General features: G+C 50.7%; 2 long non-coding RNA genes across 2 annotated transcripts; both read right to left on the minus strand.

The window, feature by feature from the left end:
• Positions 1-17,295: 17,295 nt before the first annotated feature.
• Positions 17,296-24,152, minus strand: LOC139361378 (uncharacterized). Its single transcript, XR_011618944.1, has 2 exons — positions 21,739-24,152; positions 17,296-17,943 (listed from the first exon to the last, which is right to left on the minus strand). It is a non-coding gene; the product is annotated as an uncharacterized lncRNA (long non-coding RNA).
• Positions 24,153-60,161: 36,009 nt separating this feature from the next.
• Positions 60,162-87,902, minus strand: LOC139361392 (uncharacterized). Its single transcript, XR_011618959.1, has 3 exons — positions 87,712-87,902; positions 79,062-79,779; positions 60,162-60,922 (listed from the first exon to the last, which is right to left on the minus strand). It is a non-coding gene; the product is annotated as an uncharacterized lncRNA (long non-coding RNA).
• Positions 87,903-142,423: the final 54,521 nt, after the last annotated feature.

Genomic DNA, 142,423 nt, shown 5'->3' on the forward strand with positions numbered 1-142,423 from the left:
ACAACTTAGAGTTCCATCCTCTCAGTGCTGGAAAAGTTGGAATGTTTCATATTTTATGGTAGGATAAAGTCTACGGATTGGAATATAAGACATTGAAGTGCATTAACCACCAAAAACTGTGAAGGAGGCCAGGCACCATGGCTCACACCTGTAATCCCAGCCTGGGAGGCTGAGGCAGGTAGATCACGAGGTCAGGAGATCGAGACCATCCTGGCTAACACGGTGAAACTCTGTCTCTACTAAAAATACAAAAAATTAACCGGGCGTGGTCGCACACACCTGTAGTCCCAGCTACTTGGGAGGCTGAGGAGGCAGGAGAATTGCTTGAACCCAGGAGGCAGAGGCTGCAGTGAGCTGAGATCAAGCCACTGCACTCCAGCCTGGGCGACAGAGCGATACTCCATCTCAAAAAACAAAACAAACAAACAAACAAAAAACTGCGAAGGGTCTGAGAGTTCACCCTTCTCGCAAACTAACCAGTTAGCCAGACAAAAGTTTCATGAATGCTGGTAGAAGACACAAGACTCCTGGGTCACAGAAAAATAACAGTTTAGTGCTCATGACAGTAGCAGTAGCCAAAGTATTAGCATTTTTTTGTACCAGTTAACCAGGCCTCCATTTTTGCAAGGTGATGCAAAGAGAACCAGATGGTACCTTCAGTGATTGTGCTACAGAAGAGGAATCTTGACTTCAGGGAACCCGAATCCTTTATAATGGGCAGTGAGCATGCCTGGCCTTTGCTCCAGACAGAGACACTGTCTCTATGTTCCAAGACTGTTCACAATACCAATATCCCTGAAAAGATAGTTCAGAATGAAGGGCAGTTAGTTGCTCACTCACAAGAGATGCAGAAATACAAAAAGTCTGTGGAAAATTGACCTCTAACAATAACAATTCAATCATTAGGAAAGTACTTCAGGGTACCTTGAATTCTTCAAAGAAAATGTTGGCTAATTTATTAAAAACCTCTGCTTTTCCAGGTCCAAGTTTTACACTAATACATGTATATAAAAGTGTATACATTTTCTCAATTTGAGTCAAAATACCAAAATCTACACAACAACATTTGTATTAATTAACAGAAAACAGATATGGCAAGGAATAGCACACTACATGCATGTGCTGGACCTCCTTGTAAATCACCTCATGTAATCAATGACAATCCAACTGTTACCATCTATTTCAAATGATGAGTTCTTGTCCATGAAATTTATTTCTTATTTATCAAGGTAACAGGAGTAGAAATTAATCAATTTTCAAATCAGCTGCTCATAATCACAAAGTACATTTTATTAATGTGCTAGAAGAACAAATATTGGAAAGTTTTATTTGGCTTCAAACTTGACCCTACTTAGAAATAAGGTGACAGTATACTGCATTTCAAAAAGTATACATTCCTCATTAGCTCAACAGCCCGAGCCAAAATATACATCATCCTAGATTCCACTCGCCTTGTCACTCTTCTCACATGTGGTCAGTTGCCCACTTCTGCCATCTTTGTTTAATCAATAGTTATCATATCTGCTTCCGAGTAAGGCTGTGCCTTTTATTTGTATCAACTGCATCTCCCATTATGCTGATGCATAGTCAGCACGCAATAAAGGTTTGTGAAACGAATAAATCTACTGCTTTATCAATGTCAGAAAACAATGCACATGGGAATGTAAATTGGTACATCCATTATGGAAATCCATATGGAGATTCTTCAAAAAAATTTGAAAAGAACTACCATATGATCCACCAATCGCACCTCTGAGCATACCACATATATCCAATGGAAACGAAATCCATGTGTCAAAGAGGTATCTGCACTCCCATGTTAATTGCAGCATTATTCATAATAGCCAAGAGATGGAATCAGCCTAAATGTCCAAAAATGGAGGGATGGATAAAGGAAATGTGATATATATGCACAATGGAATACTATTCAGCCTTAAAGAAGAAACCCTGTCATTTGTGAAACATGGCTGAACCTGGAGGACATTATGTTAAGTGAAATAAGCCAAGCATAGAAAGACAAATATCACATGTGGAATCTAAAGAAGTTGAACTCACAGAAGCAGAAAGTAGAATGGTGGTTACAAGGGACTGGTGGGGAGAAAGGTGGAGATTGGAGAGATGTTTGTCAAAGTATGCAAAATTTCAACTGGACAGGAGTAGTAAGTCCAAGAGATCTATTGTGCAATATGGCGACTACAGTTAATAACATTGGACAGTATTGTATTCTGGAAAATTTCTAAAAGAGTAGATTTTAAGTGTCCTCACCACAAAAATCATAAGTATGCATATGATAATTAGCTACATTTAGCCATTCCAAATGTATGCATATTTTAAAATATTACATTGTACACAATAAATGTATATAATTTTTGCTTAATATTTTCAAATAAGCTTTCTAAACAGAAAACACCATTCAAAATGAAAAGGAAATTTTAAAACCACAGTGCACAAAGAGAGATATGGAAAAAATTGATTTTCTTGGCAAACATGGATTTTATCTTTCTAACAATTATAGATATTTTCACATAATCGATAATACAAGCATACATTTTGTGTACTGGTAAACACAAACCCCATTCAAAATAGTGACATTTTTTCCTCCATCTCCTGTTAGCAATCCGGTTGTACTTACCTGTTAAACATTAGTTTCCTAGAGAAGAAGATACTATCATTTCAAACTGCAGCAAACAAAATATTCTACGGGACATATAAATCTTGTATAAAACCTGAACTTTGAGCTATGAAATTCTGGTGGCTTTCTCAACCCAGTCAGTATGACACTGTGAAATCTAAGACTATACCAGAAATGCTCATTCATTTTAAGGTAAGTATGTTTATTTAAGGCTATTTTGCTTTAAACCAAGTGGTTATCCTCAAAATATACGGCTTCTGTTGGGGAGGATAAAAGGAGAAAAATCAAAGTTTAATCTCCAGTTCTCATGGGAAAAATCTGAAGAGCAGTTGTCCTCCTTTAAAAAAAAGTTAATAAAAAATGTTTTCATGAAAAGATAACATCCTGGCATGTTAAGACAATTTAACCATTTTAATCTGATGCAATCATTTTCTCTAAAATAGATACTGTGTTTGCTATCCAATGGGCAGTGGTTTGGGAGAGCATTTCTGAAAGATCCTTTGGTTAGTAGCTAGGACAGAATTTACCTCAGGAACAACAATATCCACACACAGTGACCATTCCCACTATTCTTTTGACTACACAGCTTACACTAAGGTAATAAAAACACCAGCTATGTTTTCAGGATGCAGTCAAGACCCCATCCAAAAAGAAAATAAAACTTACATTTTAAATTAACTTAAATGGTATGCATTAGAAGAGAGTGATTTTGCAATTGCTGGATCAATCAATCACAGTCACTTGACTGTGACTTGAGAGGAGGTTTCTAGAAGAAATTCAAAGTTTGGATGAATGCCTGAGGGTAGTCTCTTCTTACCTTAATCCACATGTTTCTAACCCATAATTATCTCAAAGTTATCGCGCACACACACACCCCCCACACACTTTCTTGACTTCACTGAAACCCACTGTCACCTAAGGATACTGCTTCTCCTCTCAAGCAGGGGCTGGGAGATGTTTTCCATCAAACTCGAAATATCCCAGTATCAGAACCAAGGCAGTGTCCTCCTGACTACCCAATGCCACTTGCAGACAAATAACTGCACTCTCTTTTGTAAGCTGCTCCTTTGACTAGTTGACAATAAGAGCCTCTTCTCCCTCCAGTCCTCACTTAATCATTTGATCACTCCTTAAAGAATTTAGCGGCCGGGCGCGGTGGCTCAAGCCTGTAATCCCAGCACTTTGGGAGGCCGAGACGGGTGGATCACGAGGTCAGGAGATCGAGACCATCCTGGCTAACACGGTGAAACCCCGTCTCTACTAAAAAATACAAAAAACTAGCCAGGCGAGGTGGCAGGCGCCTGTAGTCCCAGCTACTCGGGAGGCTGAGGCAGGAGAATGGCGGGAACCCGGGAGGCGGAGCTTGCAGTGAGCTGAGATCCGTCCACAGCACTCCAGCCTGGGCGACAGAGCGAGATTCCGTCTCAAAAAAAAAAAAAAAAAAAAAAAGAATTTAGCACCCAACTGATCATCTTCTTTTCACCCAACCTTACCATCATGCTAAGTAGATTTAACATCACTTGGATGCACCATCAACACCTTGACCAGCAGTTCCTTACCCTGATACCCACTGACAGTTGTCATCATTCACCCCAAGCACCAACTTCCAGAGTCATACCATGAATTTGGTCAACATTGGAAACTGCACTTCAGATAATTCTGCAATAATATGAATACCTTCACAAACACCACCACCACTACCTTCAACTTCCCTTTCCAATGGCCTTGTTTTCGTCCCCTCATACAACATTTCTACCTATCAAGAACTGCAATCCAGTAACACTTCTACTTTCTCTACATTCATCAGCCTCCTCAGCTCTCTACACCTCTCTATCAGTACTATGTCACCTCCCTCCACCGTGTCCACCTCCAACTCCTGGCTTAGTATTTTATCTGGCCTATTCCTATTCATCCTTGCTCATACTGCTTTCTTAGAAAGGGGCTATCCATACTTGTAAGCTAGATGAAGTTCTTCTGTTAAGCCATCTTGTAAGTTATTTGTGCTTTTCTTAGCTATTCTTCAAACACAACAATGATCGTATTGCAATTAATGTCATTGTGGATTTGAACATGGAAGGTCTCTTTTATCCTAGATTGTAAATTGGTTAAGAGCAGAGATCATGACTGTTTTACTCTCAATTACATATGTTGACTAACACCATGCCTGGAACATAGAAAGCACTCCAGAAATATATGTGGAGTCTCTCTCTCTCTCTCTCTCTCTCACACACACACACACACACACACACACACACACACTTATGCATACACACTCATACACTTACCCACAAAGATTTCTTCCAGTAAATGGGTATCTGTATTATGCAAGCAATGTGAAATCAAAAAGAACATTTTGGGGTTTTTGCTGCCTGACACCAAAACTAATTGCAGCCACTCTTCAAAAAAAATGCAATAACTTTATAAACAGCCACATCCTGATTCTTATGGTAGAAAGCTCTCCATTCTCTGCTGAATATTCATCTGTTGGGAGGGACACTCGCCAAGAAGCTCAGCACTTTCTGTAAAGAGAAGCAGCAAGAATAGAAGATGTGCAGAGAGGAAAGAAAGTCAAAGGCAGGCTCCTGCAATGCAAAGGTGCCAGGAACAAGGGTGCAATCCCAAGCTGTGCAACACAGGATAGAGGAGGGAGATCTCACTTTTATTGTAAATAGCGGAATTCTTTAAAGGTAGCTCCATTAGCAATCAGATCTCAAAGATGGTGGAAACACAAACACCTCCTTTCTTATTAAGGCTAGGGGGCTCCAGCATAATTTCTCTGGACCAGGAAGATGGAGGAGTCTTACTTCTCTTTCCTTCCAACTGCATCCCTCACTCAATCCTAGATTGCACAAGGAAGTCAACACTACCTCCCCCAACACGCTCCAAATACCTCTCTTCACAGCATTGTCAATAGATTCTCTTCATCCAATCTCGGAAGCAGTCTGGAAAAAGAAGCAGAAGAGAGAAGACAGGGGAAAAGTTCAAAAGTACTTTAAACTCTGCCAAAAAAAATCAATTAATACCAATATACACAGAGAAATGAATGACCGAAGTCACTGCAGCAATGTATTTCCTCATAACTCCTTCAACTGGCCAGGGCCAAACCAAGGTGTGCAAATAATCTGGGCAACTGTACACTTTGGCACACCTTTGCTATGTATGCATATCTTCAACATTTAGTTAGAGAAGAAGCTGGAAATTGCACAGGGCAGGACCAGGAAAGAACTGGCAGAAATGTTCAACTGCATGGCCAATGCCCTGAGCTTTAGCCCCAGAGTTGTATGTCCTACTCCGAGGCCCTACAAGTCATAGGACCCATTCACCCCAGAGCCAGTGTATCCTATTTCTTTGAGATCTCAGTCCCATCCCTGTAGTGGTACCAAAGTACCCTCCATTTACATATAGTGCTCTCTTTGAAAGGAGCCATGATAGACTTTAATCCAAATTTACAAATAGAAAAACTGGAGTCCAAAGAACTATACAATTAGCATAGATACTGGGACTACACACTGCCACATAATAAAACAGACAGCATTAAAATATATAATTAAGTATAACACCTATACACTAGTATAGGTCAAACAGCTGAATGATTTAAAGGAGTTCTGTTTTGTTTTGTTTTGTTTTAATCAACTAGGTACTTCTTAATGCAGTCACTTTGGCATGATACAAACAAAATCAAACTACAACACATCTTAGAAACAACAAATACTACTGCTGCTCACGTAGCAAGGAAAGTTACAAGTAAATCTCCCAATAGCTCAGGTGTAAAGAATTGTTCTAACAATGTCTATTTGTATTAAATCAAATCACCAGACTAAGGCATCTATTTTGTACCGTTTACTCAGAGCAACAGACAAAAAGACAGGACTTTGGGTTTATTTATATAAACATTCTTCCACAGGTAGTCAGGAGAGGAAGGAGTACAATGTAATTTGATGGTGGATGAATCTGCACAAAAAGGAGACTAAAAAAGAAAGGTTTTTGTGACCCAACACTCATGGTTTACTTTTTAAAGTTGTGAGGAAAAAAAATGGCTAAGCTTTCTATTTCTGTAAGTTTTTGTTCTAAAGAATTGAATCAAAAATAACAATACCTAATCATCTCCAAATTACTTCAACTAAAAACACCACTAAAGACCTTATAATTTTTGTTTTTTAAAGAATTAATTTTTCTTCCTTGGCCCTGAAAACGATGGTTTAAAAATAGCTTGATTTGCGTCTTATTCTTTTACTGCCTTTCTACAAATACATTTTGAAATGCTTACTTACGGGAAAGCTGTTGCCTGCCTAGCTTTCATCATGTATGAGATCGCACTACTTCGCTCACCTGGAACTGTGGTGTTCTCCGTTCCCAGCAATGTGAAAGACCGTCCAACAAGGAGCATGCTTGCTAAATGGTATGTTTAAAGTATGTATAGCTACACATATTTTCAAATACATAACTGATTTCTCAAGAGAGAAGGGAACTCATGCCAGAAGCAAGGAAAAGATTGAAAGGCAGGCCTGGAAACAGAGCTGGCCCAGTAGCAGCTCCAAATATGGCAAAATGCTAGTGTTATTTAAGACACCAATACAACATCTCTGATGATGAAACAGGAGAAGTTCCCTTGCCCCCTCGCAGGGTGTGCAACAGCAGGAGGGGCTCGTTTCTTCCGTGCCCCACTGCTCAAACCTCTAGAGGAGCAGGCAGACGGCTGGGTTGTGGGGCTCTAACCCAGTGTCTAGGGGTGAACGATTGCAGCGGAAGCCCCAGTGGGCACGTGTTACAGGGTGCTCTTTTAGTTTTGCCATCTGTAGGAGACTTGTGTGAGTCAGCTCAATTAGACCCCTGGCTTATCTCAAGGACAGAGGACTTTCTGTATCCTAAGGTCCTTGCCTTGTTGTACCGGAAGAATCAGATCACACGTGAGCTTGGAGAATGAGAGCAAGGTTTTATTGAGTGGAAGTAGCTCTCAGCAGACAGGGGAGGCAGAAGGGAGATGGAGTGGGAAGGTGTGTTTCCTGGAGTCAGGCCACTTAGCGGCCTGGATCTCCTCCAACCGCCCAGCCGAACTCCACGTCCTTCCGCCGGTCAGTGGCCTGCCAGGGTCTGCTAGTGCCTGTCGACGTGCTCTTCTTGATGTCCTCTGGATGTCCAGCCCCTTGTGTGACTGCCCACTAGGGTTTTGGGGGTTTTCATAGGCACGGGAGGGGGGCGTGGCGGGCCAGGGTGGTCTTGGGAAAAGCAACATTTGGATGCAAAGGCAGGAGTGCCTGCCCTCACCCAGGTCTGTGAGCACAGGCCCCAGGGTGGAGCCCTGGCCAGAGACCTGCCTTTCTCCTCCCAGCACTTCCCTGCCCCCCTCCCTTATCAATAATATCTGCATTTGTGGCTGGGTAACCAGGGTATTCTTCATATAGCTGCAAACGTCTGGCCAATATATTGATAGGGTTTGGATCTGTGTCCAGGCCCGAATCTTACGTTGAACTGTAATCCCAGTGTTGGGGATAGGGTCTGGTGAGAGGTGATCGGATCATGGGGGAGGATTTCTCATGAATGGTTTCGGACCATTCCTTTGGTGCTGTTGGCAAGACATTAAGTGAATTCTCAAGAGAGAGTTCCGGTTGTTTAAAAGTGTGTGGCACCTCGGTCGCTCTCTCTTTCTTGCTCCTGCTTCAGTCACACGAGGTGCCTGCTCCCATTTCACCTTCCACCATAAGTCAAAGTTCCCTGAGGTCTCCACAGAAGTAGACGAAGTGGACCCAATATGCTTCCTGTACAGCCTACAGAACCGTGAGCCAATCAACCCGCTTTTCTTATAAATTCCACAGTCTCAGGTATTTCTTTATAGCAGTGCAAGAACACCCTAATTGATACATTATGTCTTCAAGTGGGGGTGAAGACATGCTGAACATTTACTTCTTGAAATATCCATTACATGATAGTCAGGGCGTTGTATGTTGAAAGCATTTATGTGTATAGCTTACATTATTAAAAATTATTGCTTTAGAATAGAAAAAGGAAGAGTGATAAAATATTAGGCTGAACCATATGAAACTGCTGATATTTTATAGTATTTAGGCAACAAAATTCTCAAATGAGAGCTTTGGGTCCAATAAGTTTGCTTTGCCCAAGGCAACTTGCCTCACTAGTGTAATTCAGGGTTAAGCCATGTCCGAGACCATCAGATGTTTTACACCTCCAAGCATGACCACTCCATGCTATATTATGCTAAGACAGTCTCTATAACTTTCTCTACTTTAAGTTATATAAGTCCCCTTTCTGTTACTCAACCTTTGTGGGTGCTAGGTCCCTGAAAGGAAGCTATAGGAGCAGGTAAAACTTCTTTCCATATTTATTTGTGTGGAATTTTTACTTTTCAACTGTATACCAGATGTAAGGAAGTGTTCTTGCTCAAGGGCCACCTGTCATTGCAGAGGTAGGATAGATGCACATAATGACAGAGTAGAAAAAAATAAGTACAGTGACCCAGGTTTAAATCCTGTCACCTGCTGTTATTGGTTGTGTTTCACTTCTTGACCTGCAGAATCCTTGTCTATAAAACTGAACTAGGGACCATGCCTAGTCATGTAAGTTCATTGTAAAATTCAAACAAAACAAAGTCTGTTAAGTATTTTGAAATGCCAAGATACAACCATGTGATCAGGGAAATTTACATAGAGAACAGAGTTGGGATAACATATGCTAGAAAAACCAGAAAGCGGTCAGACACAATGGTTCACACCTATAATCCCAGCATTTTGGGAGCCCAAGGCAGATGGATTGCTTGAGTCCAGGAATTCGAGACCAGCCTGGGCAACAAAGCAAGACCTTATCTTTACAAAAAAAAAAAATTGTTAAAAAAAAAAGAGAGAGAGAGAGAGAAAACTAGAGTGGGCCAAAGTTAAGAGCTCTAGAAGTTCAATTACAAAAGGAATATTTATTCAGAATACATCAAAGGGTCTACTGGAATTGGAAACATAGTCATCATACTTAAGGATAAGGACAGCCAATTTCTTAGATGCAGGTCTTCTGAGTCAGTGGACTCCACACTCCTGGACTTGCATCCAGATTATCATCGACTTCTGTACTGATGCTTGCAGGGGAGGCTCTGTGGACTCCCTGTATCTCTGGACATGCAGAAAAAAGGACAGTCAAGTTTTTCATGCTGGACAGTATGAATTTAATTTGTAATCTCTATTTGTCACATATATCCATAATTTTCTTTGTGATAGTCTCATCTGAAGCTTCTGGAAAAATAGGGGAAGATCTTATGGACTGTTAGGTTGGAAAGACATAAATGCCCAAGACTTCTTAAAAGTTGACCCTAAGGGGACTTGTGGTTATGAATAGAATGCCATTGGTTGCAGGAGAACGCAATCCTGTTAGACTAACTAAATAAGACAAATTAATTGCAAAAAATCCATTTAAAGAGATGAGTGAATTAGGGAAACAAAAAGAATTAAAAGAACAAAAATTCCAGAGAGCAGAGTGTTTTGGCAAGGTTAGCTACCTTGCACAGGCTATTTTCTTTCTTGGGATATTTGCTGATTTGAAACACAGATCAGATCTGGTTCATGCAGAAGCACTGTAGGAAGGAAAGAGGAGCAAGCAAAGCTTGTGGTGTTCATAGAAGCAACCACAACAATTTGGAAACAAAAGCATCCCCAAATGCCTTGCCAATTTTCCTATAGCACCCTTGCTAAATTGAGACTGAGTAAAAGGTTAGGAGTTTCTGCAAAGTAAGTTAAAATCTTCAGAAGTCCCATAATAATTGGGAGAAAAAGTTCCACTTGAGGAAAGGAGTCTGCTCAGAACATGGCTGGTCTCCCCAAGATGCATCCATCAAATTTGGATGGAGCATATGGCAGGATGCTAAACAGCCTGAATCTTCTACTGTCTTTCAGAGCTCTCAATCAACAGTGTAGAAGAGACAGGCCTGAGAAACAAAAACAGAACTAGAGGTGGAGGGGATCTTACTAAAATGTCAACCCAGTTTTGATCTAACTCAGCCTCTTGGATTGGGGTGATGACCTCCTCACCTTATCTGCTCCACAGAGAAAACACAGATTCCTATCTGGTCAAAGTAGCATCATACAGAGTTTTGACATGTGCTTTGTCCACAATGTCTGGCATACAGTCACAAATTACTAACATAAAAAGAGGCAGGAGGTTGTGATCAATTACCAGGTGAAACAAACAAACAATATAAGTAGATGCAAAGAAAGAAAATGATATTTTATTTAACATCTTAAGATTACATTTTGATACAATGATCAATATTTCAAAGAGATTGAAAGACAATATGAATGAAAGTTATGAAAAGATGTGGGGTTTAATCATTGAATCAAAATCTGTAAAAAGTAATCATTCTAAGACTAAAAATACAATACTTGAAATGAAGACCTCATTGGATGAGTTGAACAGTATAGCTGAAGATTGGCTCAATGATCCCAAAGACAGATCAACATGAAATATTTGACTAGAGCACAGAGAATGCAAAAGAATACACATATCAGTCACATGCAAGTCATAGTGCACACCCCTTTATTCCTATTATTGGAGTTACTAAAGAAAAAAGAAAGAATAGGGTGGGACAAATATGTAAAGAAAACATAGTCAAGAATTTCCCAAAACTCTTAAAGCTAGCAATCTTCACATTCAAGAATCTCAGCCAACTCAGAATAGCTATAAAGACTCCTCAAGGATCTAGAACTAGAAATACCATTTGACCCAGCCATCCCATACTGGGTATATATCCAAAGGATTATAAATCATGCTGCTATAAAGACACATGCACACGTATGTTTATTGCAGCACTATTCACAATAGCAAAGACTTGGAATCAACCCAAATGTCCATCAGTTACAGACTGCATTAAGAAAATGTGGCACATATACACCATGGAATACTATGCAGCCATAAAAAAGGATGAGTTCGTGTCCTTTGTAGGGACATGGATGCAGCTGGAAACCATCATTCTCAGCAAACTGCCATAAGAACAGAAAACCAAACACCGCATGTTCTCACTCATAGGTGGGAATTGAACAATGAGATCACTTGGACACAGGAAGGGGAACATCACACACCAGGGGCCTATTGTGGAGTTGGGGGAAGGGGGAGGGATAGCATTAGGAGATATACCTAATGTAAATGATGAGTTAATGGGTGCAGCACACCAACATGGCACATGTATACATATGTAACAAACCTGCACATTGTGCACATGTACCCTAGAACATAAAGTATAATAAAAAAAAAAAAAGAAAGAAAACCACAACTAGGCATTTCACAACTAAACTGCTGAAGATGAAAGACTTGCTGATTCTAATGGGCTAGATGATCAATGTGCCACAGTCCTTATTTTAAACCCATATAAAATATTTCACAAATTATCTGAATATCGCTAGTTTAAAAAGGAAATTCATTTCAACAAAGTCAAAACGAGGGACAAATGAAAGATGGATAAATTGTGTTTATCATTTGAAGGTTGTAGCTGCTTTTTAAACCAGATAGAAACCATTTGTTTCCAATTGTCTCATAACTGAGATAAATAAAACCAATTTTAAGGAGAAACTTTATGCCTGACAAGTATGAGTCAATTGGAACATTGAGAAAACAATTCAAAAGAAGTCGAGTTTAGAGCTTTACATCTTAACTCTTACTTTGTTTTGTTTTGTTTTGTGCTTTGTTTTTTGTCTTTTGTTTTCTGTTTTTGAGACGAAGCTTCGCTCTTATTGTCCAGGCTAGAGTACAATGGTGCCATCTCGGCTCATGGCAACTTCTGCCTCCTGGGTTCAAGCAATTCTCATGCTTCAGTCTCCTGAATAGCTGGGATTACAGGCATGTGCCACCATGCCCAGCTAATTTTTGTATTTTCAGTAGAGATGGGGTTTCACCATGTTGGTCAGGCTGGTCTCGAACTCCTAACCTCAGGTGATCTACCCGCCTTGGCCTCCCAAAATGCTGAGATTACAGGCGTGAGCCACCGCACCTGGCCTTAACTCTTACTTTGTATGTTGACTTTAGAAAGCACAGATATACACTGCAGACAGCTTGACTGAGATTGCTCACATACCAGAATAATAGAGAATCAGGTGCCATTGTGGGTAGAATCAGAAGTAAGCAACCAACATTTTCTGGGCCCTTAACAGTGCCAGGCATTAGACTACCTTTCTTACAGAGAGCATTGCAGATATGAAATGAACTTCACATAGATCACATATGGATGTGGAAATGAACTCATTCATTAGCCTGAATGCCCATAAGGTAAATCATTTCAGACAGTGCAATATCTTCAACTCCATCTCTGTTCTTTCTTCATTCTATTGAGAAATAAACATTCATTCTAGCTGCCAGCTTCTGGATTTGTCTGGAGTGTTGCAGACCTGAGTGGAATCAGCCTGGGTTCCCATCGATTTCTTTCTTCAGAAACTAAGCTTGTGTTCCTCTTCTCCTTCCTCCTCTCAGAAACTACTGAGCCCTCTCTCTCTTCACTTGTACCATCCCCTCTCCCCACCCACAAGCCCAACTATGAAATGGGATGTCACCCTACTTTTGCCTCCCATTCCAGCACATATATTCATTTCCTCTTAAACTGTTTCTTCTAATCACTTTGGGAAACAGAGATAATTAAAATCATAAGCATGAAGGGGAAAAAATGAAATCATAAACATGAAGGGATTCAAAATCTCATCATTGGCCTGGAGCCGTGCTTCCTGGAGCACTCTTTATTCTACATCTGAAATTATAACTAAGCAGAGTTGGGATTCTGCTCCTCTTCCCCCACTGTCTCAGCTAATTTAATTCTGGGTCCTATTCGTTGATTGAATTAAATCCTACCGATGTCATGAAAACAACCAATGTTTCCCTGCTCCAAGTGCTCAACTCACAACTCTGAGGCCCACCAAAAGAGGTCTCTGCTGAGGTACCAGCTATTTCCTCTGTAAGGTGGTAATCTCCAAGGTAAACAATCCACCAGCACCTGGTACCTCTCCTTATCCTGCCTCCTTGGAAGAAAGGAAAAAGAGAATTTAGCAGAAAAAAAATTCCTAAAACCTAACAAAGTGTCCCAGCCCCTTTGGACAGACCTATGTACCCATCTGTCATAAGTAAACCCATACAACAAGAATGTTGCCATGTCTTTAAAAATTCGTGAGTTCCAGCCAAGTGCAGTGGCTCACGCCTGTAATCCCAGCACTTTGGGAGGCCAAGGTAGGTGGATCATGATGTTCAGGAGATTGAGACCATCCTGGCCAACAAGGTGAAATCCTATCTCTACTAAAACTACAAAAATTAGCCAGGCGTGGGGTGCATGCCTGTAATCCCAGCTACTCGGGAGGCTGAGGCAGGAGAATTGCTTGTATCTGGAAGATAAAGGTTGCAGTGAGCCGAGATCAGTCCGCTGAACTCCAGCCTGGTGACAGAACTACACTCCATCTCAAAAATAAATAAAAATAAAAATTCCTGAACCCTCAATTTGTCTCCCCTGTTCACTCAATTGAGTCATTATCTTTCCAAGCTAGACACATAGGAGCTATATTTTCCTCCTTTCTCATCCTTTCCATTTGATCTGTGGTCATCCCTCATTCCCCTATTTATTTTATCGCCCCCTTTTATCCTCACTTTTTTTCTCTTGTGTGTTGAATGTATTTGCTAGTTACATGTTAATCACCCTTGAATTATCTTGAAAGAAACTGATACCAGCTGATGTTTCAAAGATTGACTTTCTATACCTGTTCTGTACTTTCATTTTAGTGATCATTTATTCTATTGTTTTAGGTTAATACTGTTGTTTTCATACCTTAAATAACGTTGCTTCGCACAAAGTAGAGGGGTTTTTTTTTTTCTGTTTTTTTTTTTTTTTTTAGCATTTCTTATTTAACGCTTTATAAACGCAATAACCTAGGAAAAGGGGTTACTTTACATCTACCTTCCACTCCTGCAGCTTTGATTCCTGGCACATAGCATGAAAAGCAAGCAGAGGAACACAGCAGTTAGCAACTTTCACCACTTTTCACCTGTTCTTCCCCATTATTGAATCTATCTAAGGAAGACATCACTGTGACTGCCGGGAGATGTCAGGCCTCAAAAAGGAAGTTGAAAATTATGTAAGAAATGAGCCCAGTGACCTCCATTTCCTTGCCTCCTTGGTAAATAATTTGTGGTTTTCCAAAACTGGAGGCATATTTTAGAGTTCAAGCAAGCTTGTCAGTAAATTGTCCCAAGGCTCATAAAAATGTGCACACAGGGTTTTGCAGACACCAAATCAAATAACTAAAGTGAAGTGAAACCAAAACAGAGCAGATGCGTGTATGCACAGGCACATCCCAGTCCCAGAACTGCAGACAGAGTTGTCTGTCTTTTACTGTGTAACATGAATTCTAGAATATTAAACAATTCAGTGGTAGGGAGGTGCAAGTCGCTCTTCCTTTAACCTCCAAAATATTTCTAACATCCAGTTTTGACTGCATTCATTAAAGAGATAGCTCATGGGTTACAACTTCGAACTTTGGAACAATTCAGGGTTTAGCAAAGCCACTGTCCTCTGTTTCTTGTCTTCTGCATGTGCTGAGAGGATTGGGAAGGGAAGTCAGCGCTGTTAATAAAGAAACTGAGGACAGAGGTGGGGCAAGCAAAGACACACGCTCTGGTGTTGGAAAAAAAGAAAAACAAACTTGAGGATCCTAGCAGGCTCCAGATCATAGGGATTAAGAAGAAATTGGCTCAAACTTAAACACTTAGTGTTCACTTCTATTTCCCTTCTGAATAAAACAGTAAGGGGATTGTGCCAATACCCTCCAGCAGTTAGCAGAAGAGTCCCAACTAGAATACAGAACTTGAGACAGTAAGTTCACTGCTCAGTGGACATATACCCAGATCGCAAAGCCTTACAAATAGGGCTTTCTACATCCTCCCAGACCCTCCTATGTTTTGTTTTTTTGGTTTTTTTCCTCAAAGCGCCTACCTGAATGATCCTCTTCAAGAGAAACCAGGTCATAAGGCTTGTTCTCTTCTCTGCTGCAACCATGCAATGGACCTTGAAATCACTCAGAGGGAGAACCAGAGCCTCACAGTGGCCTCCAGGGTGTCCACCATCTGCTGAGCTTACACCTCCACCCGCCCTGCCACCCTCACCTCTCAGGTCCCTCCAGCTGAACACCTTTTTCACTCTGTCCCAACCAGATGGGGCTCATCGCTGCCTGTGTCTTTGCACTTTCTACTCCTCCCCCAGAGATCTTCTCACCCTGTTCTCTCTCTGCCCGTAAGTCTCTGCTCAGACATTACCTTTTCAGGGAGGCCTCTCTGACCATATCATCTAAATGGGTAAATGACAACTCTTTAAGACTCTTGTCCCCCACCTGGCTCTGCTTTTGCATACGGTACTTACCCCCTTCTCTCTCTCTTTTTTTTTTTTTTTTGCTTTGAGATGGAGTCTCATTCTGTCACCCAGGCTGGAGTGCAGTGGCGTGATCTCGGCTCCCTGCAGCTTTCACCTCCTGAGTTCAAGTGATTCTCATGCCTCAGTCTCCCAAGTAGCTGAGATTACAGGCATGTACCACCACACCTGGCTAATGTTTGTATTTTTAGTAGAGATGAGGTTTCACCATGTTGGTCAGGCTGGTCTTGAACTCCTGACCTCAAGTAATCCACCCACTTTGGCTTCCCAAAGTGTTGGGATTACAGGCATGAGCCTCCATGCCCGGCCCTCACCTTCTTATATTCTATGTAATTTTTGTCTCCCTCACCAGAGTATGAGCTCTGTGAAGCCGAGAGCTTTCCTGCTTTCCTTCCTTTTCTTCACTGATGAATCCCACCATAAAAAATTATGTCTTGTACACAGTAGGATTCAACAAGGAGATCTACGTATTATTTATATGTTTTTATATATCTCATTGACATATATGTCGTTTACATATATATCTTATTTACATATATCTCATATAGGTGTATACACAAATGGTCCCTAACTTACGATGTTTTCAACTTTACAATGGTATGAAAGTGAAACACATTCAGTAGAACCTGTACTTCAAGTTCCCGTACAACCATTCTGTTTTTCATTTTCAGTACAGAATTCAATAAACTACATGACATATTCAACACTTTATTATGAAATAGACTTTGTGATAGATGATTTTGTCCAACTGTAGACCACTGTAAATATTGCGCATTTACAAGTTAACTGTCTAAGCACATTTGCAGTGGACTAGGCTAAGCTACGGTGTTCGAAAGGTTAGGTGCATTCAATGCATTTTTGGCTTGGAATGTTTTCAGCTTACAGTGGGTTTATCAGAACATAACCCCATCATAAGTTGAGGAGCATCTTTCTCTCTCTATTTTCTCTCTCTCTCTCTCTTCCTCTCTCTGTCTCCATATAAATATATATATACACACACACACATATATGTATATATACACACACATATATATACATGCTATGTGTGTGCATATATAGAGAGACAACTCTGTTCTCTGAGTGTGTGTGTGTATATATATATATGTGTGTGTGTGTGTGTGTGTGTGTATATATGTATATATGCACAGAGGGAGAAAAGAGAGAAAGAGAAATCAAATCATCCATGGCTACATTTGAGAATAGATTTGTGTAATGATCTTTATTTTACCAATCAAAAAGGTAATGAAGAAATGGAACGGACAAAAACAAGTACCAAGCAATATTATACTTAATTAAGGTTTTTCTCTTTTGATTTAATGACTAGACTTATTATAACTTCTTCTTACAAAATAAATTATTGAGCAGAACACGGGTTTGTTGAGGACCAGGAATTTTCAGACATTCAGAAGTCTATCCTAGTCTATCCTCTGGGTCTAATGGAAAGTTACTTGCTCAATGTTTATATGAGCCAGGAACCAGCAGAAGTGGGTGCATAACTTCAGTGAAAACACAGGGAAATTTTAGAGGGTGATGGCTGTCGGAAGTTGAGTTGCATATCTGGAAGCCATCTCTTCCTTGATTCGTGACTTTGAGGACAGGTGGACATTTTTGAAAAGGTACATGGTGGTTTCTTTATAGTTTGGCACAGAGTCACTGTGGACTCAGGGTGCCCCAGACACAGGGAGTAAAGTGGGTGGCAGAGGAATCTAGGGGTGGTTCATGATGACTGTTTGATCCAGCAGACATTTTTTACGCTTCTAAAAGATTGGCATTTTATGGCCTATTTGGTCATTTAAATCCTCCTGGGCCTTTGACCAGCAGAAGTGAGTGAATAGCTACAGAGCAGTTCAACCTGAATTTCCAATTGCAAAAAAGAAAAAGTGAGGGGGCAGGGGTTTGCTGGTGAATGACAGTCTCTTCATGAGCTTCCCTGAAAAATAAAACAAAATTAAAGTTAAAATAAAACAAAATTAAAGACTACTGAAAACTAATCTAATAATATTGACATTTCTTCCCCCAAAATATCAGCTTTAAAGAACTGAATAGAGGGTGGTGGAGAGACTGAGCTTTCCTTTGTTATTGTTCTCTTTTGATCATTTCATTGCTCCTACTTTATTTTAATAATGCATCCAAAGACTGATTCACCCTCTGTCTCCCACTTTAATAAAGGTTCATTAGTGGATTAGGAGAGATTTGAAACTGAGCCCAGTAGAGTCAGCAGAGACAAGTTCCTAACAGCCATTCAGCACATTTTGAAAAGTGCCAAGCTAGCAACTTGGAAAAGAGCCACCAATAAAATGTGGGTGTACTTGTGTCCATGGAGCCCCAGTGGACAGACAAAGCACCCCCACTTCCAGGAGGGGCAACATGGCTCACTGAAAATGTTCAAGGCAAAGATTGTTGTGTCTACTTTGAGCCAACCCCAAGAAAATAAATATAGCCCATCCACATGGAAAATAAGGGAGAAACTGATGACCACATATATTATTATAATCAAAATAAGTGAATAAGTGCAGCCACGTGTGCTACTCTGGAATCCCAGCATCCTCTTTGAAATCTACAAGCCCTTCTCAATCGTAGCAGGTCCCATACTCCTACCTGGCCTACAGAGGGGTCAATCACTGGTGTTTGTAAGCACGCGGGTGGTTTACACCTCAATGCTTCACTTCCTTCTAAGCCTTCTCCAAGAGTGAAACTAAGGAAGGAGCTGTTGACTTCATCCTTTTTCTGTTTCCACAGGTTTTATCAGAATTATTTCTGATGATATTTGCAATATGTACACAAAAATTCTACTTCTATTAGTATTACGAGTACGATAACAAGCTAACAATTGAGCACTAGTGAATTTTTCTCAGAACGTTACAGCCGTTAGCTCATTTAATATTCAGAATCCTGTAACACACTATAACCCATGCTCTTGATTGTCTGATTTAAGCCATATCTATAATCTCCTTTCTCTCCCAAATTCAAGCAAAGGTGGTCAGAAGACACAAATCAGGCCCATAAGTGAGTTTCTGCTTATTGGAAATTTGAGAAAAGCATTGATTTTCTGACAAAAAGGCCAACTCAGCTAAAATTCTCCCATGTCTCTTTTCCCTTCTTTTTGTATGAAAAGTAGAATCGCACACACGGTATGGCAGAAACAAAAAACCTCATTTCTCTCACACTATTGATCAACAGCACCTGCTCTTTGGGTTTCTCTTTAAGCTACTGTAAGTCATACTTTCTGGTACTTTCAGGCGAAGATATTCCTATCAGATGCCATTTACTGGTGAGGAAGCTGATACATGATGAAATGAAGCCATCTATCCAAGATCACCCAGATGGGAAGTGCAAAAGTTTAGCTTAAACTCAAACTCTTTTTTCCCAGAGCCCACATTACTAACCACCATGGCATGCTGTGATGCCCTTGGCAACCATTAGGTTAGAAATAAGGACATTCTAGGCTGGCCCGGTGGCTCACACCTATAATCCCAGCACTTTGAGAGGCCCAGGTGGGCAGATCACCTGAGCTCTCGAGTTCGAGACCAGCCTGGACAACATGGCGAGACCCCATTTCTACTAAAAATGCACACGAAAAGAACCCAAGCATGACAGTGCATGCCTGTAATCCCAGCTACTCAGGAGGCTGAGGCTGGAGAATTGCTTGAGCCTGGGAGGCAGAGGTTGCAGAGAGCTGAGACTGTACCACTGTACTCCAGCCCGGGCAATAGAGCCAGAAAGGAAAGAAAGAAAAGGAAGGGAAAGGAAGGGAAGAGGAAGTGAAGGGAAGGGAAGGGAAGGGAAGGGAAGGGAAGGGAAGGGAAGGGAAGGGAAGGGAAGGGAAGGGAAGGGAAGGAAAGGGAAGGGAAAAGGAAGGGAAGGGAAGCTGCACACCACCACACCCAACTAATTTTGTATTTTTAGTAGAGATGGGGTTTCACCATGTTGGCCAGGATGGTCTCGAACTCCTGACCTCAGATGATCCGCCCGGCTCGGGCTCCCAAAGTGTTGGGATTTGCCACTGCGACCAGGCTGTTGTGATTCTTTTACTCAAGTTCTCTATACAACTTTTGTATTAGCTATAGAAACACAAAGTCAAGTTCTGGATCCTCTTGCCTCTGCTTGCAACTCTGTTGCCATCTCACCCATCCTGGATCTAGCCAATACTTCCCTTTAATTCTTTAATTTTAAATTCTTTTAATCTGTGGAACATGCCAGTATGCCAGAAGCTTCCCAACTGTATTCATTTATATGATGCCAAGGGAAAATGGAAAGAGGAAGAAAAGAAAGGGGGTGGGGGATGAGAAAGTGAGGATGGGGGAAGGGAAGGAAAGAAAACATTGTTATAACTAATTTTACCAAAATTAATCCATTGTGTTGAGATAACCTTTTTAAATTTCTATTTGGAAATAATTTTTAACATTACAAAAAGTCACAAAAATAAAAATAGTACAAAGACCATCTATCCATTTAGCCTTTACCCAGATTTTGCTGCTGTTAACAGTTTATTCCCATTTGCTTTGTCATTTGCAATAGATGATAGATGATCAATAGATTAGTAGATTAATAGACTGACAGATGATTGATAGACAGACAGATAAATAGATAATTTTTTTCTGAACATTGTTTTTAACCCCTAAATACTTCCGTGTATCCTAAGGGATATTCTTTTCTACAACCACCATGGGCTTATCAACTTCATACATTTGCACTGATACAATAATTTTTTCTACTCTAACAATCATATTCTAGTTTTGTCCATTGACCGAATAATGTCCTTTCTTGCGTTTTCTCCCACCAGTGCAGAATTGGTAGAGCTTCATTATAGAAGCGTTTGTTGCTGCTGTTGCTGCTGCTGTAACTGTTTATATATTAGTTCAATTATTTGATGAAAAACTGTTAGCCCTTGAATAGGGGCCAACTTGTGGATAGCCCTTATCAGGACTCAGGCTTCCAAGAGCAGTTCATACTTGACCTCATCTCTTCCATGCCTACCCTCTGTTTCATCCTTTCCACTCTTTTTTGTTGCAGAAAGAAACAAACAGCAGGGCTCGCTTTAGACACAGGTGAGCTGGGCTCCTTCCTCAGTCCTCATGATTCAGGGGCCCATGAAAATGTCTTTCATGATAGTTTCTGAGAACCCCTCCCACCCCCAACCCTCTGGTTCCTGGGCCTGGCTGGAGCTGGTAGTGTGGTCTGGGCAGGTTTCCTGAGCTCAAATGGGGATTTGCTTGTACCCAGTCCCCTTTTCTCCCCTTTAGAGTTCTTTCCAACCCTCTTTCTTATGCACGAGGTGGGCTTGACATTCCAAAGAGCTCCAGAAATCATGCCTGCAGTCATCCTGGGGCCCTGGGACTGACTTCCAGTTCTAGAAAAGCAGCCTAGGGAGTGGATTGATTCTGCTGACTGGCACAGGATTGCTGTCATGGGATGGTGTGTGATTGGGCCACCAGAATGGTGCTGACATCCTGATTTTGAATGATTCTCACTCACTTGGTCACAGGATGAGTTCAGGACTCTGGGCTTCCAAAAGGCATCAGCCAGCCCTTGGATTCGAGCTGCATGCGAGGTTTCCTGCCTCCTCAGTTATCCCCCTTGCTGCTACTGTGGTGTTGCCTCTGCTCTGCAGCACCCGCGGTGGCAGGCAAGGTTTATGCTGTGCACCTGCTGCTGCTGAAACCCAGGGCCATCGCCCCATCCCTCTGCAGGATGCACCACAGTGCTCAAGGGTGGCTTCACCCACCTCCTCCAAGGGCTTTCCAGATGGTTGTTCTGCAACACCAGCAGGCTCTTCCAATCCATGTTCATTCTTTCCTCTAGCTGATGTGGTGCCTGGCCCTCCCAGGTTAAGCTGAGCGAGATAAGGGTCAGGGATTCCTTGCATAAATGGGATCACTCTTCTTGCTCCACCACTGGAAACAGTGTGAGGAAACCAGGGGTGCAGTCAACATGAAAAGAGATCACATTTTAGGAATGCTGTCATTACAGCCTCAAGGGTTCAAGAGAAGACATGGTTGGAAAATGTGTTGTTCTATATTTATACCATAAAGTTCCAAAGGGTAAATTTAACATGACCATAAAATAAATGACTGTGCACATTTTCCTGCATACTCGGTGCATTTGTGGTCATCTTCAAAGAAATACGGGCACAACCTCTTAAAACGCCATCGGAAGCCAGTATTCACAGGCAGCAGGATAGATGGTACAGCATCGTGAGTAATGATGCAGCCAGCATGAAACAAATAGCATTGGGGACTTTAGAGGCAAGAAGAGTCAGAATGCCTCAACACGAACAGGTTCTGACAAGCTATAGGTCTTGAATAATAACAAAATTGCTACCCTTTTCTCACAGTGGGAAATATGAATTACCCAGGAACAGCACATTTGACAATAACTAATATGAAGAGATGATTTCTGGATCCAGAAGGAAAGAGGTAGTGTCGGGATGGTACAAAGAATTATCAAGTAGTCTGGACAATAAACAAATACATCAGCACCTCTTTACCCGTCATTCTAAATCTTCAGTGATCAATCACTAAACCTCATATATGTTTAAAATTTTGCAAAACATTTTTCAAAGGAATTGCTTGTATAAATGGGAGACCCACACAAAATAATACTTTCCCAGAGTCCCACACATCCTAGTGTGGGCCCTAAAGAGGTAGACACATTCTCCATGTCCTAATTCTAAGAAGGCCATCACAAAGCGTGAAAGCATTCCAAAGACAACTCAGTTTTTCTTACATCTTGATCAATTCCCATTGATTTTTAAGCATTGTAGAAAGTAGAAAAATTACAACTGGAAAATGTGCCTGGAATACAGGGAGATACCCACTGAAACTTGAGACCAGAATAAGAGAGACTGACTTCAGCTCAAAACAGTGAAGTCTCCAAGGCCACATGCACACTCTTTGAACAAAGAAGAAAATATGGCTGTGCAGTTGCACAACTTGAGGAATAGCACATGGGGACGGGCTGCCAGTCTAGCTAGAGAAGGAAGTATACAATCCCATTACTGCAAGCTAAGGAGAAGGACAATTCATCATGACAAGGTTCTGTGGCAGTGTCTAAGGAGTCACTATACTTTATTCAATAGTAAAACAGAACTCAGAAAAGAAGCTGATCTGTTTTCACAACTAGGTGAGTCCTAGTCACCTGTTCCTTGGAAACTGCTTCATTTTCTTTCTGCTTCTTTTGTGCTACACCCACATTTTCTTCCCCTTCTTCCCGGGTCTCCTGTTCTGCAGGATTAGAGCTCAGCCCAAAGCAGTATGTTCTGTTCCTCCCCAGCAGCAACACTTCCACGTTCAGAAGTGCCAACCTATGCGCAGTTCTTCTCATGTCAGTTTCATTGTTCCTTCCCTCCTTCGCTTTGTGATAATTATGCCTATTGGTATCTCCATTTATTTTTCCAAAGAGCACTAAGAAATGTATAACCCCAGAGCAACAGAAGCACAACCCACCACTACCTCCTTTTTTTTTTTTGGAGTCTTTGGCTAGGATCAAGTTACCATTTGCTGTCTTCATATGCTGGCAGGAAGAATTACAGAAATAAATAAGTTAACCCTCACTTCAACAATTACCGGAAACCATGATTAATTCAAACAAAAGATATGTGCAGTGACTTTAACATTTAGAAGGGCCAAATTATGCTCTCCTTTCTTTATTGAGTAAAGCATACTCTGCTAAGGAGAGCCTAATTTCTGTGTTTCTGTCACTTAATTGGTAGTAGAGGATGGCTACAACTTTTTTTGGAAAACTTCAGACATGACAGGGAAAAAGAACAAAAAATCAAAGAAAACAAAGAGTATGGTAAAACTGTGAGAGGGAAAGGAGGAAACAGAAAAAATGAAAGAAAGAGGTATGTCTGATAGGATGGAGAAGGAGTCAGTTCCACGTAGATAGAGAGACTCTTGGGATATGGTTTTTGCCAGATGCCATATATGTTGTATATGCAACTGGGATAGCAATAGCAGAGGTTGTTTTGAAAATGAATTGTCTAATGGGAATTTGCTGCACGCCTGTCTTACGTCATGTGTAAGGAACATTTCAAGCCCAGTGGTTACACATCAGCATTATCTTTTATTGTCACATGTCAGTGTCCCTCTTTAAATCACAGTGAGGGCTGGGATGCAGGAAAAATGAAACCTGGGTTCACCTAGCACATTACCCTTTTTTCTCAGCAAGTCTATTAACATAACAATTGTGCCAAATGTCATAATACAAATGCCAACAGACAGCTGGACACGGAGGCTCCTGTAATCCCAGCACTTTGGGAGGCCAAGATGGGAGGATTCTTTGAGCTCAGGAGTTCAAGACCAGCCTGGACGACATAGTAAGACCTCATCTCTACTAAAAATAAAAAAATAAAAATTAGCCAAGCATGGTGGTATGTGCCTGTAATCCCAGCTACTCAGGAAGCTAAAGTGGGAAGATCATTTGAGCCCAGTAGTTCAAAGCTGCAGTGAGCTCATATGATTGCACTCCAGCCTGGGTGACAGAGCAAGGTGCTGTCCAAAAAAAAAAAAAAAAAAAAAAAAAAAAAAAAAAAAAAAGCCAACCAAAGAATTTGAACACATTGTTTTTATTCTGGCTTTACAAGGAATTTCAGTATATGAAGAGATTTTCTTGCTTAAATTATTTTGCTAAAATATTTAAATAATAGCTGGCATTAATGAGTGAGTGTGATGTTCTAGGTATACTTTCAGGTACCTTAACTGTAATAATTTATGGAAACCTTACAATAGGTCTACCTTCATTTTGCAAATGAGGAGACTGAGGCTCAGAGGGACTAAGCAACCTTCCCAAAGGTTCCCATCTGGTAAGTGTTGAAGCTGGCTTACAATCACAAAGCAGCTTATTTGAAGCTACTTTTGAACTCTCAGATATTCCAACACATTAAATCAATTAGCATCAACTAGCATTTCTAATGACTTTTTGATTTGGTTCTACTTGCTGCATCTGCAGTTACTGTCATTCATCCACAAACTAAATATGCTTTGTCACTCTCCTGATTTTTAAAGTGCTCTCTTCTCCTGAACTTGACAAAAGCTAAATATTCATTCAGGAAGCAAATAACTGGTGAAATCTATTAAACCATCCGTGCCACAGATCTGAAACTGTCATGGGTAGTTTAGTAATTTTTGAGAATCCACAATGCCCTTAGAACTGTACAGAAGATGAAAGAATATTATCTCTACCTCACCCTCTTAAAAAAGCCAGAGAAAAAACCAGCAGAACTTCTTGTTCCTGTATCTGCTGGCACATCATATGCTTTTAGATATGATCATCGAGACAAGCAGTGTTTCATTTTTCATTTTAAGCCCCACCCTACAACCAGCAGAAGAGAAAGGTTTCTAAATCATGCAGACCCATGTTACTTTTCCAGTGGAGCTGGCGAGGGAGTAAGGTGCTGTTTTTAATTCTGGAAACCAACACACACAATAGAAGTCTGATCCTACAAAACCATACCTCTGGGGTAGCATCACCTTTCAGTCTCATAACATTTAATTGCCTATTTAATTCACACTTCTAGAGTATAATTATGGGTTAATATCACATTTGCACACAAACTTCACACAGACACAATAAATCAATTACAGCAGCCTGAAAAGTCAAAGACACATCTCTGAGGTATCTACTTATCCATAAGCCTGTTTAGAAAAACTTCCCTTCCCTTTTTAGTTTGTCTCCAGGGCTAATGCTTAAATCCAGAAGCCTGAACTTTCCCATCATTTCCACATCTCTTTTACTCAAGGAGAGCTCCAAACTCCGTTTTAGGACTTTTTCTCAGGTTCTCTTAATGGTAATATTCAAATAAAGGTAGAAATATTTCAATATTAATAATTAGTCTTTAGTGGGTTTTATCATTTGCAATTTACTACCTCATATATTTTTCTTGTAACACACCAAGCAACCCTGTGACATGTCATGTGAGTGACTTGTGATTATCAGCATTTTACACACAAAAAATGTGACCTGAGAGAGGCGATGTAATATTATTGCTGGTTACGTGGCTGGGAGATATTACAGTCAAGATTCATACCTAGGTTTTCCGAGGCTGAAATGTTCAGCAAAAATCCACTTTAATATGAATCAGGCCATATGCACACACATTTTATTACACAAAAATCTAGAAAATATCCCAAGAGTAGATTGTAAGCATTCCCTGAGGGATTTTCTATGAATTCAAGCATACTACAGCTACCACCACATAAAAGACAGATGTGAAACCAGACTCAAAATGAAAACCAACAGAACTATTTTTATTGCCCACGCTTTGTATAAAAAGCAAGAGGAGAGAAAAGCCTGAAGATCAAATGACAAAGAACTTTCTAAATCTGTCACTTAGTAACATATTGCTAAATTCTTGTTCTTTGTCCCAACATGTTAAAAGTCTGCCTTCTACAGAAGATTTTATGTTCTTTCTCTGTCTCTCAATACTCTACCTTCTCGAGTGCAGTGGGAGAATGACAGGGTGACTTATTAATACACGCAAAATATCAAAAATGTGTAAGACATGTGTAAAGAGAATTTTCTTTTGTCTTTGACATTGTTTGTGTTCCTCCCATTTATACTAATTTTTCAGGTATGGGTATTGTATTTTGAAGATCCAGCATACTGCAAAGCCAATTAAACACAGAGGACATAACTTTCACCTTGGGAGATGCACATGTGCCCACAAAACCCGCCCCTGAGTTGCCCCTTTCTCTATGTCTGCATTTCAGACCATCTCTAAAACATTTGTGGGCAGCTCATAATTCTTGCCAAATCCATATTTAACCTTCTGCAGTCACATTAGTGGACATGGAACAGATCAATAGACTCTACATTTTGAAGGGCATCAAATCCTCCCGGTCTGGAGCAGAGAGGCGGTGGGCCTGAAAAGAGCCAGCAGCAGTCAGATTGAGCCTCACGGCGCTGCCTGCACTGGACGGAACAGAACCTTTCTGGGACTTGCCGAGCATCCCTCGCCTAGCGGGGGCTAAGTTGCTGTGCTTCTCCTGGGCACTCAGAAATGCATCACCCTGGGCCAGCAAATCTAGGCCAAAGCGCAAACAAATTACAGTCTGTGTGTGGCCAGAGCAATCCCAACGACTCCCTTGATTAAACTTTAGAGGGGTTTCAAAACGTCTTCAGGTAGACGCGTTCCAGCCCAGCTGTCTTTTCTCCCTTCAGCATCTTCAACAAACTGTTGGGCAAGATTACAGGACAGTCTCCCTTTCCCTATTATATATTTCTGTAACAATTTGAGTCTCTTTAAATGGTAAGCAGATATCCTTCTTATCAGAAAAAAAAAATAATGCTTAAAAATTACCTCCAGCTCAATATTCTTTTTTTTATCATTGCTGTATCTGAATAACACGTTCAAATGAAAACTGTGTTGCCTGTTTGAGTCCCAATCATTAAGGGCTGAGCTGCTTCCAAAGACCATGAAGAATGTGCTTCTGTTCAATTTAAATGATTATCTCAATGTGGAATACGAGTAGGTTTTGTTGGGGTCTTTGAAACCATTTCTGGGTCGCATATCATAAAGTCTGAGCCATTCACAACCATGAATAAAATGACAAGTTGTAAATGAGTAAAATGTAAAACTGCATGCACTGCAATTTGACCCTTTCATTCAAAAGCTGAAAAATCTGTCTTAGTTCTGGAAATTCTTTCAATAGACAGAGCTGGAAATATTCCAGCAAACTATATGTTTGTTTTATAAATAAAACACACCACATCACATATCCAATGTCAAAAATGCTCTTGGCTCTACTTTCAAAGGCTACCTCAGACCTAACCGCTGCTCACTCCTTCTACTGCTTCCATACTGACTCAAACCATTCTCCCTCGCCTAGATCATAGACAATTTGTGATTCAATGTAGCCCCTTAAATGTCTATTCCAAACACATGACCCTCTGAAAACATAAGTCAGATCATGTCACTGCTCTGCCCAATACTCTACAATGGCTCCCTAGTTTCCTCTGAGGAAGAGCCAACACCCATAAAGGCCACCAGGCCCTCCTTGAATTGCCCCCATTAGAGCTCTCCTCATCCCTGATCCGGCATAATGGCGTCTTGCTGTCCTCAATTATGCCTTGGCTGCAGCTCCTCTCTGCCTAGGAACCTCTCCTCTACATATCTGCATAGCTAACTCCCTTTACTTCCTTCATATCTTTGCTCAAATTATCCCATTTCAGTGAGGCTTTCCCAGATATCCCTATTTAAATGGTAACCACTGCCTTTCTTCTTCCCCCACTACCCTACTCCACTGTTCCCTGTTGCCATAGCATTTCGTCTTTTCTGGGATATTATATAAATTACCATTGTATTATGGTGATTGGTTATCATCTGCCTTTGTTCATTTGGTTCACTTGTATATCTCAAATCACCTGGAACCATACCTGACCCATAGTAGGGGCTCAGTAAATATTTGGTAATGAATGTTGAAAGAAAGATGAGTTGGAAATGGCTAAAATTACGCTATCCTTTACCAATATATTCCATTGCAAATTTTGGAATTTCCTTTTTCTTACATACAGTTCTTAATATTGATTTACCTCTCCAACATAATCCACAAGGGAATAAAAGAAGGTTCAACTCCTCTCTATTCCAACCAAAGTTACACTTTTTGAGGAGAGAAAGTGGAAACTAGGCCTGTGAGATCAAATTTTCCCCACTGTGCATAAATGTTTGCATATGTGTATCTGTTGTTAGAATGGCCTCATAAATTGTAACAGCAAGTCAGAGAAAGCCAAGTGAGCTATCCAAAATTCAACTGAATGTCATCTTAAATACTATCCAAAATTCAACTGAATATCATCTTAAATATTCATCAGAGTTGTAAGGTCTTAAGACCATGAAAGAATGCAGAATCACATCAAGAAAAAAAATCTTTACCACTTAATAGAAACTATACTTTTAAATATCTTGAGATTCCATCAATTGTCTTTAGATGGTACGATAGTCTTAAGAAGTCAAGGAAAAAATATATTTACAACTCTTACAAAAAAAAAAAATTAAGTTCCATCAGGTGATCAACCTGGATAGAATCTGCAGATTTCTGTGAATAAAGAGAAGAACTGGGGAGCTATGTGAATAAAACTTCAAGCCAGAGGAATGAGCTACAGGACCAAAGAGGCCCACCCTTATTACATTTCAAAGTCCATGAAATGACAACTGTAACAAGGGGCTCCATGTATTCCATTGTGATCATTCACAAGACTCCAGTCTTAAGTAACCTGAATTAACTATCTTCCATAAATTGGGAAGCACCTTTTAACCTTGGGAAAATATAGCATTACCAAAGAAAATTTTAAGAGCCTGAAAATCGTTATTATCTGTGTTAAAACAGAATCTAGAGGCCAGATGTGGTGGTGTGCACCTGTAGTCTCAGCTACTCATAGGGCTGAGGTAGAAGGATCACTTGAGCCCAGGATTTTGAGTGCAGCCTGAGCAACATAGCAAGATCCCACCATTAAAATTTTCTTTAAAAATTTCTCATTAGAAAAATAATAATGTATTTATGCCTAAAATCCCAGCACTTTGGGAGGCCAAGGCAAGCAGATTGCTTGAGTCAAGAAGTTTGAGACCAACCTGGACAGCATAGTGAAACATCTCTACAAGAAAACACCAAAAAAATCACTGGGTGTGGTGGCATATGACTGTAGTGCCAGCTACTCAGGAGGTTGAGGCAGGAGGATCACTAGAATCCAGGAGGCAGAGGTTGCAGTGAGCCAAGATCACACCACTGCACTCCAGCCTGGGTGACACAGTGAGACCCTGTCTCAAAGAATAATAATAATAATAACAATGTAGAAGAATGCCTGACACACACAAAAAAGGTGTTCAATAAACATTGCCCATCAAATCTATATGCATTTAATGTGCTTCTCATGAAAAACTTCTCAAATCAAACATTTTGAGGTACTTGGAATGATTTGGCCTGTTGAACTGACAATCTTATAATGTTCATTTAAAATGTATGTTTGAGTCATTGACTTAAACTTCAGGTCTTAAGATAAAATCATGCTAAGTCTGGGCATTATATTAGAATATCAAAGATAAATTAAGGCTCTCCTTATTAAGTGTATTTTTATATTTATAATAGTTATTTAGGATGAGGGAAAGTTTTATTTGTTAAGACAGATAACAAAATTAAAGTAAAAACTACAAGATGTAGAAATGCTAACTTAGTAGAGTAATATACCAGGATGGATGGGGTTTATCTAGGTCTGTAAATGGAACCAACATTATTCCCAGGCCCTTTAGAAATTATTGTGAAAATCTGCTAAGTAGAATAGAATAGAATAGAATAAGAAAGTTTGTAAACTGAACTTTAAAGATTCAAAAACAACTGGAGTTTTGAATTCTCAACTTTCATAAACTAAATACTAGTTGGTTCAAATAAAAGTAGACAATTTATCTTTTCTAAATTTTGTGCACATTTCTGCACTCAAAAAACACTTAGGAAGGGTAAAAAATAATGATGATGAAAACCCAAATGTGTGACTTCTAACCAAGGAAAGCTGGTGTCAGGGAAGTGGGGTGTCCTCAATGTGCAGGGACTGGAGAGGCAATGGGTGGGTAGGGAATGGGTGGGAATAGTCGCAGACTAGACAAGTGGCCCCAAAATAATAGTATTATGGGTAGAAAGGGAAATTTTCCCTGAACAAGAAAAACAATAATAATAATAATAATCACAAAATACTCAAAGTGCTCCAGACACCATGAATGAGAAAGAAATGAACCCAGGTAGGACTTGCCAGACTGGGAAGGGAAGAAAGTTGCCCAATGCAGCTGTGAAGAACCACAGCTGTGACAGAGAACAGAGTCAGGGACTCTGGATCTGAGCACCCTTGCTGTCTGCAGAGGCTCCCTTTATCCCGAAACCATGCTGTTGCAGCCACGACTAAACCAACGGGATTTCTTGGTAGACACTCCATAACACATATTTAAGAGTGAATGTGTGTGGATGTAACTTTCTGTTAACAAGTTCATTCTCCAGGACATTTTAAAAGTTCTAAAAGAACTCTAAACACCAAATGCTGAAAGCTTTCTTGAATTCTGAAGGGTATGTACCATAAATCTAGTAAAATTTAGTCAAAAAAACTTACAACACCGTGAATGTCTACAGGCAAATGATAATAATACTGCTGCTTGCCTTTATTTAGTTTACAAAGAGCTATTTTCTGCATTCTCCCCTCTGCTCCTCAAAATGGCTCAATTATCAGGTGGACAAATCAGGCCATTTTTAACTTGATTTTGATTAACATTTTAGTAATGTAACTAAACGCGCACACAAGCAAGCGCGCGCGCACACACATGCACACACTCATTTTCTCCTTACCTTTTGCAGGAAAAAAACAGAATTCCCATTATGAATTGGCTTTCTGGGCATCGAGCAGGGAAGAGCTGCTGAGAGACGTTGACACTGGTGGCCCTGGGCCTGGTTAATATCCCTCTGTCTGGGAAAGGGTTAGATTCTCCTTTTGGATTTCAGACAATATAGATCTCTAAGACTGTGTGGCTGCTGTGAACAGTAAATTTCCCAAGGTGGGGGCCACCTCTCTGGCCAGCCAGGTGACCTTCCCTGGGTGGGCTTAACCCTATTCTCTCCTTTAATGCCTAGGTAGAGGAAACATTAATTCTGCATTTCAATGTAATGGAATGAAAAACATTCCGGACTGGAAGATTTTGGCTTCTCACCCACTGGCTGGGTGATTTTAGGCCACTCGCTTTATCTTAGGTGTGTTTTCTCATGTATAGGATGAAACATTTTACAAATATGAATATGAAAATATGAGTGTTGATAATATGAATTTGAAGGTACCAATATTGTTATAAAAACATCAGCAAAAATCTTAAAATAGTAAAAACTTCAAATAGAGTCACCTGGAAGGATTGCTAAAATACAGATTTCTGGGTATCACCCCAAAGTCTTCCATCCAGGAGGTCTTGGTGCAGCAGAGAATTTACATTTCTAGCAAGCTTCCAGATATTGCTGATGTTACTGGTCCAGGGACCGCATTTTGGTTTACCTTTTTGTTTTGTCTTAGAGTCAGGGAGTACATGTGCATGTTTGTTACATGTGTGTAACTGAGGTTTGGTCTTCTAACGATCCTTTTTGTCTTCTAATGATCCTGTCACATAAGTAGTGAACATAGTACCCAATAGATTGTTTTCTGACCCTTGCCCCACTGGCACCCTCCCCACTTTTGGAATCTCCAGTGTTTGTTTGTTTGTTTGTTTGTTTGTTTTTGAGATGGAGTCTCACTCTGTCGCCCAGGCTGGAGTGCAGTGTCACGATCTTGGCTCACTACAACTTCCGCCTTCTGGGTTCAAGCAATTCTCCTGTCCCAGCCTCCCAAGTAGCTGGAACTACAGATGCGTAGAGATGGGGTTTCACTATGTTGGTCAGCCTGGTCTCAAACGCCTGACTCCAAGTGATCCGCCTGCCTTGGCCTCCCAAAGTGCTGGGATTACAGGTGTGAGCCACTGCACCTGGCCCCCCCAGTGTTGATTGTTCCCATGTTTGTGTCCATGTGTACCCTTTTATTAGTGAGAACGTTTGGTATTTGGTTTTCTGTTTCTGAGTTAATTCACTTAGGATAATGGCCTCCAGCTGCATCCTTGTTGCTACAAAGGACAAGATCTCATTTTTTATGGCTGCATAGTAGTCCATGGTGTATATGTACCACATTTTCTTTATCCAATCGACCATTGATGGGCACCTGGGTTGATTCCATGTCTTTGCTAATGTGAATAGTGCTGTAATAAACATATGAGTCCAGGTGTCTTTTGGTGGAACGATTTATTTTATTTTGGTATATACCCAGCAATGAAATTGCTGGGTCAAATGGTAGCTCTATTTTTAGTTCTCTGAGGAATCTTCAAACTGCTTTCCACAGGGGCTGGACTCATTTGCATTCCCACCAACAGTGTATAAATACGCACAGACTACACTGAAAACCACTGGAATAAGCAGGCAAGATAGTCCTGTATTCAACGAATTTGTAAAATGGGATTGATAAATTGTCTTGAGTTGTGAAGAAAAGAGTACACATTGTTGCTACGTACTCCTGTAACCAGCCAGCAGGTTCTCCTTGCCCACTGCCCAGATAGAGTCTATTTATCCAGACAGGAATTGCAATAGAGAAAGAGTCAAATTCATGCAGAGCTGGCTGCAGAGGAGACCAGAGTTTTATGATTACTCAAATTACTCTGAATTTGTTTGGCTGCATGTTTAGTGGCATGACTCCTAAACCACAATTTCTAATCTTGTGACTAATTTGTTAATCTTACATAGCGAGTCTGGCCCCCAGTCAAGAAGGGGGCTTGTTTTGGGAAAGGGCTGTTATCATCTTTGCTTCACAGTTAAACTAAAAACCAAGTTTCTCCCATAAAATACCTAGGAATCCAACTTAAAAGGGATGTGAAGACCTCTTCAAGGAGAACTATAAACCACTCTTCAAAGAAATAAAGGAGGACACAAACAAATGGGAAAACATTTCATGCTCATGGATAGGAAGAATCAGTATCATGAAAATGGCCATACTACCCAAGATAATTTATAGATTCAAGGCCATCCCCATCAAGCTACCAATGACTTTCTTCACAGAATTGGAAACAACTACTTTAAAGTTCATACGGAACCAAAAAAGAGCCCGCATTGCCAAGACAATCGAAGCAAAAAGAACAAAGCTGGAGGCATCATGCTATCTGACTTCAAACTATACCACAAGGCTACAGTAACCAAAACAGCATAGTACTAGTACCAAAACAGAGATATAGACCAATGGAACAGAACAGACGCCTCAGAAATAACACCACACATCTACAATCATCTGATCTTTGACAAACCTTACAAAAACGAGAAATGGGGAAAGGATTCCCTATTTAATAAACGGTGCTGGGAAAACTGGCTAGCCATATGTAGAAAGCTGAAACCGGATCCCTTCTTTACACCTTATACAAAAATTAATTCAAGATGGATTAGAGACTTAAATGTTAGACCTAATATCATAAAAACCCTAGAAGAAAACCTAGTAATACCATTCAGGACATAGGCATGGGCAAGGACTTCATGTCTAAATCACCAAAAGCAAAGGCAACAAAAGCCAAAATTGACAAATGGGATCTAATTAAACTAAAGAGTTTCTGCACAGCAAAAGAAACTACCATCAGAGTGAACAGGCAACCTACAGAATGGGAGAAAATTTTTGCAATCTACTCATCTGACAAAGGGCTAATATCCAGAACCTACAAAGAACTCAAACAAATTTACAAGAAAAAAACAACCCCATCAAAAAGTGAGCAAAGGATATGAACAGACATTTCTCAAAAGAAGACATTCATACAGCCAACGTACACATGAAAAAAAAATGCTCATCATCACTGGCCATCAGAGAAATGCAAATCAAAACCACAATGAGATACCATCTCACACCAGTTAGAATGGCAATCGTTAAAAAGTCAGGAAACAACAGGTACTGGAGGGCTGTGGAGAAATAGGAACACTTTTACACTGTTGGTGGGATTGTAAACTAGTTCAACCATTGTGGAAAACAATATGGCGATTCCTCAAGGATCTAGAACTAGAAATACCATTTGACCCAGTCATCCCATTACTGGGTATATACCCAAAGGATTATAAATCATGCTGCTATAAAGACACATGCACATGTATGTTTATTGCGGCACTATTCACAATAGCAAAGACTTGGAATCAACCCTAATGTCCATCAGTGACAGACTGGATTAAGAAAATGTGGCACATATACACCATGGAATACTGTGCAGCCATAAAAAAGGATGAGTTCGTGTCTTTTGTTTTTTTTTTTTTTGAGACGGAGTCTGGCTCTGTCGCCCAGGCTGGAGTGCAGTGGCCAGATCTCAGCTCACTGCAAGCTCCGCCTCCTGGGTTTACGCCATTCTCCTGCCTCAGTCTCCTGAGTAGCTGGGACTACAGGTGCCCGCCACCTCGCCCGGCTAGTTTTTTGTATTTTTTTTTAGTAGAGACGGGGTTTCACCGTGTTAGCCAGGATGGTCTCGATCTCCTAACCTAGTGATCCGCCCGTCTCGGCCTCCCAAAGTGCTGGGATTACAGGCTTGAGCCACCGCGCCCGGCCGAGTTCGTGTCTTTTGTAGGGACATGGATGCAGCTGGAAACCATCATTCTCAGCAAACTATCGCAAGAACAGAAAACCAAATACCGCATGTTCTCACTCATAGGTGGGAACTGAACAATGAGATCACTTGGACACAGGAAGGGGAACATCACACACTGGGGCCTATGGTGGGGAAAGGGGAGGATTAATGGTTGTGTTAAAATGTTCGATAAGTTTACATGATCATTATATGTGGCAAGTTTTTATTTGCTAAATTACTGTGCTAGCTTTATTGTTTCTGTTGAAATTTGGCTGGGTTCATGTTGATATCATTTATAGGTTTCATCGTTCACGGAACTTTTCAATGAAATGCTTCAAAGAGATTTTGGTGTCCGTATATACAAATCATTACTGTCTCTTCCTGAGAAAGAGGAAAAAAAAGAAAAGGATAAGAAAAGCAAAAAGATGAGAGAAAATATTAAAAAAAGAAGAAAGATGATGAAACTGATGAGCCGAAACCCAAACGGAGAAAATCAGGTGATGATAAAGATAAAAAAGAAGATAGAGATGAAAGGAAGGTCTGTAATAACAACCCGGTTTAGAAGCTTTCAGTTAACTGTTCTAGGTTATGAAGGTTGATGTTGATTTCCATCAGAGTATTAGATGTAAAAGTCAAAGTGAAAGATTTTACTATATTAGAAAATCAAGTCTTTGAGACCATCACGGCTAACATGGTGAAACCTCGTCTCTACAAAAGATGCAAAAAATTAGTCAGATGTGATGGCACATGCCTATAGTCCTAGCTGTTGGGGAGGTAGAGGCAGGAGAATCGCTTCAACCCGGGAGGTGGAGGTTGCAGTGAGCCAAGATCGCACCACTGTACTCTAGCCTGGGGTACATAGCGAGACTCTGTCTCAAAAAAAAAAAAAAAAAAAAAGAAAAAGAACAAGAAAAAGAAAAGAAAAGAAATTCAGGTCTTCAAATTAAGCCAATATGAGCATCTACAGCTAGTTTTCTAATACTTTATTTAAAAAAATTTTTTTTCCTTTTTTTGAGACAGAGTTTTTCTCCATTGACCAGGCTTGCTGAAGTGCAGTGGCGTAATCTTGGTTCACTGAAACCTCTCCCTCCCGGTTTCAAATGATTCTCCTGCCTCAGCCTCCCAAGTAGCTGGGACTACAGGCGCGCACCACCTTGCCCAGCTAATTTTTTTTTTTTTTAAGTAGAAGCAGGTTTTCATCATGTTGGCCACGCTCAAACTCCTGACCTCAAGCCATCTGCCTGCCTCAGCCTTGCAAAGTTCTGGGATTACAGACATGAGCCACTGCACCCAGCCTGATTATCATACATTTATAGTGTGGGTTCAGTGGCTGGCTCCTATAAGCCCAGCACATTGGGAGTCTGAGGAGGATAGATTGCTTGACTCTAGTACTTCGAGACCATCCTGAACAACATGGTGAAACCCCCTCTCTACAAAAATTACAGAAATTAGCTGGACATGGTGTCATGTCCCTGAGGTCCCAGCTATTTGGGAGGGTGAGGGAGGAGGATTGCCTGAAACCAGGAGTTGGAGGCTGCAGTAAGCCCAGATTGTGTCACTGCACTCCAGCCTGAGCAACAGAGTGAGGCTGTGTCTCAAAACAAACAAACAAACAAATGAACAAACAAACAAACAGACAAGCAAACAAACAAAATAGTAATTTCCATTGTAAAACTTTTAAATAACTTTAATGGATTTACTATTTTTCAGTTTTAGTAATTTAATGTTTGATGAGGTTTCTTGCTTAATTTACAACCATTTTAAGCCAGGGCAGTGGCTCACACCTGTAATCCCAGCACTTTAGGAAGCTGAGGTGGGTGGATCACTTGAACCCGAGAGGCGGAGGTTGCAGTATAGGGCGATCACACCACTGCACTGCAGTCTGGGCGACACAGCCAGACTCCATCGCAAAAAAAATTATATATATATATAATATATATAATAATTATTATGATAATATTATAATAATATTATAACCACTGGCTGCAGTGGCTCATGCCTATAATCCTAGCCCTTCAGAAGGCACAGGCCAGTGGATCGCTTGAACCCAGGAGCTGGAGACCAGCCTGGGCAATATGGCAAAACCCCATCTTCTAAAAATAAGTAAATAAATAAAGGCATTTTAATTTACAGAAAGAAGATAAAAGAAAAGATGATTCTAAGGATGACGATGAAACTGAAGAAGACAACAATCAAGATGAATATGACCCTATGGAAGCAGAAGAAGCTGAAGATGAAGAAGATAGTATGATTGAAATTTATTTATTATTTCTTAGAGTTAAGAATACATTTTTTGTTCGGTGACATTGTATCGCTGAAATCTATACATTTAACATTGTTTTTTCTTTAGAATAGAAAGAGTAACATACTCTTCAGTGGGAAAATTTTTCTAATTTTTAGGTGAGAAGATTGTTTTAAGACATATTTATTACTAATTATCCTATGTCTCATATATAATTAATACTCTACTTGACAGAACGAATTTCCTTGAATATGGTGCTTAAGCTGTGCCATAAAAGGTATAATAGGACAGGCATGGTGGCTCACACCTGTAATCCTAGCACTTTGGGAGTATGAGGCAAGTGGATAATTTGAGGTCAGGAGTTCAAGTACAGCCTTGCCAACATGGTGAAACCCCATTTCTACTAAAAATACAAAAACTAGTCAGGGGGTAGTGGCACATGCCCATAATCCCAGGTACTCTGGAGGCTGAGGCAGGAGAATCACTTGAGCATGGGAGGCCAACGTGGTTGTGGTGAGCCAAGATCATGCCATTGCGCTCCAGTCTGGGCAACAGAGTGAGACTCTGTCTCAAAGAAAAAAAATGTATGATGGTCCCTGATGTTTCATATGACAATTTCTTATTTTTTTGTTGAGACCGAGTTCTTGCTCTATTACCCAGGCTAGAGTACTGTGGCATGCTCATAGCTCACTGCAGCCTCTATCTGCCAGGCTCAGTATGATCCTCTCACCTCAGCCCTTGGAGGAACTGGGACTCCTGGTGCTTGCCACCATTCCCAGCTAATTTTTAATTTTTTTTTTTTCAGATGGAGTCTCACTCTGTTGCCCAGGCTGGAGTGCAATGGCATTATCTCGGCTCACCACAACCTCTGCCTCCTGGGTTCAAATGATTATCCTAACTCAGCCTCCTGAGTAGCTGGGATTACAGGCATGCATCACCACACCCGGCTAATTTTGTACTTTTAGTAGAGATGGGGTTTCTCCGTGTTGGTCAGGCTGGTCTTGAACTCCCCACCTCAGGTGATCCACCCACCTCGGACTCCCAAAGTGCTGGGGTTACAGGCATGAGCCACTGTGCCAGGCCTAATTTTAAAATTTTTTATAGGCATAGGGTCTCACTTTGTTGCCCAGGCTGGTCTTGAAATACTGAGTTCAAGGAATCTGCCCACATCAGCTTCCCAAAATGTAGGGATTATAGGCATGAGCTACATGCCTGTCCTGAATATATTCTTTAGAAAACTAATTTGGGGCCGGGCATGCTGGCTCATGCCTTTAATCTCAGCACTTTGGGAGGTGAAGGCAGGCAGATTACCTGAGATCAGGGGTCCGAGACCAGCCTGGCCAACATGGCAAAACCCCATCTCTACTAAAAATACAAAAAATTAGCCAGGCACGCGCCTGTAATCCCAGCTACTGGGGAGGCTGAGGCAGGAGAATGGCTTGAACTCGGGAGACAGAGGTTGCAGCCAGCTGAGATCGTGCCATTGCACAGCCAGGGCGACTGAGGGAGACTCCATCTCAAAAAAAAAAAAAAGAAAAAAGAAACTAATTTGGGCATTTTGTTTAACAAAGATGATTATAATGCAAAGGAGTACATACAGAGTTTAAAGAGTAATGGTAATAAACACCCGTATACCTTTTGCCTAAGTTTTATAAGACAGACTTTGGTACTATGTGGTGACATTTAAAATACTATACAGCAGATGCTCTGACCATAGACATCAGCAATTAAATACCTATAAAGGGACTCTGAATACCTTACCTGTTCTTTTCCAGGTAGATTTGTGGCTTTTAAAAAAATCATATTTTTCTGATACAGAAAATTATAAGAGTTCTTTTAGTTTTTTTTTTTCAGTTTGCGTCTCTGGCAATTATTTTTACCTACAATATTTTTTGTTTGCCTCTACATTTTCTTCTCTCTACCATATCATTTTTTAATATTGTTTGATGAAAAAGTTGAAAAGATCAAAAAGTTGAAAGGATGGTGCAGTGAACACCTATGTATTCATCAACTTTGATTCAATAATTGTTAATATTTGTCTTGTTTTGTTTGTGTAACCCAATTTAACATATGAATTCTTCAATTTGCCTAAGAAAAAATGTGCCATAATCACATCTAAGAAAATAAGGTCATAACAGCATCTATTAATACTATCTAATTTTTCCTCTTATTTGTCTTTAACATAATAACTCAGTAGCAATGACATAATATTCTTGTAGCAGTATTTATCTTCTTTACTTGCTTTGCTTAATGAAGACTTAAGCCCTTTTTACAGCCCCATTTTCTCTCCCCTGTACACCCAGTATTATTTTATTGTTACTTTAGTTAAATCATTAAACAGTATTCCCATTATTTTGTTAGTGTTTCAGCTGTCAGCCTTATTTTGTTTTTCTTTTCTTTCTTTCTTTCTTTTTTTTTTTTTTTTTTTTTTTGAGACAGTCTGGTTCTGTCCCCAGACTAGAGTGCAGTGGCATGATCTTGACTCACTGCAACCTCTGCCTCCTGGGTTCAAGCGATTTTCCTGCCTCAGCCTTGTGAGTAGCTAGGACTACAGAAGTGTGCCACCACACTCAACTAATTTTTCTATTTTGTTGTTTTGGCTTTTGGTTTGTTTGTTTGTTTGTTTGTTTTGAGATGGAGTTTCACTCTGTTGCCCAGGCTGGAGTGCAGTGGCACAATCTCGGCTCACTGCAACCTCCGTCTCCCAGGTTCAAGCAATTCTCATGCCTCAGCCTCCCAAGTAGCTGGGATTACAGGCATATGGCACCACACCTTTCTAATTTTTGTATTTATAGTAGAGACAGGATTTTACCATGTTGGCCAGGCTGGTCTTGAACTCCTGACTAGGTGATCCACCCGCCTTTGTCTCCCAAAGTGCTAGGATTACAGTCACGAGCCACCATGCCCAGCCTAATTTTTGTATTTTTAATGGAGACTGGGTTTCACCATGTTGGCCAGGATAGTCTCGATCTCCTGACCTCATGATTGACCCACCCCAGCCTCCTAAAGTGCTGGGTTTATAGGCGTGAGCCACTGACCCCAGCCCAACCTTAGTTTACTTTTTCCTTTCACTCCCTTAATGTTGGTCTCATCCATTCTTCTAGCTTTTAAATACTGTCTATATACTGTTAATTCTCAGACTTCTGGTTTTCTTTCCTTATTTTTTTTTAAGAGATAGGGTTGGGAATGACACAGTGGCTCACACCTGTAATCCCAGCACTTTGGGAGGCCAAGGTGAGTGGATCACCTGAGGTCAGGAGTTCGAGACCAGCCTGGCCAACATAGTGAAACCCCATCTTTACTAAAAATACAAAAAATTATCTTGGTGTGGTGGCAGACGCCTGTAATCCCAGCTACTCAGGAGGCTGAGGCAGGAGAATCACTTGAACCCAGGAGGCGGAGGTTGCAGTGAGCCGAGATCATGTCATTGCACTCCAGCCTGGGCAACAAGAGCAAAACCCCGTCTGTAAAAAAAAAAAAAAAAAAAAAGATAGGGTCTGTCACACAGGCTGAAGTATAGCACTATGGTCATAGCTCACTTCAGCCTCAAACTTCCAGGCTCAATCCATCTTCCTCCTCAGCCTCCTGAGTGGCTGGGGCTACAGGTGCATGCCATTGCACCCAGCTGTTTAACTTTTTGTAGAGATGGGGTCTCAGTATGTTGCCCAGGCTGGTCTTGAACTCCTTGGCTTCAAGCAATCCTCTGCCTTGGCCTCCCAAAGTGCTGGGATTACAAGGATGTTCCAAGCCTCAAATTTCTATCTCATATCAGACTTCCCTCCCAGTCTCCCATACTGAACTATTTGGCACCTCCACTTAGTTATCTGGCATTTCAAAATCATTATGTCTGAAATTAAACTGCTGCTAACCCCTTCACCAGAAAGAAAACATACACAAATCCTACAACCTTAGTCTTTGCCAGCCATCTCATTTAACGACAACTCCATCTTTCTAATTGCTCAGGCTAAAACCCAAGAGTCATCCTTGACTCCTTTCTTTCTGCGATACCCTACTTCCAATCAGAAAGTCATATTTGCTCTGTTTTCATAACTTACCCAGAATCAGTCCACTTCTTACCAATTCCACTAATTTGACTATAATCCAAGCCACATTATCTCTTTCCTAAATTATATTAATAGACCCCTAACCTGTTTCCATGTTTCCTCCGCTTTACACTGAAGTTTCTCAATACAATTGCCAGATGATTTTTGCAAAATTTAGAATTTATTTCATTCTTTTGTTCAAATTCTCCCAGTGTATCCCCATTATTTTACCTCATAGAAAAAGCCACTATTCCGGCTGGGCATGGTGGTTCACGCCTGTAATCTCAGCACTTTGGGAGGCTGAGGCAGATAATTTGAGGCTAGGAGTCCCAGACTAGGCTGGCCAACATGGTGAAACCCTGTCTCTACTAAAAATACAAAAAATTAGCTGGGCATGATGGTGCACACCTGTAATCCCAGCTGCTCAAGATGCTGAGGCATGGGAATCACTTGAACACAGAAGGTGGAGGCTGCCGTGAGCCTAGGTTGTGCCACTGCACTCCAGCCTGGGTGACAGAGCAAGACTCTGTCTCAAAAATAAAAAATTTTTAAAAAGCCACTGTTCAGATCACTTGAGCTCAGGAGCTGAAGACCAGCCTGAGCAACATAATGACACCCTGTCTCTACAGAAAATAAAAAGTTTATCCAGGCTTGGTGGAACATGCCTGTAATCCCAGCTACTCAGGAGTCTGAGCTGGTAGGATCACTTGAGTCCCGGAGGTGGAGGTTTCAGTGAGTGATGATCGCACCACTGCACTCCAGCCTGGACGATAAAGTGAGACCCTGTCTGAAAAAGAAAAGAAGGCCGGGCGTGGTGGCTCATGCCTGTAATCCCAGTACTTTGGGAGGCCAAGGTGGGCGGATCACGAGGTCAGGAGTTTGAGACCAGCCTGACCAACATGGTGAAACCCCCGTCTCTACTACAAATACAAAGTTAGCTGGATGTGGTGGCACATGCCTGTAATCCCAGCTACTCAGGAGGCTGAGGCAGGAGAATCGCTTGAACCCAGGAGGCGCAGGTTGCAGTGAGCTGAGATTGTGCCACTACATTCCAGCCTGGATGACAGAGCGAGACTTCATCTCAAAAAAAGAAAAGAAAAGAAAAGAAAAAGCCAGTGGTCACAATGACTTACAGAACTCTACCACATCATGTCTCCAATTACATCTCTTATCCCCTGTTCTTGAGAAGACTGGACCCATCACATAAGCTCCTATGTTAGGAGGTTTACATGGGCAGTTCTTTCTGCCAGCAGGGTCTTTCCTGGAGATCCGCCTTCCTTAATTTCTCATATATGAAGACTGCTCAAGTATCACTTTGTCAGTGAAGCCTGTTCTGCACCCTACTTTATGTAAAATTGCAGTCTTCTGCCCTCCCTTACTGCACATTTCTGGTCTCTTCTTATCCTTCCCCGTTGTTTTTCCCACAGAATTTATGATCTATTTTATTACGTACTCTTTATTTTGCTTGTTGCCTGACTCCCCCTACCCCTACCCTTGAATAAAAGCTCTTATGTAAGTAAAAGAGATTTTTCTCTGTGTTCTTTGTTAATATATATTCCAACTTCCTGGAAGAGTCTAAATAATTAAATAGGCTCTAAATATATGTTGATAGGATTATAGTTCTTTTTTGTTTGTTTCCCTGGAATTTCCAATTGCTGCTTGCTTCTCTTTTACCACTTTTTTCATATTTTATATCTCATTATCCTCTTAAGTTTCCTGGAGACTACTCTTTTTTAATTTTTTTATTATTATTTTTTTTGAGATGGAGTCTCACTCTGTCGCCAGGCTGGAATGTGCTGGTGCTATCTCAGCTCACTCCAACCTCTGCCTCCTGGGTTCAAGCAATTCTCCTGCCTCAGCCTCCCGAGTAGCTGGGATCACAGGTGTGCCACCACGCCCTACTAAGTTTTTGTATTTTTAGTAGAGACAGGGTTTCACCATGTTAGCTAGGATGGTCTCGATCTCCTGACCTCATGATCTCCCCATCTCAGCCTCCTGAAGTGCTGGGATTACAGGCATGAGCCACTGTACATGGCCTCCACTTAGTTTTTACCAGTCTGTGTTCTCTAATCTATACAATCATCTAAAAATAGAACATAGATTTTGAAATAATACAAGTTAAAAATTTAAATGAAACAGGCCAGGCATGGTGGCTCCCGTCTGTAATCCCAGCACTTTGGGAGGCCAAGGTGGGCGGACTGGCTGAAGTCAGGAGTTTGAGACCAACCTGATCAACATGGTGAAACCCCATCTCTAAAAATACAAAAATTAGCTGGGTGTGGTGGCATGCCCCTTTGTTCCAGCTACTCAGGAGGCTGAGTCAGAAGAATCGTTTGAACACAGGAGGCGGAGGTTGCAGTGAGCCAAGATTGTGCCACTTTGCTCAAGCCTCAAAGTAAATAAATAAATAAATGAAATGAATATTGCAGTGTGCTTTTTTACTAATGAAATTGACAGATATTGCCATTTTACGGAATTCTATCAGCCTTTTATTTTCATAGCTTAAATATTTTAACATCAAAATTAAATTGGAAATTTTAGAGAGTAAAATGTTAATTTTTGGATTTTTTTAAACAGATGAAGATGAAAAAGCCATATTAAATTTGGAGAATTCCAACAAAAGCCTCTCCGCTGAACTCAGAGAAGTTAAAAAGGACCTTCGTCGGTTACAAGAAAACTTAAAGATTTCGGAAGACATGAATTTACAATTTGAAAACTAACTGAATAAGACAATCAGTAATGGATGAAATCCACACTGTTCTCAAGAAGGTGAGAAATTTTGTACTTTTAACATTTTCATAGTTTTAAAAATCTAACTCTGGTGTTTTAAATGTATTTTCATGTTATTAAGCTCTTAGCAATTATTCTAAAAGCAAATAATGATAACATTCTGTCCTTACTGAGATTAGTCAAAAGTGATTCCCAGGCCAGACACAGTGGCTCATGCCTGTAATCCCAACGCTTTGGGAGGCCAAGGCAGGTGGATCAGCTAAGGTCAGGAGTTCAAGTCCAGCCTCGCCAACATGGTGAAACCCCATGTCTACCAAAAATACAAAAAAATTTAGCTGGACATGGTGGTGGGCCCTTGTAATCCTAGCTACCCGGAAGGCTGAAGCAGGGGAATCACTTGAATCTGGGAAGCAGAGGTTGCAGTGAGTCTAAATTGTACCATCGCACTCTAGTCTGGGCAACAGAGTGAGACCCCATCTTAAAAAAAATAAAGTGATTCCCAAAGGGTGTTGTTTTACTCAAACTTAGTTGGAATGTCAACATGATTTAAGTGTACAGACTTCTTGAAGCAAATTTCATTTATATTTCTTTTTTTTTTTTTTGAGACGGAGTCTGGCTCTGTCACCCAGGCTGGAGTGCAGTGGCGCGATCTCGGCTCACTGCAAGCTCCGCCTCCCAGGTTTACGCCATTCTCCTGTCTCAGCCTCCCAAGTAGCTGGGACTACAGGCGCCCGCCACCTCGCCCGGCTAGTTTTTTGTATTTTTTAGTAGAGACGGGGTTTCACCGTGTTAGCCAGGATGGTCTCGATCTCCTGACCTCGTGATCCGCCCGTCTCGGCCTCCCAAAGTGCTGGGATTACAGGCTTGAGCCACCGCGCCCGGCCTATATTTCTTTTTAATCCAGAGTATAAGTTTGCACTAAACCATACACTTCACTTCTCTGAGTTTTTGTTGCTGTTGTTGTTGCTGTTGTTGTTTTCTTTTGTTTTTTTGAGACAGGGTCTTGCTCTTTTGCCCAGGCTGGATTGTTAGTGGCGCTATCTTGGCTCACTGCAGCCTCTGCCTCCCAGGTTCACGTGATCCTACCATCTCAGCCTCTTCAGTAGCTGGGACTACAGGTGTGGTCCAACATACCCAGCTAATTTTTTTTATTTCCTATATAGATGGGGTTTCACCATCTTGCCCAGGTTGGTCTCCAACTGCTGGGCTAAGCAGCCTGACTATGTTGGTCTCTCAGAGTGCTGAGATTACAGGCATGAGCCACCACACCTGCCCCATTCACTGCATTTTTAGACCCCATTTATTCTCAGGCAGAATTGAGGTAAATGCTTTGTCACCATTAATTTTAAGAAATTAAAATTAATATAAATATATAAATACATAATATATAAATATATAAATACCAAATTGAATACCATTGTACTCTAATATCTAAGTGGCATTTAAGACAATCTAATAGAATGTATTTTTTCCTTCTCTATTGTCTTATAGAATAATGTAAAGAGTGAAGACAAATATCAAAAATCCAAGGAGAATGGTACAAGTGTATGATAAAATCCATGTAGTGATGAGGAATGGTGTTAAATAATATATAAAACTCATGATATAAGAATGTTTGAAGGTGGTGAATGTTTGATTTTAGCAGTATAAATGTCTTTCAGTTCAAATGATGTATAAAGTTTTATGAATGTGAGTATCTGCTTTTGAAAATTGCTTGTAATTCCTAGCCTTCAAATTATTAAACACTCCTTGAGTGAAATAATTTTGCGTTGCAAACTGTTTTAGGAAGAACTTTGTTATACTTTTAACTCCAATAAAATTCGTAAGTTTAATTGACTGTAGTATTCAATTACCAAATTTCTTTTATTGAAATGCATAGAAATTTTTAATTTTATATATAGAATTATTAGGTTTTAAAATTTTTAGTTCATCTGTCAAAATTTCAGTCAAAATCATAAAATAGCATGATGCTTAATTTTTGCAAGTTTTTGGAAACAATTTTTTTTTTTTACTCATCACCAAAAAATCCCATTTGATCAGTCTCTAAAAGCATTCATTAAAAATTCAGTTTAGGCCGGGCGTGGTGGCTCACGCCTGTAATCCCAGCACTTTGGGAGGCCGAGGCGGGCGGATCACGAGGTCAGGAGATTGAGACCATCCTGGCTAACACGGTGAAACCCCGTCTCTACTAAAAATACAAAAAATTAGCCAGGCGAGGTGGCGGGCGCCTGTAGTCCCAGCTACTCGGAGGCTGAGGCAGGAGAATGGCGTGAACCCAGGAGGCAGAGCTTGCAGTGAGCCAAGATGGTGCCACTGCACTCCAGCCTGGTGACAGAGCGAGACTCCGTCTCAAAAAAAAAAAAAAAAAAAAAAAAAAAAAAAAAAAAAAAAATTCAGTTTAGACTGGGCGCGGTGTCTCATGCCTGTAATCCCAGCATTTTGGGAAGCTGAGGCGGGTGGATCACCTGAGGCTAGGAGTCCAAGACCAACCTCGTCAACATGGTGAAACCCCATCTCTTCTGAAAATACAAAAATTCGCTGGGCATGGTGGTGGGTGCCTGTAATCCCAACTACTTGGGAGGCTGAGGCAGGAGAATCGCTTGAACCCAGGAGGCAGAGGTTGTAGTCACCCAAGATCACGCAACTCTACTCCAGCCTGGGCAATAAGAGTGAAACTCCATCTAAAAAAAAAAAAAAAAAAAATCAGTTTATCCAAAAGACAGTATATCAGAAAGAAAGAAGCAATAGAGAACTAGTATTGTTCTTGTATGCATTAGACTTTACATAATATTAGTTATCTTGATGTCAATGTTACTGCTTTCAATTAATTTTTCCACTTTCCCAGAATAACATCTACATTGCTTTTAATTTTGAGGGTTTTAAAAAAAAAAGCAGTAAATGTCAAATGTACAGTTTAGTACCAAGCCGGTAGATGTCAGTATGATGCCTTAAGTTAAGTCTTCTTTAATTAAAGATAATTTTTAAAAAATTAACCTGTGTACTTCCTTCAGAATTTTAGTGGATACATGAGACGACTTTACTGTAGAGTAAAAATGGTGGAAAATATGAGAGGTTCTCAACAGAGGGTGAATTTATCCCTTAGAGGACATTTGGCGGTGTCTAATGAGGTCTTTTTTGGTGTCACAATTGGGTGGGTGCTGCTGGCAGCTAGTTGGTAGAGGCCAAAGATACCACTAAACATCCTTTGTTGCAGAGGACAGTCCCCCACAACAAGGAATTATCCAGCCACAAATGTCAGTAGTGTCCAGTTTCAGAAACCCTGCTCTAAAGGAATGTAAAGTTAAATGACATTTTGTCTTCCAGGTTTTACCAGTGAAAATTTAATGAATCCATAAGAGATTATTAGGATTTTTGTATTTAAAATAACTTTTACTGGAATGTTTCACTGTCATATAAATATAGTTGTATTGGAGTTTTGTTTTTGATTTTTAAGATGGAGTCTCACTCTGTTGCTCAGGTTGGAGTGCAATGTCTTGATGTCAGCTCACTGCAACCTCTGCCTCCTGGGTTCAAGCAATTCCCCTGCCTTATCCTCCCAAGTAGCTGTGATTACAGGCATCTGCCACCATATTCCAGCTAATTTTCTATTAATGTAAGGATGAGATTTCACCAGGTTGGTCAGGCTGGTCTCCAACTCCTGATCTCAGGTCATCCACCCACCTTGGTCTCCCAAAGTGCTGGGATTACAGGCATGAGCCACTGTGCCCAGCCTAGAGTTTATTTCATTTTGTTTTATTTTATTTTGTTAGAATAATGGCTAGGGTTTCCAAATAGATTAATATGAAAATGGAAAGTGCCATTTATATGTGACCTAGGCTAAATAGAATTCACATGGCTGTTACTAGAAAACGGATTACAATACCTCAAATTCTTTTAGACCAATTTTTGTCTTAAGTTACTGTTTGTGGTCATATGGCTTGTTGATCTTCTCCAAAACCAGATCAGAGATTCATCTATAATTATTATATAATTATGAAATAAATATTTCCTTAATCTTTAAGGTGAGATGAAACAGTTGTTGAAAAAAAATTTTTTTTTCCTTCTTTCTTTCTTTTTGTTTTTTTGAGATAGAATCTCACTCTGTTCCCCAGGCTAGAGTGCAGTGGTGCCATCTAGGCTCACTACAATTTTTACCTCCCAAGTTCAAACAATTCTGGTGCCTCAGCCTCCTGAGTAGCTGGGATTAGAGGCATGCACCACCGCACCCAGCTAAGTTTTTTGTACTTTTAGTGGAGATGGGGTTTTGCCATGTTGGCCAGGCTGGTCTTGAACTAGCCTCAAGTGGTCCACCCACCATAACCTCCCAAAATGTTGGGATTACAGGCATGAGCCACCGTGCCTGGCCCACAAAGTGTTTTTTTTTCAAGGGATGATCTTGAAGATAAACTTTTAACTAAAAGACAGTAACGATAGTAAAAGACAGTAAGGATAGAGTTCCTTGGAAATATATTGTTAATAAGAAACATTATATAAAGTACATTTGTGAGGCTTTTTTTTCCTTCAGATAAATTTAAATCAGAATAAAATTGGGATGACAGAGAAAAAGACTGAATCTTTCAATCACATTGTTACTTAGGGGTAAATTTCTTATAAAATAATATCTTTGGAAGTAGAAATTGAGATGACTATGGAAAAAAGCAAGTTGCACACAGAAAAATTGATTTTGGTCAGGTACAGTGACTCACGCTTGTAATCCCAGCACTTTGGGAGGCCAAGGAGGGTGGATCATCTGAGGTCAGGAGTTTGGGACCAGCCTGGCCCACATGGTGAAACACCACTTCTACTAAAAATACAAAAAAAAATTAGCCAGGCATGGTGGCAGGCACCTGTAATCCTAGCCACTTGAGTGACTGAGGCAGGAGAATTGATTGAACCCAGGAGGCAGAGGTGGAAGTGAGCCGAGATCACGCCATAGCACTCCAGCCTGGGCAACAAGAGCGAAACCCCATCTCAAAAAAAAAAAAAAAAAAAAATTGATTTTAGAGAAAATGAGGGAAGAAGAACCTATTATTGCCTTTCCTAATTTGGGTATTCATTCAGAAGTAAAAAACAGTTTCTTTTTATATTCTTTCACCCGACATTGACCAAACCAAAAAATTTCTTCACATCGTAAACTAGGTCTGTGATAACATCTAATTTTCCTACCCTTTTTATGTTCTGGATGACTATTTTTATATTTCCAATTTGTGGTTTAGTCACTGTAGTAGGCCAATGCAGGAAATATAAGAATATAATATTTCTTATAGAACTAAGCCTGAATCTACCAAGACATGATGGCTCATGCCTGTAATTCCTACACTTTGGTTTGGGAGGCCAAGATGAGTGAATCAGCTGAGGTCAGGAGTTTGAGACCAGCCTGGCCAACATGGCAAAACCCTACCTACCAAAAATACAAAAAGTAGTTGGGTGTGGTGGTGGGTTCCTGTAATCCCAGCTACTTGGGAGGCTGAGGCAGGAGAATCACTTGAATCCAGGAGGTGCGGGTTGCAGTGAGCCAAGATCGTGCCACTCCAGACTAGGTGACAGACTGTGACTCCATCCCCCGACCCCCGCCAAAAAAAAAAAAAAGAAAGAAAGAAGCCGGAATCCTAGAAAATTACTCTTTTCTAAAAAGGAACACTGAAAACTTAAATTAACAAGAGGCTACAGTGATACTTAGGCTTTACATATTTATACTCTTCACTCTTCAAAATTTTCCGTAATATTCAACACACATCAATATGTGCATGATTCCTAACCGCTGCCTCTTGTGTAACTGCTTGGAATTAGAAATGACTTTCATTAACTTAGGAAGCAGTCTTTATTAAATAGCGACTATAGAATTCTACTATTGAGACAGAGTCTCTATACCCCAGGCCGGAGTGCAGTGGTGCAATCTCAGCTCACTGTAACCTTTGTCTGCCAGGCTCAGGTGATCCTCGCACCTCAGCCTCCTAAGTAGCTGGGACTACAGGATTGGCCCACCATACCTGGTTAATTTTTATAGTTTTTGTTGAGATGAGCGAGGTTTCACCATGTTGCCCAGGCTGGTCTCGAACTCCTGAGCTCAAGCCATCTGCCTGCCTCAGCCTCCCAAACTGCTCGGATTACAGGCGGGAGCCACTGCCCCGCCAACTTCTGCACTATCTACTTTGATTTTAACAGTTCTAAAACCTTAATCATAAGGTCTTATAGTTTGACTGAATATAGGTTTATAGATGAAGAAAAGAAGTATCTTAATCCTGCTACAAAACGCAAAAGTCATACCCTGAAGTGGCAAAGGAATGTAGTCCAACTGGAAGAGAGAACTCATGCGTCCATTTCTTTCAGTTAATCCGATGATGAACCACCATCGCAAGGGACACTGAACTCCTTGGTACAAATAATCACAGCATGTTTTTGTTGTTCATAAAATGTAATTTCAAAATCTAGTACCAGGCTATATAAAGCTGTGTTTTGAAGAAGCAAAGATCAGGCCTTAATCCTCTGAAAATATTCACCAATGCAAAACCATTAAATAAAAGTTTTGAAGATGATCCAAAGAATGTTACAAGATGTGTATCTTTAAGAATGTTTGAATATATATATTCATATATATATTCATATATATTCATATATATATATTCATATATATTCATATATATATATTTGGGGCTGGGCACAGTGGCTCATGCCTGTAATTCCAGCACTTTGGGAGGCCAAGGCGTGCAGATCACCTGAGGTCGGAGTTCCAGACCAGCCTGACCAACATGGAGAAACCCTGTCTCTACTAAAAATATAAAAATAATCAGGCGTGGTGGTGTGCGTGGTGGTGCATGCCTGTAATCCCAGCTACTCGAGAGGCTGAGGCAGGAGAATCACTTGAACCCAGGAGGCAGAGGTTGCAGTGAGCTGAGATCACACCATTGGACTCCAGCCTGGGCAACAAAACTAACAATAATAATATTAATAAACCTTAATGTCTATCTGTAACGTCGGTGAAAACACATGATCTTGGACGTGGGTCTAAAGACCATGGACACTCCCAAAAGACTCAGCTGTCAGACACCTTCTCTGTACTTCAGTTGAGACAAAAAGTGCCTTGTGGGCTACACAGTCTTAGCTGAAATCGAAAGAAGGAGCAGCAGGGATTACTGCCACAGTGACAGTGTGATTGTGTTGTGCCTTAATAAATGGTTGCTTCTTTCTGGTAAGAAAATTAGTATTAGCACTGGGCGTGGTGGCTCACCACGAAACTCCATCTCAAATAAATGAATAAATGAAAATCAGTTATATAGAAAGCAAAAAAAAAAAAAAAAAAAAAAAGACATTTTGGAAACTTCTAATTTTCTGCTCACCCTCTGTCTCCCAGACTGGAGTACAATGGTGTGATCTCGGCTCACTGCAACCTCCATCTCCCAGGTTCAAGCAATTCTCCTGCCTCAGCCTCCCAAGTAGCTGGGATTACAGGTGCCTGTCACCACACCTGGCTAGTTTTTTGTATTTTTAGTAGAGATAGAGTTTTGCCATATGGGCCAGGTTGGTCTCAAACTCCTGACCTCAGGTAATCTACCCACCTTGGCCTCCCAAAGTGCTGGGATTACAAGGGTGAGCCACCGTGCCCGGCCACAGAGTATGTTAAAGATGAATGAGTTTGCTTTAGAATATGGATGAAATTTATTGTAAATGTATTAGGGAATCTATTCATGCATATTCATGGCTACCAGGGATTAAAAGCATTTGGTAAAATCAGATAATGCTATTTGTACATAGCAAGTAGTAAAGATTTCCTTTTCTGGCCAGGCATGGTGGCTCACATCTGTAATCCCAGCACTTTGGGAGGCCAAGGCAAGTGGATCATTTGAGGTCAGGAGTTCGAGACCAGCCTGGCCAGCATGGTGAAACCCCATCTCTACTACAAATACACACACACACACACACACACACACAAAATTAGCCAGGTGTGGTGGTGCATGCCTGTAGTCCCAACTACCTGGGAGTCTGAGGCAGGAGAATGGCTTGATGCCGGAAGGCAGAGGTTGCACTGAGCCAAGATGGAGCCATTGCACTCCAGTCTGGGTGACAGAGCAAGAAAATTTACTTTTTTTGTTTGTTTGTTTGTTTGTTTGTTTGTTTAAGGTACCTAAATAGGTATTGTTGGCAATTCCAGAGGAAAATAATCGTATATTCATGCAGTGGTTGGCTGGGTCAAGGCCACATGAGTTTCTCTGATCCAGTTGATAAATGACCCTTGAGAGTCTTAGCTATAGATCTGGCTAGAATTGTCAAAAAAATATTACAATGGTTACTGTATGTTTTGTTAGGGATTTACGTGATATTGAAGGGCTTCCAGAGCACTCTGACGTTAACATACATAGAGTAGAACAGACACTCCTTCCCTACTTCTTTTGATGAAGACTCTTGCTAGCCCAGCATGCCCTTTATTTGTAATCAGTCATTTGCAGTCTACAAGTTAACACTGATGTGACTATGAAATTTTTTGTGGGTCTGAGATAATCTGAGGTTGTTTTCATTGTCAGAAATTATGTAAGTTTGCTCCTAGTGATGTAACATCCTATAGATTATGAATCAAAGAGGGCATCATCACATACCAGAAGCATGTAGGGATTTTAGGCAGAGGATTGAAATGTACACAGTAGGCTAAGTGCAGTGGCTCATGCCTGTAATCCCAGCATTTTGGGAGGCCGAGGTGGGTGGATCATGAGGTCAGGAGTTCCAGACCAGCCTGGCCAATATGGTGAAACCCCATCTGTACTAATAATACAAAAATTAGTCAGGCATGGTGGTACGTGCCTGTAGTCCCTGCTACTCAGGAGGCTGAGGCAGAAGAATTGCTTGAACTTGGCAGGTGGAGGTTCCGGTGAGCTGAGATTGTGCCACTGCACTCCAGCCTGGGCGACAGAGTAAGACTCCATCTCAAGAAAAAAAAACATGTACACAGTAATTAGAGGCATCATAAAAGGCTTTTGTAAAGGACTTGTAAGCTGCAGCACATTTCCTTGTTTGACTGCAATGCAACTGCTGTGCTATGGGTTATGGAAGGAAATTTTGCCCACTTTAATTCTTCCCACTATTTTTTTTTTTTTTTTTTTTGAGGCAGAGTTTTGCTATTGTCACCCAGGCTGGAGTGCAGTGGTGTGATCTCGGCTCACTGCAACCTCTGCCTCCCTTGTTCAAGCGATTCTCATGCCTCAGCCTCCTGAGTAGCTGGGATTACAGGTGCACACCACCATGAACAGTTAATTTTTGGTATTTTTAGTAGAGACGGGGTTTCATCATGTTGGCCAGGCTGGTCTCGAACTCCTCACCTCAGGTGATCCACTCACTTTTGCCTCCCATAGTGCAGGAATTTCAGGTGTGAGCCACCGTGCCCGACCTCTTCCCACTAATTTTATATTCAGATTATTTTGGAATTAAAAATATTGTGTAAGAACACAAATTATTTTTGTTAAATGAAGCTTAGTGAAATGGTGAGAATTTTTCAGGATTCAATATTAATATATTTTATTGCCCTATTATATATTTTTGTTTCTGTTTTTTATAAAAGAAAAAAGCTCCAAATTTGTGAGTGATTTACTCTTGTTTTATTTAATTATTATTATTATTATTCATTTTTTTGGGAGATAGTATCTGGCTATGTTACCCAGGCTGGAGTGCAGTGGCACAATCTCAATTCACTGCAACTGCCACCTCCTGGGCTCAAGTGATCCTCCCACCTCAGCCTCCTGCATAGCTGGGATTACAGGCACATGCCACCATGCCTAGCTAATTGTTTTTGTATTTTAGTAGAGACAGGGCTTCACCATGTTGCCCAGGCTGGTCTCAAACTCTCTGAGCTCACCCACCATGGCCTCCCCACCTGCTGGAATTACAGGCAGGAGCCACCACAACTGGCCCATGCCTGGCTAATCTTTCTATTTTGGGTAGAGACGGGGGTTTCCCCATATTGCCCAGGCTAGTCTGGAACTCCTGAGCTCAAGCAGTCTGACTGCCTCAGCCTCCCAAAGTGCTGAGATTACAGGTGTGAGCCATTGCACCCAGCCCCTACTTTATCTTTTATTAATAGGATGGGTGGGCCAGGCACAATGGCTGAAGCACTAGTCTGGATGTTGAGGCAGGAGGATCACTGGATCCCAGGAGATGGAGGCTTCAGTGAGCTGTCAGGGTCTCGCTCTGTTGCCCGGGCCAGAGTGCAGTGGCACAATCATGGCTCATGGCAGACTTGACCTGGATCTGGCGATCCTCCCACTTCTGCCTCCCAACATGTAGCCAAGAACTTACTGTCTAAACTGGGAACCTTTTGAGAGAAAAGAAAGGTGCCAAGAATAACTATGTCATAACACCAGATATAACCAGGAGGCAAACTGGAACATAGAGTTACTGCCTATTTGTCATTCATCTTGTGGATAATATTGACCTGCGTTTGGTGTTCACTAGTTAAAAAACAAGCCTCAGGCTTACACATGAATGAAGAATAAGTTTAGAGTCCAGAGTACTTTTGACATAAATTATACACTTGGTTTTTCTTGTGTGTATAGAGGGCACATTATGTCACCTAGTTGGGGTGCTACTTAAGTACTGAGTCAGCTCCTCATTAATGTTGGAGTCTGAATGTGATCATTATGCCTAATCTAAGGCAGGTTCTCAAGTGAGTATGTGTCTGAATCACCAGGTCTGGGTTAGGGCCTAAGAATTTGCATTCCTAACAAGTTCCCAGTGTTGCTGCTGCTATTGCTGGTCTAAGGGAACACACTTGGAGAACCTCCTAACTAAGCTGTTCTAATTAGGGAAAAATTAGAGCAGTTTTCCCTAGTTTAATACCTGATTTTTTAAATAGAGAAGAGTAAGTTGCCTTGGAGACACTAACTGAACCATTAAGACTTTTTCTTCAGGGATAGGTAATCCGGCATTGGGCTGGGCATGGTGGCTCACACCTCTCATCCCAGCACTTTGAGAGGCCAAGGAGCAGAATGCTTGAGTCCAGAAGTTCAAGCCCAGCCTGGGCAGCATGGTGAAACCCCGTCTTTACAAAAAATGCAAAAATTATCCAGGCGTGGTGGCAAGTGCATGCGGTCTCAGCTACTCAGAAAGCTGAGCTGGCAAGATCGCTTGAGCCTGGGCAGCTGAGGCTGTGGTGAGCCATGATCATGCCACCGTACTCCAGCCTGGACAATGAAGACCCTGTTTCAAAAAACAAACAAAAAAACATAATTGATACTGAAATACTTATTAAAGGAATGAATACAAGTCTATACCTGCAGGATAGTCACTTAAATTTTTTTTTCTTTTTTTTTTTTTTTTTGAGATGGAGTTTCACTCCTGTTGCCTAAGCTGGAGTGCAATGGCACAATCTTGGCTCACTGCAAACTCTGCCTCCTGGGTTTAAGCGATTCTCCTGCCTCAGCCTCCCTAGTAGCTGGGATTATAGGCACCTGCCACAATGCCCGGCTAATTTTTGTATTTTTAGGAGAGACACGGTTTCACCATGTTAGCCAGGCTGGCCTCAAACTCCAGACCTCAAGTTATCCTCTCTCTTTGGCCTCCCAAAGCGCTGGGATTACAGGCAAGATCTGGTCATTTTAAAAACAGATTTTAGGCCCAGTGCAATAGCTCAAGTCTGTAATCCCAGCACTCTTGGTAGAGACAGGATTTCGTCCTGTTGCCCAGGCTGGTCTTGAACTCCTGAACTCAAGTGATTGACTTGCCTGCGCCACCCAAAGTGCTAGAATTACAGGCATGAGCCACCGCTCCCAGCCAGATTTGTCATTTAAGTTTACCTTCTTTAGGAATATGCAGGATGGGAAATATTTCTTTTTTGGGAGCGGTGATGGGAAATATTTATTAAAGTTGGTATGATTTTTGAAACTGCATGTCAGCTGAATGTCACGGCACAACCAGAAATTTCCATATGCTTTAGTTTCTCAGGCAAAAATTATGTCAAAGCTGCTTCTAGTCTCTCATTTTCATAAATACCTTTACTATGTACCAAAGAAGGGAGCCCTATTTTCCCACAAGTCCTTCTGGGATGGTAACTTACCAGAATGATGTATAGCCTTCCCTTGAGGCATATTGGAGTTACAAGGGATAGGAATGAAGGAATTGTAGAGTATGTTGATAATTAGTGGGACTGATGATAAAGGGAATTATCTTAACTGTGCTGCCCCCTCCCCAGGGGTGACTAATAGTCCAGAGACCTGCATACAGTCTAATTTTACTATCCAAAGGTCTAATCTGGTAGGTGCTGAGGAGATGGTGGTCTGCCCAGTATCAGTATTACTACAAATCACACAGATTATCATCTTAGTTCCAGGGAGGTTTTATCCACTTGAATTGCACCTCAGCCAGTGGCAGAGCCATGAAGACACAGTCCAGCCCCCTAGAGAGGATTTTGTACTGTCGAGGCTCTAACCACAGAGGAGGCAGGATTCAAGCCTGGGCCTCAAATTCAGCAGACAACTTGGCAAGAGGCCAGGAAGTAGCCAGGTTCTGTGGTTCATACCTGTAATCCCAGTACTGTGGGAGGTGGAGGTGGGTGGATCACAAGGTCAGGAGTTCAAGATCAGCCTGGCCAAATGAGTGAAACCCCGTCTCTACTAAAAATACAAAAATTAGCCTGGCATGGTGGCAGGTGCCTGTGATCTCAGCTACGTGGGAGAGGCAGAGAATTGGTTGAACCCAGGAGGCGGAGGCTGTAGTGAGCTGAGATCGCACTACTGTACCCCAGCCTGGGGACAGAGTGAGACGCTATCTCACAAAACAAAACAAAAAAAGATGCCAAGAACCAAAGTAGAGGCTCATCCATACAGATTTTGAGTGAAGACTAGAGCTTGGTGATGGTGGCATTTCGGATCACACCATATTTAATACAACGAAACTAATTGTAAATCCATTGGTGTGATAATCATTGTTAGGCACAGCACAGTTTTGGATTAGCTCAGAAAGAGCTTCTATTAATAAAAGAAATGTAAGTATTTTAATATATTCAATTAATGTTGCTAGTGTGAGCCAACTTAATTTCAAATTGAGTGAAATCAAATTCCGAGTAAATTTGGATTTGGAATAAAATAATCTTACTATTCTAGAGCTAAACCTTCAGCTCCACAGTTAATTGATTGTTTTCAGACTTGGTCACATTTAGCTCTTGGTTGCCTAGGGCCTCCACTAGTCTGCAGATAAAGATCAACTCAGGAAACTGAGGCCCAGAGGTAAAATTTACAATCCATGGGCTTCTTGCTTTCCTGGGCATTCGACATTGATCCAGCAGTACTCTTGCTTATAAGTGAACTCAAGACCAGTCAGCAAAACTAATACTTTTAAAGAGTTAGTGGACAGGCACAGTGGCTCATGCCTGTAATCCTAGCAATTTGGGAGTCCAAGGTGGGAGGATCACTTGTGGTTAGGAGTTTGAGACCAGTCTGGTGAACATGGTGAAACCCTGTCCCTACTAAAAATACAAAAATAAGCCAGGCATGCTGGTTTGTGCCTGTAGTCCCAGTTATTCGGGAGGCTGAGGCAGGAGAATCACTTGAACCCGGGAAGTGGAAATTTCAGTGAGCTGAGAGCATGCCATTGCCACTCCAGCCTGGTTGACAGAGTGAGACCCTGGCTCAAGAAAGAAAGAAGGAAGGAAGGAAGGAAGGAAGGAAGGAGGGAGGGAGGGAGGGAGGAAGGGAGGGAGGGAGGGAGGGAGGGAGGAAGGAAGGAAGGAAGGGAGGAAGGGCCAGGCATGGTGGCTCATGCCTATAACCCCAGCACTTTGGGAGGTCAAAGTGGGTGTATCACGAGGTCAAGAATTTGAGACCAACTTGACCAATATGGTGAAACCTCATCTCTACTAAAAATACAAAACTTAGTTGGGCATGGTAGCTTGTGCCTATAGTCCCAGCTATTCAGGAGGCTGAGGAAGAAGAATTGCTTGAACCCAGGAAGCAGAGGTTGCAGTGAGCAGATCACACCACTGCACCCCAGCCTGGGCAACAGACTGGGTGACAGCATGAAACTTAGTCTCAAGAAAAGAAAAGGCCAGGTGTGGTGGCTCATGCCAGTAAACCCAGCACTTTGGGAGGCCAAGGCAGGTGGATCATGAAGTCAGGAGATCTAGACCATCCTGGCCAACATGGTGAAACCCTGTCTCTACTAAAAAAATTTAAAAAATAAAAAATAGCTGGATGTGGTGACACATGCCTGTAATCCCAGCTAGTTAGGAGGCTGAGGCAGGGGAATCATTTGAACCAGGCAGGCGAAGGTTGCAGTGATCCAAGATCGCACCCCTGCACTGCAGCCTGCGACAGAGCAAGACTGTGTGTAAAAAAAAAAAAAAAAAAAAAGAAAAAGAAAAAGAAATTGTGTGTTTCCTATAGGAGACCCTAAACTGTTGTGAATTGTATGTTAAGAGACAAAAAAGTTGTTCATGCAAAGTGCATGAATATATCAGGAAAGCTTCCTTCCAAAGCTAACTGAAATCTTACTGTGGGGTAATTAGTTTCTGGCCTAAATCTCATGGGATTTTTTTTTTCACCCATACTTTCTATCTAAGTGGTTATTTTAAAACAGTTATTATTCTTTACTTAGGTGTTTAAGCTTTAAAAATGTTTCCAAGCCTAGGTTTAGGTATCCTAATTACCTTTTAAATATTTAGCACTTGGCATTGTTTACAATGTCTTGAGAGCAGATGCCTTTCCAATTCGGCAGTTTTAGAACCCATGTGCTCTAGACTCAACATCAAAGAATGCCGTATTTTTCTCATCTCTTTACTTTTTCTCTTTTATTGCACGACTGTAGTTTCATTATTAACGTGGTTAAGAGGGTACCTCTTGGAATGAACTTTGTTCTAGGTTCTCAAATTTGGGAGATTAATTTAAATTTCAGAATTAGACTTTTTTCAACACCCCTTTTTTAAAAATTAATTAGTATGTATTTGTATTTTCATGGCCTTTGCCCTGAGAAGTTTTCTGAGCTCCAAACCCAAGTACAAATTTTGCCTTTCGTTACATACATACATACATACATACACGTGTATTTAATTCCAACAATAATTGATATTGCAGTGTTGCTCTAGCAGTTCAGGCAAATGAAACTTAATAAAGTTCAGGGAATAACTTTAAGCTATTAAGTGCAGGTTATTAAAACACTGATCTAGGCCGGGTGCAGTAGCTTACGCCTCTAATCCCAGCACTTTAGGAGGCTGAGGCAGGCAGATCACTTGAGCCCAAGAGTTGGAGACCAGCCTGAGCAACATAGTGAAACCTTGTCTTTACAAAAAATACCAAAATTAGCCGGGCAGGGGGTGTGCACCTGTAGTCCAAGCTACTCAGGAGGCTGAGGTGGGAGGATCATTTGAGCCCAGGAGGCGGAGGTTGCAGTGAGCCATGATCATGCCACTCCACTCCAGCCTAGGCAACATCACAAGACCCCATCTCTAAAAAAGTAAATTTTTATAATAAAAGATAACAAAACTAAATAAGAGGAATTTACATGCTCTGGTTCATGATCATTTCTAAATTTTCAGACTGAAGAAAAACTAAAAACACAAAATTATACTTGAGATTAGTTTGCTACAACAGATTATCCTTTGCAAGGGTCATATACGAGTTTGGAAAATTGATACAGCAGTTAGTAATCTAAGCTTCGTGGAAAAATTGGTCATCTCATGTTATTTTCCCCATTCTAAAGATGAGAAAATGCAACTAAAGTAAAAAAGTTCAGGCTGGGCACGGTGGCTCAAGCCTGTAATCCCAGCACTTTGGGAGGCCGAGACGGGTGGATCACGAGGTCAGGAGATCGAGACCATCCTGGCTAACACGGTGAAACACCGTCTCTACTAAAAAAATACAAAAAGCTAGCCGGGCGAGGTGGCGGGCGCCTGTAGTCCCAGCTACTCGGGAGGCTGAGGCAGGAGAATGGCGGGAACCCGGGAGGCGGAGCTTGCAGTGAGCTGAGATCCGGCCACTGCACTCCAGCCTGGGTGACAGAGCGAGACTCCGTCTCAAAAAAAAAAAAAAAAAAAAGAAAGTTCACCTTCGCGGCCCCCAGATAAATGGTAAAGGGCTGAGTATTTCTCATCATCTGGCTTCACTAAAACCTCGGATCCACTTCCTAATTGAACCTGTCCTCCCAGTCTTTTTATTAAAGTATGTTTCCAAATGCAGCTGATTGGTTATCTCTAGCCATTCTGTTTGCCTTCAGGCAGGGAAAGAGCAGAATCTACTGTTAACATGTAAAGAATTACTATTTCATGGCCATTCATTTTCTTTTTTAAATAGACATATTGCAAGCCAGTCCTGACCACACAAAGACCACTTGCTGTTTCTGGCTATAACATAAATATTTAATTAAAGGAAAAACTACTTTGAGCCAGTCTTTTATAAGGCATAAATTATACTAGCTTTGTGCTACACTTTTGCAATTTCCCAAATCCATCTGTTACTTATCCCAGAGTTTTTGTCAGCTTGGAAAACTTAGGAGGCATATTCACCTGGGTTTTAGAAATGTTTCCAGGAGGCCGGCCATGGTGGTGCGCTTGTAATCCCAGCACTTTGGGAGGCCGAGGTGGGTGGATCATGCAGTCAGGAGTTCGAGACCATCCTAACCAACATGGTGAAATACTGTCTCTACTAAAAATATAAAAATTAGCCAGGCGTGGTGGCAAGCGCCTGTAGTCCCAGCTACTCAGGAGGCTGAGGCAGAAAAATCACTTGAACCTGGGAGGTGGAGGTTGGAGTGAGCCAAGATTGTGCCATTGCACTCCAACATGGGCAACAGAGTGAGATTCCATCTAAAAAAAAAAAAAAAAAAAGACAAAAGAAATATTTCCAGGAGATGCACGTGCAATCTTTGAGCTTCTATTTCTAGAAGAGAACCATCTAATCAACTGTCACTATAAGAATCTGGATTTGTAGTTAGGCAAGGTGGCATGCACCTGTACTCCCAGCTACTTGGGAGGCTGAGGCAGGAGGATGACTTGAGCCTAGCAGTTCAAGGCTATAGCACACCACGATTGTACCTGCGAGCCTGATGTCTACCTGGTGACTCCTGTCCTGTGCTACCTGGGGCCTGGGGGGCTTCTGCCAAATGGCCAGAGGCATCTGGAGTGAGGGATGAGCATACATGGGCATCACTGGAAAAGAAAGGCGCTCACTCCCACCATTCCTGAAGCAGGAGCCTCGAGATGTGGGATGCAGCACGATTACATCTTGCTCTCTTGAGTATCTCCCACCAAGTGAACAGGCTACGGGGCTGACTCTAGGATGTGGGTTCCTGGTTACCAGAATTCTTTTTTTTTTTTTTTTGAGATAGAGTCTCATTCTGTTGCCCAGGCTGGAGTGCAGTGGCACGATCTCAGCTCACTGCAACCTCCACCTCCTGGGTTCAATCAGTTCTCCTGCCTCAGTCTCCTGAGTAGCTGAGATTACAGGCACGAGGCATGCACCACCACACTCAGCTAGATTTTTTCTAATTTTTAATTTTTTTGTATTTTTAGTAGAGATGGGGGTTTTACCATTTTGATCAGGCTGGTCTCGAACTCCTGACCTCATGATCTGCCCACCTCAGCCTCCCAAAGTGCTGGGATTGCGGGTGTGAGCCTCCAGGCCTGTTTACCAAAATTCTAAGTTCCCTTAGGGTCTGTCGCCAAGGAAGTGAGGTTACTTCTTTAAGGTTCCATCCCCTCAGTTTCCTCCTTCCAGAAGACCTACTTAGGACCCCACTGGGCTGCTGACTGTTCACCCTCCCCACAGGTCAACTCCTTACCTGTACACAGTTATGTCCACCCAGGGCCTCTTGGACACCTGTACCTGATATTCACCATGGGCCTAGGAATCCACTTGGGGCCTGGAATCCTACAGGGGCCTAATGTTACCCTGCAGATTGGGTAGCCTCCTGGGGACCAGGTATCAACCTGGGGACTGTGGTTGACCTGTGGGCTGATGTCCACCTGGGAACTGGGTATTCACCTGGGGCCCTATGTGCATCTGGGGCCGAATGTCCCCCTCAGGATGAATTCCACCTCGGGCCTGTATGTCCACCTGGGACCTGATGTCTGCCTTAGATCTATGTCCCAATAGGGCCTTGCATTCACCGGGGACTTGTATCCAGCTGTGTCCTGATGACCTACTGCATCCTGTTGTTCACCTAAGGTCTGGTGCCTACCTGGGGCCTGGTGATCACCTGGGAACTTGATATCAACCTGGGGCCTGGTTGTCCACTTAAGGCCTGATGTGTGCCTAGGTCCTGAATGTCCATCTGGGGACTGGATGTCCACCTTGGGTCTGATATCCACCTGAAGTTGGGTATCTACCTAAGGCATGGTGTCTACCTGTGGGCTGATGTCCACATGAGTCTGGGTTTCAGCTGGGGCCTGCTGTACATCTGGGACCTTGGTGTCCATCTGAGGCCTGATGTCTACCTGGTGACTGTCATCCTCTTGAGGCCTGATGTCCACCTGGGAATGGTTTATGCATGGAAATGGTTATGTCCACCTGGGGCTGGATGTTGCCCAGGGGCTAGATGTCCACCTGTGGCCCCGTGTTCACCTAGGGCCTAATGCCTACCTGGGGCATGGTGTTCACCTGGGACTGGGGTGTTTACATAGGGCCTGATGTCCCGCTGGTGCCTAGATACCCACCGGGGGCCTTGTGTTAACCTGGGGACTGGTATCCAGCTGGGTCCTAATGACCACCTGGGTTGAATTATCACCTAGAGTGTGGTGTTCACATAGGGCTTAAGTGTCAACCTTGGACCTGGTGTCCACCTGGGACTTGGGTATCAAACCAGGAGTTAGTGTCCAGTTGAGACATCATGTGCACCTGGGGTCTGAGTGTTCGCATGAGGCCAGATGACCACTGGGGGTCTGAATGTCAACCTGGTGTCTGAAATTCACTGGGAGCCTGGGTATCCACCTTGGGCCTGATGTCCACTGGGGGACTGATGTTCACCTTTGATCTCATGTCCACCTGGAAGCTGTGTATTCACCCATGGCCTGAGGGTCACTTGGGGTTGAATGTCCAACTGTGGCCAGATGTGCACCTGGAAGCTGGGCATCCACCTGGAGCCTGATGTTCAGCTGGAGCCTGGAGTTCAACTGAGGCATGATGTCTACCTGAAGCTTGATGTTCATCTGGGTGCTGGATGTTCACCTGGAGCCTGATATCCACCTGAGGCCCGAGGACCCTTCTCGGGCCTAATGTTCACAAGTTGGCCTGGTATTCCTCTGGTGCCTTGGTGTTAACCTATGGCCTAATGTACTCCTGGGTTCTAGCGTCCTCTTGGGGCCTGATGTCTACCAGGATCCTGGTATCCACCTAGGGCCTGATATTCACCTGGGGACTAGGAATCCACTTGATAACTGGTGCCCATCTGTGTCCTGATATTCACCTTGGGACTGGGTAAACACCTGAGACCTGATGTCCACTTAGGGCATAAGTGTGTATTTGGGGTCTAGTGTTCACGTGGGGCCTGATGTCAACCTTGAGCCTAGGTATTCACCAGGGGACTAGTGTCAAGCTGGGGCCAGATGTTCACTTGGGGCCTGGTGTCAACTTGAAGCGTGGTTGTCAACCTAGGACCTGATTTACAGTCCAGTGTCCACCTTGGGCCTGTTTTCTACCTGGGTCCTGTGTGTCCTCATAGACCCTGGTGTCAATTTGGGGCCTGGGTATTTAGCTGGGGCCTGGATATTCATTGGTACATCATGTCTACTGGGGTCTTTGTGTCAATCTGAGCTCTAATGTCCACCTAGGGATTGGGTATCCACCTACGACTTGGCGTTGATGTGGGGCCTGTAACACCAGGTTCCAGATGAACTCAGATGTCCACCTGAGGTGTGATGATGACCTGAGTTATAAGTATTCACATAAGGCCTGGTGTCAACTTGGGACCTAGGGCCTGGGTGTCTACCCAGGGCCTGACTTCCAAGTAGTTCTTGTGTCAACATGGAACCTGATGTACACTTTGGGCCTAGGTTACCTCCTGATGACTAAGGTGCACATGGTTCCTGAGGACCACCTGAGGCCTGGTATTGATTTAGAGCCTAGTATCCACCTGGGGTCCAGGTGTCCACCTGAGACGTGATGTTCACCTGGCATGTAGCAGTTCACCTGGGGCCTGGTTTCCACCTTGAGTGTGTGTATCCAACTGAGTGCTGGTGTCCACCTGGAGTCCAGTGCATACCTGGGGCCTGCTGTACACATGGGGCCTGGTCATCTACCTAGGACCTGATGTTCAGATAAGGACTGGAGTTCTCCTGGCCTGGTGTCCACATGGAGCCTGGGTGTACACCTGGAGCCTGATGCCCCACGTGGATACCTGGGCCCCAGTGGTCATCAGATCCTAGGAAACTTTCAGGCCGCAGGTGCACATAAAGCTCCAAGTGGCCACGTAGGCCACAGGTTGATTCACAGGATCCAGGTGGACACTTGGTGCAAGATGAACACCATGCCCTAGGTGAACACCAAGCCCAAGGTGTCTACCTAGTTTTCAAGCAGACACTAGGCACTAGATTGACACACAGGTACCAGGTGGATATCAGGCCTCAGGTGAACACTAGGCCGCAGGTGGTTGGGTTACATACACCATAGGTGGCCATCAGGTCCCAGGTCTATATCCACTCCCCAGTTGAAAATCAGATTCCAGGTGGATACCTATGTCCTAAGTGAACACCAGGTTCCAAATGAACATCAGACTCCAAGTGAACACACAGGCCCCAGTTCAATACCAGCCTCAGGTAGACATCAGGACCCCAGGCCCAATGTGCATGCCTACTCTCTTGGAATACATCATGTTCAAGGCGAACACCAGACTCCAGGTAGACATATGGTGCCAGGAGGACATCTGGCTGCAGGTGGACATCAGGCCCCAGGTGGATACCCAGTCTACAGGTGTAAATCAGGCCCCACTATTTCATCAGGCCCCAGTTAAACACTTGACTAAAGGTGTGCATCAAGACCCAGGTTGACACCCAGGTTTCAGGGGCACACTGGGCCCAAAGTGTACACCCGTGCCCAGGTGGACATCAGGCCCAAGGTGTACACCAAACCCCAAGTGGACATCAGGCTCCAGGTTGACGCCAGTCTCTAGGTAGATCCTTAAGCTCCAATTGGTCATCAGGCCCAAGGTGGATACCTTGACCCCAGGGGGTCACCAGGTCACAGGCAGGCCCCAGGTGGACACTAGGCCCTAGGTTAACACAAGGTCTGACATGGTTTCAGCCCCCATGTGGACTTCAGTCATAAGGAGCTTACCTAGGCCCTAAGTGGACATCAGGCCCCAGGTTGACACACTGAACCAGGTAGAAGTCAGGCTCTAAGTAGACACCCAGGCCCTAGGTAAATACTTCAGTCCCAAGCCAACATCAGGCCCTATGTGGACACCCAGACTCCAGGCAGACGTCAGGCCCCAGGTGAACACTGAATTCAAGGTGGTTATCAGGCCCCAGGTTGACACATAGGCCTCAGGTAGACAACAGGCACAGGTGAACTTCAGGCTCCATATGAACATCAAGCTCCAGGAAGAAATCTGTGCCCCAATTAAACACCAAGTCTTAGGTAGATATCAGGCCTCAAATGGATGCCCAGGCCCCAGATGGATATAAGGCCTCAGAGAAACACCAGGCCCCAGTTAGACATTAGACACCAGGTGGACACAAAATCCAAAATTGACAAATGGGATCTAATTAAACTAAAGGGCTTCTTTAGATACTGTGAGGCTTGATGTTAATCTGTGGCCAGATGTCCCTCTGATGCTTGATGTCCACCTTAGTCCTGGGTGTCTACTGGAGACCTCATGTCCAACTAGAGCTTAGGAAACCACTGGGAGCTTCTGGTAAACCTGGGGACTGGTATGCAGCTGGGTCCTAATGATTCCCTGGGTCATATTATTCACCTAGGGCCTGGTGTCCACTTGGGGCTTGAATGTCAACCTTAGGTCTTGTGTTCATCTTTGACCTGGTGTCCACCTGGGACTTGGGTATCAACCTGAAGACTTGGTGTCTAGTTAAGGTGTCATGACCACCTGGGGACTGAATGCCAATCTAGGGTCTGATGTAAACCTCTAGTTCAGTATCCGCCTGGGCCTGGTCTTCACCTGGGGTCTGCTGTCTACCTGGGTCTTGCTGTCAACATGGGGTCTGATGTAAACCTCCAGTTCAGTATCCACCTGGGGCGAGATGTCTTCCTCGAGACTTATATTCACTTTTGACCTGATGTCCACCTGGGGACTAGCTATCCATCCATGGTCTGATGTTCAGCTGGGCACAGATGTTCAACTGTGGCCAGAAGTGCACCTGGAGTCTGGAGTCTGGGCTTCCACCTGGAGCCTGATGTTTAGCTGGGGCTAGAGTTTACTTGGAGAATGATGTCCACCTGAAGTTTGATGTTCACCTGGGGCCTGATACCCACCTGGTCCCCAAGTATTCTCATGTGCCTAATGTCTACCAGTTGGCCTGGTATTCATCTGAGGGCTTGGTGTCAACCGGTGGCTTTATGTACACCTGGATTCTGGTGTCCTCCTGGGGCCTTATGCCTACGAGGAATCTGGTGTACCCCTGGGGCCATTGCTTTTGGTGTTTTAAAAATGAAGTCCTTGCCCATGTCTTAAAGCTCCAAAATGATTTTCTTTGACTTCATGTCTCACATCCAGGACATGCTCATGCAAGAGGTGGGTCCCCATGGTCTTAAGCAGCTCTGCCCCTGTGGCTTTGCAGGGCACAACCACCCCTCCTGGCTGATTTCGCAGGCTGGTGTCAAGTGTCTGGCTTTTCCAGGCAAACAGTGCAAGCTGTCAGTGGATCTACCATTCTGGGGTTTGGAGGATGGTGGCCATCTTCTCACAGCTCCACTAGGCAGTGCCCCAGTGGAGACTCTGTGTGGGGGCTTGCATCTCACATTTTCCTTCTATACCACCGTGGCAGAGGTTCTCCATGAGAGATTCATTCCTGCAGCACACCTCTGCATGGACATCCAGCCATTTCTATACATCGTCTGAAATCTAGGAGGAGGTTCCCAGATCTCAGTTCTTGATTTCTGTGCACCTGCAGGCCCAACAACACATGTAAACCACCAAGGCTTGGGGCTTGCACCCTCTGAAGCAAAGGCTTGAATGCTACATTGGCCTCTTTTAGCCATACCTGGGATGCAGGGCACCAAGTCTTTAGACTGCGCAAAGCAGCAAGGTCCTGGGGCAGGCCCATGAAACCATTTGTTCTTCCTAGGTCTCCAGGCATTTGATGGGAGGGGCTGCTGTGAAGACCTCTGACATGCCCTGGAGACATTTTCCCCCATTATATTGGTAATTAACATTTGACTCCTTGTTACTTATGCAAATTTCTGCTTCCAGCTTGAATTTCTCCTCAGAAAATGGGTTTTTCTTTTCTATTGTATCATCAGGCTGGAAATTTTTTCCAAACTTCTATGCTCTGCTTCCCTTTTAAATGTAATTTCCAATTACAAACCATATCTTTTTGAATACATAAAACTGAGTGCCTTTAACAGTACCCAATCCACCATTTGAACACTTTACCGCTTAGAAATTTCTTCCACTAGATGCCTTAAATCAACTCTCTCAAGCCCAAAGTTCCAACAGTCTCTAGGGAAGGGTCAAAATGCTGCCAGCCTCTTTTCTAAAACATAGCAAGAGTCACCTTTATTTCAGTTCCCAACAAGTTCCTGTCAGCATTTTGATCAAAGCCATTGCCATTCAGCAAGTCTCTAGGAAGTTCCAAACATTCCCACCTCTTCCTGTCCTCTTGTGAGCCCTCCAAACTGTTCCAAGCTCTGCCTGTTACCCAGTTCCAAGGACGTTTTTACATTTTTGGGTATCTTTGCAGCAGCACCTCACTCTTGGTACCAATTTACTGTATTAGTCTGTTTTCATGCTGCTAATAAGGACATACCTGAGACTGGGACATTTATAAAGGTAAGAGGTTTAATGCACTCACAGTTCCACATGGCTGGGGAGTCCTCACAATCATGGCTGAAGGTGAATGAGGAGCAAAATCAAATCTTACATGGTGGCAGGCAAGAGAGCTTGTTTAGGGGAAGTGCCCTTTACAAAACCATCAGATCTCGTGAGACCTATTCACTATCACGAACACAGCACAGGAAAGACTCACCCTCGTGATTCAGTTACCTCCCATTGGGTCCTTCCCATGACACATGGAAATTGTGGGAGCTACAATTCAAGATGAGATTTAGGTAGGGTCACAGCCAAACCATATCAGGCCCCACGTGAACGTATGTCCCCAGGTAGACATCTGTCCCAAGGTGGACATCAGGCCACATATATATACCCAAGCCCCAAGGGTACACTTAAGCTCTGGGTGAATGCCCAGGCCATAGGTAAATACAAGGCCCAAGGTGGACATCAGGCCCCAGGTGGACCCCCCACATCTCAAGTACACAACAGGCCTCCCCCCTGCCATCAACATCAGATCCCAGGTGGAAGCCCAGTCCCAGGTGGACACCAGGCACTTGATGAACACTAGGACTCATGTGGTCACCAGGCCACAGCTGGACACCTGTCCCCAGTGAACAGCAGACCCTAGGTGTATACCTCATCTGCAGGTGTGCATCAGGCATTGGGTTGACACACAGGTCCCAGCTGAAATCTGGCCCTCAGCTGAACATCAGATCCCAGGATGTCACCCAGGCCCCAGCTAAACACCAAGTATTAGGTGGACATCAGGCCCCAGGTGGACATCAGGCCTCAGGTGGATATCTAGGCCTTTGGGGAACATCAGGCCCTGGTGGATGCTGAGGCCCCATACAGATACATGGCCCTATGTGGACACCCAGGGTCCAGGTGGACATTAGATTCTGGATGACCTTAGTCACATATGGCTGCATCTACCTAGGGCCAATGACTGGGGCCTAGGTATCCAGCTGGGGCCAGATGTCTATCTGGGGCCTGATGTCCACCTCAGGGCAGGATGTCCACCTGGGCCATTGTGTTCCTCTTGAGCCCAGTGTCCACCTGGAACCTGGGTATCACCCTGTGACCTGTGTGTCCACTTGCAGCCTGATGTGCATCTGGAGCCTGAGTTTCCAGCTAGGACCTAATGACCATCTGGGACCCAGGTACCCCCCTGGGGTATCTGGTTCCAGGTGTACACCAAGGCCATAGGTAGATACCAGGCCCCATGTAAACTCAAGACCATATCTGAATATCAGGTCCCAGGTGACTGCCAGAGCCCCATGAGTACATTAGGCTCTATTAGACACTGGATTCCAGGTGGACATTGGCCCTGAGGTTGACGCACACAGTCCAGGTGGACGAAAGGCCCCATGGGTATACTTGTGCTCCAGATGTACATCAGTCCCCAGGTGAACATAAGACCACAGGCGGACATCAGGTCTCAGGTGTACATCTAGCCCTAGGTAAACCTCAGTTTTAAGTAAATAGCCAGTGGGCACACAGGTGCACAACAGGCCCAAGGTGGACACTGAACTCCAGGTGGGTATCAGGTCCTAGGTTAATAACCATGCACCAGGTGGACAGCAGTTCCCAAGTGAACACCTAGATTCAAGGTTGATATCAGGCCCCAGGTATACACCAGGCCCCAAGTGAACACCAGGCCCTAGGTGAATACCTATGCCCCAAGTGGGCATCAGGTCCCAGGTAAGCACTCAAGTCCCAAGCTGAACATCAGTACCCAGGTGGACACCAGTCAGGAAAGATTCCTAGGACCTCGGTGAACATCAGGCCAACAGTAAAATCCCAGGCCCCAAGTGGATACTAGGCCCCGGGTGTACATCAGGCCCCGAGAGGACATTGGAATCTATGTGCACATCAGGCTGCCAGTTGACCCCACATCTCCAGATGAACACGAGGCCAACTGGTGGATATCAGGTGGCATGAGAAGGACACTTAGGCCCCAGCTGGATACCCAGGCCCCAGTTGCACATCTGGCCACCCAGGCCCCAGGTGGACATCAAGCTTCAGTTTGACATCATGGCCTGGGTTAACCTTAGGCCCCAGCTGAACATCAAGTCCCAAGGGAATACCCAGACCTCAGTTGCACATCTGGCCACAGTTGGCCATCTGGCCTCAGGTGGACATTTGGCTGTGGGTGAATATCCAGTCATCAGGTGGACATTAGGTCAAAGGTGAACATCAGTCCCCAGGCGAACGTCAGGCTCAAGGTTGCCATAAGGTCCCAGGTGGACCCTGAACTTGAGGTCTACATCAGTCTGCAAGTTAACATCCAGGACCAGGTGGGTAGTAACATCCAGGACTAGGTGAATACCAGACCTAGGCGGACATCAGGTCCCAGATAGAAACCAGGACTCAGGTGGATACCTAGGCTCCTGGTGGATATCAGGCCTCAGGTGAACACCAGACCCCAGGTAGACATCAGGCACCATGTGGACACTCAGGCCCCAAGTGGACATCTGTCCCCAGGTGAATATCCATTTATAGGTTTACATCAGGCCACAGTTATATTCCCAAGCCTTAAGCAGACAGCAGGTTCCAGGAGAACCCCAGACCCCAAGAGTACACTCAAGCCCCAAGTGGACACCCAAGACCCTGGGTAGCTACAAGTCCCCAGGTGGACATTAGGCTCCAGATGGATATGAGACCCTAAGTAGATACCTATGCTCTAACTGGACATCAGCCTCAGTTGGATTTCCAGGTCTTAGGTGTACATCAAGCCCGAGTGAACAACATGTCCCAGGGATTTATAAAGCCCCAGCTGGACACCACTCTGCAGGTGGATACCTAATCCCCAGTTAGACGTCAGTTCCCAAGTGGACACCAGGCCTCAAGTGAACAAAAAACCAGCTGTGTACCTAGTTCCCGGGTGGGCATCAGGCTCTAGGCTGACACACAGGCACTAGGCGGATATCAAGCTCCACGTGGATACCTATACCCAAGGTGGATATCAGGTCCCAGGTCTATACTCAGTCCCCATCTGAACATCAGGAGCCAGGTGGATACTCATGCCCTAGGTGAATACCAGGTTCCAGATGAACTTCAGGCCCCAAATGGATACCTAGGCCCCTGATGAACATCGGGTGAACACCCAAGCACCAGATGGACACCTGTGCTGCAGATGGACACCAGGTCCCAAATGCACACCAAGGCCTCAGGTGGATATCAGGCCCCAGGTGGATACTGTGCTCCAGGTGTATATTAACCCCTGTTTGACACCCAGGCCCCAGACGGACACCAGGACACAGGTGAATATAAGGCCCCAGGAGGATGCCAGGCCTTAAGCGCATATTTGCCTCCAGGTGGACACCCAGGCCCCAGGTGAACATCAAGCCTCAGGTAATCATCAGGCCCCAGGTGGACATCAGAATCCAAATGGACATAGGTAAAGACCTATGGTAAAGACCAGGTAAAGACCAGGCCTCAGATGGATACCTAGGTCCAGAGTGGACATCAGGCCTGAGTTAGATGGTGAACTGCAGGTGGAAACCAGGGCCCAACTGAACATCAGGCCCCAGATGTACACACAGACCCCAAATAATGCCAGGCCTAAGGTAGACATCAGGCCCCAGGTGGACCCCAGTTCCCGTGTGGATACCTAGTCTCTTGATGAACATGCCACTCAAGGTGGTCATCTGGCCACAGGTGGACATCAGGCTCCAGGTTTACATCAGGCTTCTGTTGGACACTGGACTGGAGGAGTGCATCAGGACCCAGGGTGACCTCCACGCCCCAGGGGGACATCACATTCCAGTTTGACTCCCAGACCCCAGGTGGACAATATGCCGTAGGTTAATGGCAGGCCTCAAGTGGTTCTCAGGCCCCATATGGACATCAGTCATATGGATCTTATCTAGGACCCAAGTGAACACTCAGCCCTCTGCCTGACACCAAGAACCAAGTGGAAGTCAGGCCCCAAGTGGACACCCAGGTCCTAGGTAAATACCTTGATCCCAAGTCAATGCCAGGCTCTATGTGGAAACCCAGGCCCCAGGTGGGCATCAAGCCCCAGATGAACTGTGAACCCTAGGTGGACATCAGGCATACGTAAACTTCAGGCCACAGCTGAACGTCAGATTTTTGGCAAACGTCCATGCCCCAGGTGGGTATCAAGCTTCAGGTGAACATCAGGCCCCAGGTGGACATCAGGAACCAGGTGAACACTCAGTCCCACGTGGACATCTGTGCCCAGGTACACATCCATCCCAAGGTGGATATCAGGTCACAGATGTACACCGAAGCTCCAGGCAGGCACCAGGCTCCAGGAGAACTCTAGACCCCATAAAGACACTCAGGGCCCACATGATTGCTTAGGCCCTAGGTAAATACAAGGCCCCAGGTGGACATCAGGCTCCAGTGAACACCAGCACCCAGGTGGGTACCTAGTCCTCAGATGTGCACCAGGTTGACACATAGTCCCCAGTTGAACTCTGGGCCCCAGCTGAACATGAGATATCAGGTGGTCACCCAGGCCTCAGATAAACACCAAATCTTAGGTGGTTATCAGGCCCAGGTGGACACCAACCTTCAGATGGACACAGGTCACCAGGTAGATATCAGGCCTCAGGTGGATATCTAGGCCCATGGTGAACATCAGGTCCTAGTGGACACCCAGGCTTCATATGGACATCAGGCCCCATGTGGACACCTAGCCCCAGGTGAACATCACAGTCCAGGTGGACACCAGGCCCTAGATGGACATCAGGCCGCAAGTGGATGTCTAGCTCCAGAGGGACTTTCAGCCCCAAGTAGACATCAGGGCCTGCATGGATAAACCATTTCCAGGAGGACACCAGTCACCAGGTAGACATCAGGCCACAGGTGAACACTGGACTCAGGCTGTATATCAGGCCCCAAGTTGACAACCAGGCCCGAAGTGGACACCAAGGCCCCAGTGGACCACAGGCCCCAGCTGAACACCAGACTCATGTGGACCTCAGGCTGCAGGCAGACACCATACCTACGATAGATACTTAGGCTCTAGGTAGACGTTAGATGGACACCCAGTCCCCGGGTGGTCATCAGGCCCTAGGTAGACATCAGGTTCCAGGCACACATCAGACCTTAAGTGACACCCAGGCCCCAGTGATCACCAGCCTCAGGTGGACATGGAGGCCCAAGGTGGAATTCAGGCTATCCAATCCCCAGTGTAACATTAGGTCCCTGTTGAATCCCAGGCCCCAAGTGGATTCCTAGGTCCCTGGTGAACCCCAGGCACAGATCTACAAGCAGGCCCTGGGTGGATACAACTGTGTAAAGGTAAGGAGTTGACCTGCAGGGAGGGTGAGCAGTCAGCAGCCCAGTGGGGGCCTGAGTAGGTCTTACGGAAGGAAGCGGTTGAGGGGATGGAACCTTAAAAAAGTGACTTCACTTTCTTGATGACAGACCCTAACAGAACTTAGGATTCTGGTAACCAGGTGTTCATATCCTAGAGTCAGCCCTGTAGCCAGCTCACTGACTGGGAGATGCTCAAGAGAGTAAGATGTTCTCTTGCTATATCCCCACATCTCAAGGCTCCTGCTTCAGGAAGGCCCAGAGTGAGAGCCATTTCTGATGATGCTGACGAAGGCTCATCCCTCACCCCAGATGCCTCTGCATATTTGGCAGAAGGCCCAGGTATCACAGGACAGCCCAGGGCAGGCCCTTCCGGGCTGAGGATCACCACTGATATGAATAGGGCTGCATCTGCACATTGTCCTTGACAAGCTGGAGCCTCTGAAGCCCACTGATGTACAGGCACATGGTGAGGTGACCTCCAGTCTGGAAGACTATCTGGGAGTGCTGTTTTGGGGCTAAAATTCCTATAAATTCAGTGAAGTTGTTTTTGTGTTTGGAAATTCCAGTGGAAAGTGAGTGACATTGGAGACCATTCTCCTTTCTCAGCTCCTGCTTCATGTGCAGAAATACAGTTATTTCCAGCACCAGCTGTTGAGTTAGTGCCAGCACCAGGGGAAGACCCCCTTCCAGGGACAGTGGTGGAGCTAGAGGCAGCTCCAGAGACCTCCTGTCCCTGCCTTGGGACTGCCGAAGTCTAGCCCAGTGAGGAGCTGCCTGACTTCATGTCACTTGCTCTAGCCACTGGCCTCAGCCATGTCACTTGCTCTAGCCATGCTCAGCTTTTAGCATGGCTGAAGCTACAGCTGGCAAGGAGGGTTGGGCCAGCACTGCCCCAGCCAGCAGCTCCCACGCTACTCTCAGTCCGGGACACAGTGGGAGCCATGGAGGCAGAGAACAGGGTGTGCAGTCTGGGATCCTATGCCTTACTAGAGAGGGGCTTCTCTCATCTGGCAGAGCCACAGCCCTGCTGCTGAAGAGCCTGCTGCTGCTGCTGCTGGGTGTGTTTGCCTGCTTGAAGGAGTTGCTAGAGAGCAGGAAAAGAAGCCTGCAAGGAGGGGTTCCAGCAGCTCCTCCTGTCCCAGAGGTGGCCTCCTCCAGGCATGGAGGTTTGCTCTCTGCTGGGCATCTGGGCTGTTTGCTGCCTGGGATGGGCTCTTCTTGACAGTCAGGCAAAGGGTGAGGGGGTCAGGGGGTGTCTCCGAAGGAAGCTTCCAAACTCAGCAGCTGCACATCAGGGTCTCCATGCCTCCACCTGCCCAAGGATTTATTCATAGTGTTACAATTTAAAGTTTATACAATGACATTTAAATAAAGTTTGACTTTTTGAAACTTGAATGCCTTCTTTCACTCCCTAATGTTGCAGATGATATTTTTGAGGCGTCCTGGAAACCTCTAACAGTTGTGTGCTTTTGTACTTTTACCTGTTTTGACTCTCCCTCTGGTTTATTGTGGAAAGAGGGATCATGTAGGTTCATTTCTCAGGCAGATAGATCACCTTTTACCATCAAAGATTTAGTATCACAGTTTCTTTCCAAAAATTATGTGTGCAAGTTGCTATGTTGGTATTTTTGCTAATCTGGGGTGAAAACAGAATGCCATAGACTAGGTAGCTAATAAACAACAAATTGACTTCTCACAGTTCTGGAGATGGTAAAATCTCAGGTCAAGTGGTCAGTGGATTCCATGTCTGGTGAGGGCTGGTTTTCTGTTTCATAGACAGCCATGTTTCTACCGTGTCCTCACATGACAGAAGGGATGAGGGATCTCTCTGTGGTCCCTTTGATAGGAGCATGAATCCCATACACGAGGTCTCTGCCTTCATGGCCTAATCACTTCCCAAGGCTCTACCTCCAAACCCCATCACACAGGGAAATGCGCAAAACTATGAAGGAAGGAGAAAGGACAACCTAGTCCAGGTTTTCTGGTGACCCACAGCAAAATATGTCAAAATGGATGCCTGTCCATTGAGGACCACACACTCTCCAGGGTTGGATTGGCTCCAACAGTAGTCTCATAGAGCCATGACTATATTCTACCCTCCGATTCTCCTTCCTATGACAAAAAAAAAAAAAAAAAAAAAAAAAAAAAAAAAACCCACCATTTTTGGATGACATAAACACAAAATAGTAATATAAAGACAGTTGAAATAAACAAGATAACTAAATTTCACCAAGAATGTCAAAAAATGGGTGTCAGGCACTCTCTCTGCAGAGTTCCACACAGGAGATCAATGAGGAACTGTTTGATGGGTCCAACTTCTCCATCTCCCTGTACCAAGAGCAGGTGCGCCACACCACCAACTATGGCCAGCATGGGCCTGATGTCCATCTGGGGCTTAAGAATCCACCTGGGGTCTATACCCACCTTGGGCCTGGTGTTCATCTGGGGCCTCATATCCACCTGGGTCCTGGGTGTCAACTTGGTGCCTGATGTCCACCTGAGGCCTATATATTCACTTGGGCCTATTGTTGACCTGGGACCTAGTGTACATTTGGAGCCTTAAATCCACAAGCGACCTAGGTATCTACCTGGAGACTGCTGTACAGCTGAAGTCAGATGTCCACCTGGATCCTGGTGTTCACCTGGGGTCTGCTATATACCTAGGGCTGCTATATACCTAGGGCCTGATGTCCACTTGGGACCTGGGTATCCTCCTGTGGTCCAATGTCCACCTCTGGACATCTGGGGCCTGGATGTCCACGTAGAGACCTGATATACACCTGGAGGCTACTGTCCACCTGAGCACTGATGCTTACTAGGAAAATGGTGTACACTTGGAACCACGTATCTATTTGGGGCCTGGTGTCCATTGTGGGCCTTGATGTTCATCTGGGACCTAGGTGCCCACTCAGGGATTGATGTTCACCAGGGACGTAAGTATTCTTCTGGGGCCTGATGTCCCTGTAGGACCCTGTGTTCTCCTAAAACCTGGGCCTCCACCTGTGGCCTAATGTCCACTTGGGCCTTGGTGTTCACCTAGGGCCTGAAGTCCATCTGCGCATTGGGTATCCACCTGGGGACTGGTGTTGACCTAGGGACTGATGTCCACCTGGTACTGGGTTTCCATTCAAGTCCTGATGTACATCTGGGGCCAGATTTTCATCTGGGACCTGATGTCCACTTAGACCTGGGTGTCCATCTGGGACCTGATGTTCACCAGGTACTAGGTATTTACTTGGGGCCTGATGTCCACTTGTCCTCAGACTGTGGGCACCTGGAGCTGAGAGACCACTCGGTCATTTTCAGTATCACATGCTGGGCACACCAGGGCACCTGGCACAGGACTAGTGCTAAGGGCAGAATTGCTGAGTGAATCAATAAGAAGGTGTCACACGTCCCTTCTTGCTTCTGGCTACCTCACAATGTGGAGATCATTAAAAAGAACTGGAAGTGCATGACCTCAGCATGACTTTCTCCTGGCTCCAGTGGGCACCAGGGACCCAGGAGGCTGTTCTCTCACCACCCACGTGGCCAGGAGGAGCACCACAGAACACAACAGTCACCTGCATTAGGGGGTCATCAACTTAGTGGCTCTCCAGGGTCCCAGGAGGCAAAGGAGCAGTAACTGCAGGCTCTATGGGCACTAAGAGGGACCTTGGAAGCCTCTCTTGTCCCTTTTTTTCCTCCAGCTCCTGAGGTATGCAGCTCATTCTCAATGCATCCTTACCTCGGCCAGGGCAGCGATTTCCACTAACTTCCAAATGAGGACCTCACGGACCCAATGTGGCCTGCTCTTGTCTCAGGATTTTTGACACAGAGTCCAGTACCTGGAAACATTCTGTCTTATCTGAAATCATCACCCAAGCCCCCAAGCCTCTCTCTGCTCTGAAGGACCCCCCAGGAGTAAAAAGCATTTTCCAAGTGTCTCTGCACACACTCAGTCATTCAGAAAGAACCAAGGCCAACAGATTCTTCTGAGTACATAGAAACCTGTGGTTCCATGCTCCAAATAAATCACATCATAAAAAGGAGAAAATAGGGGCTTAATCCCCTGTACCTACACTATGACAGGTGGGACCATCCGATTCCAGGTACCCACAGAGGTGGACTGCAGGACCCTAATCTTGACCTTCCAAGGCTGTGCTGGGCAGGGGGCCCTGGCCCAGGAAGAACCCTGGGAAGCTTGTGGATCCTCCTGCCCATGCTCTGGGCCCTTTTCTGAGCCTGACTCTAAAACTCAGCAGATTGAACAGGACTTGCTGGTTATACTTTGGTCAAGGGTGTAACCTCCTATATCTCTAATTCCTCACAGAGTTCTTGCCATGTTCTCTCACCTGCCCTGTTCTCAGACCTCCAGAGTCAGAGGTGATAGGCTACTGACTGGTAACTCCATCTGGATGTCTAAGAACATCTCCTACACAGCAGATGGTTACAGAACTCTTGACGTCCACCACCCTCAATCCTATTCCTACCAAAGTCCCCCCATCTCAAGCACCATGGTCTTCGAGATCCTCAAGTCTAAATTTTAGGTTTCATTCATCCCTGGGGGCTATTGTTCCCTTGCTCTGCATTTTCATTTCGTGAATAAGTCCTGCATCTCTCCAGAACATTGTTTTTATTCTTTCCACTTCTCTCTGTGTCCATTAATTTCATGATGTTCCAGGCCACCACTGATTCTCACCTGGATGTCTATAGTGACATCCTCAGTTGTCCTGGCTCCTACTGCCACCTGCCTACAACTCACTCTCCATGCAGCAGGCAAAATGTCAATGTAACATTTACATCTAAGTATGATACTTGCTGCTGAAAACCATCTAAAGGCCTTCCAACGCACATGTGATAAAATCAGAACTTCTGACTCTCGGATGGCAAAGACTAATAGTGTTGCCCATCCAGTATCCATCATTCTGTTATGCCTTCTTATCAGAACACCTTCAGGGCTGGAATCATGAATATGTAATGCTTAGTTCTCAGGTTGGTGCAAAAGAAATTGCAGTTAACATGAAACCCTAATTTAAACTGGCTCAGCTTTCCCATACAACTGAAGTTGAAGAAAATTACATTTGTTTTATCTGAATTCCTTTCTTAGAAAACCAACCACCAGGACTCACAGACAGTATCAAGGAACTGAAACTTTCCAACAGTGCATTGGATGATAAGATGCACCTGCTGCTTGTTGACCAACTCCTCTTACTCACCCCTTCCTGATTCCTATTTTCCTGTATGTAGTTACATTCATTTCCCACTAGATACACCTCTAATTTTAGTTGGGGTGGGAGACTGACTTAAAGCTGATCTCCTATGTCCTGGCTGATGGCATCTGCATTAAAGCCTTTCTTCTCTGGAAACACTCCTTGTCTTAATGATTGGCTTTCAGTGTGGTGAGCAACTTGACTTAGGCCAAACCCGCTGCATTCAGCAACATAATTTCTAATCTTTCTTACAACCAGAAGTCATCAGCTTTGTGATTCTGGGTAATGAAATGGAATCCTACTAGAAAGTTCTTTGAGAATTTTGACTTTCCTGATGCAAGTTTTACCACACACTGGTTGCCCTTTCTTTCATGTTTCCTATCTGGGATACAATTGTGATGGCCAGAGCAACCATAACTATTTTGGAATGGTGACGTAAAATCTATGAGGCTCCAAAAGAATACATCACTGAGCCTTTTCAGCCATTAAAACTATCTACCTCCACCTCGGACTTCCCATTACCTGATAGAATGAACCTCCTTCTATTGATCTCACTGTGTTGAAGATGGAGTTTCCCAAATTTAATTGCAAATTATCCACGTGGCCTATCAGGGCCTGCGTCTTCTGGTCCCCATCCAGTTCTTGGACTCTATTGCCTACATCTTTCTGGTGGTTCAATTCATTCTTTCTCATTTTTGTCTCAAGACTTCCCATAAGTTAACATTCCCATCTCTGTACACAACCATCCTTATTCCATTGCCTTTTCTCACTTGCAATGCTTACATGTACCTTTTTATTAGCTGACTCCTAATGCTGGAATTAAAACTTTATGGGAATAGAAACCTCAACTGAGTTTTTAATTACTGAATATGTGGTGCCTAAAAGAATAGTGGTAGGCACTTGGTAAACATTTGCTGAATGAATGGAAGGAACGGGTCCAACTATCAAGTGCAATTTCTTTAGTGTTCGAATTTTTGAACATACTGTACAGTCATAATGAGGTGTTCTTTTGGAACTTTACAATGGAAAAGATAATGCACATATGAAAATTTGTTACTTGGACTGTTATGGCTGGTGTGTTTTCTCTCTGCAGTCCCATATACAGAAAAAGCAAAGTCATGAACAGAAGACTATTAGGAGAGGATGAAATAAACAGGCCTTGTTGTTGTGCTTTTCTGTTTCCTGTTTGTTTGTTGTTATTTGTTGTTTTCTGTTTATCTCTGATAGTTTGGAGAAATTTCTGAAAGGAAAACAAATAAACTTATTTTTTTCTGATTTAAGACCACATTTTAAAATCTATATCACATCTCTACTTATCTCTTTTTCAAAGTTCAGTTTCATTTGCATTCATTTTCTTCTTAGTTAGAATTTCTAATATGAAAAATCATTTTTAGATTTTAATCTTTAATGATCTATTGTTTCTTAAAGTGGTTTAAAGTCCTTAAATATGTTCTGCTTTTTATTTTACTTATATGTTCTTTCTAGATTATCAGGTAGAAGATTTAGTGCTTTTTCATATTTTTGTTTTTTTCTAAAAATTTATTTGAAATTAGATATACCTCCAATTCCTCTTTTAAATTTATTTTCGGAAACTTTACGTGTCTAAATTTATTAATTTACCTATTGTTTTCTCTTTAACCTCAGGAATACTTAATGATGGGCTTAGTGGTTTCTAAATATATGAAAATTTTTGTTGTTGTTGGCTTTGAGGTTGAGAAACACAATATGATATTGATTATTTAGAATGTATTGATTATTCTCTGTCTAATTTATGAGCTACTTTTGAAAGCATAACAAAATGTATATTCTTTATTTGTTCAATATACATTTGTATAGTTTTAGATAAAGTTTATTGATCATGTTATTTATACCTTTTTCGCTTTTTTAGTTTTGTCCCTTCAACATTACTAACCAGTTTACTAATAGACTAGTTAAAACATATTTTCTATTTCTCCTATACTATGTGTTTAATTTAAAATTTCAAAGTTATACATTTATTCATGTTAAAGATTTACATAGCTTCTTATCAACTGTTCTTTGTAAAGTCATTTTTGATATCCTGTGATTTTCCCTTTAAGTGGTGTTGAAGGGAAATAATAAAGCAACTCAGACAAGGTGATAAGAACCAGAAGACAGATGTAAGTCAATGCGTCAATTTATTTTGAAATTTAACTACACAACAGCAAGAAAAAAAAAGTGTTGTAGATCAGCAACAATAACAGAAAAAAATAACAGAAAGTGAGTCTCAAAAATTTTAAGTTTTCACACACACACATACACACACACACATACACACACCCCCCAATCAAAACAGCTATGGAGCATAGGAAACAACATAAAACAACTAATGTTTAAAATACAGTGATTGTTCATGTAAAGGCAGATAGAAGAATATTTTGAAGCAGAAATCCAAAATTTCATGATAGTTCTAGACAAAAGGAAAATAAAATGCAAAGTGGATACTCATCAGTCTCAGAGAAAAATTGGGAAAAAATTGTGTATCAGAAATTAAGATTAAATTACAGTGTTCCTCAGACAGGGCATGAATTAATTGAAAATATAGTGTTCGAAATAGGGGATAGAAACAAAGCTAAGAGAATAAAACAGAATTAAGAATGTTATCAAAAGAATTAGGAATAGGTGTGGAAGATAAGATATGCAAAGAAAATCTGGCAGAGGTGTAATTGGAGTAACTTATTTCCTTCATTTTTTTTCTTTGAGGAAATATGAAACATTGAAATAGAATTAATTTTAAGACTGTAACAGTCTCATAAACACACACAGGCACACATGTACACACATGCAGACACACACACACACAGACACACACTTTCTTGAGATAAAACAAAATTTGAATTTACATGTTGAGAGGCACCTATCATACACCTGAACGTTTTGGCCCAGAGACAAAATTCAAAAATATATTGTAACAAAAATTAAACCTTAAAAATTATGTGGTGTGTGAATCTTCAAGTGTAAAGACCAAGTCACTTACAAAAAAAAAAAAAAAAAATCAAGTTGATCTTAGATTCAAGCCCCAGATCCACATCAGGCCCCAAGTCAACACCAGTGCCCCAAATGGACCTCATGCCCAGCATGAACAAGCCACAGGGAGACGTCAGTCCCCAGATAGATAGTCCATAGATGAACATCCAGCCCCGGGTAGATACCAGGCCCCAAGTTTACTTCAGGCCCCAGAGGGACACCTAAGCCTCAGGTGGACACCAAACCCCAAGTAAACATAAGGTCCCAGCTGGACATCAGTCCTCAGCTGGACACCAGTCCCCAGGTGAATACTTGGTCCCTAGCCGAACATCAAACCTCAGAAGCACATCAGTTCCCATGTGGACAGAAGGCCCAAGTGGAGATCTAGACCCACGAGAAACATCAGGTCCCTGAGAGACACACAGGCTCAGGTGAGCACCAAGGCCCTTGATGGAAATGAGGCCCCACATAAAAATCCAGGAGCCAGGTTGGTATCACATCCCAGGTGAATTTCGGACACCTGGCAAACGTCAGACCTCACGTGGACACTAGACTCAAGGTGTACATCAGGACCCAGGTTGATCTCCAGGCCCCAGATAAACACCAGGTAATAGGTGGACATCAGGCCACTGGAGGATATGCAGGTGTCAGGTGAATATCTAGCTCTAGGTGGACCCCCCAGGCCTCAGGGAGACATCAGGGACCAAGTAGTCACCCATGCCCCTGAAGAATATCCTGGACACATGCAAACAACAGGCCCCTGAGGCACACTTAGGCCACAAGTAGACATCAGGCCTGAGGTGGACATCAGGCTCTAGGTTGACACCCAGGCCCCAGGTGGACAACAGGCCCCAAGTGAACTCCAGGTCCAGCTGAACATCAGTTCCCAGGTGGTCTCCCAGACTCCAGGTGGAAATCAGGCCCCAAGTGGACATTAAGTCTCAGGTGGATAAAAAGGCCCTTGGTGAACATCAACCCCCAGGTTTACACCCAGGGTCCAGGTGAACACGAGGCTTCAGATGAAAACCAGGCCCAAGGTGGACATAGGCCCCTGACAGACCACGGGTCTCAGGTGTATAGCTAAGCCCCAGGTTGCTACCAGTTTCCAGGAGAATATCCAGGCCTATGAGGACACTCAGACCCCAGGTGGATATAGGCCCCAGATAAACACCAGGCCCCAGGTGGACATCAGGGGTCAAGTGGACACACAGGTTCCAGGTGTATATCAGGCCCCGGGTATATACCATTTTTCTGGCACATAAGGTGTACCTCAGGCTCACAGGTGGACACCCAGGCCCCATATGGACACCAGCCTACAGGTGAGCATCAGGCTCCAGGAGGATACCCAGGCTTTAGGTAGCTATCAAGCCCTAACAGGACACCAGGCCCCAGGTGGGCATCAGGGCCCAATTGGGCATTCAGGTTCTAAGTAGACACCCAAGCCTCAGGTAGCATCAGGGCCAAGGTGGATACTAGACTCTAGGTGGACATCAGGCCCTAGTTGGACACTAGGCCCTAGGTAGACACCTGGGACCCTGGTGACCATCAAGTCCCAGATTAACTCCAGGTGTTAGGTGAACATCTGGTCCCAGTTGGATATCAGGCCCCAGGAGCACGTCCGTCCCCAGGTGGATATCAGCTTTCAAGTTGACATCAGGCCACAAGTGGACATTGGGCTTGAGGTGTACATCAGGCCTTGGGTGGACACCAGGCTTCAGGTGTACACCAGGCTCAGGTGGAAATCAAGGCACAGGTAACACCATGCCCTAGGTGGTTACCTAGGCTTCAGGTGGACATCAGACCCCAGGTGGACACCTGGGCCTCAGGTGGTCATCAGGTCCTAGGCGGAAACTCAGGCCCCAGGTGCACATCACTCTCCAAGTGGACACCCAAGACCCAAGTTGATACCCAGGTTCCAGGTGGGCACTGGGCCCCAGATGAACACCAGGCCCCGGGTGGGGCTCCAGGTGGACATCAAGCCTCAGGTAGATAGTCCTCAGGTGGAAATAAGGGCCCAGTTCGACACCACACCCTGGGTGGATACCTAGGTCTCAGGCGGATGCTTAGTCTCCAGCTGAACATCAGGCTCCAGGTGGACACCCAGGCCCTAGGTGAACACTGGGTCTTAGGTGGACATTAGGCCCCAAGTGGACAACCAGCCTTAACATGGACATCAGGCCCTAGGTAGACAGCAGGTCCAAAGTGCACATGAGGCTCCAGGTGAACACCGGTCCCCAGGGCCACCCTTGTACCCAGGTGAACACCAACACCAATTAAGACATCCACCTCCACTTGGACATCATTCCCCAGGTGTATACCTAGGCCCTATGGGAGCACCAGGCCCCAAGTGAGTATATAGATCCCTGGTGGCCATTAGGCACCAGGTTGACACCCAGGGCTTAGGTGGACATGAGGCCCCAGATGAATGCTAGTCCCCAGATGGATAAATAGTACCCACGTATACATGAGGTCCAAGGTTCATACTTAGTCTTCAGGTGAACACTAGGCCCCAGGCAGACACCAGACCCCAGGTGGATACCAGGCCCTAGGCAGACACCAGTCTGCAGGTAGACAGCAGGCCCCCAAAAGGACATTATGCCCATTATGTCCCAGGTTGACACCTAGGCTCCAGGTGGACACTAGGCTACAGGTAGTTATCTATGCCCCAGGTGGACATCAAGCCTTAGGGGAATTCCTAGTAACCATCTGAACATCAGGCCACAGGTGGATGCCCAGGCTCTTGGTGAATATCAGGTCTCACATGGACATCAGGTCCCAGGTGAACATCAAGCCCCAAGTGGATACCTAGGTTCCTGGTGAACATCAGGACCCAGGTGGCACTCAGGCCCTAGAAGAACACTCAGGCCAAAAGTGGAAATCAGAACATATGTGGACACTCAGGGTCCAGGTGGCTACCAGGTCCCAGGTGAAAACTCCAGGCTCCAAATGAACAACCTGGCTCCAGGTTCCAGGTAGACACTGGAATCCAAATCAGCACCAGGCCCCAGATGGACACCCAGACCTGAGGTGAACATCAGACCCCAGAGGGTCGTCTGGCCCAAGGTGGACATCAACCCGCGGTGGATACCTAGTCCCCAGGTGGATATCAGGCCCCAGTTTGACTTCAGTCCCTGGATAGATACCTAGGCCTCAGGTGCATATCTAGTCTCTAGCTAAACATCAGGCTCCAGGTGGACCCAGGCCCTAGCTGACTGGGGACTAGTGTTCATATGGGGCCACATGTCCATCTGGGCCCTTGGAGTCAACTTGGGGCCTGATGTACATCAGATGCCCAGTGTTCATTTGTAGCCTGATGTCAGCCTGGGAGCTGGTATTCGCTGGAGGCCTGAAATCCTCCTGGTGCCTGATGTCCAACTGGAGATTGGAACTTTGTTTCCACCTGGAGACTGATGTCCACCTGGGACCAGATGTCCAACTGGAGCAAGATGTCCACCTGTAACCTAGAACTTCACCTAAGGCTTGATGTTCCCCAGGGCCTATGCATCTACCTAGGGACTTGTGTCCAGGTGGGACCTGAGGTCCATCTTGGGCCTGAAATTAACCTGGGAGCTGATGTCCACCTGGGGCCTGGGTGTTCTCAGGGACTTGGGTCCATCTGACCCCAGTAAACATCAGCCTGGGGCCTAGTTGTCCATTTAGAGACTGGAGTTTTCACTTAGGCCCTGAAGATCACCTGGTACCCAGGTGTCCACCTGGGACGTCAGGCACTAGGTGTACGCCCGGGCCCCAGGTGAACAGTAGGCCCTAAGAGAACTCCAGACCATATTTAAACATCAAGTCCCAGGTGGATGCCCAGGCTCCATGTATACACCAGGCCCCAAGTATACAGTGGATGCCACCTGAACATCAGCCCCAAAGTTGACACCCATACTACAGGTGGATATCAGGCCCCAGGTGAATACTTATTCTTCAGGTGAACATAGGTCAGAGATGGACATCAGGCCTCAGGTGCACATCTGGCTCCAGGTAAACATCGGGCCTTAGGTGGATACCCAATCCCCAGGCAGACATCAGAGGCCAAGTTGACACAAAAAATTCCCAGGGGTGTCACTTCCCAGTGGACATCCAGGCTCCAGGTAAATACCCCAGCCCCACTATAACCGTAACCACCATACCGAGAAATGGTAGGTCTAAATACCATCATGCTCATTGCACACAAAAGGATGCTTAGCTATTTTATTCAAAACACAACTTCATTTATCACTCTGAGCAGCAATGTGCAGAGAGGAAAAGAAGAACCAGGCCTCAAGGAATCCATCCAAAATCACTTAGATATTATAAGGGACAGAAATCCCCAAATGAAATGTTATAGTTGACTTAGAATAGTCTTTAAAACCCGTTAATTTTCTTGCACGTTTGATCCAAAGCATTATTTCCAGACACTGAACCTAGAAAGAATTATTTAAGACTAGTAGTCTTGTTCCAGTCTGGATCCCACACTGTTGAACATCTGTAGGTACTACACCACATTATACATAGCACTGGCATGACCTGTGTGCATTTAATTTTCTAATACTTGTTCATCTCTGGCATACTTTATGTGTGTGTGTGTATATATATATATACACACACACATACACACACACACACATATATACACACACATAGATATAACATATATGACATACATACACACAAGTACACACACACAAAGTATATAAGGGTAGGATAGTATAATTGTGCAATAACGTTTTTGTGAAAGTGGTGCAAAGTGGATTGCTTTGGTGACCTGCTGGAATGTGCCTCCATTGGCAGAAGTAAGGCTTTCAAAACTAGTCGTTCTCATTTTTCTCTAGCAACTGGGAATATTAATAATTGAAGATGTGTTGGTATAAAAATAATCATAATAATCACAATAAAGTGGTGTTAATAATTATATCACAAGATATAATAGACATTATAGATATTATGAGATATCAAAAAAAGTCATAAAATCTTTGAGATGATTGACACGTTCAATGCGGCCCCTTGTGCCGCCCTGGGGCGCCTCTCTAGCTGGGTTCCTAGCAGTGCTCGCCCTGCTCCACCTACTCATCCCAGGTTCCTGCGCCCCTGGAGTGGTGCCATGGGAGCAAGGTTCTTTGCCGCGGCCCTAGACAAGGACAATGAGGAGGCGGTGCACGTGGAGTCTCCGCGGAAAGGCTGGAATCTGGGCAGGAGAACTCGCGGACCCGCACAACCTCATCTGCAAGCCTTGATCACTGCCCGGTGCCTGCTGCACCCTGCGAGCTCCGCGGTGGTGGAGCAAGGCCGACACTGCAGGCTCTCGGCCCTGCCTGCGGACCCTCTGTCCTTTGTTTTGACGGTGGGACCTACGCTTCAGCTGGCCCACGGTTCCTGAAATTTGCTGAGGATGGGTCGGCGTCTGGGCCTGGGTCGTGGGCCTTGTGCTGCGGCCGCGGCGTCATCAGGGTCGGGTCTCCTCACGGTGCTGCTGGCGATGCAGGATGCAAGGGCTCGGGCTCTGCTTGGTGGCCTATCCCTGCGAACCTCGTCACCTTCCATCGTGGCCACCACGCTGACTGCAGTCAGCCGTGGTCTGCAGACTTTCTGGGAAACCTCCGGCCCAAAGGAGGCATCACTCACATCCACTTGCGACACCGGGGCCCAGCTGTTGGTGAGCCAGTGCTGCCGCTGCCTTTCTTACCCAGGCTAGTGGGGTTCCTGCAACCCAGGGGATAGGGATGAGATTTCAACAGCTCCGGGAGCAAGGCATCTCCTCATGTGGTCGAAGCCTTGGCAATCCCAAAATGGAACCGCCGGGAAAACGGTTGACAAGCGGACACATGAACCAGGCACAGACGCAGAGGGAGGCTCACCAAAGACAGGCCGACATGCAAGACACCATTTTCTGGCGCATCGGGCACATTTCTCCAAACACACAAACACACACACGCAGAAACACACTCCTCAATCAACAGTGAGAGGGCAAGAAACTCACAGAGTGTGAGAGACAGACAGAGAAGCGAAAATGGAAGACACACAAACACATACACACACCGACAGTCCTACAGCAGTTGCGCAGAAACAAACACCCCCAGGCAGGCGCTGAGGCTACGGGGTTCGGCTCTCGAGCAGAACGACCCTCGCTTGAGAGAGCAGCCCACCGGCCCGCAGGCCGACCCGTCTTCGAGATCCCGGGGGCACGACTTTCGGGGAGACTCACCCGAACAGCGTCCGGGCGGGTCTGAGGCTGGGATGCGGCGCTCCTTTCCCCGGACTCCGCCTGTGCTTTCAACATCCTGGGCAGCCCTATGCCACGACTCCTGGCATCCGGAGACGGTCCTGTCGACCCCGTGGAGAGGTCAGGCTGGAGCCTCGGAGCCCCGCCACCCAAGCACTGCCACGGAGGGCTCCTGTTTGCCAGGCCTCAGGACGTGGTTGCTCTGACAACCGTGGGAACCACTGTGACGCTAGAGCACCCGCTCGCCACTCGCGCATGCGCATTGGCTGGGCCGCCCCGCGCTCCGCTGCCGGCAGTCAGGCCGCGTCCCCTTTAAACGACGGTGGCCGCTGGGCGCCAGGGGCTCTCCTACTGCAGCCTTGGCAGCGGCTGCATCCGGGGTCCAATAGGGGGCCGCGTGGGAGAGGCGGCCGCGGGCGGCGTCCCAGGATCAAACCCCAGGAGTCCCGTCTTCAGGACCTCCGTGAGCCGATTTCCATCGGGGGAGGGGGAGCTTCAGGGCGCCTGCTGGGGTCACGTCACGACATCCCATCAGATCCGATTCTGGACCCCTCTGTGTAAGAATGGATGGTCTGAGCACATGGACTGAGGCAGGCAGGGCCTGGCTGCAGCCCAGAATGATCCCATGGGCCTCAAGGCGTGGAGTCAGCTGCAAGTTCACTGACCCGTGAGCCCTCTGCCTCCCTCCTTTGAAACAGCAGTGCCCTGCCGGGATACTGAAGGGCCTGGGACCTAGCCGCGGGCCAAAAGTTTCAGGGGGTCAGTCCACCCAGGAGCAGAGGGGAGTCTCATTCTCAGCAATGAGACTGGATGTGCAGAGGAAATGTGACCAGCACCTGTCGCAGAAGACAAGGACTTGTCTTTCAAAGGGGGAGGGGGACAGAGGGCTCAGGTGCGTCAGTGACCTTTCAGTTGACAGCGCAGCCTTGTGGCCTGTGGGATGATGGTGGGCTGCAGCCAGACCCTGCCTGCCTCACTAGATGTGCTCAGCCCACGCTTTCTCACCCGGAGGCTCCTGATTCGGATCTGAAGCTGAGTCCTGAGACCCCAGCAGGCGCCCTGAAGCTCCCCCTCCCCTAGTGGAAATCGGCTGAAACCCAAGCAGGTTTGCAGAGAGAAACAATCATGACAGGGATCTCCAGGAAGTGTCTCCCTGATGGACTGGGAAGTGATCCTTCTGGAAGACATCCAGCCAGCCCAGGAAGCATCTAATCCCCGGAGAAACAGGGGATACACAGGCAGAGGGAGGACGGAGCAGAGGCCAGAGCCCAGGCGGGGTAGAGCACCGTGCCACTGCCACGGGCTTCATCACAGGGGTGCCAAAAGGGTAGCTTGTCCAGTGAGGCCGGCGTTACAGTGACTGGGATTGTGGCCATCTCCCATTCCCAGCTTCCTCTTTCAGCCTGTGTCGTGGTGTGGCTTCTTTTCTCAGAGAAGAGCCCTGAAAAGATGCAAGCCTATTCTGTGATGTGGGCCTGCTCCTCTCCTGCAGGAAAATGAGCTCCAGTGCGGCTGTTGTCTGTGGCTGGACTGTGTTCGCCTTGATCTCAGAGGAGAGGCCGCCTGGGATGGGGATGAGATTTCATCGGCTCCGGGAGCAACGCATCTCCTCACGTGGTCGAAGCCTTGGCAATCCCAAAGTGGAACCGCCGGGACAACGGTTGACAAGCGGACACATGACCCAGGCACAGACGCAGAGGGAGGCTCACCAAAGACAGGCCGACATGCAAGACACCGTTTTCTGGCGCAACAGGCACATTTCTCCAAACTCACACACACACACACAAACACACACACACCCCAACCGACAGAGAGAGGGCAAGAAACTCACAGAGTGTGAGAGACAGACAGAAGCGAAAATGGGAGACACACAAACACATACACACACCAGTAGTCCTACAGCAGTGACGCAGAAACAAACACCCCCAGGCAGGCGCTGAGGCTACGGGGTTCGGCTCTCGAGCAGAACGACCCTCGGTTGAGAGAGCAGCCCACCGGCCCGCAGGCCGACCCGTCTTCGAGATCCCGGGGGCACGACTTTCGGGGAGACTCACCCGAACAGCGTCCGGGCGGGTCTGAGGCTGGGATGCGGCGCTGCTTTCCCCGGACTCCGCCTGTGCTTTCAACATCCTGGGCAGCCCTATGCCACGACTCCTGGCATCCGGAGACGGTCCTGCCGACCCCGTGGAGAGGTCAGGCTGGAGCCTCGTTGCCCCGCCACCCAAGCACTGCCACGGAGGGCTCCTGTTTGCCAGGCCTCAGGGCGTGGTTGCTCTGACAACCGTGGGAACCACTGTGACGCAAGAGCACCCGCTCGCCACTCGCGCATGCGCATTGGCTGGGCCGCCCCGCGCTCCGCTGCCGGCAGTCAGGCCGCGTCCCCTTTAAACGACGGTGGCCGCTGGGCGCCAGGGGCTCTCCTGCTGCAGCCTTGGCAGCGGCTGCATCCGGGGTCCAGTAGGGGGCCGCGTGGGAGAGGCGGCCGCGGGCGGCGTCCCAGGATCAAACCCCAGGAGTCCCGTCTTCAGGACCTCCGTGAGCCGATTTCCATCGGGGGAGGGGGAGCTTCAGGGCGCCTGATGGGGTCAGGTCACGACCTCCCATCAGATCCGATTCTGGACCCCTCCGTGTAAGAATGGATGGTCTGAGCACATGGACTGAGGCAGGCAGGGCCTGGCTGCAGCCCAGAATGATCCCATGGGCCTCAAGGCGTGGAGTCACCTGAAAGTTCACTGAAAGGTGAGCCCTCTGCCTCCCTCCTTTGAAACAGCAGTGCCCTGCCGGGATACTGAAGGGCCAGGGACCTAGCCGTGGGCCAAAAGTTTCAGGGGGTCAGTCCACCCAGGAGCAGAGGGGAGTCTCATTCTCAGGAATGAGACTGGATGTGCAGAGGAAATGCGACCAGCACCTGTCGCAGAAGACAAGGACTTGTCTTTCAAAGGGGGAGGGGGACAGAGGGCTCAGGTGCGTCAGTGACCTTTCAGTTGACAGCGCAGCCTTGTGGCCTGTGGGATGATGGTGGGCTGCAGCCAGACCCTGCCTGCCTCACTAGATGTGCTCAGCCCACGCTTTCTCACCCGGAGGCTCCTGAATCGGATCTGAAGCGGAGTCCTGAGACCCCAGCAGGCGCCCTGAAGCACCCCCTCCCCCGGTGGAAATCGGCTGAAACCCAAGCAGGTTTGCAGAGAGAAACAATCATGACAGGGATCTCCAGGAAGTGTCTCCCTGATGCACCGGGAAGTGATCCTTCTGGAAGACATCCAGCCAGCCCAGGAAGCATCTAATCCCCGGAGAAACAGGGGATACACAGGCAGAGGGAGGACGGAGCAGAGGCCAGAGCCCAGGCGGGGTAGAGCACCGTGCCACTGCCACGGGCTTCATCACAGGGGTGCCAAACGGGTGGCTTGTCCAGTGAGGCCGGCGTTCCAGTGACTGGGATTGTGGCCATCTCCCATTCCCGGCTTCCTCTTTCAGCCTGTTTCGTGGTGGGGCTTCATTTCTCAGAGAAGAGCCCTGAAAAGATCCAAGCCTCTTCTGAGATGTGCGCCCCCTCCTCTCCTGCTGGACAATGAGCTCCCGTGCGGCTTTTGTCTGTGGCTGGACTGTGTTCGCCTTGATCTCAGAGGAGAGGCCGCCCGGGATGGGGATGAGATTTCATCGGCTCCGGGAGCAACGCATCTCCTCACGTGGTCGAAGCCTTGGCAATCCCAAAGTGGAACCGCCGGGACAACGGTTGACAAGCGGACACATGACCCAGGCACAGACGCAGAGGGAGGCTCACCAAAGACAGGCCGACATGCAAGACACCGTTTTCTGGCGCAACGGGCACATTTCTCCAAACTCACACACACACACACACACACACACACCCCAACCGACGGAGAGAGGGCAAGAAACTCACAGAGTGTGAGAGACAGACAGAAGCGAAAATGGGAGACACACAAACACATACACACACCAGCAGTCCTACAGCAGTGACGCAGAAACAAACACCCCCAGGCAGGCGCTGAGGCTACGGGGTTCGGCTCTCCAGCAGAACGACCCTTGGTTGAGAGAGCAGCCCACCGGCCCGCAGGCCGACCCGTCTTCGAGATCCCGGGGGCACGACTTTCGGGGAGACTCACCCGAACAGCGTCCGGGCGGGTCTGAGGCTGGGATGCGGCGCTGCTTTCCCCGGACTCCGCCTGTGCTTTCAACATCCTGGGCAGCCCTATGCCACGACTCCTGGCATCCGGAGACGGTCCTGCCGACCCCGTGGAGAGGTCAGGCTGGAGCCTCGTTGCCCCGCCACCCAAGCACTGCCACGGAGGGCTCCTGTTTGCCAGGCCTCAGGCCGTGGTTGCTCTGACAATCGTGGGAACCACTGTGACGCAAGAGCACCCGCTCGCCACTCGCGCATGCGCATTGGCTGGGCCGCCCCGCGCTCCGCTGCCGGCAGTCAGGCCGCGTCCCCTTTAAACGACGGTGGCCGCTGGGCGCCAGGGGCTCTCCTGCTGCAGCCTTGGCAGCGGCTGCATCCGGGGTCCAGTAGGGGGCCGCGTGGGAGAGGCGGCCGCGGGCGGCGTCCCAGGATCAAACCCCAGGAGTCCCGTCTTCAGGACCTCCGTGAGCCGATTTCCATCGGGGGAGGGGGAGCTTCAGGGCGCCTGATGGGGTCAGGTCACGACCTCCCATCAGATCCGATTCTGGACCCCTCCGTGTAAGAATGGATGGTCTGAGCACATGGACTGAGGCAGGCAGGGCCTGGCTGCAGCCCAGAATGATCCCATGGGCCTCAAGGCGTGGAGTCACCTGAAAGTTCACTGACCCGTGAGCCCTCTGCCTCCCTCCTTTGAAACAGCAGTGCCCTGCCGGGATACTGAAGGGCCAGGGACCTAGCCGTGGGCCAAAAGTTTCAGGGGGTCAGTCCACCCAGGAGCAGAGGGGAGTCTCATTCTCAGGAATGAGACTGGATGTGCAGAGGAAATGCGACCAGCACCTGTCGCAGAAGACAAGGACTTGTCTTTCAAAGGGGGAGGGGGACAGAGGGCTCAGGTGCGTCAGTGACCTTTCAGTTGACAGCGCAGCCTTGTGGCCTGTGGGATGATGGTGGGCTGCAGCCAGACCCTGCCTGCCTCACTAGATGTGCTCAGCCCACGCTTTCTCACCCGGAGGCTCCTGAATCGGATCTGAAGCGGAGTCCTGAGACCCCAGCAGGCGCCCTGAAGCACCCCCTCCCCCGGTGGAAATCGGCTGAAACCCAAGCAGGTTTGCAGAGAGAAACAATCATGACAGGGATCTCCAGGAAGTGTCTCCCTGATGCACCGGGAAGTGATCCTTCTGGAAGACATCCAGCCAGCCCAGGAAGCATCTAATCCCCGGAGAAACAGGGGATACACAGGCAGAGGGAGGACGGAGCAGAGGCCAGAGCCCAGGCGGGGTAGAGCACCGTGCCACTGCCACGGGCTTCATCACAGGGGTGCCAAACGGGTGGCTTGTCCAGTGAGGCCGGCGTTCCAGTGACTGGGATTGTGGCCATCTCCCATTCCCGGCTTCCTCTTTCAGCCTGTTTCGTGGTGGGGCTTCATTTCTCAGAGAAGAGCCCTGAAAAGATCCAAGCCTCTTCTGAGATGTGCGCCCCCTCCTCTCCTGCTGGACAATGAGCTCCCGTGCGGCTTTTGTCTGTGGCTGGACTGTGTTCGCCTTGATCTCAGAGGAGAGGCCGCCCGGGATGGGGATGAGATTTCATCGGCTCCGGGAGCAACGCATCTCCTCACGTGGTCGAAGCCTTGGCAATCCCAAAGTGGAACCGCCGGGACAACGGTTGACAAGCGGACACATGACCCAGGCACAGACGCAGAGGGAGGCTCACCAAAGACAGGCCGACATGCAAGACACCGTTTTCTGGCGCAACGGGCACATTTCTCCAAACTCACACACACACACACACACACACACACCCCAACCGACGGAGAGAGGGCAAGAAACTCACAGAGTGTGAGAGACAGACAGAAGCGAAAATGGGAGACACACAAACACATACACACACCAGCAGTCCTACAGCAGTGACGCAGAAACAAACACCCCCAGGCAGGCGCTGAGGCTACGGGGTTCGGCTCTCCAGCAGAACGACCCTTGGTTGAGAGAGCAGCCCACCGGCCCGCAGGCCGACCCGTCTTCGAGATCCCGGGGGCACGACTTTCGGGGAGACTCACCCGAACAGCGTCCGGGCGGGTCTGAGGCTGGGATGCGGCGCTGCTTTCCCCGGACTCCGCCTGTGCTTTCAACATCCTGGGCAGCCCTATGCCACGACTCCTGGCATCCGGAGACGGTCCTGCCGACCCCGTGGAGAGGTCAGGCTGGAGCCTCGTTGCCCCGCCACCCAAGCACTGCCACGGAGGGCTCCTGTTTGCCAGGCCTCAGGCCGTGGTTGCTCTGACAATCGTGGGAACCACTGTGACGCAAGAGCACCCGCTCGCCACTCGCGCATGCGCATTGGCTGGGCCGCCCCGCGCTCCGCTGCCGGCAGTCAGGCCGCGTCCCCTTTAAACGACGGTGGCCGCTGGGCGCCAGGGGCTCTCCTGCTGCAGCCTTGGCAGCGGCTGCATCCGGGGTCCAGTAGGGGGCCGCGTGGGAGAGGCGGCCGCGGGCGGCGTCCCAGGATCAAACCCCAGGAGTCCCGTCTTCAGGACCTCCGTGAGCCGATTTCCATCGGGGGAGGGGGAGCTTCAGGGCGCCTGATGGGGTCAGGTCACGACCTCCCATCAGATCCGATTCTGGACCCCTCCGTGTAAGAATGGATGGTCTGAGCACATGGACTGAGGCAGGCAGGGCCTGGCTGCAGCCCAGAATGATCCCATGGGCCTCAAGGCGTGGAGTCACCTGAAAGTTCACTGAAAGGTGAGCCCTCTGCCTCCCTCCTTTGAAACAGCAGTGCCCTGCCGGGATACTGAAGGGCCAGGGACCTAGCCGTGGGCCAAAAGTTTCAGGGGGTCAGTCCACCCAGGAGCAGAGGGGAGTCTCATTCTCAGGAATGAGACTGGATGTGCAGAGGAAATGCGACCAGCACCTGTCGCAGAAGACAAGGACTTGTCTTTCAAAGGGGGAGGGGGACAGAGGGCTCAGGTGCGTCAGTGACCTTTCAGTTGACAGCGCAGCCTTGTGGCCTGTGGGATGATGGTGGGCTGCAGCCAGACCCTGCCTGCCTCACTAGATGTGCTCAGCCCACGCTTTCTCACCCGGAGGCTCCTGAATCGGATCTGAAGCGGAGTCCTGAGACCCCAGCAGGCGCCCTGAAGCACCCCCTCCCCCGGTGGAAATCGGCTGAAACCCAAGCAGGTTTGCAGAGAGAAACAATCATGACAGGGATCTCCAGGAAGTGTCTCCCTGATGCACCGGGAAGTGATCCTTCTGGAAGACATCCAGCCAGCCCAGGAAGCATCTAATCCCCGGAGAAACAGGGGATACACAGGCAGAGGGAGGACGGAGCAGAGGCCAGAGCCCAGGCGGGGTAGAGCACCGTGCCACTGCCACGGGCTTCATCACAGGGGTGCCAAACGGGTGGCTTGTCCAGTGAGGCCGGCGTTCCAGTGACTGGGATTGTGGCCATCTCCCATTCCCGGCTTCCTCTTTCAGCCTGTTTCGTGGTGGGGCTTCATTTCTCAGAGAAGAGCCCTGAAAAGATCCAAGCCTCTTCTGAGATGTGCGCCCCCTCCTCTCCTGCTGGACAATGAGCTCCCGTGCGGCTTTTGTCTGTGGCTGGACTGTGTTCGCCTTGATCTCAGAGGAGAGGCCGCCCGGGATGGGGATGAGATTTCATCGGCTCCGGGAGCAACGCATCTCCTCACGTGGTCGAAGCCTTGGCAATCCCAAAGTGGAACCGCCGGGACAACGGTTGACAAGCGGACACATGACCCAGGCACAGACGCAGAGGGAGGCTCACCAAAGACAGGCCGACATGCAAGACACCGTTTTCTGGCGCAACGGGCACATTTCTCCAAACTCACACACACACACACACACACACACACCCCAACCGACGGAGAGAGGGCAAGAAACTCACAGAGTGTGAGAGACAGACAGAAGCGAAAATGGGAGACACACAAACACATACACACACCAGCAGTCCTACAGCAGTGACGCAGAAACAAACACCCCCAGGCAGGCGCTGAGGCTACGGGGTTCGGCTCTCCAGCAGAACGACCCTTGGTTGAGAGAGCAGCCCACCGGCCCGCAGGCCGACCCGTCTTCGAGATCCCGGGGGCACGACTTTCGGGGAGACTCACCCGAACAGCGTCCGGGCGGGTCTGAGGCTGGGATGCGGCGCTGCTTTCCCCGGACTCCGCCTGTGCTTTCAACATCCTGGGCAGCCCTATGCCACGACTCCTGGCATCCGGAGACGGTCCTGCCGACCCCGTGGAGAGGTCAGGCTGGAGCCTCGTTGCCCCGCCACCCAAGCACTGCCACGGAGGGCTCCTGTTTGCCAGGCCTCAGGCCGTGGTTGCTCTGACAATCGTGGGAACCACTGTGACGCAAGAGCACCCGCTCGCCACTCGCGCATGCGCATTGGCTGGGCCGCCCCGCGCTCCGCTGCCGGCAGTCAGGCCGCGTCCCCTTTAAACGACGGTGGCCGCTGGGCGCCAGGGGCTCTCCTGCTGCAGCCTTGGCAGCGGCTGCATCCGGGGTCCAGTAGGGGGCCGCGTGGGAGAGGCGGCCGCGGGCGGCGTCCCAGGATCAAACCCCAGGAGTCCCGTCTTCAGGACCTCCGTGAGCCGATTTCCATCGGGGGAGGGGGAGCTTCAGGGCGCCTGATGGGGTCAGGTCACGACCTCCCATCAGATCCGATTCTGGACCCCTCCGTGTAAGAATGGATGGTCTGAGCACATGGACTGAGGCAGGCAGGGCCTGGCTGCAGCCCAGAATGATCCCATGGGCCTCAAGGCGTGGAGTCACCTGAAAGTTCACTGAAAGGTGAGCCCTCTGCCTCCCTCCTTTGAAACAGCAGTGCCCTGCCGGGATACTGAAGGGCCAGGGACCTAGCCGTGGGCCAAAAGTTTCAGGGGGTCAGTCCACCCAGGAGCAGAGGGGAGTCTCATTCTCAGGAATGAGACTGGATGTGCAGAGGAAATGCGACCAGCACCTGTCGCAGAAGACAAGGACTTGTCTTTCAAAGGGGGAGGGGGACAGAGGGCTCAGGTGCGTCAGTGACCTTTCAGTTGACAGCGCAGCCTTGTGGCCTGTGGGATGATGGTGGGCTGCAGCCAGACCCTGCCTGCCTCACTAGATGTGCTCAGCCCACGCTTTCTCACCCGGAGGCTCCTGAATCGGATCTGAAGCGGAGTCCTGAGACCCCAGCAGGCGCCCTGAAGCACCCCCTCCCCCGGTGGAAATCGGCTGAAACCCAAGCAGGTTTGCAGAGAGAAACAATCATGACAGGGATCTCCAGGAAGTGTCTCCCTGATGCACCGGGAAGTGATCCTTCTGGAAGACATCCAGCCAGCCCAGGAAGCATCTAATCCCCGGAGAAACAGGGGATACACAGGCAGAGGGAGGACGGAGCAGAGGCCAGAGCCCAGGCGGGGTAGAGCACCGTGCCACTGCCACGGGCTTCATCACAGGGGTGCCAAACGGGTGGCTTGTCCAGTGAGGCCGGCGTTCCAGTGACTGGGATTGTGGCCATCTCCCATTCCCGGCTTCCTCTTTCAGCCTGTTTCGTGGTGGGGCTTCATTTCTCAGAGAAGAGCCCTGAAAAGATCCAAGCCTCTTCTGAGATGTGCGCCCCCTCCTCTCCTGCTGGACAATGAGCTCCCGTGCGGCTTTTGTCTGTGGCTGGACTGTGTTCGCCTTGATCTCAGAGGAGAGGCCGCCCGGGATGGGGATGAGATTTCATCGGCTCCGGGAGCAACGCATCTCCTCACGTGGTCGAAGCCTTGGCAATCCCAAAGTGGAACCGCCGGGACAACGGTTGACAAGCGGACACATGACCCAGGCACAGACGCAGAGGGAGGCTCACCAAAGACAGGCCGACATGCAAGACACCGTTTTCTGGCGCAACGGGCACATTTCTCCAAACTCACACACACACACACACACACACACACCCCAACCGACGGAGAGAGGGCAAGAAACTCACAGAGTGTGAGAGACAGACAGAAGCGAAAATGGGAGACACACAAACACATACACACACCAGCAGTCCTACAGCAGTGACGCAGAAACAAACACCCCCAGGCAGGCGCTGAGGCTACGGGGTTCGGCTCTCCAGCAGAACGACCCTTGGTTGAGAGAGCAGCCCACCGGCCCGCAGGCCGACCCGTCTTCGAGATCCCGGGGGCACGACTTTCGGGGAGACTCACCCGAACAGCGTCCGGGCGGGTCTGAGGCTGGGATGCGGCGCTGCTTTCCCCGGACTCCGCCTGTGCTTTCAACATCCTGGGCAGCCCTATGCCACGACTCCTGGCATCCGGAGACGGTCCTGCCGACCCCGTGGAGAGGTCAGGCTGGAGCCTCGTTGCCCCGCCACCCAAGCACTGCCACGGAGGGCTCCTGTTTGCCAGGCCTCAGGCCGTGGTTGCTCTGACAATCGTGGGAACCACTGTGACGCAAGAGCACCCGCTCGCCACTCGCGCATGCGCATTGGCTGGGCCGCCCCGCGCTCCGCTGCCGGCAGTCAGGCCGCGTCCCCTTTAAACGACGGTGGCCGCTGGGCGCCAGGGGCTCTCCTGCTGCAGCCTTGGCAGCGGCTGCATCCGGGGTCCAGTAGGGGGCCGCGTGGGAGAGGCGGCCGCGGGCGGCGTCCCAGGATCAAACCCCAGGAGTCCCGTCTTCAGGACCTCCGTGAGCCGATTTCCATCGGGGGAGGGGGAGCTTCAGGGCGCCTGATGGGGTCAGGTCACGACCTCCCATCAGATCCGATTCTGGACCCCTCCGTGTAAGAATGGATGGTCTGAGCACATGGACTGAGGCAGGCAGGGCCTGGCTGCAGCCCAGAATGATCCCATGGGCCTCAAGGCGTGGAGTCACCTGAAAGTTCACTGAAAGGTGAGCCCTCTGCCTCCCTCCTTTGAAACAGCAGTGCCCTGCCGGGATACTGAAGGGCCAGGGACCTAGCCGTGGGCCAAAAGTTTCAGGGGGTCAGTCCACCCAGGAGCAGAGGGGAGTCTCATTCTCAGGAATGAGACTGGATGTGCAGAGGAAATGTGACCAGCACCTGTCGCAGAAGACAAGGACTTGTCTTTCAAAGGGGGAGGGGGACAGAGGGCCCAGGTGCGTCAGTGACCTTTCAGTTGACAGCGCAGCCTTATGGCCTGTGGGATGATGGGGGGCTGCAGCCAGACCCTGCCTGCCTCACTAGATGTGCTCAGCCCACGCTTTCTCACCCGGAGGCTCCTGAATCGGATCTGAAGCGGAGTCCTGAGACCCCAGCAGGCGCCCTGAAGCACCCCCTCCCCCGGTGGAAATCGGCTGAAACCCAAGCAGGTTTGCAGAGAGAAACAATCATGACAGGGATCTCCAGGAAGTGTCTCCCTGATGGATCGGGAAGTGATCCTTCTGGAAGACATCCAGCCAGCCCAGGAAGCATCTAATCCCCGGAGAAACAGGGGATACACAGGCAGAGGGAGGACGGAGCAGACGCCAGAGCCCAGGCGGGGTAGAGCACCGTGCCACTGCCACGGGCTTCATCACAGGGGTGCCAAACGGGTGGCTTGTCCAGTGAGGCCGGCGTTCCAGTGACTGGGATTGTGGCCATCTCCCATTCGCGGCTTCCTCTTTCAGCCTGTGTCGTGGTGGGGCTTCATTTCTCAGAGAAGAGCCCTGAAAAGATCCAAGCCTCTTCTGTGATGTGGGCCCCCTCCTCTCCTGCTGGACAATGAGCTCCCGTGCGGCTTTTGTCTGTGGCTGGACTGTGTTCGCCTTGATCTCAGAAGAGAGGCCGCCCGGGATGGGGATGAGATTTCATCGGCTCCGGGAGCAACGCATCTCCTCACGTGGTCGAAGCCTTGGCAATCCCAAAGTGGAACCGCCGGGACAACGGTTGACAAGCGGACACATGACCCAGGCACAGACGCAGAGGGAGGCTCACCAAAGACAGGCCGACATGCAAGACACCGTTTTCTGGCGCAACGGGCACATTTCTCCAAACTCACACACACACACACACACACACACACCCCAACCGACGGAGAGAGGGCAAGAAACTCACAGAGTGTGAGAGACAGACAGAAGCGAAAATGGGAGACACACAAACACATACACACACCAGCAGTCCTACAGCAGTGACGCAGAAACAAACACCCCCAGGCAGGCGCTGAGGCTACGGGGTTCGGCTCTCGAGCAGAACAACCCTCGGTTGAGAGAGCAGCCCACCGGCCCGCAGGCCGACCCGTCTTCGAGATCCCGGGGGCACGACTTTCGGGGAGACTCACCCGCACAGCGTCCGGGCGGGTCTGAGGCTGGGATGCGGCGCTGCTTTCCCCGGACTCCGCCTGTGCTTTCAACATCCTGGGCAGCCCTATGCCACGACTCCTGGCATCCGGAGACGGTCCTGCCGACCCCGTGGAGAGGTCAGGCTGGAGCCTCGTTGCCCCGCCACCCAAGCACTGCCACGGAGGGCTCCTGTTTGCCAGGCCTCAGGACGTGGTTGCTCTGACAACCGTGGGAACCACTGTGACGCAAGAGCACCCGCTCGCCACTCGCGCATGCGCATTGGCTGGGCCGCCCCGCGCTCCGCTGCCGGCAGTCAGGCCGCGTCCCCTTTAAACGACGGTGGCCGCTGGGCGCCAGGGGCTCTCCTGCTGCAGCCTTGGCAGCGGCTGCATCCGGGGTCCAGTAGGGGGCCGCGTGGGAGAGGCGGCCGCGGGCGGCGTCCCAGGATCAAACCCCAGGAGTCCCGTCTTCAGGACCTCCGTGAGCCGATTTCCATAGGGGGAGGGGGAGCTTCAGGGCGCCTGATGGGGTCAGGTCACGACCTCCCATCAGATCCGATTCTGGACCCCTCCGTGTAAGAATGGATGGTCTGAGCACATGGACTGAGGCAGGCAGGGCCTGGCTGCAGCCCAGAATGATCCCATGGGCCTCAAGGCGTGGAGTCACCTGAAAGTTCACTGACCCGTGAGCCCTCTGCCTCCCTCCTTTGAAACAGCAGTGCCCTGCCGGGATACTGAAGGGCCAGGGACCTAGCCGTGGGCCAAAAGTTTCAGGGGGTCAGTCCACCCAGGAGCAGAGGGGAGTCTCATTCTCAGGAATGAGACTGGATGTGCAGAGGAAATGCGACCAGCACCTGTCGCAGAAGACAAGGACTTGTCTTTCAAAGGGGGAGGGGGACAGAGGGCTCAGGTGCGTCAGTGACCTTTCAGTTGACAGCGCAGCCTTGTGGCCTGTGGGATGATGGTGGGCTGCAGCCAGACCCTGCCTGCCTCACTAGATGTGCTCAGCCCACGCTTTCTCACCCGGAGGCTCCTGAATCGGATCTGAAGCGGAGTCCTGAGACCCCAGCAGGCGCCCTGAAGCACCCCCTCCCCCGGTGGAAATCGGCTGAAACCCAAGCAGGTTTGCAGAGAGAAACAATCATGACAGGGATCTCCAGGAAGTGTCTCCCTGATGCACCGGGAAGTGATCCTTCTGGAAGACATCCAGCCAGCCCAGGAAGCATCTAATCCCCGGAGAAACAGGGGATACACAGGCAGAGGGAGGACGGAGCAGAGGCCAGAGCCCAGGCGGGGTAGAGCACCGTGCCACTGCCACGGGCTTCATCACAGGGGTGCCAAACGGGTGGCTTGTCCAGTGAGGCCGGCGTTCCAGTGACTGGGATTGTGGCCATCTCCCATTCCCGGCTTCCTCTTTCAGCCTGTGTCGTGGTGTGGCTTCATTTCTCAGAGAAGAGCCCTGAAAAGATCCAAGCCTCTTCTGAGATGTGCGCCCCCTCCTCTCCTGCTGGACAATGAGCTCCCGTGCGGCTTTTGTCTGTGGCTGGACTGTGTTCGCCTTGATCTCAGAGGAGAGGCCGCCCGGGATGGGGATGAGATTTCATCGGCTCCGGGAGCAACGCATCTCCTCACGTGGTCGAAGCCTTGGCAATCCCAAAGTGGAACCGCCGGGACAACGGTTGACAAGCGGACACATGACCCAGGCACAGACGCAGAGGGAGGCTCACCAAAGACAGGCCGACATGCAAGACACCGTTTTCTGGCGCAACGGGCACATTTCTCCAAACTCACACACACACACACACACACACACACCCCAACCGACGGAGAGAGGGCAAGAAACTCACAGAGTGTGAGAGACAGACAGAAGCGAAAATGGGAGACACACAAACACATACACACACCAGCAGTCCTACAGCAGTGACGCAGAAACAAACACCCCCAGGCAGGCGCTGAGGCTACGGGGTTCGGCTCTCCAGCAGAACGACCCTTGGTTGAGAGAGCAGCCCACCGGCCCGCAGGCCGACCCGTCTTCGAGATCCCGGGGGCACGACTTTCGGGGAGACTCACCCGAACAGCGTCCGGGCGGGTCTGAGGCTGGGATGCGGCGCTGCTTTCCCCGGACTCCGCCTGTGCTTTCAACATCCTGGGCAGCCCTATGCCACGACTCCTGGCATCCGGAGACGGTCCTGCCGACCCCGTGGAGAGGTCAGGCTGGAGCCTCGTTGCCCCGCCACCCAAGCACTGCCACGGAGGGCTCCTGTTTGCCAGGCCTCAGGCCGTGGTTGCTCTGACAATCGTGGGAACCACTGTGACGCAAGAGCACCCGCTCGCCACTCGCGCATGCGCATTGGCTGGGCCGCCCCGCGCTCCGCTGCCGGCAGTCAGGCCGCGTCCCCTTTAAACGACGGTGGCCGCTGGGCGCCAGGGGCTCTCCTGCTGCAGCCTTGGCAGCGGCTGCATCCGGGGTCCAGTAGGGGGCCGCGTGGGAGAGGCGGCCGCGGGCGGCGTCCCAGGATCAAACCCCAGGAGTCCCGTCTTCAGGACCTCCGTGAGCCGATTTCCATCGGGGGAGGGGGAGCTTCAGGGCGCCTGATGGGGTCAGGTCACGACCTCCCATCAGATCCGATTCTGGACCCCTCCGTGTAAGAATGGATGGTCTGAGCACATGGACTGAGGCAGGCAGGGCCTGGCTGCAGCCCAGAATGATCCCATGGGCCTCAAGGCGTGGAGTCACCTGAAAGTTCACTGAAAGGTGAGCCCTCTGCCTCCCTCCTTTGAAACAGCAGTGCCCTGCCGGGATACTGAAGGGCCAGGGACCTAGCCGTGGGCCAAAAGTTTCAGGGGGTCAGTCCACCCAGGAGCAGAGGGGAGTCTCATTCTCAGGAATGAGACTGGATGTGCAGAGGAAATGTGACCAGCACCTGTCGCAGAAGACAAGGACTTGTCTTTCAAAGGGGGAGGGGGACAGAGGGCCCAGGTGCGTCAGTGACCTTTCAGTTGACAGCGCAGCCTTATGGCCTGTGGGATGATGGGGGGCTGCAGCCAGACCCTGCCTGCCTCACTAGATGTGCTCAGCCCACGCTTTCTCACCCGGAGGCTCCTGAATCGGATCTGAAGCGGAGTCCTGAGACCCCAGCAGGCGCCCTGAAGCACCCCCTCCCCCGGTGGAAATCGGCTGAAACCCAAGCAGGTTTGCAGAGAGAAACAATCATGACAGGGATCTCCAGGAAGTGTCTCCCTGATGGATCGGGAAGTGATCCTTCTGGAAGACATCCAGCCAGCCCAGGAAGCATCTAATCCCCGGAGAAACAGGGGATACACAGGCAGAGGGAGGACGGAGCAGACGCCAGAGCCCAGGCGGGGTAGAGCACCGTGCCACTGCCACGGGCTTCATCACAGGGGTGCCAAACGGGTGGCTTGTCCAGTGAGGCCGGCGTTCCAGTGACTGGGATTGTGGCCATCTCCCATTCGCGGCTTCCTCTTTCAGCCTGTGTCGTGGTGGGGCTTCATTTCTCAGAGAAGAGCCCTGAAAAGATCCAAGCCTCTTCTGTGATGTGGGCCCCCTCCTCTCCTGCTGGACAATGAGCTCCCGTGCGGCTTTTGTCTGTGGCTGGACTGTGTTCGCCTTGATCTCAGAAGAGAGGCCGCCCGGGATGGGGATGAGATTTCATCGGCTCCGGGAGCAACGCATCTCCTCACGTGGTCGAAGCCTTGGCAATCCCAAAGTGGAACCGCCGGGACAACGGTTGACAAGCGGACACATGACCCAGGCACAGACGCAGAGGGAGGCTCACCAAAGACAGGCCGACATGCAAGACACCGTTTTCTGGCGCAACGGGCACATTTCTCCAAACTCACACACACACACACACACACACACACCCCAACCGACGGAGAGAGGGCAAGAAACTCACAGAGTGTGAGAGACAGACAGAAGCGAAAATGGGAGACACACAAACACATACACACACCAGCAGTCCTACAGCAGTGACGCAGAAACAAACACCCTCAGGCAGGCGCTGAGGCTACGGGGTTCGGCTCTCGAGCAGAACAACCCTCGGTTGAGAGAGCAGCCCACCGGCCCGCAGGCCGACCCGTCTTCGAGATCCCGGGGGCACGACTTTCGGGGAGACTCACCCGCACAGCGTCCGGGCGGGTCTGAGGCTGGGATGCGGCGCTGCTTTCCCCGGACTCCGCCTGTGCTTTCAACATCCTGGGCAGCCCTATGCCACGACTCCTGGCATCCGGAGACGGTCCTGCCGACCCCGTGGAGAGGTCAGGCTGGAGCCTCGTTGCCCCGCCACCCAAGCACTGCCACGGAGGGCTCCTGTTTGCCAGGCCTCAGGACGTGGTTGCTCTGACAACCGTGGGAACCACTGTGACGCAAGAGCACCCGCTCGCCACTCGCGCATGCGCATTGGCTGGGCCGCCCCGCGCTCCGCTGCCGGCAGTCAGGCCGCGTCCCCTTTAAACGACGGTGGCCGCTGGGCGCCAGGGGCTCTCCTGCTGCAGCCTTGGCAGCGGCTGCATCCGGGGTCCAGTAGGGGGCCGCGTGGGAGAGGCGGCCGCGGGCGGCGTCCCAGGATCAAACCCCAGGAGTCCCGTCTTCAGGACCTCCGTGAGCCGATTTCCATAGGGGGAGGGGGAGCTTCAGGGCGCCTGATGGGGTCAGGTCACGACCTCCCATCAGATCCGATTCTGGACCCCTCCGTGTAAGAATGGATGGTCTGAGCACATGGACTGAGGCAGGCAGGGCCTGGCTGCAGCCCAGAATGATCCCATGGGCCTCAAGGCGTGGAGTCACCTGAAAGTTCACTGACCCGTGAGCCCTCTGCCTCCCTCCTTTGAAACAGCAGTGCCCTGCCGGGATACTGAAGGGCCAGGGACCTAGCCGTGGGCCAAAAGTTTCAGGGGGTCAGTCCACCCAGGAGCAGAGGGGAGTCTCATTCTCAGGAATGAGACTGGATGTGCAGAGGAAATGCGACCAGCACCTGTCGCAGAAGACAAGGACTTGTCTTTCAAAGGGGGAGGGGGACAAAGGGCTCAGGTGCGTCAGTGACCTTTCAGTTGACAGCGCAGCCTTGTGGCCTGTGGGATGATGGTGGGCTGCAGCCAGACCCTGCCTGCCTCACTAGATGTGCTCAGCCCACGCTTTCTCACCCGGAGGCTCCTGAATCGGATCTGAAGCGGAGTCCTGAGACCCCAGCAGGCGCCCTGAAGCACCCCCTCCCCCGGTGGAAATCGGCTGAAACCCAAGCAGGTTTGCAGAGAGAAACAATCATGACAGGGATCTCCAGGAAGTGTCTCCCTGATGCACCGGGAAGTGATCCTTCTGGAAGACATCCAGCCAGCCCAGGAAGCATCTAATCCCCGGAGAAACAGGGGATACACAGGCAGAGGGAGGACGGAGCAGAGGCCAGAGCCCAGGCGGGGTAGAGCACCGTGCCACTGCCACGGGCTTCATCACAGGGGTGCCAAACGGGTGGCTTGTCCAGTGAGGCCGGCGTTCCAGTGACTGGGATTGTGGCCATCTCCCATTCCCGGCTTCCTCTTTCAGCCTGTGTCGTGGTGTGGCTTCATTTCTCAGAGAAGAGCCCTGAAAAGATCCAAGCCTCTTCTGAGATGTGCGCCCCCTCCTCTCCTGCTGGACAATGAGCTCCCGTGCGGCTTTTGTCTGTGGCTGGACTGTGTTCGCCTTGATCTCAGAGGAGAGGCCGCCCGGGATGGGGATGAGATTTCATCGGCTCCGGGAGCAACGCATCTCCTCACGTGGTCGAAGCCTTGGCAATCCCAAAGTGGAACCGCCGGGACAACGGTTGACAAGCGGACACATGACCCAGGCACAGACGCAGAGGGAGGCTCACCAAAGACAGGCCGACATGCAAGACACCGTTTTCTGGCGCAACGGGCACATTTCTCCAAACTCACACACACACACACACACACACACCCCCCAACCGACGGAGAGAGGGCAAGAAACTCACAGAGTGTGAGAGACAGACAGAAGCGAAAATGGGAGACACACAAACACATACACACACCAGCAGTCCTACAGCAGTGACGCAGAAACAAACACCCCCAGGCAGGCGCTGAGGCTACGGGGTTCGGCTCTCCAGCAGAACGACCCTCGGTTGAGAGAGCAGCCCACCGGCCCGCAGGCCGACCCGTCTTCGAGATCCCGGGGGCACGACTTTCGGGGAGACTCACCCGAACAGCGTCCGGGCGGGTCTGAGGCTGGGATGCGGCGCTGCTTTCCCCGGACTCCGCCTGTGCTTTCAACATCCTGGGCAGCCCTATGCCACGACTCCTGGCATCCGGAGACGGTCCTGCCGACCCCGTGGAGAGGTCAGGCTGGAGCCTCGTTGCCCCGCCACCCAAGCACTGCCACGGAGGGCTCCTGTTTGCCAGGCCTCAGGCCGTGGTTGCTCTGACAATCGTGGGAACCACTGTGACGCAAGAGCACCCGCTCGCCACTCGCGCATGCGCATTGGCTGGGCCGCCCCGCGCTCCGCTGCCGGCAGTCAGGCCGCGTCCCCTTTAAACGACGGTGGCCGCTGGGCGCCAGGGGCTCTCCTGCTGCAGCCTTGGCAGCGGCTGCATCCGGGGTCCAGTAGGGGGCCGCGTGGGAGAGGCGGCCGCGGGCGGCGTCCCAGGATCAAACCCCAGGAGTCCCGTCTTCAGGACCTCCGTGAGCCGATTTCCATCGGGGGAGGGGGAGCTTCAGGGCGCCTGATGGGGTCAGGTCACGACCTCCCATCAGATCCGATTCTGGACCCCTCCGTGTAAGAATGGATGGTCTGAGCACATGGACTGAGGCAGGCAGGGCCTGGCTGCAGCCCAGAATGATCCCATGGGCCTCAAGGCGTGGAGTCACCTGAAAGTTCACTGAAAGGTGAGCCCTCTGCCTCCCTCCTTTGAAACAGCAGTGCCCTGCCGGGATACTGAAGGGCCAGGGACCTAGCCGTGGGCCAAAAGTTTCAGGGGGTCAGTCCACCCAGGAGCAGAGGGGAGTCTCATTCTCAGGAATGAGACTGGATGTGCAGAGGAAATGTGACCAGCACCTGTCGCAGAAGACAAGGACTTGTCTTTCAAAGGGGGAGGGGGACAGAGGGCCCAGGTGCGTCAGTGACCTTTCAGTTGACAGCGCAGCCTTATGGCCTGTGGGATGATGGGGGGCTGCAGCCAGACCCTGCCTGCCTCACTAGATGTGCTCAGCCCACGCTTTCTCACCCGGAGGCTCCTGAATCGGATCTGAAGCGGAGTCCTGAGACCCCAGCAGGCGCCCTGAAGCACCCCCTCCCCCGGTGGAAATCGGCTGAAACCCAAGCAGGTTTGCAGAGAGAAACAATCATGACAGGGATCTCCAGGAAGTGTCTCCCTGATGGATCGGGAAGTGATCCTTCTGGAAGACATCCAGCCAGCCCAGGAAGCATCTAATCCCCGGAGAAACAGGGGATACACAGGCAGAGGGAGGACGGAGCAGACGCCAGAGCCCAGGCGGGGTAGAGCACCGTGCCACTGCCACGGGCTTCATCACAGGGGTGCCAAACGGGTGGCTTGTCCAGTGAGGCCGGCGTTCCAGTGACTGGGATTGTGGCCATCTCCCATTCGCGGCTTCCTCTTTCAGCCTGTGTCGTGGTGGGGCTTCATTTCTCAGAGAAGAGCCCTGAAAAGATCCAAGCCTCTTCTGTGATGTGGGCCCCCTCCTCTCCTGCTGGACAATGAGCTCCCGTGCGGCTTTTGTCTGTGGCTGGACTGTGTTCGCCTTGATCTCAGAAGAGAGGCCGCCCGGGATGGGGATGAGATTTCATCGGCTCCGGGAGCAACGCATCTCCTCACGTGGTCGAAGCCTTGGCAATCCCAAAGTGGAACCGCCGGGACAACGGTTGACAAGCGGACACATGACCCAGGCACAGACGCAGAGGGAGGCTCACCAAAGACAGGCCGACATGCAAGACACCGTTTTCTGGCGCAACGGGCACATTTCTCCAAACTCACACACACACACACACACACACACCCCAACCGACGGAGAGAGGGCAAGAAACTCACAGAGTGTGAGAGACAGACAGAAGCGAAAATGGGAGACACACAAACACATACACACACCAGCAGTCCTACAGCAGTGACGCAGAAACAAACACCCCCAGGCAGGCGCTGAGGCTACGGGGTTCGGCTCTCGAGCAGAACAACCCTCGGTTGAGAGAGCAGCCCACCGGCCCGCAGGCCGACCCGTCTTCGAGATCCCGGGGGCACGACTTTCGGGGAGACTCACCCGCACAGCGTCCGGGCGGGTCTGAGGCTGGGATGCGGCGCTGCTTTCCCCGGACTCCGCCTGTGCTTTCAACATCCTGGGCAGCCCTATGCCACGACTCCTGGCATCCGGAGACGGTCCTGCCGACCCCGTGGAGAGGTCAGGCTGGAGCCTCGTTGCCCCGCCACCCAAGCACTGCCACGGAGGGCTCCTGTTTGCCAGGCCTCAGGACGTGGTTGCTCTGACAACCGTGGGAACCACTGTGACGCAAGAGCACCCGCTCGCCACTCGCGCATGCGCATTGGCTGGGCCGCCCCGCGCTCCGCTGCCGGCAGTCAGGCCGCGTCCCCTTTAAACGACGGTGGCCGCTGGGCGCCAGGGGCTCTCCTGCTGCAGCCTTGGCAGCGGCTGCATCCGGGGTCCAGTAGGGGGCCGCGTGGGAGAGGCGGCCGCGGGCGGCGTCCCAGGATCAAACCCCAGGAGTCCCGTCTTCAGGACCTCCGTGAGCCGATTTCCATAGGGGGAGGGGGAGCTTCAGGGCGCCTGATGGGGTCAGGTCACGACCTCCCATCAGATCCGATTCTGGACCCCTCCGTGTAAGAATGGATGGTCTGAGCACATGGACTGAGGCAGGCAGGGCCTGGCTGCAGCCCAGAATGATCCCATGGGCCTCAAGGCGTGGAGTCACCTGAAAGTTCACTGACCCGTGAGCCCTCTGCCTCCCTCCTTTGAAACAGCAGTGCCCTGCCGGGATACTGAAGGGCCAGGGACCTAGCCGTGGGCCAAAAGTTTCAGGGGGTCAGTCCACCCAGGAGCAGAGGGGAGTCTCATTCTCAGGAATGAGACTGGATGTGCAGAGGAAATGCGACCAGCACCTGTCGCAGAAGACAAGGACTTGTCTTTCAAAGGGGGAGGGGGACAGAGGGCTCAGGTGCGTCAGTGACCTTTCAGTTGACAGCGCAGCCTTGTGGCCTGTGGGATGATGGTGGGCTGCAGCCAGACCCTGCCTGCCTCACTAGATGTGCTCAGCCCACGCTTTCTCACCCGGAGGCTCCTGAATCGGATCTGAAGCGGAGTCCTGAGACCCCAGCAGGCGCCCTGAAGCACCCCCTCCCCCGGTGGAAATCGGCTGAAACCCAAGCAGGTTTGCAGAGAGAAACAATCATGACAGGGATCTCCAGGAAGTGTCTCCCTGATGCACCGGGAAGTGATCCTTCTGGAAGACATCCAGCCAGCCCAGGAAGCATCTAATCCCCGGAGAAACAGGGGATACACAGGCAGAGGGAGGACGGAGCAGAGGCCAGAGCCCAGGCGGGGTAGAGCACCGTGCCACTGCCACGGGCTTCATCACAGGGGTGCCAAACGGGTGGCTTGTCCAGTGAGGCCGGCGTTCCAGTGACTGGGATTGTGGCCATCTCCCATTCCCGGCTTCCTCTTTCAGCCTGTTTCGTGGTGGGGCTTCATTTCTCAGAGAAGAGCCCTGAAAAGATCCAAGCCTCTTCTGAGATGTGCGCCCCCTCCTCTCCTGCTGGACAATGAGCTCCCGTGCGGCTTTTGTCTGTGGCTGGACTGTGTTCGCCTTGATCTCAGAGGAGAGGCCGCCCGGGATGGGGATGAGATTTCATCAGCTCCGGGAGCAACGCATCTCCTCACGTGGTCGAAGCCTTGGCAATCCCAAAGTGGAACCGCCGGGACAACGGTTGACAAGCGGACACATGACCCAGGCACAGACGCAGAGGGAGGCTCACCAAAGACAGGCCGACATGCAAGACACCGTTTTCTGGCGCAACGGGCACATTTCTCCAAACTCACACACACACACACACACACACACACCCCAACCGACGGAGAGAGGGCAAGAAACTCACAGAGTGTGAGAGACAGACAGAAGCGAAAATGGGAGACACACAAACACATACACACACCAGCAGTCCTACAGCAGTGACGCAGAAACAAACACCCCCAGGCAGGCGCTGAGGCTACGGGGTTCGGCTCTCCAGCAGAACGACCCTTGGTTGAGAGAGCAGCCCACCGGCCCGCAGGCCGACCCGTCTTCGAGATCCCGGGGGCACGACTTTCGGGGAGACTCACCCGAACAGCGTCCGGGCGGGTCTGAGGCTGGGATGCGGCGCTGCTTTCCCCGGACTCCGCCTGTGCTTTCAACATCCTGGGCAGCCCTATGCCACGACTCCTGGCATCCGGAGACGGTCCTGCCGACCCCGTGGAGAGGTCAGGCTGGAGCCTCGTTGCCCCGCCACCCAAGCACTGCCACGGAGGGCTCCTGTTTGCCAGGCCTCAGGCCGTGGTTGCTCTGACAATCGTGGGAACCACTGTGACGCAAGAGCACCCGCTCGCCACTCGCGCATGCGCATTGGCTGGGCCGCCCCGCGCTCCGCTGCCGGCAGTCAGGCCGCGTCCCCTTTAAACGACGGTGGCCGCTGGGCGCCAGGGGCTCTCCTGCTGCAGCCTTGGCAGCGGCTGCATCCGGGGTCCAGTAGGGGGCCGCGTGGGAGAGGCGGCCGCGGGCGGCGTCCCAGGATCAAACCCCAGGAGTCCCGTCTTCAGGACCTCCGTGAGCCGATTTCCATCGGGGGAGGGGGAGCTTCAGGGCGCCTGATGGGGTCAGGTCACGACCTCCCATCAGATCCGATTCTGGACCCCTCCGTGTAAGAATGGATGGTCTGAGCACATGGACTGAGGCAGGCAGGGCCTGGCTGCAGCCCAGAATGATCCCATGGGCCTCAAGGCGTGGAGTCACCTGAAAGTTCACTGAAAGGTGAGCCCTCTGCCTCCCTCCTTTGAAACAGCAGTGCCCTGCCGGGATACTGAAGGGCCAGGGACCTAGCCGTGGGCCAAAAGTTTCAGGGGGTCAGTCCACCCAGGAGCAGAGGGGAGTCTCATTCTCAGGAATGAGACTGGATGTGCAGAGGAAATGTGACCAGCACCTGTCGCAGAAGACAAGGACTTGTCTTTCAAAGGGGGAGGGGGACAGAGGGCCCAGGTGCGTCAGTGACCTTTCAGTTGACAGCGCAGCCTTATGGCCTGTGGGATGATGGGGGGCTGCAGCCAGACCCTGCCTGCCTCACTAGATGTGCTCAGCCCACGCTTTCTCACCCGGAGGCTCCTGAATCGGATCTGAAGCGGAGTCCTGAGACCCCAGCAGGCGCCCTGAAGCACCCCCTCCCCCGGTGGAAATCGGCTGAAACCCAAGCAGGTTTGCAGAGAGAAACAATCATGACAGGGATCTCCAGGAAGTGTCTCCCTGATGGATCGGGAAGTGATCCTTCTGGAAGACATCCAGCCAGCCCAGGAAGCATCTAATCCCCGGAGAAACAGGGGATACACAGGCAGAGGGAGGACGGAGCAGACGCCAGAGCCCAGGCGGGGTAGAGCACCGTGCCACTGCCACGGGCTTCATCACAGGGGTGCCAAACGGGTGGCTTGTCCAGTGAGGCCGGCGTTCCAGTGACTGGGATTGTGGCCATCTCCCATTCGCGGCTTCCTCTTTCAGCCTGTGTCGTGGTGGGGCTTCATTTCTCAGAGAAGAGCCCTGAAAAGATCCAAGCCTCTTCTGTGATGTGGGCCCCCTCCTCTCCTGCTGGACAATGAGCTCCCGTGCGGCTTTTGTCTGTGGCTGGACTGTGTTCGCCTTGATCTCAGAAGAGAGGCCGCCCGGGATGGGGATGAGATTTCATCGGCTCCGGGAGCAACGCATCTCCTCACGTGGTCGAAGCCTTGGCAATCCCAAAGTGGAACCGCCGGGACAACGGTTGACAAGCGGACACATGACCCAGGCACAGACGCAGAGGGAGGCTCACCAAAGACAGGCCGACATGCAAGACACCGTTTTCTGGCGCAACGGGCACATTTCTCCAAACTCACACACACACACACACACACACACACCCCAACCGACGGAGAGAGGGCAAGAAACTCACAGAGTGTGAGAGACAGACAGAAGCGAAAATGGGAGACACACAAACACATACACACACCAGCAGTCCTACAGCAGTGACGCAGAAACAAACACCCCCAGGCAGGCGCTGAGGCTACGGGGTTCGGCTCTCGAGCAGAACAACCCTCGGTTGAGAGAGCAGCCCACCGGCCCGCAGGCCGACCCGTCTTCGAGATCCCGGGGGCACGACTTTCGGGGAGACTCACCCGCACAGCGTCCGGGCGGGTCTGAGGCTGGGATGCGGCGCTGCTTTCCCCGGACTCCGCCTGTGCTTTCAACATCCTGGGCAGCCCTATGCCACGACTCCTGGCATCCGGAGACGGTCCTGCCGACCCCGTGGAGAGGTCAGGCTGGAGCCTCGTTGCCCCGCCACCCAAGCACTGCCACGGAGGGCTCCTGTTTGCCAGGCCTCAGGACGTGGTTGCTCTGACAACCGTGGGAACCACTGTGACGCAAGAGCACCCGCTCGCCACTCGCGCATGCGCATTGGCTGGGCCGCCCCGCGCTCCGCTGCCGGCAGTCAGGCCGCGTCCCCTTTAAACGACGGTGGCCGCTGGGCGCCAGGGGCTCTCCTGCTGCAGCCTTGGCAGCGGCTGCATCCGGGGTCCAGTAGGGGGCCGCGTGGGAGAGGCGGCCGCGGGCGGCGTCCCAGGATCAAACCCCAGGAGTCCCGTCTTCAGGACCTCCGTGAGCCGATTTCCATCGGGGGAGGGGGAGCTTCAGGGCGCCTGATGGGGTCAGGTCACGACCTCCCATCAGATCCGATTCTGGACCCCTCCGTGTAAGAATGGATGGTCTGAGCACATGGACTGAGGCAGGCAGGGCCTGGCTGCAGCCCAGAATGATCCCATGGGCCTCAAGGCGTGGAGTCACCTGAAAGTTCACTGACCCGTGAGCCCTCTGCCTCCCTCCTTTGAAACAGCAGTGCCCTGCCGGGATACTGAAGGGCCAGGGACCTAGCCGTGGGCCAAAAGTTTCAGGGGGTCAGTCCACCCAGGAGCAGAGGGGAGTCTCATTCTCAGGAATGAGACTGGATGTGCAGAGGAAATGCGACCAGCACCTGTCGCAGAAGACAAGGACTTGTCTTTCAAAGGGGGAGGGGGACAGAGGGCTCAGGTGCGTCAGTGACCTTTCAGTTGACAGCGCAGCCTTGTGGCCTGTGGGATGATGGTGGGCTGCAGCCAGACCCTGCCTGCCTCACTAGATGTGCTCAGCCCACGCTTTCTCACCCGGAGGCTCCTGAATCGGATCTGAAGCGGAGTCCTGAGACCCCAGCAGGCGCCCTGAAGCACCCCCTCCCCCGGTGGAAATCGGCTGAAACCCAAGCAGGTTTGCAGAGAGAAACATTCATGACAGGGATCTCCAGGAAGTGTCTCCCTGATGCACCGGGAAGTGATCCTTCTGGAAGACATCCAGCCAGCCCAGGAAGCATCTAATCCCCGGAGAAACAGGGGATACACAGGCAGAGGGAGGACGGAGCAGAGGCCAGAGCCCAGGCGGGGTAGAGCACCGTGCCACTGCCACGGGCTTCATCACAGGGGTGCCAAACGGGTGGCTTGTCCAGTGAGGCCGGCGTTCCAGTGACTGGGATTGTGGCCATCTCCCATTCCCGGCTTCCTCTTTCAGCCTGTTTCGTGGTGGGGCTTCATTTCTCAGAGAAGAGCCCTGAAAAGATCCAAGCCTCTTCTGAGATGTGCGCCCCCTCCTCTCCTGCTGGACAATGAGCTCCCGTGCGGCTTTTGTCTGTGGCTGGACTGTGTTCGCCTTGATCTCAGAGGAGAGGCCGCCCGGGATGGGGATGAGATTTCATCGGCTCCGGGAGCAACGCATCTCCTCACGTGGTCGAAGCCTTGGCAATCCCAAAGTGGAACCGCCGGGACAACGGTTGACAAGCGGACACATGACCCAGGCACAGACGCAGAGGGAGGCTCACCAAAGACAGGCCGACATGCAAGACACCGTTTTCTGGCGCAACGGGCACATTTCTCCAAACTCACACACACACACACACACACACACACCCCAACCGACGGAGAGAGGGCAGGAAACTCACAGAGTGTGAGAGACAGACAGAAGCGAAAATGGGAGACACACAAACACATACACACACCAGCAGTCCTACAGCAGTGACGCAGAAACAAACACCCCCAGGCAGGCGCTGAGGCTACGGGGTTCGGCTCTCCAGCAGAACGACCCTTGGTTGAGAGAGCAGCCCACCGGCCCGCAGGCCGACCCGTCTTCGAGATCCCGGGGGCACGACTTTCGGGGAGACTGACCCGAACAGCGTCCGGGCGGGTCTGAGGCTGGGATGCGGCGCTGCTTTCCCCGGACTCCGCCTGTGCTTTCAACATCCTGGGCAGCCCTATGCCACGACTCCTGGCATCCGGAGACGGTCCTGCCGACCCCGTGGAGAGGTCAGGCTGGAGCCTCGTTGCCCCGCCACCCAAGCACTGCCACGGAGGGCTCCTGTTTGCCAGGCCTCAGGCCGTGGTTGCTCTGACAATCGTGGGAACCACTGTGACGCAAGAGCACCCGCTCGCCACTCGCGCATGCGCATTGGCTGGGCCGCCCCGCGCTCCGCTGCCGGCAGTCAGGCCGCGTCCCCTTTAAACGACGGTGGCCGCTGGGCGCCAGGGGCTCTCCTGCTGCAGCCTTGGCAGCGGCTGCATCCGGGGTCCAGTAGGGGGCCGCGTGGGAGAGGCGGCCGCGGGCGGCGTCCCAGGATCAAACCCCAGGAGTCCCGTCTTCAGGACCTCCGTGAGCCGATTTCCATCGGGGGAGGGGGAGCTTCAGGGCGCCTGATGGGGTCAGGTCACGACCTCCCATCAGATCCGATTCTGGACCCCTCCGTTTAAGAATGGATGGTCTGAGCACATGGACTGAGGCAGGCAGGGCCTGGCTGCAGCCCAGAATGATCCCATGGGCCTCAAGGCGTGGAGTCACCTGAAAGTTCACTGAAAGGTGAGCCCTCTGCCTCCCTCCTTTGAAACAGCAGTGCCCTGCCGGGATACTGAAGGGCCAGGGACCTAGCCGTGGGCCAAAAGTTTCAGGGGGTCAGTCCACCCAGGAGCAGAGGGGAGTCTCATTCTCAGGAATGAGACTGGATGTGCAGAGGAAATGTGACCAGCACCTGTCGCAGAAGACAAGGACTTGTCTTTCAAAGGGGGAGGGGGACAGAGGGCCCAGGTGCGTCAGTGACCTTTCAGTTGACAGCGCAGCCTTATGGCCTGTGGGATGATGGGGGGCTGCAGCCAGACCCTGCCTGCCTCACTAGATGTGCTCAGCCCACGCTTTCTCACCCGGAGGCTCCTGAATCGGATCTGAAGCGGAGTCCTGAGACCCCAGCAGGCGCCCTGAAGCACCCCCTCCCCCGGTGGAAATCGGCTGAAACCCAAGCAGGTTTGCAGAGAGAAACAATCATGACAGGGATCTCCAGGAAGTGTCTCCCTGATGGATCGGGAAGTGATCCTTCTGGAAGACATCCAGCCAGCCCAGGAAGCATCTAATCCCCGGAGAAACAGGGGATACACAGGCAGAGGGAGGACGGAGCAGACGCCAGAGCCCAGGCGGGGTAGAGCACCGTGCCACTGCCACGGGCTTCATCACAGGGGTGCCAAACGGGTGGCTTGTCCAGTGAGGCCGGCGTTCCAGTGACTGGGATTGTGGCCATCTCCCATTCGCGGCTTCCTCTTTCAGCCTGTGTCGTGGTGGGGCTTCATTTCTCAGAGAAGAGCCCTGAAAAGATCCAAGCCTCTTCTGTGATGTGGGCCCCCTCCTCTCCTGCTGGACAATGAGCTCCCGTGCGGCTTTTGTCTGTGGCTGGACTGTGTTCGCCTTGATCTCAGAAGAGAGGCCGCCCGGGATGGGGATGAGATTTCATCGGCTCCGGGAGCAACGCATCTCCTCACGTGGTCGAAGCCTTGGCAATCCCAAAGTGGAACCGCCGGGACAACGGTTGACAAGCGGACACATGACCCAGGCACAGACGCAGAGGGAGGCTCACCAAAGACAGGCCGACATGCAAGACACCGTTTTCTGGCGCAACGGGCACATTTCTCCAAACTCACACACACACACACACACACACACACCCCAACCGACGGAGAGAGGGCAAGAAACTCACAGAGTGTGAGAGACAGACAGAAGCGAAAATGGGAGACACACAAACACATACACACACCAGCAGTCCTACAGCAGTGACGCAGAAACAAACACCCCCAGGCAGGCGCTGAGGCTACGGGGTTCGGCTCTCGAGCAGAACAACCCTCGGTTGAGAGAGCAGCCCACCGGCCCGCAGGCCGACCCGTCTTCGAGATCCCGGGGGCACGACTTTCGGGGAGACTCACCCGCACAGCGTCCGGGCGGGTCTGAGGCTGGGATGCGGCGCTGCTTTCCCCGGACTCCGCCTGTGCTTTCAACATCCTGGGCAGCCCTATGCCACGACTCCTGGCATCCGGAGACGGTCCTGCCGACCCCGTGGAGAGGTCAGGCTGGAGCCTCGTTGCCCCGCCACCCAAGCACTGCCACGGAGGGCTCCTGTTTGCCAGGCCTCAGGACGTGGTTGCTCTGACAACCGTGGGAACCACTGTGACGCAAGAGCACCCGCTCGCCACTCGCGCATGCGCATTGGCTGGGCCGCCCCGCGCTCCGCTGCCGGCAGTCAGGCCGCGTCCCCTTTAAACGACGGTGGCCGCTGGGCGCCAGGGGCTCTCCTGCTGCAGCCTTGGCAGCGGCTGCATCCGGGGTCCAGTAGGGGGCCGCGTGGGAGAGGCGGCCGCGGGCGGCGTCCCAGGATCAAACCCCAGGAGTCCCGTCTTCAGGACCTCCGTGAGCCGATTTCCATCGGGGGAGGGGGAGCTTCAGGGCGCCTGATGGGGTCAGGTCACGACCTCCCATCAGATCCGATTCTGGACCCCTCCGTGTAAGAATGGATGGTCTGAGCACATGGACTGAGGCAGGCAGGGCCTGGCTGCAGCCCAGAATGATCCCATGGGCCTCAAGGCGTGGAGTCACCTGAAAGTTCACTGACCCGTGAGCCCTCTGCCTCCCTCCTTTGAAACAGCAGTGCCCTGCCGGGATACTGAAGGGCCAGGGACCTAGCCGTGGGCCAAAAGTTTCAGGGGGTCAGTCCACCCAGGAGCAGAGGGGAGTCTCATTCTCAGGAATGAGACTGGATGTGCAGAGGAAATGCGACCAGCACCTGTCGCAGAAGACAAGGACTTGTCTTTCAAAGGGGGAGGGGGACAGAGGGCTCAGGTGCGTCAGTGACCTTTCAGTTGACAGCGCAGCCTTGTGGCCTGTGGGATGATGGTGGGCTGCAGCCAGACCCTGCCTGCCTCACTAGATGTGCTCAGCCCACGCTTTCTCACCCGGAGGCTCCTGAATCGGATCTGAAGCGGAGTCCTGAGACCCCAGCAGGCGCCCTGAAGCACCCCCTCCCCCGGTGGAAATCGGCTGAAACCCAAGCAGGTTTGCAGAGAGAAACAATCATGACAGGGATCTCCAGGAAGTGTCTCCCTGATGCACCGGGAAGTGATCCTTCTGGAAGACATCCAGCCAGCCCAGGAAGCATCTAATCCCCGGAGAAACAGGGGATACACAGGCAGAGGGAGGACGGAGCAGAGGCCAGAGCCCAGGCGGGGTAGAGCACCGTGCCACTGCCACGGGCTTCATCACAGGGGTGCCAAACGGGTGGCTTGTCCAGTGAGGCCGGCGTTCCAGTGACTGGGATTGTGGCCATCTCCCATTCCCGGCTTCCTCTTTCAGCCTGTTTCGTGGTGGGGCTTCATTTCTCAGAGAAGAGCCCTGAAAAGATCCAAGCCTCTTCTGAGATGTGCGCCCCCTCCTCTCCTGCTGGACAATGAGCTCCCGTGCGGCTTTTGTCTGTGGCTGGACTGTGTTCGCCTTGATCTCAGAGGAGAGGCCGCCCGGGATGGGGATGAGATTTCATCGGCTCCGGGAGCAACGCATCTCCTCACGTGGTCGAAGCCTTGGCAATCCCAAAGTGGAACCGCCGGGACAACGGTTGACAAGCGGACACATGACCCAGGCACAGACGCAGAGGGAGGCTCACCAAAGACAGGCCGACATGCAAGACACCGTTTTCTGGCGCAACGGGCACATTTCTCCAAACTCACACACACACACACACACACACACACCCCAACCGACGGAGAGAGGGCAGGAAACTCACAGAGTGTGAGAGACAGACAGAAGCGAAAATGGGAGACACACAAACACATACACACACCAGCAGTCCTACAGCAGTGACGCAGAAACAAACACCCCCAGGCAGGCGCTGAGGCTACGGGGTTCGGCTCTCCAGCAGAACGACCCTTGGTTGAGAGAGCAGCCCACCGGCCCGCAGGCCGACCCGTCTTCGAGATCCCGGGGGCACGACTTTCGGGGAGACTCACCCGCACAGCGTCCGGGCGGGTCTGAGGCTGGGATGCGGCGCTGCTTTCCCCGGACTCCGCCTGTGCTTTCAACATCCTGGGCAGCCCTATGCCACGACTCCTGGCATCCGGAGACGGTCCTGCCGACCCCGTGGAGAGGTCAGGCTGGAGCCTCGTTGCCCCGCCACCCAAGCACTGCCACGGAGGGCTCCTGTTTGCCAGGCCTCAGGACGTGGTTGCTCTGACAACCGTGGGAACCACTGTGACGCAAGAGCACCCGCTCGCCACTCGCGCATGCGCATTGGCTGGGCCGCCCCGCGCTCCGCTGCCGGCAGTCAGGCCGCGTCCCCTTTAAACGACGGTGGCCGCTGGGCGCCAGGGGCTCTCCTGCTGCAGCCTTGGCAGCGGCTGCATCCGGGGTCCAGTAGGGGGCCGCGTGGGAGAGGCGGCCGCGGGCGGCGTCCCAGGATCAAACCCCAGGAGTCCCGTCTTCAGGACCTCCGTGAGCCGATTTCCATCGGGGGAGGGGGAGCTTCAGGGCGCCTGATGGGGTCAGGTCACGACCTCCCATCAGATCCGATTCTGGACCCCTCCGTGTAAGAATGGATGGTCTGAGCACATGGACTGAGGCAGGCAGGGCCTGGCTGCAGCCCAGAATGATCCCATGGGCCTCAAGGCGTGGAGTCACCTGAAAGTTCACTGACCCGTGAGCCCTCTGCCTCCCTCCTTTGAAACAGCAGTGCCCTGCCGGGATACTGAAGGGCCAGGGACCTAGCCGTGGGCCAAAAGTTTCAGGGGGTCAGTCCACCCAGGAGCAGAGGGGAGTCTCATTCTCAGGAATGAGACTGGATGTGCAGAGGAAATGCGACCAGCACCTGTCGCAGAAGACAAGGACTTGTCTTTCAAAGGGGGAGGGGGACAGAGGGCCCAGGTGCGTCAGTGACCTTTCAGTTGACAGCGCAGCCTTATGGCCTGTGGGATGATGGGGGGCTGCAGCCAGACCCTGCCTGCCTCACTAGATGTGCTCAGCCCACGCTTTCTCACCCGGAGGCTCCTGAATCGGATCTGAAGCGGAGTCCTGAGACCCCAGCAGGCGCCCTGAAGCACCCCCTCCCCCGGTGGAAATCGGCTGAAACCCAAGCAGGTTTGCAGAGAGAAACAATCATGACAGGGATCTCCAGGAAGTGTCTCCCTGATGGATCGGGAAGTGATCCTTCTGGAAGACATCCAGCCAGCCCAGGAAGCATCTAATCCCCGGAGAAACAGGGGATACACAGGCAGAGGGAGGACGGAGCAGACGCCAGAGCCCAGGCGGGGTAGAGCACCGTGCCACTGCCACGGGCTTCATCACAGGGGTGCCAAACGGGTGGCTTGTCCAGTGAGGCCGGCGTTCCAGTGACTGGGATTGTGGCCATCTCCCATTCGCGGCTTCCTCTTTCAGCCTGTGTCGTGGTGGGGCTTCATTTCTCAGAGAAGAGCCCTGAAAAGATCCAAGCCTCTTCTGTGATGTGGGCCCCCTCCTCTCCTGCTGGACAATGAGCTCCCGTGCGGCTTTTGTCTGTGGCTGGACTGTGTTCGCCTTGATCTCAGAAGAGAGGCCGCCCGGGATGGGGATGAGATTTCATCGGCTCCGGGAGCAACGCATCTCCTCACGTGGTCGAAGCCTTGGCAATCCCAAAGTGGAACCGCCGGGACAACGGTTGACAAGCGGACACATGACCCAGGCACAGACGCAGAGGGAGGCTCACCAAAGACAGGCCGACATGCAAGACACCGTTTTCTGGCGCAACGGGCACATTTCTCCAAACTCACACACACACACACACACACACACACCCCAACCGACGGAGAGAGGGCAAGAAACTCACAGAGTGTGAGAGACAGACAGAAGCGAAAATGGGAGACACACAAACACATACACACACCAGCAGTCCTACAGCAGTGACGCAGAAACAAACACCCCCAGGCAGGCGCTGAGGCTACGGGGTTCGGCTCTCGAGCAGAACAACCCTCGGTTGAGAGAGCAGCCCACCGGCCCGCAGGCCGACCCGTCTTCGAGATCCCGGGGGCACGACTTTCGGGGAGACTCACCCGCACAGCGTCCGGGCGGGTCTGAGGCTGGGATGCGGCGCTGCTTTCCCCGGACTCCGCCTGTGCTTTCAACATCCTGGGCAGCCCTATGCCACGACTCCTGGCATCCGGAGACGGTCCTGCCGACCCCGTGGAGAGGTCAGGCTGGAGCCTCGTTGCCCCGCCACCCAAGCACTGCCACGGAGGGCTCCTGTTTGCCAGGCCTCAGGACGTGGTTGCTCTGACAACCGTGGGAACCACTGTGACGCAAGAGCACCCGCTCGCCACTCGCGCATGCGCATTGGCTGGGCCGCCCCGCGCTCCGCTGCCGGCAGTCAGGCCGCGTCCCCTTTAAACGACGGTGGCCGCTGGGCGCCAGGGGCTCTCCTGCTGCAGCCTTGGCAGCGGCTGCATCCGGGGTCCAGTAGGGGGCCGCGTGGGAGAGGCGGCCGCGGGCGGCGTCCCAGGATCAAACCCCAGGAGTCCCGTCTTCAGGACCTCCGTGAGCCGATTTCCATAGGGGGAGGGGGAGCTTCAGGGCGCCTGATGGGGTCAGGTCACGACCTCCCATCAGATCCGATTCTGGACCCCTCCGTGTAAGAATGGATGGTCTGAGCACATGGACTGAGGCAGGCAGGGCCTGGCTGCAGCCCAGAATGATCCCATGGGCCTCAAGGCGTGGAGTCACCTGAAAGTTCACTGACCCGTGAGCCCTCTGCCTCCCTCCTTTGAAACAGCAGTGCCCTGCCGGGATACTGAAGGGCCAGGGACCTAGCCGTGGGCCAAAAGTTTCAGGGGGTCAGTCCACCCAGGAGCAGAGGGGAGTCTCATTCTCAGGAATGAGACTGGATGTGCAGAGGAAATGCGACCAGCACCTGTCGCAGAAGACAAGGACTTGTCTTTCAAAGGGGGAGGGGGACAGAGGGCTCAGGTGCGTCAGTGACCTTTCAGTTGACAGCGCAGCCTTGTGGCCTGTGGGATGATGGTGGGCTGCAGCCAGACCCTGCCTGCCTCACTAGATGTGCTCAGCCCACGCTTTCTCACCCGGAGGCTCCTGAATCGGATCTGAAGCGGAGTCCTGAGACCCCAGCAGGCGCCCTGAAGCACCCCCTCCCCCGGTGGAAATCGGCTGAAACCCAAGCAGGTTTGCAGAGAGAAACAATCATGACAGGGATCTCCAGGAAGTGTCTCCCTGATGCACCGGGAAGTGATCCTTCTGGAAGACATCCAGCCAGCCCAGGAAGCATCTAATCCCCGGAGAAACAGGGGATACACAGGCAGAGGGAGGACGGAGCAGAGGCCAGAGCCCAGGCGGGGTAGAGCACCGTGCCACTGCCACGGGCTTCATCACAGGGGTGCCAAACGGGTGGCTTGTCCAGTGAGGCCGGCGTTCCAGTGACTGGGATTGTGGCCATCTCCCATTCCCGGCTTCCTCTTTCAGCCTGTTTCGTGGTGGGGCTTCATTTCTCAGAGAAGAGCCCTGAAAAGATCCAAGCCTCTTCTGAGATGTGCGCCCCCTCCTCTCCTGCTGGACAATGAGCTCCCGTGCGGCTTTTGTCTGTGGCTGGACTGTGTTCGCCTTGATCTCAGAGGAGAGGCCGCCCGGGATGGGGATGAGATTTCATCGGCTCCGGGAGCAACGCATCTCCTCACGTGGTCGAAGCCTTGGCAATCCCAAAGTGGAACCGCCGGGACAACGGTTGACAAGCGGACACATGACCCAGGCACAGACGCAGAGGGAGGCTCACCAAAGACAGGCCGACATGCAAGACACCGTTTTCTGGCGCAACGGGCACATTTCTCCAAACTCACACACACACACACACACACACACACCCCAACCGACGGAGAGAGGGCAAGAAACTCACAGAGTGTGAGAGACAGACAGAAGCGAAAATGGGAGACACACAAACACATACACACACCAGCAGTCCTACAGCAGTGACGCAGAAACAAACACCCCCAGGCAGGCGCTGAGGCTACGGGGTTCGGCTCTCCAGCAGAACGACCCTTGGTTGAGAGAGCAGCCCACCGGCCCGCAGGCCGACCCGTCTTCGAGATCCCGGGGGCACGACTTTCGGGGAGACTCACCCGAACAGCGTCCGGGCGGGTCTGAGGCTGGGATGCGGCGCTGCTTTCCCCGGACTCCGCCTGTGCTTTCAACATCCTGGGCAGCCCTATGCCACGACTCCTGGCATCCGGAGACGGTCCTGCCGACCCCGTGGAGAGGTCAGGCTGGAGCCTCGTTGCCCCGCCACCCAAGCACTGCCACGGAGGGCTCCTGTTTGCCAGGCCTCAGGCCGTGGTTGCTCTGACAATCGTGGGAACCACTGTGACGCAAGAGCACCCGCTCGCCACTCGCGCATGCGCATTGGCTGGGCCGCCCCGCGCTCCGCTGCCGGCAGTCAGGCCGCGTCCCCTTTAAACGACGGTGGCCGCTGGGCGCCAGGGGCTCTCCTGCTGCAGCCTTGGCAGCGGCTGCATCCGGGGTCCAGTAGGGGGCCGCGTGGGAGAGGCGGCCGCGGGCGGCGTCCCAGGATCAAACCCCAGGAGTCCCGTCTTCAGGACCTCCGTGAGCCGATTTCCATCGGGGGAGGGGGAGCTTCAGGGCGCCTGATGGGGTCAGGTCACGACCTCCCATCAGATCCGATTCTGGACCCCTCCGTGTAAGAATGGATGGTCTGAGCACATGGACTGAGGCAGGCAGGGCCTGGCTGCAGCCCAGAATGATCCCATGGGCCTCAAGGCGTGGAGTCACCTGAAAGTTCACTGACCCGTGAGCCCTCTGCCTCCCTCCTTTGAAACAGCAGTGCCCTGCCGGGATACTGAAGGGCCAGGGACCTAGCCGTGGGCCAAAAGTTTCAGGGGGTCAGTCCACCCAGGAGCAGAGGGGAGTCTCATTCTCAGGAATGAGACTGGATGTGCAGAGGAAATGCGACCAGCACCTGTCGCAGAAGACAAGGACTTGTCTTTCAAAGGGGGAGGGGGACAGAGGGCTCAGGTGCGTCAGTGACCTTTCAGTTGACAGCGCAGCCTTGTGGCCTGTGGGATGATGGTGGGCTGCAGCCAGACCCTGCCTGCCTCACTAGATGTGCTCAGCCCACGCTTTCTCACCCGGAGGCTCCTGAATCGGATCTGAAGCGGAGTCCTGAGACCCCAGCAGGCGCCCTGAAGCACCCCCTCCCCCGGTGGAAATCGGCTGAAACCCAAGCAGGTTTGCAGAGAGAAACAATCATGACAGGGATCTCCAGGAAGTGTCTCCCTGATGCACCGGGAAGTGATCCTTCTGGAAGACATCCAGCCAGCCCAGGAAGCATCTAATCCCCGGAGAAACAGGGGATACACAGGCAGAGGGAGGACGGAGCAGAGGCCAGAGCCCAGGCGGGGTAGAGCACCGTGCCACTGCCACGGGCTTCATCACAGGGGTGCCAAACGGGTGGCTTGTCCAGTGAGGCCGGCGTTCCAGTGACTGGGATTGTGGCCATCTCCCATTCCCGGCTTCCTCTTTCAGCCTGTTTCGTGGTGGGGCTTCATTTCTCAGAGAAGAGCCCTGAAAAGATCCAAGCCTCTTCTGAGATGTGCGCCCCCTCCTCTCCTGCTGGACAATGAGCTCCCGTGCGGCTTTTGTCTGTGGCTGGACTGTGTTCGCCTTGATCTCAGAGGAGAGGCCGCCCGGGATGGGGATGAGATTTCATCGGCTCCGGGAGCAACGCATCTCCTCACGTGGTCGAAGCCTTGGCAATCCCAAAGTGGAACCGCCGGGACAACGGTTGACAAGCGGACACATGACCCAGGCACAGACGCAGAGGGAGGCTCACCAAAGACAGGCCGACATGCAAGACACCGTTTTCTGGCGCAACGGGCACATTTCTCCAAACTCACACACACACACACACACACACACACCCCAACCGACGGAGAGAGGGCAGGAAACTCACAGAGTGTGAGAGACAGACAGAAGCGAAAATGGGAGACACACAAACACATACACACACCAGCAGTCCTACAGCAGTGACGCAGAAACAAACACCCCCAGGCAGGCGCTGAGGCTACGGGGTTCGGCTCTCCAGCAGAACGACCCTTGGTTGAGAGAGCAGCCCACCGGCCCGCAGGCCGACCCGTCTTCGAGATCCCGGGGGCACGACTTTCGGGGAGACTGACCCGAACAGCGTCCGGGCGGGTCTGAGGCTGGGATGCGGCGCTGCTTTCCCCGGACTCCGCCTGTGCTTTCAACATCCTGGGCAGCCCTATGCCACGACTCCTGGCATCCGGAGACGGTCCTGCCGACCCCGTGGAGAGGTCAGGCTGGAGCCTCGTTGCCCCGCCACCCAAGCACTGCCACGGAGGGCTCCTGTTTGCCAGGCCTCAGGCCGTGGTTGCTCTGACAATCGTGGGAACCACTGTGACGCAAGAGCACCCGCTCGCCACTCGCGCATGCGCATTGGCTGGGCCGCCCCGCGCTCCGCTGCCGGCAGTCAGGCCGCGTCCCCTTTAAACGACGGTGGCCGCTGGGCGCCAGGGGCTCTCCTGCTGCAGCCTTGGCAGCGGCTGCATCCGGGGTCCAGTAGGGGGCCGCGTGGGAGAGGCGGCCGCGGGCGGCGTCCCAGGATCAAACCCCAGGAGTCCCGTCTTCAGGACCTCCGTGAGCCGATTTCCATCGGGGGAGGGGGAGCTTCAGGGCGCCTGATGGGGTCAGGTCACGACCTCCCATCAGATCCGATTCTGGACCCCTCCGTGTAAGAATGGATGGTCTGAGCACATGGACTGAGGCAGGCAGGGCCTGGCTGCAGCCCAGAATGATCCCATGGGCCTCAAGGCGTGGAGTCACCTGAAAGTTCACTGAAAGGTGAGCCCTCTGCCTCCCTCCTTTGAAACAGCAGTGCCCTGCCGGGATACTGAAGGGCCAGGGACCTAGCCGTGGGCCAAAAGTTTCAGGGGGTCAGTCCACCCAGGAGCAGAGGGGAGTCTCATTCTCAGGAATGAGACTGGATGTGCAGAGGAAATGTGACCAGCACCTGTCGCAGAAGACAAGGACTTGTCTTTCAAAGGGGGAGGGGGACAGAGGGCCCAGGTGCGTCAGTGACCTTTCAGTTGACAGCGCAGCCTTATGGCCTGTGGGATGATGGGGGGCTGCAGCCAGACCCTGCCTGCCTCACTAGATGTGCTCAGCCCACGCTTTCTCACCCGGAGGCTCCTGAATCGGATCTGAAGCGGAGTCCTGAGACCCCAGCAGGCGCCCTGAAGCACCCCCCCCCCCGGTGGAAATCGGCTGAAACCCAAGCAGGTTTGCAGAGAGAAACAATCATGACAGGGATCTCCAGGAAGTGTCTCCCTGATGGATCGGGAAGTGATCCTTCTGGAAGACATCCAGCCAGCCCAGGAAGCATCTAATCCCCGGAGAAACAGGGGATACACAGGCAGAGGGAGGACGGAGCAGACGCCAGAGCCCAGGCGGGGTAGAGCACCGTGCCACTGCCACGGGCTTCATCACAGGGGTGCCAAACGGGTGGCTTGTCCAGTGAGGCCGGCGTTCCAGTGACTGGGATTGTGGCCATCTCCCATTCGCGGCTTCCTCTTTCAGCCTGTGTCGTGGTGGGGCTTCATTTCTCAGAGAAGAGCCCTGAAAAGATCCAAGCCTCTTCTGTGATGTGGGCCCCCTCCTCTCCTGCTGGACAATGAGCTCCCGTGCGGCTTTTGTCTGTGGCTGGACTGTGTTCGCCTTGATCTCAGAAGAGAGGCCGCCCGGGATGGGGATGAGATTTCATCGGCTCCGGGAGCAACGCATCTCCTCACGTGGTCGAAGCCTTGGCAATCCCAAAGTGGAACCGCCGGGACAACGGTTGACAAGCGGACACATGACCCAGGCACAGACGCAGAGGGAGGCTCACCAAAGACAGGCCGACATGCAAGACACCGTTTTCTGGCGCAACGGGCACATTTCTCCAAACTCACACACACACACACACACACACACACCCCAACCGACGGAGAGAGGGCAAGAAACTCACAGAGTGTGAGAGACAGACAGAAGCGAAAATGGGAGACACACAAACACATACACACACCAGCAGTCCTACAGCAGTGACGCAGAAACAAACACCCCCAGGCAGGCGCTGAGGCTACGGGGTTCGGCTCTCGAGCAGAACAACCCTCGGTTGAGAGAGCAGCCCACCGGCCCGCAGGCCGACCCGTCTTCGAGATCCCGGGGGCACGACTTTCGGGGAGACTCACCCGCACAGCGTCCGGGCGGGTCTGAGGCTGGGATGCGGCGCTGCTTTCCCCGGACTCCGCCTGTGCTTTCAACATCCTGGGCAGCCCTATGCCACGACTCCTGGCATCCGGAGACGGTCCTGCCGACCCCGTGGAGAGGTCAGGCTGGAGCCTCGTTGCCCCGCCACCCAAGCACTGCCACGGAGGGCTCCTGTTTGCCAGGCCTCAGGACGTGGTTGCTCTGACAACCGTGGGAACCACTGTGACGCAAGAGCACCCGCTCGCCACTCGCGCATGCGCATTGGCTGGGCCGCCCCGCGCTCCGCTGCCGGCAGTCAGGCCGCGTCCCCTTTAAACGACGGTGGCCGCTGGGCGCCAGGGGCTCTCCTGCTGCAGCCTTGGCAGCGGCTGCATCCGGGGTCCAGTAGGGGGCCGCGTGGGAGAGGCGGCCGCGGGCGGCGTCCCAGGATCAAACCCCAGGAGTCCCGTCTTCAGGACCTCCGTGAGCCGATTTCCATCGGGGGAGGGGGAGCTTCAGGGCGCCTGATGGGGTCAGGTCACGACCTCCCATCAGATCCGATTCTGGACCCCTCCGTGTAAGAATGGATGGTCTGAGCACATGGACTGAGGCAGGCAGGGCCTGGCTGCAGCCCAGAATGATCCCATGGGCCTCAAGGCGTGGAGTCACCTGAAAGTTCACTGACCCGTGAGCCCTCTGCCTCCCTCCTTTGAAACAGCAGTGCCCTGCCGGGATACTGAAGGGCCAGGGACCTAGCCGTGGGCCAAAAGTTTCAGGGGGTCAGTCCACCCAGGAGCAGAGGGGAGTCTCATTCTCAGGAATGAGACTGGATGTGCAGAGGAAATGCGACCAGCACCTGTCGCAGAAGACAAGGACTTGTCTTTCAAAGGGGGAGGGGGACAGAGGGCTCAGGTGCGTCAGTGACCTTTCAGTTGACAGCGCAGCCTTGTGGCCTGTGGGATGATGGTGGGCTGCAGCCAGACCCTGCCTGCCTCACTAGATGTGCTCAGCCCACGCTTTCTCACCCGGAGGCTCCTGAATCGGATCTGAAGCGGAGTCCTGAGACCCCAGCAGGCGCCCTGAAGCACCCCCTCCCCCGGTGGAAATCGGCTGAAACCCAAGCAGGTTTGCAGAGAGAAACAATCATGACAGGGATCTCCAGGAAGTGTCTCCCTGATGCACCGGGAAGTGATCCTTCTGGAAGACATCCAGCCAGCCCAGGAAGCATCTAATCCCCGGAGAAACAGGGGATACACAGGCAGAGGGAGGACGGAGCAGAGGCCAGAGCCCAGGCGGGGTAGAGCACCGTGCCACTGCCACGGGCTTCATCACAGGGGTGCCAAACGGGTGGCTTGTCCAGTGAGGCCGGCGTTCCAGTGACTGGGATTGTGGCCATCTCCCATTCCCGGCTTCCTCTTTCAGCCTGTTTCGTGGTGGGGCTTCATTTCTCAGAGAAGAGCCCTGAAAAGATCCAAGCCTCTTCTGAGATGTGCGCCCCCTCCTCTCCTGCTGGACAATGAGCTCCCGTGCGGCTTTTGTCTGTGGCTGGACTGTGTTCGCCTTGATCTCAGAGGAGAAGCCGCCCGGGATGGGGATGAGATTTCATCGGCTCCGGGAGCAACGCATCTCCTCACGTGGTCGAAGCCTTGGCAATCCCAAAGTGGAACCGCCGGGACAACGGTTGACAAGCGGACACATGACCCAGGCACAGACGCAGAGGGAGGCTCACCAAAGACAGGCCGACATGCAAGACACCGTTTTCTGGCGCAACGGGCACATTTCTCCAAACTCACACACACACACACACACACACACACCCCAACCGACGGAGAGAGGGCAAGAAACTCACAGAGTGTGAGAGACAGACAGAAGCGAAAATGGGAGACACACAAACACATACACACACCAGCAGTCCTACAGCAGTGACGCAGAAACAAACACCCCCAGGCAGGCGCTGAGGCTACGGGGTTCGGCTCTCCAGCAGAACGACCCTTGGTTGAGAGAGCAGCCCACCGGCCCGCAGGCCGACCCGTCTTCGAGATCCCGGGGGCACGACTTTCGGGGAGACTCACCCGAACAGCGTCCGGGCGGGTCTGAGGCTGGGATGCGGCGCTGCTTTCCCCGGACTCCGCCTGTGCTTTCAACATCCTGGGCAGCCCTATGCCACGACTCCTGGCATCCGGAGACGGTCCTGCCGACCCCGTGGAGAGGTCAGGCTGGAGCCTCGTTGCCCCGCCACCCAAGCACTGCCACGGAGGGCTCCTGTTTGCCAGGCCTCAGGCCGTGGTTGCTCTGACAATCGTGGGAACCACTGTGACGCAAGAGCACCCGCTCGCCACTCGCGCATGCGCATTGGCTGGGCCGCCCCGCGCTCCGCTGCCGGCAGTCAGGCCGCGTCCCCTTTAAACGACGGTGGCCGCTGGGCGCCAGGGGCTCTCCTGCTGCAGCCTTGGCAGCGGCTGCATCCGGGGTCCAGTAGGGGGCCGCGTGGGAGAGGCGGCCGCGGGCGGCGTCCCAGGATCAAACCCCAGGAGTCCCGTCTTCAGGACCTCCGTGAGCCGATTTCCATCGGGGGAGGGGGAGCTTCAGGGCGCCTGATGGGGTCAGGTCACGACCTCCCATCAGATCCGATTCTGGACCCCTCCGTGTAAGAATGGATGGTCTGAGCACATGGACTGAGGCAGGCAGGGCCTGGCTGCAGCCCAGAATGATCCCATGGGCCTCAAGGCGTGGAGTCACCTGAAAGTTCACTGAAAGGTGAGCCCTCTGCCTCCCTCCTTTGAAACAGCAGTGCCCTGCCGGGATACTGAAGGGCCAGGGACCTAGCCGTGGGCCAAAAGTTTCAGGGGGTCAGTCCACCCAGGAGCAGAGGGGAGTCTCATTCTCAGGAATGAGACTGGATGTGCAGAGGAAATGTGACCAGCACCTGTCGCAGAAGACAAGGACTTGTCTTTCAAAGGGGGAGGGGGACAGAGGGCCCAGGTGCGTCAGTGACCTTTCAGTTGACAGCGCAGCCTTATGGCCTGTGGGATGATGGGGGGCTGCAGCCAGACCCTGCCTGCCTCACTAGATGTGCTCAGCCCACGCTTTCTCACCCGGAGGCTCCTGAATCGGATCTGAAGCGGAGTCCTGAGACCCCAGCAGGCGCCCTGAAGCACCCCCTCCCCCGGTGGAAATCGGCTGAAACCCAAGCAGGTTTGCAGAGAGAAACAATCATGACAGGGATCTCCAGGAAGTGTCTCCCTGATGCACCGGGAAGTGATCCTTCTGGAAGACATCCAGCCAGCCCAGGAAGCATCTAATCCCCGGAGAAACAGGGGATACACAGGCAGAGGGAGGACGGAGCAGAGGCCAGAGCCCAGGCGGGGTAGAGCACCGTGCCACTGCCACGGGCTTCATCACAGGGGTGCCAAACGGGTGGCTTGTCCAGTGAGGCCGGCGTTCCAGTGACTGGGATTGTGGCCATCTCCCATTCCCGGCTTCCTCTTTCAGCCTGTTTCGTGGTGGGGCTTCATTTCTCAGAGAAGAGCCCTGAAAAGATCCAAGCCTCTTCTGAGATGTGCGCCCCCTCCTCTCCTGCTGGACAATGAGCTCCCGTGCGGCTTTTGTCTGTGGCTGGACTGTGTTCGCCTTGATCTCAGAGGAGAGGCCGCCCGGGATGGGGATGAGATTTCATCGGCTCCGGGAGCAACGCATCTCCTCACGTGGTCGAAGCCTTGGCAATCCCAAAGTGGAACCGCCGGGACAACGGTTGACAAGCGGACACATGACCCAGGCACAGACGCAGAGGGAGGCTCACCAAAGACAGGCCGACATGCAAGACACCGTTTTCTGGCGCAACGGGCACATTTCTCCAAACTCACACACACACACACACACACACACACACCCCAACCGACGGAGAGAGGGCAAGAAACTCACAGAGTGTGAGAGACAGACAGAAGCGAAAATGGGAGACACACAAACACATACACACACCAGCAGTCCTACAGCAGTGACGCAGAAACAAACACCCCCAGGCAGGCGCTGAGGCTACGGGGTTCGGCTCTCCAGCAGAACGACCCTTGGTTGAGAGAGCAGCCCACCGGCCCGCAGGCCGACCCGTCTTCGAGATCCCGGGGGCACGACTTTCGGGGAGACTCACCCGAACAGCGTCCGGGCGGGTCTGAGGCTGGGATGCGGCGCTGCTTTCCCCGGACTCCGCCTGTGCTTTCAACATCCTGGGCAGCCCTATGCCACGACTCCTGGCATCCGGAGACGGTCCTGCCGACCCCGTGGAGAGGTCAGGCTGGAGCCTCGTTGCCCCGCCACCCAAGCACTGCCACGGAGGGCTCCTGTTTGCCAGGCCTCAGGCCGTGGTTGCTCTGACAATCGTGGGAACCACTGTGACGCAAGAGCACCCGCTCGCCACTCGCGCATGCGCATTGGCTGGGCCGCCCCGCGCTCCGCTGCCGGCAGTCAGGCCGCGTCCCCTTTAAACGACGGTGGCCGCTGGGCGCCAGGGGCTCTCCTGCTGCAGCCTTGGCAGCGGCTGCATCCGGGGTCCAGTAGGGGGCCGCGTGGGAGAGGCGGCCGCGGGCGGCGTCCCAGGATCAAACCCCAGGAGTCCCGTCTTCAGGACCTCCGTGAGCCGATTTCCATCGGGGGAGGGGGAGCTTCAGGGCGCCTGATGGGGTCAGGTCACGACCTCCCATCAGATCCGATTCTGGACCCCTCCGTGTAAGAATGGATGGTCTGAGCACATGGACTGAGGCAGGCAGGGCCTGGCTGCAGCCCAGAATGATCCCATGGGCCTCAAGGCGTGGAGTCACCTGAAAGTTCACTGAAAGGTGAGCCCTCTGCCTCCCTCCTTTGAAACAGCAGTGCCCTGCCGGGATACTGAAGGGCCAGGGACCTAGCCGTGGGCCAAAAGTTTCAGGGGGTCAGTCCACCCAGGAGCAGAGGGGAGTCTCATTCTCAGGAATGAGACTGGATGTGCAGAGGAAATGTGACCAGCACCTGTCGCAGAAGACAAGGACTTGTCTTTCAAAGGGGGAGGGGGACAGAGGGCCCAGGTGCGTCAGTGACCTTTCAGTTGACAGCGCAGCCTTATGGCCTGTGGGATGATGGGGGGCTGCAGCCAGACCCTGCCTGCCTCACTAGATGTGCTCAGCCCACGCTTTCTCACCCGGAGGCTCCTGAATCGGATCTGAAGCGGAGTCCTGAGACCCCAGCAGGCGCCCTGAAGCACCCCCTCCCCCGGTGGAAATCGGCTGAAACCCAAGCAGGTTTGCAGAGAGAAACAATCATGACAGGGATCTCCAGGAAGTGTCTCCCTGATGCACCGGGAAGTGATCCTTCTGGAAGACATCCAGCCAGCCCAGGAAGCATCTAATCCCCGGAGAAACAGGGGATACACAGGCAGAGGGAGGACGGAGCAGAGGCCAGAGCCCAGGCGGGGTAGAGCACCGTGCCACTGCCACGGGCTTCATCACAGGGGTGCCAAACGGGTGGCTTGTCCAGTGAGGCCGGCGTTCCAGTGACTGGGATTGTGGCCATCTCCCATTCCCGGCTTCCTCTTTCAGCCTGTTTCGTGGTGGGGCTTCATTTCTCAGAGAAGAGCCCTGAAAAGATCCAAGCCTCTTCTGAGATGTGCGCCCCCTCCTCTCCTGCTGGACAATGAGCTCCCGTGCGGCTTTTGTCTGTGGCTGGACTGTGTTCGCCTTGATCTCAGAGGAGAGGCCGCCCGGGATGGGGATGAGATTTCATCGGCTCCGGGAGCAACGCATCTCCTCACGTGGTCGAAGCCTTGGCAATCCCAAAGTGGAACCGCCGGGACAACGGTTGACAAGCGGACACATGACCCAGGCACAGACGCAGAGGGAGGCTCACCAAAGACAGGCCGACATGCAAGACACCGTTTTCTGGCGCAACGGGCACATTTCTCCAAACTCACACACACACACACACACACACACACACCCCAACCGACGGAGAGAGGGCAAGAAACTCACAGAGTGTGAGAGACAGACAGAAGCGAAAATGGGAGACACACAAACACATACACACACCAGCAGTCCTACAGCAGTGACGCAGAAACAAACACCCCCAGGCAGGCGCTGAGGCTACGGGGTTCGGCTCTCCAGCAGAACGACCCTTGGTTGAGAGAGCAGCCCACCGGCCCGCAGGCCGACCCGTCTTCGAGATCCCGGGGGCACGACTTTCGGGGAGACTCACCCGAACAGCGTCCGGGCGGGTCTGAGGCTGGGATGCGGCGCTGCTTTCCCCGGACTCCGCCTGTGCTTTCAACATCCTGGGCAGCCCTATGCCACGACTCCTGGCATCCGGAGACGGTCCTGCCGACCCCGTGGAGAGGTCAGGCTGGAGCCTCGTTGCCCCGCCACCCAAGCACTGCCACGGAGGGCTCCTGTTTGCCAGGCCTCAGGCCGTGGTTGCTCTGACAATCGTGGGAACCACTGTGACGCAAGAGCACCCGCTCGCCACTCGCGCATGCGCATTGGCTGGGCCGCCCCGCGCTCCGCTGCCGGCAGTCAGGCCGCGTCCCCTTTAAACGACGGTGGCCGCTGGGCGCCAGGGGCTCTCCTGCTGCAGCCTTGGCAGCGGCTGCATCCGGGGTCCAGTAGGGGGCCGCGTGGGAGAGGCGGCCGCGGGCGGCGTCCCAGGATCAAACCCCAGGAGTCCCGTCTTCAGGACCTCCGTGAGCCGATTTCCATCGGGGGAGGGGGAGCTTCAGGGCGCCTGATGGGGTCAGGTCACGACCTCCCATCAGATCCGATTCTGGACCCCTCCGTGTAAGAATGGATGGTCTGAGCACATGGACTGAGGCAGGCAGGGCCTGGCTGCAGCCCAGAATGATCCCATGGGCCTCAAGGCGTGGAGTCACCTGAAAGTTCACTGAAAGGTGAGCCCTCTGCCTCCCTCCTTTGAAACAGCAGTGCCCTGCCGGGATACTGAAGGGCCAGGGACCTAGCCGTGGGCCAAAAGTTTCAGGGGGTCAGTCCACCCAGGAGCAGAGGGGAGTCTCATTCTCAGGAATGAGACTGGATGTGCAGAGGAAATGTGACCAGCACCTGTCGCAGAAGACAAGGACTTGTCTTTCAAAGGGGGAGGGGGACAGAGGGCCCAGGTGCGTCAGTGACCTTTCAGTTGACAGCGCAGCCTTATGGCCTGTGGGATGATGGGGGGCTGCAGCCAGACCCTGCCTGCCTCACTAGATGTGCTCAGCCCACGCTTTCTCACCCGGAGGCTCCTGAATCGGATCTGAAGCGGAGTCCTGAGACCCCAGCAGGCGCCCTGAAGCACCCCCCCCCCCGGTGGAAATCGGCTGAAACCCAAGCAGGTTTGCAGAGAGAAACAATCATGACAGGGATCTCCAGGAAGTGTCTCCCTGATGGATCGGGAAGTGATCCTTCTGGAAGACATCCAGCCAGCCCAGGAAGCATCTAATCCCCGGAGAAACAGGGGATACACAGGCAGAGGGAGGACGGAGCAGACGCCAGAGCCCAGGCGGGGTAGAGCACCGTGCCACTGCCACGGGCTTCATCACAGGGGTGCCAAACGGGTGGCTTGTCCAGTGAGGCCGGCGTTCCAGTGACTGGGATTGTGGCCATCTCCCATTCCCGGCTTCCTCTTTCAGCCTGTTTCGTGGTGGGGCTTCATTTCTCAGAGAAGAGCCCTGAAAAGATCCAAGCCTCTTCTGTGATGTGGGCCCCCTCCTCTCCTGCTGGACAATGAGCTCCCGTGCGGCTTTTGTCTGTGGCTGGACTGTGTTCGCCTTGATCTCAGAAGAGAGGCCGCCCGGGATGGGGATGAGATTTCATCGGCTCCGGGAGCAACGCATCTCCTCACGTGGTCGAAGCCTTGGCAATCCCAAAGTGGAACCGCCGGGACAACGGTTGACAAGCGGACACATGACCCAGGCACAGACGCAGAGGGAGGCTCACCAAAGACAGGCCGACATGCAAGACACCGTTTTCTGGCGCAACGGGCACATTTCTCCAAACTCACACACACACACACACACACACACACCCCAACCGACGGAGAGAGGGCAAGAAACTCACAGAGTGTGAGAGACAGACAGAAGCGAAAATGGGAGACACACAAACACATACACACACCAGCAGTCCTACAGCAGTGACGCAGAAACAAACACCCCCAGGCAGGCGCTGAGGCTACGGGGTTCGGCTCTCGAGCAGAACAACCCTCGGTTGAGAGAGCAGCCCACCGGCCCGCAGGCCGACCCGTCTTCGAGATCCCGGGGGCACGACTTTCGGGGAGACTCACCCGCACAGCGTCCGGGCGGGTCTGAGGCTGGGATGCGGCGCTGCTTTCCCCGGACTCCGCCTGTGCTTTCAACATCCTGGGCAGCCCTATGCCACGACTCCTGGCATCCGGAGACGGTCCTGCCGACCCCGTGGAGAGGTCAGGCTGGAGCCTCGTTGCCCCGCCACCCAAGCACTGCCACGGAGGGCTCCTGTTTGCCAGGCCTCAGGACGTGGTTGCTCTGACAACCGTGGGAACCACTGTGACGCAAGAGCACCCGCTCGCCACTCGCGCATGCGCATTGGCTGGGCCGCCCCGCGCTCCGCTGCCGGCAGTCAGGCCGCGTCCCCTTTAAACGACGGTGGCCGCTGGGCGCCAGGGGCTCTCCTGCTGCAGCCTTGGCAGCGGCTGCATCCGGGGTCCAGTAGGGGGCCGCGTGGGAGAGGCGGCCGCGGGCGGCGTCCCAGGATCAAACCCCAGGAGTCCCGTCTTCAGGACCTCCGTGAGCCGATTTCCATAGGGGGAGGGGGAGCTTCAGGGCGCCTGATGGGGTCAGGTCACGACCTCCCATCAGATCCGATTCTGGACCCCTCCGTGTAAGAATGGATGGTCTGAGCACATGGACTGAGGCAGGCAGGGCCTGGCTGCAGCCCAGAATGATCCCATGGGCCTCAAGGCGTGGAGTCACCTGAAAGTTCACTGACCCGTGAGCCCTCTGCCTCCCTCCTTTGAAACAGCAGTGCCCTGCCGGGATACTGAAGGGCCAGGGACCTAGCCGTGGGCCAAAAGTTTCAGGGGGTCAGTCCACCCAGGAGCAGAGGGGAGTCTCATTCTCAGGAATGAGACTGGATGTGCAGAGGAAATGCGACCAGCACCTGTCGCAGAAGACAAGGACTTGTCTTTCAAAGGGGGAGGGGGACAGAGGGCTCAGGTGCGTCAGTGACCTTTCAGTTGACAGCGCAGCCTTGTGGCCTGTGGGATGATGGTGGGCTGCAGCCAGACCCTGCCTGCCTCACTAGATGTGCTCAGCCCACGCTTTCTCACCCGGAGGCTCCTGAATCGGATCTGAAGCGGAGTCCTGAGACCCCAGCAGGCGCCCTGAAGCACCCCCTCCCCCGGTGGAAATCGGCTGAAACCCAAGCAGGTTTGCAGAGAGAAACAATCATGACAGGGATCTCCAGGAAGTGTCTCCCTGATGCACCGGGAAGTGATCCTTCTGGAAGACATCCAGCCAGCCCAGGAAGCATCTAATCCCCGGAGAAACAGGGGATACACAGGCAGAGGGAGGACGGAGCAGAGGCCAGAGCCCAGGCGGGGTAGAGCACCGTGCCACTGCCACGGGCTTCATCACAGGGGTGCCAAACGGGTGGCTTGTCCAGTGAGGCCGGCGTTCCAGTGACTGGGATTGTGGCCATCTCCCATTCCCGGCTTCCTCTTTCAGCCTGTTTCGTGGTGGGGCTTCATTTCTCAGAGAAGAGCCCTGAAAAGATCCAAGCCTCTTCTGAGATGTGCGCCCCCTCCTCTCCTGCTGGACAATGAGCTCCCGTGCGGCTTTTGTCTGTGGCTGGACTGTGTTCGCCTTGATCTCAGAGGAGAGGCCGCCCGGGATGGGGATGAGATTTCATCGGCTCCGGGAGCAACGCATCTCCTCACGTGGTCGAAGCCTTGGCAATCCCAAAGTGGAACCGCCGGGACAACGGTTGACAAGCGGACACATGACCCAGGCACAGACGCAGAGGGAGGCTCACCAAAGACAGGCCGACATGCAAGACACCGTTTTCTGGCGCAACGGGCACATTTCTCCAAACTCACACACACACACACACACACACACACCCCAACCGACGGAGAGAGGGCAAGAAACTCACAGAGTGTGAGAGACAGACAGAAGCGAAAATGGGAGACACACAAACACATACACACACCAGCAGTCCTACAGCAGTGACGCAGAAACAAACACCCCCAGGCAGGCGCTGAGGCTACGGGGTTCGGCTCTCGAGCAGAACAACCCTCGGTTGAGAGAGCAGCCCACCGGCCCGCAGGCCGACCCGTCTTCGAGATCCCGGGGGCACGACTTTCGGGGAGACTCACCCGCACAGCGTCCGGGCGGGTCTGAGGCTGGGATGCGGCGCTGCTTTCCCCGGACTCCGCCTGTGCTTTCAACATCCTGGGCAGCCCTATGCCACGACTCCTGGCATCCGGAGACGGTCCTGCCGACCCCGTGGAGAGGTCAGGCTGGAGCCTCGTTGCCCCGCCACCCAAGCACTGCCACGGAGGGCTCCTGTTTGCCAGGCCTCAGGACGTGGTTGCTCTGACAACCGTGGGAACCACTGTGACGCAAGAGCACCCGCTCGCCACTCGCGCATGCGCATTGGCTGGGCCGCCCCGCGCTCCGCTGCCGGCAGTCAGGCCGCGTCCCCTTTAAACGACGGTGGCCGCTGGGCGCCAGGGGCTCTCCTGCTGCAGCCTTGGCAGCGGCTGCATCCGGGGTCCAGTAGGGGGCCGCGTGGGAGAGGCGGCCGCGGGCGGCGTCCCAGGATCAAACCCCAGGAGTCCCGTCTTCAGGACCTCCGTGAGCCGATTTCCATAGGGGGAGGGGGAGCTTCAGGGCGCCTGATGGGGTCAGGTCACGACCTCCCATCAGATCCGATTCTGGACCCCTCCGTGTAAGAATGGATGGTCTGAGCACATGGACTGAGGCAGGCAGGGCCTGGCTGCAGCCCAGAATGATCCCATGGGCCTCAAGGCGTGGAGTCACCTGAAAGTTCACTGACCCGTGAGCCCTCTGCCTCCCTCCTTTGAAACAGCAGTGCCCTGCCGGGATACTGAAGGGCCAGGGACCTAGCCGTGGGCCAAAAGTTTCAGGGGGTCAGTCCACCCAGGAGCAGAGGGGAGTCTCATTCTCAGGAATGAGACTGGATGTGCAGAGGAAATGCGACCAGCACCTGTCGCAGAAGACAAGGACTTGTCTTTCAAAGGGGGAGGGGGACAGAGGGCTCAGGTGCGTCAGTGACCTTTCAGTTGACAGCGCAGCCTTGTGGCCTGTGGGATGATGGTGGGCTGCAGCCAGACCCTGCCTGCCTCACTAGATGTGCTCAGCCCACGCTTTCTCACCCGGAGGCTCCTGAATCGGATCTGAAGCGGAGTCCTGAGACCCCAGCAGGCGCCCTGAAGCACCCCCTCCCCCGGTGGAAATCGGCTGAAACCCAAGCAGGTTTGCAGAGAGAAACAATCATGACAGGGATCTCCAGGAAGTGTCTCCCTGATGCACCGGGAAGTGATCCTTCTGGAAGACATCCAGCCAGCCCAGGAAGCATCTAATCCCCGGAGAAACAGGGGATACACAGGCAGAGGGAGGACGGAGCAGAGGCCAGAGCCCAGGCGGGGTAGAGCACCGTGCCACTGCCACGGGCTTCATCACAGGGGTGCCAAACGGGTGGCTTGTCCAGTGAGGCCGGCGTTCCAGTGACTGGGATTGTGGCCATCTCCCATTCCCGGCTTCCTCTTTCAGCCTGTGTCGTGGTGGGGCTTCATTTCTCAGAGAAGAGCCCTGAAAAGATCCAAGCCTCTTCTGAGATGTGCGCCCCCTCCTCTCCTGCTGGACAATGAGCTCCCGTGCGGCTTTTGTCTGTGGCTGGACTGTGTTCGCCTTGATCTCAGAGGAGAGGCCGCCCGGGATGGGGATGAGATTTCATCGGCTCCGGGAGCAACGCATCTCCTCACGTGGTCGAAGCCTTGGCAATCCCAAAGTGGAACCGCCGGGACAACGGTTGACAAGCGGACACATGACCCAGGCACAGACGCAGAGGGAGGCTCACCAAAGACAGGCCGACATGCAAGACACCGTTTTCTGGCGCAACGGGCACATTTCTCCAAACTCACACACACACACACACACACACACACCCCAACCGACGGAGAGAGGGCAAGAAACTCACAGAGTGTGAGAGACAGACAGAAGCGAAAATGGGAGACACACAAACACATACACACACCAGCAGTCCTACAGCAGTGACGCAGAAACAAACACCCCAGGCAGGCGCTGAGGCTACGGGGTTCGGCTCTCCAGCAGAACGACCCTTGGTTGAGAGAGCAGCCCACCGGCCCGCAGGCCGACCCGTCTTCGAGATCCCGGGGGCACGACTTTCGGGGAGACTCACCCGAACAGCGTCCGGGCGGGTCTGAGGCTGGGATGCGGCGCTGCTTTCCCCGGACTCCGCCTGTGCTTTCAACATCCTGGGCAGCCCTATGCCACGACTCCTGGCATCCGGAGACGGTCCTGCCGACCCCGTGGAGAGGTCAGGCTGGAGCCTCGTTGCCCCGCCACCCAAGCACTGCCACGGAGGGCTCCTGTTTGCCAGGCCTCAGGCCGTGGTTGCTCTGACAATCGTGGGAACCACTGTGACGCAAGAGCACCCGCTCGCCACTCGCGCATGCGCATTGGCTGGGCCGCCCCGCGCTCCGCTGCCGGCAGTCAGGCCGCGTCCCCTTTAAACGACGGTGGCCGCTGGGCGCCAGGGGCTCTCCTGCTGCAGCCTTGGCAGCGGCTGCATCCGGGGTCCAGTAGGGGGCCGCGTGGGAGAGGCGGCCGCGGGCGGCGTCCCAGGATCAAACCCCAGGAGTCCCGTCTTCAGGACCTCCGTGAGCCGATTTCCATCGGGGGAGGGGGAGCTTCAGGGCGCCTGATGGGGTCAGGTCACGACCTCCCATCAGATCCGATTCTGGACCCCTCCGTGTAAGAATGGATGGTCTGAGCACATGGACTGAGGCAGGCAGGGCCTGGCTGCAGCCCAGAATGATCCCATGGGCCTCAAGGCGTGGAGTCACCTGAAAGTTCACTGAAAGGTGAGCCCTCTGCCTCCCTCCTTTGAAACAGCAGTGCCCTGCCGGGATACTGAAGGGCCAGGGACCTAGCCGTGGGCCAAAAGTTTCAGGGGGTCAGTCCACCCAGGAGCAGAGGGGAGTCTCATTCTCAGGAATGAGACTGGATGTGCAGAGGAAATGTGACCAGCACCTGTCGCAGAAGACAAGGACTTGTCTTTCAAAGGGGGAGGGGGACAGAGGGCCCAGGTGCGTCAGTGACCTTTCAGTTGACAGCGCAGCCTTATGGCCTGTGGGATGATGGGGGGCTGCAGCCAGACCCTGCCTGCCTCACTAGATGTGCTCAGCCCACGCTTTCTCACCCGGAGGCTCCTGAATCGGATCTGAAGCGGAGTCCTGAGACCCCAGCAGGCGCCCTGAAGCACCCCCTCCCCCGGTGGAAATCGGCTGAAACCCAAGCAGGTTTGCAGAGAGAAACAATCATGACAGGGATCTCCAGGAAGTGTCTCCCTGATGCACCGGGAAGTGATCCTTCTGGAAGACATCCAGCCAGCCCAGGAAGCATCTAATCCCCGGAGAAACAGGGGATACACAGGCAGAGGGAGGACGGAGCAGAGGCCAGAGCCCAGGCGGGGTAGAGCACCGTGCCACTGCCACGGGCTTCATCACAGGGGTGCCAAACGGGTGGCTTGTCCAGTGAGGCCGGCGTTCCAGTGACTGGGATTGTGGCCATCTCCCATTCCCGGCTTCCTCTTTCAGCCTGTTTCGTGGTGGGGCTTCATTTCTCAGAGAAGAGCCCTGAAAAGATCCAAGCCTCTTCTGAGATGTGCGCCCCCTCCTCTCCTGCTGGACAATGAGCTCCCGTGCGGCTTTTGTCTGTGGCTGGACTGTGTTCGCCTTGATCTCAGAGGAGAGGCCGCCCGGGATGGGGATGAGATTTCATCGGCTCCGGGAGCAACGCATCTCCTCACGTGGTCGAAGCCTTGGCAATCCCAAAGTGGAACCGCCGGGACAACGGTTGACAAGCGGACACATGACCCAGGCACAGACGCAGAGGGAGGCTCACCAAAGACAGGCCGACATGCAAGACACCGTTTTCTGGCGCAACGGGCACATTTCTCCAAACTCACACACACACACACACACACACACACCCCAACCGACGGAGAGAGGGCAAGAAACTCACAGAGTGTGAGAGACAGACAGAAGCGAAAATGGGAGACACACAAACACATACACACACCAGCAGTCCTACAGCAGTGACGCAGAAACAAACACCCCCAGGCAGGCGCTGAGGCTACGGGGTTCGGCTCTCCAGCAGAACGACCCTTGGTTGAGAGAGCAGCCCACCGGCCCGCAGGCCGACCCGTCTTCGAGATCCCGGGGGCACGACTTTCGGGGAGACTCACCCGAACAGCGTCCGGGCGGGTCTGAGGCTGGGATGCGGCGCTGCTTTCCCCGGACTCCGCCTGTGCTTTCAACATCCTGGGCAGCCCTATGCCACGACTCCTGGCATCCGGAGACGGTCCTGCCGACCCCGTGGAGAGGTCAGGCTGGAGCCTCGTTGCCCCGCCACCCAAGCACTGCCACGGAGGGCTCCTGTTTGCCAGGCCTCAGGCCGTGGTTGCTCTGACAATCGTGGGAACCACTGTGACGCAAGAGCACCCGCTCGCCACTCGCGCATGCGCATTGGCTGGGCCGCCCCGCGCTCCGCTGCCGGCAGTCAGGCCGCGTCCCCTTTAAACGACGGTGGCCGCTGGGCGCCAGGGGCTCTCCTGCTGCAGCCTTGGCAGCGGCTGCATCCGGGGTCCAGTAGGGGGCCGCGTGGGAGAGGCGGCCGCGGGCGGCGTCCCAGGATCAAACCCCAGGAGTCCCGTCTTCAGGACCTCCGTGAGCCGATTTCCATCGGGGGAGGGGGAGCTTCAGGGCGCCTGATGGGGTCAGGTCACGACCTCCCATCAGATCCGATTCTGGACCCCTCCGTGTAAGAATGGATGGTCTGAGCACATGGACTGAGGCAGGCAGGGCCTGGCTGCAGCCCAGAATGATCCCATGGGCCTCAAGGCGTGGAGTCACCTGAAAGTTCACTGAAAGGTGAGCCCTCTGCCTCCCTCCTTTGAAACAGCAGTGCCCTGCCGGGATACTGAAGGGCCAGGGACCTAGCCGTGGGCCAAAAGTTTCAGGGGGTCAGTCCACCCAGGAGCAGAGGGGAGTCTCATTCTCAGGAATGAGACTGGATGTGCAGAGGAAATGTGACCAGCACCTGTCGCAGAAGACAAGGACTTGTCTTTCAAAGGA

Source organism: Macaca nemestrina, unplaced genomic scaffold, assembly GCF_043159975.1.
Source record: "Macaca nemestrina isolate mMacNem1 unplaced genomic scaffold, mMacNem.hap1 Scaffold_46, whole genome shotgun sequence".
Classification (NCBI taxonomy): Eukaryota; Metazoa; Chordata; class Mammalia; order Primates; family Cercopithecidae; genus Macaca; species Macaca nemestrina.